The sequence below is a fragment of the Marmota monax genome, unplaced genomic scaffold, assembly GCF_021218885.2.
Source record: "Marmota monax isolate L192 unplaced genomic scaffold, Marmota_monax_Labrador192_F-V1.1 WCK01_AAM20220418_F8-fsc00004, whole genome shotgun sequence".
Lineage (NCBI taxonomy): Eukaryota > Metazoa > Chordata > Mammalia > Rodentia > Sciuridae > Marmota > Marmota monax.
Genome location: NW_026692881.1, coordinates 12645671 through 12750282, shown reverse-complemented (window position 1 = coordinate 12750282; position 104612 = coordinate 12645671). Strand labels below are relative to the sequence as shown.

Here is a 104612-nt window from a genome sequence, read left to right as displayed (position 1 = left end):
AGGAAACTCAAAACTGGAAACACTGCAACATCAATTAAGGGGTGCTGGAACTGAAATGTGATTAGCAGAAACCAAATCAATTGTTATTTTCACGTTTGGTGGACTATCACAAAAGAAGGTCAGCTTAAGACAGATCTGCACATAATAAATCAGACTCTTAATACTAAAAAATTATGGGACCCACCACTTTTGCTTTTGAATCCAAAAAGACTCAGGATGATAAAGAATTACTACAAAGTGACGAATGGACCTTCTGTGAATCTGAGGTTTGTCACAATGGCAGAACAGCAGCAGACCATACGATTAGACAGCTGATCATAGACAATGTTTATGCCCAGGAGAACAGGGCAATAGGAACCAATGTCAAGAAAAGGGAAACTCAGAAGTGGAAGTTGGCATAGCCTGTCAAAGTCCAGGGAGAAGCTGCCTGACATATCTCAGGAAAGGACACATAAGGATAAAATCTTACCATTTTTTTTAACGGCATTTAAATAGTACCCACCTCCTTAAGTTTCCAATTCCTGACTTCTAAGCAACTTTATGACAATAATTTGGCCTACAAATGACTTAAATGTCCAGGGCCTCCTTAAGAACTTTCAGAAAAAGGGGTCACAGGCTATAATCATCAGTGTAATAAACAGGTTGTCTTTCCTAGTTTCTACTTTGAAGAGGTTATTCATTAGAAAACATTGTTTTATAGTAAGGTGGGGTGTGCAAAGGACTGAGGAAGCATGCAGATATCTGGTGGTTGAATATTCCAGGTAGAGGGAATGGCAAACGCAAAGGCTGTAAGGAGAAAGCATGTTTGGAATGAAAATGGAGACTGATTTCTCTAGCTGGAGTGAAGAGAAGACAGGAAAGATTTCCAAGTTTAGGAAGCAATGATCAATAAAGGTACAAAAGGATGGAAGTGAAAAAGACAGAACATCTACATTAAGAGCAGAGAATGGAAACTGTAGAGTCCAGTGTGTCTGCAGTAGAAGACACAAGTGGATTTGGCAAGAGATGGGGTGTGGTCAGAATTTCTGGAGAGCTTTTGTAACTCACTGAACTTTACTCAGTGAAAAGCCACTTTTTTAAATTGCTTTTTTTTTTTAAACAAATGCATGCAAAATATAAAACATTTAAACAGTATTAGACTGTACACAATGACTAGCAAATCTCTCACTCTCCTGATCCCAGTTCTTCCTAGAGGCAACACTATTACTCTTTTGTACTCTTCCAGAAATAATCCAGGTCTTTATAAACATCCATGTGTATGGCCCCTTTACCCCATTTTGTGCACAAATGGTAGAACATTACAATCTATGTTGTGTACCTGTTTTTGTCATATAATATATTCTGGTGAACATTCCATGACTGAACACCCAGGATTCCTTTTAGTGGCTACATTGTGCTCTAGTGAATGTAAAGACTGGTATCCAGAAGCCCTTTCTCTGGTTCTTGATTCGTTGTGATTTGTACTGTTAATCTCACTGAAACTACTATTCATATTAACATCCTTGCTTAAGGCATCATTGTCTTATTGTACTCCTCCTGTCCTTCTCCAAGAAATTTAACCCTAGCATCTGGGGTGGTTATAAAAAAGGCAAATTACACCTATTATATATTTATTTTTGTGGTGCTAGGGATCAAGCCTAGGACCTCACACATGCTAGGCAAGGGCTGTACCATTGTATACTCCCACTTGATAGAGAAGATTTCCTGGGTCACTTTTCCAAACCACTTTAGCATAACATAGAATGTTAAGAATACTTTCTAGGGCTGTGATTGTATGTTAGTGGTAGGGTGCTTGCCTAGCATGTGTGACGCACACTGGGTTCCATCCTCAGCACCACATAAAAATAAATAAAATTAAGGTATTGTGTCTACAACATATATATATATATATATATATATATATATATATATATATATATGTGTGTGTGTGTGTGTGTGTGTGTGTGTGTGTGTGTGCATGCGCACGTGCACATACAATAAAGAAAAAATAATACTTTCTAAAGCTATTTTTAAAAATAGGGTCTAGAATTTGTAGGTATTTATAATCAGTTTACCAGAAAGTGTTCCAGAATTCAAAATGCTACATGAGATTCTATTCCAGATAAGATGGATATAATAGTTATTTCTATGTGTATACTTCAATGGGCCATAGTGTACCCAGATATTTAGTCAAATACTTTGAGGGTGATTTGGATGGGATTTGATTGGGACATGTTGACTGTCCTAATCTCTAGCTTGTTGACAGAAGATTTTGGCCCTTCTCGGTCTCCATGATCATGTGATCTAATTTTTCTTTTATATCTTCACATTTACATATATATATATATATATATATATATATATATATATATATACACACATCTACATACACATACATGCATATATATGCACACACATCCTATATGCACACACACACGTGCATGCACGTGCACATACACACATTCTATTGGTTCTATCTCTGGAGACCTCAAATACAACAGATTAAACAAATTTTTCCCTTTCTTTCTCAATGAATGTGGCTATAAAACCTGGACAGGTTAAAAAGTAAATAATAGCAGATGACTAGGGTAGACCATAATTTGAAATATCACCAAACTGGTGGTGAATTACCCCGTTCTTTCTCCAGGATCCCTAGCTTGAAATCCAGAAATGGCAACCAGAGCATGGGTGGAGAGAAAGAAAACACTAGAATCCCTTCAGTCATGAGGAATGGGAAAGTAGCCTCATGATGCTCACAAGTTGAGGCAATATCCTTCCTTCTTTCTTTCCCCTTTCCTTCCCTCCCTTCTCCAGCCCCCAAGCAATCCTGTTGCCAGAATAAAATGTCCCTGCTGCCTGCTGCTGGAATACCAGTCTTCAGGAGATGAGCTTTGATAGGAAAGAATCATGTTTATTCAAGGGCCACCAATCTTGAGAAAAGACGGACTTTTTTATTGCCTCAAAGCTCCATCTTGAGAGGGCTCAGGAATGAAAGGCTTTTGTTGGGAGGAAAAGGAAGTAGAGTGAATAGGAAGTCTACAGGCTCCGTGGGGGTTGGGGGGTGTCTTGGTCACCCACCGAGGGGTGTATTTCCTTTCTTCTTCTGTGGCCAGGATATTGCTATGGACTTTCCTGCAGCTAGTCAGGAAAAACCTAAGGAAGGGTTTTTCTTTAGAAAAAAAAAAAGATTAGGGAGGAGTGAAATGGCAAAAGGGAGGGCAGGGGAGCAAGGGACAGTTTTAAAGGTGCTTTTGTTACATCCTGCAGTAGATGTAGTGGTAGCAGCACAGCAGGGGTAAGGGGAGGATGCAGAGGTGCCTAAAACTCAAGGGAGAAGAGATTCCTCTCTCAAGAGAACAGCTGTGGTTGCTTTTTCCCCTCTTTGTCCTTCCACAACTTCAGTCTGGAGTAGGTACCAATATCAAACACACCAGCTTCACTTCAATAATGATGACATTCTGTAAGGCTGGGCTTTCGCTTACAGAATCACCTGGGGAGCTTGTTGATAATCACACAGGCTCTGGAGCTCCACTTTCTGAGGTTTTCATTCAGTAGGTCTTGCAAGGCACCCAAGAATCTGCATTTTCAACAAGATTCTCCAGGCAGAAGTAATGTGAAGCCTACTGTAAACAGTGACACCCAACAGCCTCAATGCCCCAAACGTCCTCTTGAAGGAGGTCTCTGGTAAAGAGGTCATCTAGATTCATCCTTAAAGACTTGGGGGAGGGGATTAGTCTCCATTGTGCCCAATTGTAGGTAAATAAGGCTCAGCATGCAACTGGACTTGAGCATAAGCAGCCAAATTCCATGGTACCAGAAAAACTTTAATGGCTTCTGCCTTTTCCTTTTCCCTTCTTCTTTTCACTGATGTTGGGCTAAGGAAGCCAAGTAGACCCACACAGACAGTATGTTGTTTGGGTATGGGTGAATGTACACAGCTAAAGCATATTCTGTCTGGGGAAATTCAGACGTGTGAATTCCAGTCTGATACACAGCATCAATAACAGACTGTATATCAGTGTATCGCATCTGGATGGGAAATCCTGTGATCTGGATCAAAGACAGAACAACACACAAACCACATTACAATCATGGAGATAATCTGGAATTACTGGATGCAAAATGATCACATTACAATCATGGAGATAATCTGGAATTACTGGATGCAAAATGATCAAAGAAAAAGTAATCATAAAACAATTGTTCTATGGATGCTGATTATGTCCTAGTTTTATAGTGCTAAATGCTTCCCATACATATTTAATCCCAAAATGACCCTATGAGGTAGGTTCTATTTTAACAGCCACTTCACAGATAGAAAGGAGCATAACTAGGTCTGTCAGATAACAGAACATACACAATTAACTTGCAAAAAGCTGACAAGGATATTACTTGGCTTTACATATGAGGAATTTATTCAACAATGATTATATGTATTAAGTGACTACTGTGTGATAGTATAAAAGGGTTGTGGAATACAGTCCTATGTAGAATTATTTAATATTACTGTAATAAACAGTAATAAACCTCTTTATTTCAGCCTGAGATTGCCTACCTCAGGTGGATTTTCCTGGTCCTCAAATCCATTTACATGTCCTTCATATGTGATTGAGTACTGCAGCATCTCTCCATTCACTTACTTAATAAAATATATTGTAATTATCTGCTTTCTAGTCTAACTAGCCTATAATCTGTGTGAATGCACAAGATTGTATCTTTCTTGTTCACTGTCATAATTCCAGTGCCTGGCACGTAGAATAAAAATAATAGTTAACATTTAATATAAAAACATTTATCTAGGTTCTGGGTACAATATTGACTAATTTAATCCTCACCACAACCACAAAACAGCTTTTTTTTTTTTTAATCCCTGTTATCCAATGGGATGGAAGGTATAGTGAGGTTAGATAATTTTCCCTAGTGAGTGGCTACATCACTAGGATTTGAACACAGGGTACAGGGTTCAGTCCTGTTTTATTATTTTTGACTACGTATTATTAAATAGATAACTTTACATAGGAACTCAAAGTTTTAAACCTTGGTTTTTATTTTACTATGTTTTGCAGTTCACCCCTTTAATTCTATTAAAAACCAAGCAAAGTAAAAGCAACTTTCTCCTTATTTATGAATGAATAGTGCCTGCAGATCCCTCTCTTGAAGCCTAAGGACTCAACTGCCAACAGGTCCTTTACCTCTCAGGGAGTTTCCCTAGGATACATCTCATCTATTTGATGGTACAGGAAAGGAGTCTCACTCTTGTAAGTATGGGGTTTTCAAAAATCCACTGGACCAGTTTATAGGGAAGCGGAGGTAAAAGGATACCCAGATGCTGTAGAAGGAAAGGAGGACCCTAACAAATACCAAAAGCCCAACCTGTTTGCATGTGGACTTGCTGAGTTTGAGATGCCTCTTTACTATCCAAGATGTCACTAGACAAATGAATATAAGAAGGGAGGTCAAGAAAAAGGTCCAAGGGCTGGAGATGTGGCTCAAGTGGTAGTGCGCTGGCCTGGCATGCGCGAGGCACTGGGTTCGATCCTCAGCACCACATAAAAATAAATAAAGATACTATGTCCACCTAAAACAAAAAAATAAATATTTAAAAAAGAAAGAAAGATAAAGCTCCAGGCAGAATGTATACATTTGGGAGCAATTTGAATATGGGAGATATTGAAGCTTGCCTAGAATCCTCTTGCCCAGAATAACAGGGAGTCCAGTTTATTACTGGAGATCATTTTTCATTTTTCAGTTGCAATGTGTGTTCCTTTTGGGTATCATTTTTCAAATTTTGTAGTTCATATGTCATAAAACATGCAACTTGTCCCAAGAAAATGCCACACAATATGGTTCTATAATAATTGTTCACTACATTGGCAATTTCCTTGGTTTATAAGTAAGTACATTTTAATGCCATAGCATCTATCTTGTAGGACAAAGATAAAAGACACTTAAGAAATATTAAAGATTGCTATTTTTTTAGCAATGAACAACACAGATAACCCAAAGGTCATTAATACATTAAATTATATACAAACCCAATAAAATTGCATCAGTCTTTCAAATTCACTCTCTTCTTCTGATGAAACAAAGCTTCTTGTGCCAAGTTCCAGCTTAGGAAGAAGTTGTCGCAAAATAGAAATACATTGTCGATTCCAACGTGTTGGGTGTTTAGGTCTCCATTCCATGATCTTACACTTTAGAGTCCTTTCAATCCTAAGGTAAGAATGCAAAGATAATTCTGTGACAAATTACAACTCATTTAGTAAGTGTGATGAGAGGTTTTGTCATTCGATTCTTTAAGTATGAGAATGATGCTTTTTGGTCGTAAGAGGAAACCAGACCTCTTTAGCTAGGGTCGTCTGCCACCATTCACATTAATGAAGTTAGGAAGAAACAGGGTTTGGTTGGCTGGAGATTGGTTGGCCAGAAATTAGGTCTCTGGAGCACAACTCTTTTCTAGTTACCCGTGAGTAAGAAGCTGCTGAAAACATCTATTGCCCAACATCCCTACTCTGTAAGACCCTTCTTTGATATATGACATTGTTTTTCTAAGAATACAGAAACTCAGATATCTTGCCTGGGATGATGTTAACAGGGACAAGATTATTAGATCAGTTAATTTAGTAAGCAGAATTGAGAAGAAACCAGGCAATGGATTGATGGGTTTGATAATCAGCCTTCCTCTACAAGAATATAGCTCAGTGAGGGTTTATCGGTTAGAACAGTGCCTGGTTAGGAATTGTGCTGGGAAGAGGAGGGAAGGAAGAACAGTATGGTTGATGGGGACCTCCTGGGAAGCCTCTCTTCTGTGCAGGATGACTGTGTGGATTTAGTCTCTAACCACAGTGTGTATTACAAAAGCTGCTGGGAGTTTCTTCTTGGCTAGGTTTAATGGTGCAGTTAAATAGGTGGAGTTTGCAGTGGATCACAATAGTAGCTATTCTCAGAATCCCCTGCAGGGCTTTATCAGAATGTTTCACCTCCATATAATAATTCAAGAAGTCTGTACTGAGCCTGGGACATGTAATTAAAATTTTTAAAAATGTAAACTTGTGTGTGTGCGTGTGTACATGCGCACATGCCGAAGATTGAACCTAGTATCTCATGCATGCTAGGCAAGCACTCCACCACTGAGCTACATCTCCAGCCCCCTGAACCTATATTTTTAAATAGTTCTATAAGCAATTCTGATGAAAACCACTTCCTTACTACATTTCTTCTTCTTTTTAATTTTGTTGTTGTTGTTGTTAAAAACTGGCAAATGAGGAAAGAAAACAACAGAGGGTGAAGTGGATAGTGTTCCAGTGAGAAAAAGGAGTGGCCAGATGATTTTCATCACACTGTTCTGATTAGTTGGTAGTGGAGTATCTGCCAGGCTGCCGTGTGAGTAAGTCACTGGAGACAGTCAGACCCAAAAGCTTCTGATGCATTTAGATTAGAAGTGAGGCCCGGCTACAAAGTCTGTGACCCTTTGGACTTGACTGAACATTTCAAGGTACCTGCATGCAGTGACAGTAATACTGTTTCTATCATTCAAATGGGATGTTTTTACCATTCTCTGGGTCACTGTCATTTTCCTTTATGTCCTTCCAAGAAGCGTTAGCCCCTGCATTGTTATTAGCTTAGGTTCAACAGGCATCTGTGCCAGGAACTTTCCATCAGTGGCCTACAGTGTTCTCCCAAGTTAATTTGGACTATCCTTTCAAAGAGTGCCCTGGATGATAAGAGGGTTCGCTTTTCAATGTGTCTGTCAAGACACAGGTGGCTCAATGGAACTAATGGTTAATGTCTTTCTTTTCATGTTTCTCTTGGTGAATCTAACAGGTATTTTAAAAGGCTGGATTAGAGGAATGAAATGTGACTGAATAAGAGATTAACAGGAGACCACGGTACCTGTTCTTTAGATCTTCTACCATGCTTTTATTAGTATCAGAATAAATGATTTCTTCAGGCTGAAATACAGATGATTCAAAGTTAGGAAAGATTGTAGAGAGGCCAACTTTATATCACAGTTACCCCTGGGATGCTAAGACTAGGGGACCCAAGCCCATCTCTCACGGCAAAAACACTCCATCCTTTTGGTAAAACATAGATGACAGTATTTCCTTTGATTTCAACATTGCTTCAACACAGCAGGGGAGAGGGCGTGGATTTACCAAAAAAAAAAAAAATTTTTTTCCATGGGTAAGAGACCTTTCATCACCTCATTTATTCAAACAAGCATTTGACATGCATTGATTGTACCAAATAGACTTTGACAGCTGCACTGGTCTTTTATGCCTACTGTGACTTTGGCAAAGTTATCTGATCTCTCTGTTTTTTGAGTTTGTTACTTCCTCTTTAGAACAGGGACACTATTAGAATAGTGCCCACTGCTCTGGGATCTTGTGAAGATATTTTTGTGTGTGAAGATTTTTAAATAGAGTAGTATGTGTAAAGCTGGACACATGGAATACTCTATGAACATCAGACATTAATGCTATTGTTATTAGGCCTCTTCTAACAAGGTTTATCATTGTCCTTCTGAATGTTTGCTTCTTATACTTGGCGGGAGCCAATTCTTTGTACTTACATGTGCGTGCTTGTGCACTTAATCTCACACACACCCAGATCCATTTTACCCTCCCCCATCTCAGAGCTCTTGCCACAGGCCCACACTCCCAACAGCCCTGAAGCACAGTTCTTCCTTTTTCCTCAGGTTCGCCTCCTAGACAGAATTTTCTAGGAGGAGGGGAGGACTTCTCAAGTGCCCTCTCAACCCAACTCTTCCCTCCCTGCAGGGCTCACAAGAGTGAGAGCAAGGGGCTGGGTTTTGAGACTTAGGCAGCTGTAGGGACAGGGACAGATGTTCCTCTCACAAGTGGAATGAGGGTTCTACAAAAAGTGGGCAAAAGGGATAGGCCTAGAGGTTCCCCAAGCATGGCCCAGACCAGCAATCCTAGAGTTGGGAACTTGTTTGAAATACACTCTTGGCCCTCTCCTCATCAGAAACTCTGGAGTGAGGCCTAGTGATCTGTGTTTTAATGAGCCCCCCCCCACACACACTGGGGGTTCAGATGCCCTGCATGGTTGGCGAGCCATTAAATAACAGTCTCAGGCCCAGGAAGTCTCCTCAAGAGACAGAGAAAGGCAAGGATGAACTCCATTGTCTTTGCAGGGACAGCAGCTGTTCCACACACACCAGTGGACTGCATTCCCTGATTGTTCGCACCACCACTGTCTACCTTCCATCTTTCACCAGGCAACTGCTGTGGATGAGCTTGGCCCCTCCAGGTCCCACCCCGAGGCCTGGGAATGTTGACTTGGTAAGTTTACAGGATGTTTGTTGTTGTTGTTGTTGTTGTTTTGGCAAAGGCCACTTTCTTTCCAGGAAATCATGTCCCTCAATACTTCAAGAGGGTTTCCTTGTCAACCCCATCTCTGAATACCCACATGCTCATCATGGACACTCAAATTTGTGTTCTCGGTTGTATGTAACAGGCGGTGTTCACTTTAGATAGTGGTTTGTTCTGGGGTGAATGTGGCAAGGTGCAAGAACAAGGACCATTAACCCAGAGAAAAGAAATCAATGGAGATATAAATCCAACACCACTATAGGTTTTCTATTTGTACATTCAACTTGGTAGAGAGGTTTAGTTTCTACTGAGTCAGAAGGCTTTTTAAGAAGTTTACATAAGTTTGATCATGGCAGCCCTTGCCGTAGTGATGTTGGCTTTGACTGCCCTGGGGATAAAGGCCTGAATCCTTACCAGGACTCTGTTCAGCCCTGGCCGTGGCCATGTAGGGTAGTCAGCTCCTTGACAGACATCTCACCACCGCCAGTCTTCCCGCCTGCTGCTGCCCTCTCTGCTGGACCATTCTGATCCCTAACTTTCATGTAGGCAAGCTCCTGCCAATTCTTCCTTACTTAGCTTGTCACAGCTTTTCCCTGGAGCTCTGGGACTCCACTTCCTCAGGACCTCCTGCATGCTCCCAAAGCTTACTCATTTTTTATTTTTTAAATAGCACTGATCATTCACCACTTTTTTGTCTCCTTCTATTTCCTCCTCCAAGACCTCTAAGATGTATTTTTTCCCTTGGGGTACCCACACCTAGCAAAGCACTGACTCACAGCAGGAAATCAATTAATATCACCCGAATGAATAAGAGGATAATTGTGTATTGAACAAACAAAAACCTCATCTCTAAATAGATCACTGTCCTCCTACGAGGCAGTGAGGCTCTGGCCACAGTTGTGGGATGGGAAAGCAAGGCATGAGCTGTAAAGGCTCTAAATGTGTCTTGTTCAGGAGAGAGACAGAAGCATGTTTCCCCTTTTTCAAGACAATGTTTCAAACAGGAAACATAAAAATATGTATATATGCTTGATCTGCATGGAGAATGTTTAGAGGAAGCACAAGAAACAATGAACAGTAGTTTTTCTTAAAGGGTGGGAGAAAAACGTTGAACATGAGAGAAGCTCTTGCCTTTATAAACTCTGCTACTCTTCGAGGTGTCATCATGTCATGTACTGTTGTGTCATGTCCTGTCCCCCCTCCATTGTTCTTTTTTTTTTCAGTTGTAGGTGGACACAATACCTTTATTTATCTTTATGTGGTGCTGAGGATCAAACCCAGGGCCTCACACGTGCTAGGTGAGTGCTCTACCGCTGAGCCACAACCCCAGCCCACCACGACTGTTCTTTTTGATATTTTGGATTGTCTTGAATTTACAAGCATAGAGGAAGATGTAGTGGACATCCACTCAGCTATGTCTAATCTTTGCATTCATTCTTCCATATTTGTTCTAGATTTTTAAAAAATCTAGTACTTGAAGTACTACTGCTCCCTGATCTCATTCATTTATTTCTCCCCCCAAAGGTAACCACAAACCTGAATTTAGTATTTATCAGTCCCACAAATGCTTTTATACATCACTGTCTTTCTTCACACACACACGTGCGTGCGCACACGAGTTTTTAAAACTTCATATAAATGGTTTTGTATAATATGTATCATTTCACATATTTTTTTCTCTCTTTTTTTTAGAGAGAGAGAGAGAGAGAGAGAGAGAGAGAGAGAGAGAGAGAGAGAGATTTCAATATTCACTTTCTAGTTTTTCGGCGGACACAACATCCTTGTTCGTTTGTGGTGATGAGGATCGAACCCAGGCCGCACGCATGCCAGGCAAGCGCGCTACCGCTTAAGCCACATCCCCAGCCCCACATATTTTTTTATTTTGTTTAACATTACCTTTTTTTTTTGGTACTAGAGATTGAACTCAAGGGCGCTTTCCCACTGAGATACATCCCAAGTACTTCTTTTTTTATTTAGAGACAGGGTCTCACTAAGTTGAGGATCCTTTTGCCTCAGACTCCCAAATTTCTGGGTGCACTGCGCACCTGGTGTTTAACATTAAAAAAAAATATTCATACATGTCGATAGGCTTGGCTAGTGGTTCACAATATTGGCTACACACTAGAATCACCTGAGGGGCTTTAAAAAATATTGACGTATGGGTCTCACCCTCAGAAATTCTGATGGAACACATGTTCAAATTGAGAACTATGTTGAATTTATTCATATCTTTTTCACTGCTGTATGGAAGAGTTCATTCTATGGATACTTCACATCTCATGTACTAATTTTCTAATTGCTGAATTGTTTCCGATGTTTTGCTATTTAAGCAATCCTTTCATATAAGCATTGTTGTACTTCTCTCTCTGGGCGTGTTCCTCAAGGGTATCTATGCACAGATTTGAATTGGTGGATCACAGATTGAGTATCTTTAACCTTACCAGATACCATATTGCTTTCCAACATGATTACAACAATTTGCACTTCTACCATTTCTCTGCATCTTTGATAGTTGGTGTGATCACGGGTTTGTTTGTTTTGTTTTGTTTTTTTTTTTTTTTGGTCAATTTTATGGAAGCCAATACTGTTTTATTGTTTTGAATTTCCTGATTATGAGTGAAGGTAAGCTGTCTTTTGTCTATTTTGTTTTTGCCTATTTCCTGTTTTTTCTCTCTCTCAGCTCCTAGTTTGTGGACTTTGCAAATGCCTGTGTCCTGCCATACCATGGCCCTCAATCTAGAAATATCCGTGGGCATGATATTTGGAGTACCTTCCCAAAGTGAGACAGAGCACTTGACAGATTCGCTGGCCAAGACATCTAGGGATTGGGTCAGCTCCTGGCCTCCTGCCTCCTGAACCCCAGGCAGCACATTCTCAGGGGTTTTCCCCCATCTTCTTCCAAAAGTAGGGCAGTAGGGGAGCCACATCATAATTCTTGACTTCAAAATGTGATGCTTAATCTGGCTCCATGATTTTCCTGAGACATTTTCAGATCCTTGTTGCCATCCCTGCTTCAGCCTTACTGCTAATGTTTCCATCCTGTTTCCATTCCATGACATAACTACTGTTAGCCCAGATAAGCATTTTTGTGTTTGTTGATTTTACACTTGATGATCACCACGAATGTGGAGTAGGAAGGCTAAGTCAATGTCAGAACTTATTAACCTATCTTGAACATTATATGCTATGTTTATGATGAAATTTATATTTGAGATATTTTTTCTCAATTTCTTTTTTGCTGAAGATAGAGGAAGGAGTCAAAGTAATTCAAACACAGATGTGTTTGTGGATGACAAAGAAAACTAATTTTTGAAGAGCAGTGCCAAATAACTCAATAAGCAATCAATTATAAAATATAACAAGATCTGACACTAGAAGAAATGGTGACTGTCATACAGACACACCTAGAAAACATGACTTACCTGAATGCTTTGTGTTTTCATCCCCTGGAAACTTTTTGGAAACAACTGTTTCCAGAAACTTTCCTTTGAATAGTCAAAATGCACAGCCATTGGTGTGTTATTTTGTTGAATATTAAACCAGACCTATTAAAAGATGTAACATAAGGTCAGTTTGAGCCCATGGGAATACAAGGCCCTTAGTGATTAGGATGGAGTGAAATTTATAATCTTACTACTTCAATGAAGTGGCAGAAGCCAAACAGGGTCTGAGGCAGAAGCAGATCCCAGTGCTTTGTAATCATTGGTTCTCCACCTCAAAGGCTCTACAGAATCATCTAGGGGAGCTTTAAGGATAAGAGATTGTCCAACCCTTGTACCCCAGGGATTCTGATCGAACACGTCTTCAGACTTCTCCAGCTAACACGTTGCCATGGGCTGGGATGTAGCTCAGTGACAAAGCATCTGCCTTGCGTTCACAAAGTCCTGGGTCCAACCACCAGTTCCAAAAAAAGACACACACAAAAAAACCCTAACATATTGCCAGGATGAATCTTTTTTTTTTTTCTAGATATTTTTTGGTTGTCAAAAATAAACTAAATAAATGGACCTTTATTTTATTTATTTATATGTGGTGCTGAGAATTGAACCCAGTGCCTCATACACGCTAGGCAAGTGCTCTTCCACTAAGCCACAACCCCAGCCCACCAGGATGATTCTTGAGAACATAATTCAAAATAAGATCTACGCTGGATACTTGCATTTCTATCATTGAATAAGCAGTCTACACTTTGTAAGGGACAAAATGGATCAAACTTCTTGTGGCATTGCCCAGTTGATGGATTCCAAAGCAAATATTCATCAATTTCTTGAGTTAATACATAAGCCACATGTCCCTGTATAAGAAAAAAGATTAAAAATCTTTTTTTTCTTTTGTAATTTTGGGAATCAAATCCAACCCAGGGCTTCACACATGTTAGGAAAGTACTCTACAACTGAGCTACATCCTCATCCCTTGAAGTCCTTTTTGATGGATTTAACTAACTTCTGTATGTGGGAATTGTAATTTAATAATTCCAGTTTTTAAAAGAAATTTTTAAAGGGCTTTCACATTTTTTTGAAAAGGAAAAAACAAACCCCTCAAAGCTCCATAGATGTGTAGGCCAGGTTAGCATGAGAATTCAAATGAAAAAACTTATGTGCTAGTGCCGCCATGCCTGGTCCTGCAGGTGCACCCTAACTGCAATACAGAGTTACTCTAGCCGAGTCAGTGTATTACAATGGATTTCCAACAGATGGCACTAAAGTTTTGAGGCAGGGGCCCTTTTGTCTAATTCACACAGGGTGCTCTATTAACCAGCCCCACTAGGGTTAGAGTATATTTAAGACTGAGGGTGAACATCAGGCTGAGTTATGCAATAGAAACTGCTTTGAGATTCTGACAGAACCACAAAAGAAGTCAAAAAGTCACTAAATTAAATTTGAGAACAAGATTTGGAATCAGAGGCTAAAGCGAAAGTATAAAGGAAACCGGACTGAGGAATAAAAACAAGTCATATTGTTATTCTGCGGTATAATACTTTCTTAGCAAAAGAATAAATATGTCAGGTAATAAAAAAATAGTAATAATAGCATTTAAAATATTTTATGCATTTATATGTATTGAGCACTATGGTAAGAATTACACTGACTTTCTCACTTTAAGACACTCCCAATTTTGTGAGGTATGGATGTTTATTATGCCCGCCTTCCAAATGAAGAATCAGAGGTCAAGGGACTTGTTGGGGTAAAGGAAAGTGGAATTATCCCAGGTCTGTCAGTAGATAACTGAGGCTCAAAGAAGCAAAACAGCTGACATTATACAAATAGTAAGTGGCACTACAGGGTTTTAAACCCCTGTCTGATTGTGCCCCAAACTCAGGGACAAAATTAACTTAACATTAAATTAACTCCAAAGCCCTCGTTCTTCATCATTGTGTTCAGCTTCTCTCTAGTAAAGAGGAGGCTGCCCCTTCACCACACAGCTAGCTGAAACCCAGGGCTGCCTCCCATCTCATTGGTTCCCAGGTACAAATGCAAAGATTTGTTGAAATACTGTTGGCTGTTTACTGCCACCCAGTGGCCCTTAAAACTACAGCAGGGGATAATATGGGAAATCAACCCCAGGCTGGCTGTTCGTTAACACTTGATACAGAAATAATAAGCTATGTCAAGAGAATATAATGAAGTAAGTGACCATAAAAAAAACACCCAAAAATCCAGAGTGAAAAATTTACACTTAAAAAGACATTCATGGTAGGGTTGATCCAAAAAGACAGCTTCCTGGAGGTATGAATTCAGGAGAAGTAAATACATTAAGCTGTAAAAATTTCAGATAGGCAATGAATTTCTAGCCCGTTCTTATAGATAAAATCCTGGAAAATGGGTCATTATGGAAATTATTTGTTAAACATCTTAAAATATAATATTAGAACACAGAATAATGATGTTGGTAATGATGGATTGATAACAGCCACCACAACTTCACTAAAACTAATGCTACATAATCCCATCATCACCACAATTTATTGTGTATTTGCCATTAACAGATGTTGGGAAAAGTATAAACGGCAGCCATACCCCAGAGAAAAAAACCCCAACATGGCGCCTAAGGACCTCTTCTTCCTACCTTCTTCTTTTCTGCAGTGGCGCGAAAAGTTCCCGCCCCTGTGAACTCTCCCGCTGGCGCCAATTTCAAATCTCGCTGGCGGGGAACCTTAGCCCCAATGAGAACTAATTCCTGGGCTCTGGAGCTGATATCTGGAAGAACTTGCCAATAAACGGGTTGCCTGCCATTTATCTAAGCCCTACCATCTCCCCCTTAGTTCTATATAAGCACACAGCTTTTTGCAATAAAATTGGAATTCTCCCGGCGAAGTGTCTTTGCGTGGGGAATTCTTTCAACAGGTGCTATTCTCAGTGCCTTATATGTACTAGGTAATTTAATATTCCTAGAAAACTCAAGAAGTAGCACTATTTTTGTGAACCAACATTATCCTCTTAATTTAATTATTTGCCCATGAAATTCCCTAATTAGCTTGCAAAAAGATGAAAACTTGGGGCTGAAGTATTTTAAACTTGCAGCTGAAATCTGACTTAATTTTGCTCTCACTATTTCAGCACTTACTTCTAATAATGAGGTTCCCAGGAGGACCAGTGCCTTCTTTCCAAAATACAGAAAGAAATTACAGAGAAGGATGGCATGCTCTTCCTTATTTCCAAGGGCCAAACTGATGCAGCGCTAAGGCAAAAACAAAAAAAGGCAACAAGAATAGCAACAACAAAGGAAGAAGAAGAAAAGAGAAAGGAAGGAAGGAAAGAAGGAAGGGAAGGTTGAGTAATACATGCATCCAAAAAATGCAGGTAGGGCCTTCTGCACCCTCCAGTTCTAAACATAATTATATTTTAAACCATGTTGCGAAGATGACAGCAAAGCAGAAAGCTCTGGTTTTGTTAGGCATTAGAAGAAAACATTCACTTAGAACACTGGGGTCACCCCACAGTGTGGGGACACAGTGTAGATATTGTAGAGTGCCTAGATAAATTGCATCCAAAATAGGATTTTTTTTTTTTTTTTTTAGGACAAATATTAAGCTGCTCTAGACAAGCAGGAACATATAAATTAGTATTGTGAGGAACCTTATCAAGCAGGGAATGGCATAGCGTTTGGGGGTTGGGTAACCCTTTGGACAATGGAACTACATTCTGTCCTGTACCAATATAATACTCAACTTAAAGGGAGGAAGAAATCTGAGCCGAAAGAATGATTCAAAGAGCTGGGCAGCTGAGCACGGTGTAAGATCAAATACAGGGGGCCTAGTAAGGTGAGGCACAAGCAGAGGTGGCAGACTAGTGGTTTATAGCCTAGATTTTATCTACAGGTATGTTTTGCTTTGTCCCTAGAATGTTTTTTTTTTAATAAAAGGAAAATTTCTATAAAACTCTGTTTCTAGTTTCTGTTGAAAAGAATTACAAAGATCTACCAAATATGTGTGCCCAAATGTTTAAATGCAAAATACTCCATTTATATGTGAAAAAAAAGTGTGTGTATGTTTGTGTGTGTGTGTGTGTGTTTCAGTGCTGGGGATCAAACCCAGCGCCTTATACCTGATAGGCAAGCACTCTTTCACTGAGCTATACTGCAGGCTAAAGCAGCTTCGCTTTAGCTGAGTCATGTGATCTTGTTCATTTCAGTCCCCAGAATGCCAACGAGATGGGGGGTGGGGTGGGGGAGGGAGCCAGCGAACTCTTGGTATCAGCAATTTACCAATGGGTATAAGCATTTTGATGTTTTAACAACTGACATGGCCATGTTAGTATGCACAGGCTGAATGTGATCATGTGGGATGGAAGGAAAATGGTAAGAAGGCCCTTCTGAAAGAATAATGTGAACACAAGAGCTAAAAGGAGATGGAGAGTCTTTGAGGAAGTCCCCCTGACTGAATTTCATGGCAAGAAGAGGGAGAGAATAAACGAATGTAAATATTTTCTTTCTGAGTTCCAAATGTTTTGCATTTAGTCCTTTCAAAACTTCTTTATGATATAGATGAGGAAACTAAGGTCCGATGAGGTTGCATAATTTTTCCTGGATCGTGCAACTTTCAAGTCATTAAATTATGATTTGAATCCAGGTTCATTTGACTCCTAAAACTGTATATTAGGTGGGAACCAATAATTTTTATCTTGAAAAATTTAATCATATGTTCTGGAGCATCTTGTGGCTGGTGACTTCATCAGTGGGAAAACATTAATCAGGAGGAATCCCAAGCCTGTAGCAACCTCCTGTTTATGTGCATCATTTGGGTTGGAAGACTCGAATACTAGTATTTGCTGGAATAATTACTTTTAGCTTAGTCTCTTTCAGTGTTCTATAGGATTATAATATCCTTGAACACATTCAGATTAAAGAGTCTCAGAAGAGTACAGACTGAATAACACCTTTCTAAATTCCACCAGGTTTGAATTACTGGAGCTTGATACCTAATCATGTGCATATGTCTCCCTTGGTCTCCTTTAGCAGAAGGCAGAGAAGCTGACCTATTAAGTTAGCTCTGTGCACCCTAAACCCATTTTAGCTCAAACTCAGCCCCTAAATTATTCTAGATTAAGTGCCAGATTAAGTGCTGCTAAACTGAAAGCAGCATCCAAGTGATAAGCAGAAGAATAAATAAGAACTAGGTTTCCTTCTATATTCAGGGAGGTTACAATTAGAATATATGAATACAGGGTATGGGATATAGGGTGAATTCAGGAGTAATTAAATATAATCTAAGGTGTTATGGAAGAACCACTAAAATTAGGGTTGCCAGATTTAGGAAAAAAACATAGGATGTTCAGTTAAATTTGAATTTTACACAGATGAGTAGCTTTTTAATATGAGTATGTTCCCAATATTGTCCAGGACCTATATTTGTTTGGCAATCAGTCTAAAGAGAATTTTAATCCAATTGCTAAGGAAGAGCAGTACTAGATGAGCTCTTCATTCAGATCAGGGGAGTGGGGAAAGCTTTGGGAAGGTGGTGATGTTTGCTATAGACTTCAGCCTGACCACATCCATAGTGACAAGCTTTACTGCTCTCTCAAGAATGTCATAATATTGCACTCCTGAAATTTTCATTGAATCAAAATATTCATGGGCTACCACTTGAATGTTGAAAAGATTTCTGACTTTGATGAATTATTTCTGTAGGTTGCTACAGAGCTGAAATTGATACATAAATTTATCAAATACTTTTAAATTTCACAAGTACTAAATACATAATATTTTAAAAAAGAAAAGTAAGAAATATATTTTAATTACAAAATGTAATCTGTTACCTCCGATGTTATCCATATATCACAATCAGCATTTTCATCCAGTGTGTCAGGCATAAAAGGAATCAAAGACACAAATCGAGCAATGAGGTCCTAGAATCACATTAACATTTACTGAGTGTGAACTCCATCACGAGCACAGTGCTTTGCAAACTTTATCTCATTTAGTACACATCTCATATAGTATATTCTACAGACATTATTATTATTCTAGTTTTAAGGAAGAAGAACCAAACTTAAAACTGATAAGATATTTGATTAGGGTCACACAGCTAATACATAATGTGGATCCTGTGGGGATGAAGCACAGATGCCCTGACTCCAGAGTGCACATTAGTAATCAAATTTTATTATAATAAATTATTCAAAATTAAACATAACAATATGCATCAAATTAAATATTCACCATAAAGTACAAATGTTAAAAAATTAAAAAGATGTTGCAAAATAGCAAATGTTTGATTTGCTTTTAGGTTCAAAGACTGAATTGGTTTTCTCAATGTAAGCTTGTTATAAGCTATACTATATGCATCAACATTAAACATATAGTAGAAAGTACAAATGTTAAACTTTTTAAAATGTTTGCTTTTAGGTTCAAAGCCTGAATTTATTTTTTTCCAATGTAAACTTGTTATAAGCTGCTGCCACAAAAGATAGTGGTGCAGTCTGCTTTCTCAAATAGCAAAATTTCTACTGTCAAATTTCCCCCATAGGGTGCTGGAGACAAGGATGCAGAGAAAGGGAAGAAGGGAGAAAGGATTATATTCCTTTGTATTAAGCAAATAATAATAAGTTAACACAGAAAGCTCATTATCATTTTCATTAATATACAGTAGCTGCCATTTATGCACTATTATGACCTTTTACACTGGTGGCTCCATGCAATTAATACATATGGTTCACAGTCCTTGACAAGCAAAGAAGTTAAGATTTATTTATTTAGGGACAGGGGTTGTGGCTTAGTGGTAGAGCACTTGCCTAACACATGAGGGGTGCTTGGTTCGATCCTCAGCACCACATAAAAATAAAAATAAAGGTATCGTGTCCAACTACAACTAAAAATTTTTTTAAAAAAGATTTATTTATTTAAACATAAAAGATAGCCTTTGATATAAATCTGAGAACTCTATTATCTCCTGGACACTTAGGCAGGAAGAAACAGATAAGCAGATAATAGCAAAAAGCAACATGAATCAGGACTTTCGATTTTAACTTAAAGGGAACTTTATAAGTCACATATACTATATAACTGACATATACTATAACTATTCAGAGGAAGGACAATTGACTAGATTAAACCCAAATAAACAAAAGGCATATGTGATTCTTCATAGATACTCTTTAATCACAGCAAAATTGTTTTAAAATAATTGTTACTTACAAGTGTTGCATTAGAATCATGAAGAAATGTATCCAGGAGTTGTCGAGGTGGATTTAATGCCTTGATATATCTTGTTACTAATATCTGTATCCCTTCATCATTAAAAACAGTAGTTATGATTCTTCTGTTGGGAAACATTAGTTTACAATTTTTTTTAAAAACCCGTGCTCTCTGCAAAACATCTATTTGGTCTGAAAACTAGAATAAAATTGAAAGTATTTCAGCATTGTACTATATTATTCCCAAAGGAAAATAACAAGAGCCAATGTTTATTTTTGTCAGCTCTGAAATTATTATTGATTTTTGAAATAATTTACCCTTCTTTGATGATGTATTTAAAATAAATTCAGTGTAAGACCTACCTTATCTAGTTTTGGATTAAAGGCAATGTATGATATTTGAGGTTCAATAGTAGCAAAAATATTTAAGAAGGTACATTCTTTAAAATTCTGCCCATTGTAATAATCTTCTTTAGGCGATACGTAAGTCTTACTCCAAGTGTACCCAAGTAAAACTGGTGGAATATTTACTTGAAATGTTCCACTAATCTGAAAGAACATTGACATAATAATTATGTATGATAAAAATCAACATCAATTATATTATAGTCAAATATATTATAGCCCAGCCCTGTCTCCTCTGCAAGAGGGAACAGGCTTGTACAGGTAATTGAGAATGACCAGGTTCTCTGCGATGTTCTACAGATACTTTTGACACCTTGGGTCCTGCCTAAAATGTACTTGGGAAGGAGTGAGAAAGAGATGAATCAAGGAAGCCAATTACTTTTGCTGAGCCAATTACCTCAGCAAAAGAAACAATAAGAGAGGTAAATAGGGAGCCTACATCCTGGGAACAAATCTTTACTCCTCACACTTCAGATAGAGCCCTAATATCCAGAGTATACAAAGAACTCAAAAAATTAGACAATAAGAAAACAAACAACCCAATCAACAAATGGGCCAAGGACCTGAACAGACACTTCTCAGAGGAGGACATACAGTCAATCAACAAGTACATGAAAAAATGCTCAACATCTCTAGCTGTCAGAGAAATGCAAATCAAAACCACCCTAAGATACCATCTCACTCCAGTAAGATTGGCAGCCATGAGGAAGTCAAACAACAACAAGTGCTGGCGAGGATGTGGGGAAAAGGGTACACTTGTACATTGCTGGTGGGACTGCAGATTGGTGCAGCCAATTTGGAAAGCAGTATGGAGATTTCTTGGAAAGCTGGGAATGGAGCCACCATTTGACCCAGCTATTCCCCTTCTTGGTCTATTCCCTAAAGACCTCAAAAGAGCATGCTACAGGGACACTGCTACATCGATGTTCATAGCAGCACAGTTCACAATAGCAAGACTGTGGAACCAACCTAGATGCCCTTCAATAGACGAATGGATAAAAAAAATGTGGCATTTATACACAATGGAGTATTACTCTGCATTAAAAAATCACAAAATCATAGAATTTACAGGGAAATGGATGGCATTAGAGCAGATTATGCTAAGTGAAGCTAGCCAATCCCTAAAAAACAAATGCCAAATGTCTTCTTTGATATAAAGAGAGTAACTAAGAACAGAGTAGGGACGAAGAGCAGGAGAAGAAGATTAACATTTAACAGGGATGAGAGGTGGGAGGGAAAGGGAGAGAGAAGGGAAATTGCACGGTAATGGAAGGAGACCCTCAGGGTTATACAGTGGAGGGGGTAGAGAGAGAGGAGGGGAGGGGAGGGGAGAGGTGGGGAGGGGGGAGGGTGGAGGATGGGAAAGGCAGCGGAGCACAACAGACACTAGTATGGCAATTTGTAAATCAATGGATGTGTAACTGATGTGAATCTGCAATCTGTGTATGGGGTGAAGGTGGGAGTTCATAACCCACTTGAATCAAAGTGTGGAATATGATATGTCAAGAAATTTGTAATGTTTTGAACAACCCACAATAAAAAATTAAAAAAACAAAAAAAAAAACCCAAAAAACAAAAAAAAACAACAACAAAAAAAGGAAGCCAATTACTATGCCATAGTGATAAAAGTGCTTGAAAAATCTAATTTAGGCTCACAGAAGATGCTTAACGATTATGTTATATTTTGAACTGGTCCCAGAAGGAGGAAACAATGTTATAGCAGGAAAGATGACCTGAAGTCCACATGACAAGGGAACGTGTGTGTGTGTGTGTATGCACACATGAGAGTGTGAGAGACATCACCCAGTGGAATAGATACTGCCCTGATGTTCACTTTATACCTAAGGAAACTGAGGCTCAGATTGTTGAAGTAATTGCTGGAAGACTACAGAACCAATGAGTTGTAGAGCCAGATGACAACCCAGGTTTATCCATCTCTGAAGCCACATTCTTGCCTACCTCCTGTCTAGCTTCAGAGAGTAGCTGCAGGGATTGACCAGTGTAGGAAGTCTGTACCTCCAACAATGTATATCCCTGTCACTCTTTATTTGCAGCTTGCTCCCTCATGACATCATGTGGACTACACGTTATGCAGGCACTTCTGCTCTCCTACCTAGTATCCATTCTCTCTTCCTTTCTTATCAACAGTTTTAGTTGGTAATATGACAGCCAGGTAGGGGCCATGTCACATAAGTAAGATGCAAGCAGAAGTCCACTGGGGTTTTCTAAGGAAACTTCTGTTTTCCTAGTTAGGCACTGCCAGATTGCTTCTCCCTGTCTCCTGCTGCAACATAGATATGAGGCTAGAGTTGCAGTGAACATTTTGCAATTAAGAGAATGAAAGACATATAATAATAATACTGGGAAAGAAAAACAAGTTGCTTAGATTCTTGATTCTTGATGATATCCTGGAACTGCTGCACTGGCAGTGCAGTAGACCCCCATACCTACTGTTAAGTTTTCTGTCACATATGGCAGAGTGCAGTCCTAGCTAACACACACCTGATTCTTTCTCACTCAAATGCCTTTATTTGCTTGAGAAATTCAACTTCAAGAATTTGATTCAAAAGTCATCTCCAGTAAAGGCTTCCTTGACCTCCCATTCTTCTCTTAGCCAACACCAACCTCTCCAAGCCCTGACTAGAGCCCAGAAAGGGTAAAGCACTACTATATATGTTTTCATAGTACACCTCTCATGCCTCTACTAAAGCTTGACAGCATAACGCATATTACCAACATGTTGGTTTTATTCTGTAGATAGTGAACTCATAGAACTTATTCTGTAGACAGTGAATGCTTTCTTGGCATTCTCCTGCCAGGTAACCCAAGAGCAGAGCTCTCTGAGGGTATCAGAGAGACCAGTTCTAGTCATCAGTCTCATCATTATTTAAAAACAATGCCCACAAAATGAAATTCTTGGGAGTCAATGATTATAGAGCAATACCATTAATCAGAATGTTTCATAAACCCAGTCTCAAAAAATTCACATATGCAAATATGAATGTTGCTTTAAGACCTAAGGTTAGTTATTCTTTCTCAGTAAATGCTCTAAAGATATAAGAAATAAATTTGTGGGCATATCCTGTTCTGAAGAGAGTCAAAACCCTCAAACACTCTGAACCTCCAAGAACTCTCCTACAGGATCATTTCAACTAACTTTCCAACCAGTAGATCACAGAATCTAATTTAAAAACAATAGAAAGCATTTTCATTAACCAAAAATAATTAGCAAAGAACCATTTTCATACCTCAGATTGTTGCAGAAGAGCAGAGAAAGGTAAGACAATGGAACCAAGCCAGTTTTTTCTTAAATATGAGTGACAAGTACAGCTCTTGAGACAGTTATCCTATTAAAATAAATTAAAATTAAATTTACTAAAATAAAGTTTCTATTACTTAATGTCATGTGATGAGCAGTTTCAAAAATCCATAGGTCATTAAAATAATTTTTAATTCTCTTTTTAAAAGAAACCAAAAGCTAAAAAGAAATATATTTTTCTTGCTTTTTAATTAATTAAAAGATAATTGACTATTTAAAGCAAAAATATGACATGTGTAGTTTATGATATTTATAAGTAAAATATATGACAATATTAGCACAAAGAATAGGAAATTTCACAATAGTCCATTCTTCCAATAGATGTGGAGTGGTACTATGTTTTATAAAGGTAACATGTGGTAAGTTAAAAAATATATGGTAAACCCTACAACAATACTTAACAAAGAATCATAGCCAATAAGCCAGTGGTAGAAATAAAATGGAATTACAAAAGTACTGTATCAATTCAGAAGAAGGCTGTTGAGAGCCACAGCCAAAGGGGCCCCAGCAAACTTCCAGCTGCCAGCAAACTTCCAGCTGCTGGCTGATGATTGGCTCACAGCGGCCCCAGCAACATCTAGCTGATTGGCTCCTCGGCCCCAGCAACATCTAGCTGATTGGCTCCTCTGCGGTGATGCTCATTGGGCTGTTTCCCTGCCCTTTCAGACCACGGAGCTGCTCATTGGGGGACTTTTTTGGCTCCGCCCACGTGACCCAGCCAATTGGCCTCAAGAGCAGGAGGATTGTGGGAGGTGGAGAGAAGCTTGTGTGGGAGAGAGAGGCTTGTGGAAAGCCGGTTGTGGCAGTTGAGGCTCTGAGGGTTTTTCCTGAGAGGCTGTTTTGTTTGGCGTGTGTGGTTCTAAAAATAAAGTTAGTTTCTTTTGACAAGTGGCTCCTGATTGTGCCCAGCCAGACTGCGGCATTTGGTGGCTCGCACGGGGAGCGACTGAGGGTAAGTGAAACTGCTCGCCCCTGAGGGCAGGGCGAGAGGATGGGTAGCCATTTTAAGATTCCTCTTTTATTTTGCTTCACTTTTGTTTTAAGTTGCCTGTCCCTGGAGATGAGTGAGACGGAAGAAAAACCGCTCACATCTGAGGAAAAACTATTTACGTCTGAGGAACAGATAGGGAGAAAGGACGGATGCACATGTCAGGAGGATAGAAAGGCTATAATGACTTTTTGTTGTTCCCTTTTTATTTCATTCTGTCTCGGTTTTGTTTGGCGTCATCTTGTTGGGTTGTATTATAGTAGAAATATGGGATCAGAAATTAGTAAAAAACAAACTGAAAGAGTGTTAAGTAAATTGTTAGAGGAAGGAGGCATCCCAGTAAAATCAAGAGCAGTCAGGGCATACGTTGATACAATACAAAAATGTAGCCCATGGCTTTTTAAGGAGGAGTTGTTAAATATATCACAATGGAACCATCATGGTGAAGATTTAAAAAGAATAGAAAAGAAAAGCTCAGGGACTCTGCCAGTTGGCACATTGCCATTGTGGACATTCGTATCTTGTTTGCTTAGTCCAAAGCCTTCAGTTCAGACAATGGTAGAGGAAGGAGAAGACATAATGATTCAAGTAAAAGAGAAGGTCTCTCAAGTTAGTCAGACAGAGGAAAAGATTCAAGTAAAAGAGAAGGCCTCTCAAGCTAGTCAGACAGAGAAAGAAAGTGTAAAACAGAAAAAGCCATCAGGGGGAAAGTTACAACAGGAGACTGCTACTAACACCTTTCTATCACCAGAGGGTGTAAGTGTCCAACCAACAGCACCACCTCTACAGGAGACTGCTACTAACACCTTTCTATCACCAGAGGGCGTAAGTGTCCAACAAACAGCGCCACCTCCATATGCTGGGAGGCCCCCAACCCCCGCAGTTGATAGTTGGGATCCTGAGACAAGATCTCAAATATTAACATGCCCTGTATTTGAGGCAGGAGGGCAGCGATTTTACCAAGTTTTAAATTTCAAAACAGTGAAGCAGCTAAAAGAGGCTGTAACAACCTATGGTCCTCAAGCACCCTTCACTGTAAGCATGGTCGAATCCATTAACAACTTGAACATGACGCCAGCAGATTGGGCTAATATGTGTAAAGCTGTGCTAAATGGAGGACAATACCTGTTATGGAACGTTGCCAATGAGGAATTTTGCAAGGAGACGGCTAGGCGAAATGCAGCAGCTGGTTATCCTCAGAGAAATCTAGATATGTTGTTAGGAAAGGGACCTTATGAGGATCAGCAGCAACAAATTGCATATGATCCTGGCGTATACGCACAAATTGCTGCAGATGCAATTAAGGCATGGAAGACTTTACAAGGACATGGAGGTTTACAAGGTCAATTATCTAAGGTAATACAAGGAGCTAATGAACCTTATGCTGAATTTGTAGATAGGCTTATTCAAACAGCTACCAGAGTTTTGGGGAATACAGAACAAGCAATGCCATTACTAAAACACCTGGCTTATGAGCAAGCGAATCGTTGGTGCAGAGATATCATTAGACCATGGAAACATGAAGATTTAAACACATATATTAAATTATGTAGAGACATTAATGAACAAGAGCAAGTCGTGGCAGCTGCAGTAAAACAGGCTTTAGATGCCAGAGACATTAATGAACAAGGGCAAATTGTGGCAGCTGCAGTAAAACAGGCTTTAGATGCCAGGCCAAGAACATGCTACAATTGTGAACAAACAGGACATTTTAAAAGGAATTGCCCCATTGGAGGAGGGTTTAACAAAACTAGGTATCAAAGGAGTAGAATACCAGGTATTTGCCCACGATGCCGTACAGGGAGACATTGGGCTAATGAATGCCGTTCTCAAACCACCATAGAGGGTACTCCATTATCAAAAAACGAACAAGGACCAGGTGTTTATCCACGATATCATGGAGAAAGGCATCGGGCTCCATTGCCAAAAAATGGACAGGGGGGCCCAATGCTCCGGGGCCCAAAACCACAAATATACAGAGCACTGGAGGAACCCAGCAACCCCATCAGGGTAGTGCCCAGGACACATTGTCCATCAGATCCCTCATCAGACAAACCAGAGGGAGCGCAGGGTTGGACATCTGCGCCTCCGCCAGAGCAGTACTAACTCCAGAGATGGGAGTTCAAATCATTCCCACAGGGGTGAAAGGACCTCTTCCCAAAGGAACAGTAGGCTTATTATTGGGACGCAGCTCTTCTACTCTAAAAGGACTTATGATAAGTCCTGGGGTAATTGATCCCGATTATGAAGGTGAAATAAAAATTATAGCCAGTTCTCCAAAGGGTATATCAGTAATTTCACCAGGAGATAGAATAGCACAGTTACTAATAATACCCAGCCTACATGATAAATTTTCCAGTCGTACTGTAGAAAGAGGTTCCAAGGGATTAGGCTCCACAGGTGTAGATTGGGCTATGCTTTCTTTAAATTTAGATTCTCGCCCCATGCTGAAACTAAATATTCAAGGACATGAATTTAATGGGCTACTGGATACAGGTGCAGACCTTAGCATCATCTCTCGTCAAGAATGGCCAAAACATTGGCCATTACAACAAGCCACTCAAACGCTTCGAGGCCTAGGAGTGGCGACTAATCCCCATAGAAGTGCAATGGTATTAGATTGGAAGGATCCTGAAGGATGTGAAGGAACTATACAGCCATATGTATTGGGTCATCTTCCCATAAATTTATGGGGACGAGATGTCCTAGATCAATTAGGTTTGACATTAACAAATAACATCAACCAAAATGCACCCACTATTATGACTAGACAAGGTTTTAGGAAAGGAAAAAGATTAGAAAAACAAGAACAAGGTATAGCAGCACCAATACAAATAGATCAAGGAACAGACAGACATGGGTCGGATTTTCAGAAAGGGCCACTGAGACAATAAAAATTACTTGGAAATCAGAAAGACCAGTATGGGTTCCTCAGTGGCCCCTGACTAAAGAAAAGATACAAGCAGCCCATGACCTGGTCAAACAACAATTAGCAGAAGGACATATACAACCTTCTGTATCTCCCCATAATACTCCCATTTTTGTCATCAAAAAGAAATCTGGTAAATGGAGATTATTGCAAGATTTAAGAGCCATTAATAATGAGATGGTTATTATGGGACCTGCTCAATCAGGGATTCCTCAGTTGTCTGCTTTGCCAAAAACCTGGTATGTTTTAGTTATAGATATTAAAGATTGTTTTTTTTCAATTTCAATTCATCCTGAGGATAGTCCACGTTTTGCATTTACTATCCCTGCACTGAATCATGAAGGTCCTGATCAGAGATATGAATGGAAAGTACTCCCTCAAGGGATGGCTAACAGCCCAACTATGTGTCAAATTTATGTTAACAAAGTAATCCAGCCACTTAGAAATCAAAATCCTAAACTACAAATATTTCACTATATGGATGATGTATTATTAGCACACAAAGATAAAAACACATTGCTAGAATGTTATGCCACACTTACAAACTTATTAAAAAATTATAATCTAGAGATAGCAATAGATAAAGTACAATTAAATTTTCCAATTAATTATTTAGGAGTTCTATTATCCTCAACCATGGTCCGTCCACCCAAAATTCAAATACGAGTAGATCAACTCAAATCACTTAATGACTTTCAAAAGTTATTAGGAGACATAAATTGGATAAGGCCTTATTTAGGTATACCAACAGGAGAGTTGGGACCTTTATTTGATATCCTAAAAGGTCCATCAGATCCAAATTCACCCCGAATGTTAACGCCTGAAGCAAGAAAGTCATTAAAAATCATTGAAACATATATGGAAAATATGCATTTGGATAGAATTGATATAAGTTTGCCTTTATTATTTATTGTACTACCAACAAAAAATATTCCTACAGGAGTATTTTGGCAAGAAGGTCCATTATTATGGATACATTTATCTTATTCTCCTAACACTATTCTTACTAGGTATCCTGAGGCTGTAGGACAATTAATACTCAAAGGAATAAAAGCAGCAAAGGGAGTGTTCGGAATTTCTCCCAATAAAATTATTACTCCATATACTATGAATCAAATTGATGAGTTAGCTAATGAGTTAAATACTTGGGCAATAATCATGTGCAAATCTAATGTTTCATTTGATAACCACTTACCATCTAATCCTTTATTGTCTTTTTGGTCATTGCATCCTGTAATTTTTCCAAAAATGACAAGAAAAACACCTATCATGAATGCTCCAAATATATTCACTGATGGGTCAAATAATGGTACAGCAGCAGTAGTTACCCCTGATCAAACTTTTACATTTTTAGTACCCAAACAATCAGCTCAAAAGGTAGAGCTTAATGCAGTTTTACAAGCTTTTGTGATGTTTAAAGATTCTGTATTTAATTTATTTTCTGATAGTCAGTATGTAGTTAATGCTATAGTATCTCTTGAAGATGCTGGTAGGATTTCCCCTTCTTCTACTGTTTTCTCTTTGCTTTCCACTGTACAAAGTCTAATCTGGGACAGAAAAGATCCATTCTTTATAGGACATATCAGGGCACATACAGGATTGCCTGGAGCCCTTAGTTTGGGCAATGATTTAGCAGATAAAACTACACATGACATACATATTTTCTCTACACTAGAAGAAGCTATAAATTTTCATAAAAAGTTCCATGTCAATGCTAATACTTTACAAAAGCGTTTTAAAATAACTAAGGAACAAGCTAGACAAATAATAAAACAATGTCAAAATTGTGTGACCTTTTTACCACAAGTTAATCTTGGAGTCAATCCTAGAGGATTGATATCTAACCATATTTGGCAGATGGACGTCACACACTTGCCAGAATTTGGAAAATTAAAATATTTGCATGTTACAGTTGCTACTTCTTCTGGATTTTTGATGGGCTCCCTTCATGCAGGAGAAAAAACTAAAGATGTTATAGCTCATTGCTTACAAAATTTTGCCACTGTGGGTGTTCCAAAACAGTTAAAAACAGATAATGCCCCTGGTTATACTTCTACCTCTTTTAAACAATTTTGCTCAACATTTGGCATTACTCATATAACAGGAATCCCATACAATCCACAGGGACAAGGCATAGTTGAAAGAGCTCATCAAACTATTAAAATGTACTTATTAAAGCAAAAAGAAGGAATTGGGAAGGGGTATATATTCCCCAAAGATAAACTTAAAATAACCCTTTTTACTCTAAACTTTTTAAATTTGGATTCATCAGGACTTAGTGCTGCGGAAAGGCATATGTGTTCAAAAAATGTACATAAGCCCAAGGTACTTTGGAAGGATATTCTAACAGGACAATGGAAAGGTCCTGACCCAGTAATTGTCTGGAGTCGGGGGTCTGTTTGTGTGTTTCCACAGGGAGAACAGCAGCCGATTTGGATTCCAGAGAGATTAACCAAGGTCCTGACCCAGTGATTGTCTGGAATCGGGGGTCTGTTTATGTGTTTCCACAGGGAGAACAGCAGCCGATTTGGATTCCAGAAAGATTAACTAAAGCGATTTCTACAGACCAAAAAGAAGATGATTTGGCTCAAATCCATAACAACTGATATCCAAAACTCCAGTTTGGCTATTCTTACATCTGCAACAGAACCAGGATGCTTTTTTCAATATCTATTTTATTATTGCCCTTTGCCATATCATGAAGTTCTATTTTGTTTTTTGAGCTCATACAGACCTAGGTTAATGTTTTGCTGATCAGTTCTATTTTTTGACTATAGAGTTTTTAAACATTGCAATGGAGATTTCACCTGTAAAAAGTTATAAGGCCTTTACTATAATGTTATGTGTTGTATGTATTATATTATGTGTGCACACTTGTGTTTTGTGTTATATGTTTGAATGTACGTATGTCCATATATCATATATGATGAGCGCTCATGATAAAATGGATCCAAATATTTTTTTTTCACGTGATTTATATGGTTTAATTTAAATTGGGTAAACAACTGTTGAGGATTGTTTTAATATGTAAACAAAAAAGAAGGTTAACAGATCTGTTTGTTTACTTTCACCTTTCCGAAGGCAAAAGAAAAATAGGTAGAATAAGCAGAAAATCAATAGGAAAATGGAACACAGATCAATAATTATACAAGTGTAAATGGACTGTTTTAGTCAGCTTTTCATTCTGTGACCAAAATACCTGACAAGCATAATTTAGAGGAGGAAAAGTTTATTTTGGCTTATGGTTTCAGAGGTTCAGTCCATAGTCAGCCAATTCCATAGCTCTGAGCCTGAGGTAAGGCTGAACATCATGGTGGAAGGGCTAGAGGAGGAAACAGGTTCAGAACATAGCAATCCAGAAGGGGGGAAGAGAGAGAGAGAGAGAGAGAGAGAGAGAGAGAGAGAGAGAGAGAGAGAACGAACATGCTTTCTGTTCACCAGGGATAAGATATAAATTTCAAAGGCACATCCCCAGTGATCTATTTCCTTAAGCATACCTGACCTGCCTATAGTTACAATCCAGTTAATCCATAACAGTGGATTAATCCACTGATTAGGTTATACCTATCATGATCTAATTTTTTCACCTCTGAAAATACTTGCATTGTCTCACATATGAGCTTTTGGGGGACGTCTCATATCTAAACCCTAACATTCTGCCTCTGACCCCCAAACTCATGCCCATTTCACAAAACACATTTAGTCCATTTCCAAGAGTTTCCATAGTCTTAATGGTTCCAGCATTATCCAAAAGTCCCAATTCAAACTCTCATCTGAGACTCAAGGGAAACTCATAAATTAAAAAAAAACTTATAAAGCTCAAAAGCAAGTCACATGTATCCAATATATAATGACATAGAGTAAACATTTCCATTTTATGAGGAAGAAATGGGGACACAAAAATTAATCATAGGACCAAAGTAAGACAAAATCCAGCTGGGCAAAAAAGTTCCATAGCTCTATGTCCAGCATCTGGGGCACATGGCACTGTGATGTTTTCTCCACAGGGATTGTGTAGTTTTGCCCCTGTAGCTTTGCTGGTTGCAGCTCATATGGTCTCTCACATGGTCACTGCAAGATTCCTGCAGCTTTCCTCAGTATACATTTCACATTACTGGCATCTTGGAAGACTCCAATGAAGCTCTGGCTTCCTTCTCATGCATTGCCCTCTCTGGGGAAGCCCAAAGGGACTCTGACCCTGCTACACTTTGCTTGGACTTCCAGGTCTCCATTTGAAAGCTTGCTGGACATCTTCATGACCCCCTAAATCCAGCATCCTGCAATCCTGAAGATCCAGTACCAAGTGGTTGATTGCAAAGGTCTGCTGCTGTACTGAGAAGTAGTCAAGCTTTCTAGAACCCTGGCTGCAGCAGTCCCCGAGTGCCTGTGGCTGACCACAGTGAAACAACTTCCTAAGTCCCCCTGTCTAAGTTGGGTGCCCCAGTGGTCTCTTCTTAAAGGAATTTTTACCTTCACACCCTTGAGCCTCAGATGGGTGTGGTTTTGTCAATTTCTGAAATGCCCTTAAGCCATCTTTCCTATTATTTCTGGATAAAGTACTTAGCAATGTCTCTTTAGGGGCTGTAATTTCTGTAACAACCACACCTTCCTTAGCCCCAGTTTTACTTGCACTTGCACTTTTTTTACTGGCCAAAATGCAAGTTTTTCAAATCTTTCTGATCTGCTTTCTGCTCTTGACTGTCACAGTTAACTTGACTCAAAGCCATCAGTAATATTTATGCCACCATCTGAAACCTGTGCTGCCTTGAAGTTTCCTCCACCAGATTAGTGCATCAGCCTCACAGAACCTCAGGACATGGGCAAAATGTAGACAACTTCTTTGCTGGATGGCCTCTAGTCCAATTTCCAGTATAGTCCTCCTTCCCTCTTGAACCTCATGAGCCTACTCTTTACTGTTCATAGTCCTATTGGCATTTTGGTCTTCTGAGGTCCCACCAGAATAGTCCATTAAATTCCACTCATAACATTCTAAAACCTTTCTAGCTTGACTCTCAAAACTTTTTATTCCTCCCACAAACCAGCTCCTAAAACTTCTGAACCACATGGTTAGGTTAGTCACAGCAACAGCTCTACTTCTTGGTACCAATTTCTGTTTCAGTCAGCTTTTTGTAGCTGTGACCAAAGTATCTGACAAGAACAATTTTGAGGAGGAAAGGTTATTTTGGTTCATGATTTCATAGGTTCAATCCATGGTTATCCAACTCCATATCTGTGGGTCTGAGGTGATGCAGAACATCATGTTGGAAGGGTGTGGCAGAGGGAGGTGGCTCAGGACAAGGCAACCAGGAAGGGGAGGGGTGAAGATAGAGAAGGGGTGGGTACTCCACTCACAGGGTCAAAATATAAGCCCCAAAGGCACACCCTCACTGACCTACCTCCTCCACCCACAACCTAGCTACCTATAGTTACTGCCCAGTTAATAAGATTACCAGATTAATCCATTGATTAGGTTACATCTCTCATAATCTAATCATTTCACCTCTGAAAATTCTTTCATTGTCTCACACATGAGTTTCTGGGGACCCCTCAGATTTAAACTGTAACATGGACATACATTAAAAGTCAGAGATTTTCAGAATGGATAAAAAGGCAAGACTCAACTATATGCTGCTTCCCATTTTAAATAGAAATATACAGGTTAAAAGAAAGAAAAAGATATGTCATATGAACACTAAAAGAAAGTCACAGTGACTATATTTATAGCTGATCAATTAGATTTTTTTTTCAGTCCTAGGGATTAAACCCCAGGCCTCATACCTGCTAAATATGTGTGGTACCACTGAGCTATATCCCCAGCCTGATAAAGCAGATTTTAAAGCAAGAAATACAAAGAATAAAGAGAAATATTTCATAACAGTAAAGGATCAATTCTTCATGAAGAAATACACTCCTACCTAAATACATGTGAACTTAGAGTTGCAAAAATAGAGCTGAAAAATATGAGGACAGAAGCAAGTGGCTCCATCAAAATTAAAAACCTCGTCCTTCAAAAGACACTATTCAAGAAAATGAAAATATAAGCTTTATACTGGGAGAAAATATTTGCAATTGTGTGTGATATATGACATGTAAAATATACAGAGAAAACTCAAAATTCAATAATAAAAAAATAAGTAGCTCAATTTAAAAACAAAGAACACAATTGAATATTTTACCAAAAAAGATATGTAGATGGCAAATAAATACATGGAAAAGTACTCAACAACATTAGTCATTGGTAAATACAAACTAAAATCACAATGAGAAACCATCACAAATCTTTTAGCATGGCTAAAATTTAAAAATCTGACAAAGTATTTGTAAAAAAATGGAAGAACTGTGTCATACGTTTCTGGTGCAAATAAACAACAAAAAAAAAGGTTCAGAAGCTTTTCATCTTAATATCCAGCCTTTTATTTTCTAAGAGAAATGAAAGCATTTGTTTATAAAAAGACTTGTATATAAATGTACATAAATGTTCTTAGAAGCTTTATTTTAATAATTAAAAAAAGAAAATTGGGCTGTGGGTATAGTTCAGTGGTAGAGCACTTGTCTAGCATGTGTGAGGCCTTGAATTTGATCCCAACACCTGAAAATACAAAAAAGAACCTAAAAAAAAAAAACCCACCGAAAATAACCTAAATGTTCATCAACAAATAAACATTGGGATACTACTATACAATAAAAAGGAGTCAATTATTTGATAAACACTACAATATGATAAATCTCAGAATAATTTTTTCTGAGTGAAAGAAGCAAGACCAAGGGGGAAAAAAGAGTACATACTGTATGATTCCATTATTATTTTTTTGTAATATAATTTCATGTTTATTGACTTGCAAAAGAATTCAAAATATCATCATATCAAAAGGTTATAAAATGGTATGTATAATATTATATTTTAATAAAAAGGTGCAGCTAATCTAGATGAATTTATCACACAAATATTAACATTAGTAAGATCATTGGAATTTAGTTAATTCAACACTTGTACCATATTATGCAGTACAATGTGACATTTCAATTCCTGTATACATTGGGTAATTATGATTCAGTTTCTATAAAATTGCATAAAATATAAACTATAGTGACAAAGCAGACTAGTGGTTGCCTGGGTGGGAGACGCGAAGGAGAGGGAGGGAGATGTCAACTGGGCAGGGGAAGACTTTTGAGGTTAATGGATATGCTCATTTTCTTGATTGTGATGATAATTTAATGGTGTATAAGAGGTGGTGTGGGGCAAAAGGACAGTCAGGGTAGGTAATAAATGATTTAATCAGAAAGATGGGAGCTCGGGCTGATGTTGTAGCTCAGTGGTAGAACACTTGCCTCACTCACACTTGTGAAGTATTGGGTTCGATACTGAGCACCACATAAAAAAAATAAAGTATTATGTCCATTTACAGCTAAAATATTTAAAAAGAAAGAAAGATGGGGCTCATTCAAGAGGAAATAAAATACCTTTCCTCCAACCTGTTGTCAAAGACACCTGCCTCCAAGGGATTGTTCCTCCCTGCAGGGAGTTGCAGGGAGTTGTAGGTGTTGTTAATGAATGAAGGCCCCTTGGACTGCTCCCTTCCTGCCTATACCCCTGTGATATGAATGCCAGAAATAGGATTATTGACTGTTGATTATATCAATTAGTGTGTGTTGAGTAAAAGACCATAAGCAGTATGCCCATGATGTAATGTGAACTGCAAAACTTAGATATACTGCAGAACTTAGATAAATTTAAGTTAGTGATGTAAGACTTGGGGCGGACACTACAGACTTCAACCAGTTATCAGCTGCAAGCACAACTGAACTAGAATTTAAAAACCTGGGCTTCTGGGGGCGGAGAGGACTAACAAAACCTGGACAGACAGGCCGAGGCCTCCATCGCTGTTGTCCCCCCTGTACCAGAGGCCTCTGGCCTTGGTCGAGTTCCAGCATCACAGGTGAGCGTCTGGAACCCTGGGGTGTAGACTCAGGACTTAGAATTAGGATGTGTGTCTGAAGTGTGATGAGCATCCATAAAATATATCGAATTGAATCTAACTGTGCCTCAGTCCGAGTCTATAGGAACTGCTTGTGACATTCTGGAAGGCGCCCTCCCCTCTGTTTGGCCCACCTTTTGGTCGCTAGTCTGGTATGCAGGATAGGGGAGAGAACATGAGAAAAAGGAAATCTAAAACCTATAAAAGAGGCAGACACCCCCACTTCCTCAGACACCCAGCTCTGGGGCCCCTTCTCTTTGGAAAAGTCTGTATCTGTTCTATCCTTTAAATAAAATTTGCTTTCTATGCTTGCCTCCACAAGAGAAATCTGGTGTTCAATCTTCACCTAAGGGACATGGGACTCCAGCTTGATTCTCATCACCGGTATCATATATACGTGTCAAAACTTGAGAAATTTCCTCAAATATGTGCAGATTCTTGTTTACCAGTTTTTCCTCAATAACACTATTTTAAGATCAGAAGAAGTATGTGTAGTGGGGAGAAGCAGGGATTAGGCATAAAAAGGATTGGCATTTCTTACTACCACCACCCCTCCCATTGGCAGACCCTATGATCCACTCCACTTTTTGTCACTGAAGGATATGGAATAACAACTCCCGGGGAGAAAGAAGGCAAACCGTGGGCTCTGGGCTCTGGGCTCTGGACTTTCATCCCAGTATCAACGGGTTTCAAACTTTTACAACTGTTGTTCTGATTTAGACTTTGAACCTGCACAACTATTTTCCTGACTGCCCAAGTCTCTAATGATTAAGTCACACTAAAACATTCTGCTATCTCATTAAAACCTATAAAAAACAGACCCCCTCTTGTAACTGGTTGCCATTTTCTCCCCTGAAAATGTGCCATGTGCCGTTCATCACTGCCTAATAAATACTGCTAGCTGATCCACTGAGGTCTGCTCCCCTTTCCGTTATTTTTGCTTACAGTCACATTTTTCATTCATCTACCAAAGGCCAGAAGTGGGGGACACCTTCAGTTCCCATTGCCTTTGGGCCCTTCGAACTTTTCTGTACTTGAAAGGTTACCCCTTCCACTTGACCAGAGAATACTAGAAGAATCTACAAGCTAACTAGAAACAACAGAACTAGGCAAGGACTGTGTTGCTCTAGTCTAAATGGTAACAGATACACTTAGTAGCTTGAAGCAATTTATGCTTTGGACTTCAGACTGATGTGATCTTAAGTGCATTAACCAATCCCAAGGGTCCTGCAGGCTTCAAAGGACCATTTTATCTCAGGCAATAAATCTTACCTGTGCTGAGGTTCACGTTAAAATTGGTTCCCTATGCATCTTCTCTGAGAAGCAATGAGAAATATTTATTTTTAAGATAATGAATATGGCCAGACCTGGTGGCACATGCCTGTAACCCCAGTAACTCGGGAGGCTGAGATAGGAGGATTGTAAGTTTGAGGCCAATATCAGCAAGACCCTAAGCAACTTAGTGAGACCCTGTCTCAAAATTTAAAAAAATAAAAACAATAAAGAGGATGAGGATATGAATCAGTGATTAAGCACCTCAAGGTTCAATTCTTGGTATTAAAAAAAAGACCATGAATAAAATTACATATTTAATTAAGCTTTTAGAAATCTGCTGGTATAGGAACTACTTATATCAAGTGATAAAACAAGACTTAATATTCCTAATTGTTCCATGTGTATGTGGTAAGTGTGCAACATGGCACTGTAATTGAAGCACTCTGATGAATAAAAGATTGAGGTGGAGCTGCTATGATTAGACCATTCTTGTGGATATACGATGTAAGTAAGACCAAGATTTTTGTGTATTTGGTTTCTTCAACTCCTTGCAAATCAAAATAACACTTTCATCTTTGTCCCAGCATTTGATTCTGTATGTGTGAGCTATTCAGCTGGCACAGTGTGGCCTTAATCTTATTACTAGGATTAATACCTATGTATGTTTATTGGCAACCACAGAATTGGGACCAATGACTTGAAGAAATGAATTGTGGCTAAGAGGCCCAAATATCCAATTCGACTGGCTACAATGTAATGAAACTAGAATTTAAAATCAAAAGTTTTACACTAAATTCTCTCAAACATTTGAAAATGTAAAAACACAATATTTTAAAAAACCTATTAGGTCAAGAAAGAAAATCAATAAACATATGTAGAAAATAATGAAAAATAAAGTAGTAGGTATTCAAATATAAAAGATATAGCCTAAGATGTTTTTAGAGATGAATTCATAGTCTTGGAACATTCAATAATCTTTGGAACATTTACAAGAGGGCAAGAGATCAAACAAATGAGGCATTCAACGTTTTTACTACAATAAGTACAGAAATCAGTTCTAAGACACTGGAAGGAAGAAAAGAATAAAAATGCAATCAGAAGTAAGTGAATTAGAAAACACAAAAAAGTGAAATATAAAAACAATTTCAATAGTTGGTTCTTTAAAAATTAGACAAATCTTTTTAATAGGAAAAATTCTGAGATGTCTTAAATTTAATTATAAGGGATGAATAATGGAGGGGAGGTGAAATGGGGGAAGTTTTACAGCTAAGAAACTACAGATTGAATAGAAGACGACAGTTTTATACCCTGGATTGCCACCTCATTCTGTTTACAACCTCAGCTAGTCCCGAATTCCTTCTTATTCTCTGCCCTCCTATCCCAAAGTTTCCCCCACTCTTGTGTAATCCTCTCTTGTCTACAGCCAATGTAGTTTTGAGATAGATATTTAGGATAAAGAGAGAGATATACTGTATCTTAAGGCAGCCACTGAGATGCAGAAAGCACAGTTGTAAATCTTGTGTGACATGTCCTTGGCCCCTATAAAATAAAGGAAACACACAAGCACAGGGAAAATTGCTCAGGGTGCAAAATTGTGCAGCTCCACCTGGCTCCACCTCCAGCCCGGCCCCTAACCATGGCCTTTCTGTAAATATTGCACCCCCAGCCCAAGGCAGGGCTTCTCACTCTCAAGAGAGCCTGCATTCTCCCTAGAATGTGTTATCTACTTCCTAACTAAACCTCTGTCTATGCCTTAGATTCCAGTTGAAATTTTTTTCCGCTTACATGTGCCAAGAACCCCCTTGTCCTGACTCGAATTCCCCCTCCCCTCTGGAAACTTCTTAGACCTTTCTCTGGAGAAGTCTCTTCTCCAGTGACAGGTTCACTATAAATAATTTATACGTTCTTTTCCCCAGATTAGCATTATAAAATACTCTGGCTCTTTAAAGGTCCAGTGAGCATTTTTCCAACCGCTACAGAGCCATACAGCTGGTTACTGTGGTTACTGCCGGAACTTGTTTGTCTCAGGACTTGGCCTTTCTTTCTAGCAGCATCTGTGTTGGCTCAATAAAGCCCTTTTTAAAGAGATCCTCTGGTTTCATGAGTCTTGGTTAAATGCTTCCAAAATAAATCATGGAATAAAATTAGACACATTTGGACAAAGTTAGGGAAGAGTAGATAATACTAGGAAAAATTTTTAAGGGATTATGATGAAAATGATATGCTGATAAATTTAAAATGTTTTTTTAAAAAGAGGGAAAAAATGCAGTACTGGAAGTTGAATCTAAGAGCATTCTACTTCTGAGCTAGATCCCTAGCCTTTTTAATTTTTACTTTTGAGACAGGGTATCGCTAAATTGCCCAGGAGGGCCTTGAACTCACAATCCTCCTGCCTCAGCTAGGATTACAGATGTTGGCTAGGTCCCCCAGCTGTTTGTTTGTTTGTTTCCTTTTTAAACCAACATCCAAGAAATGGAGTAAAGTTCTTTTTGTGGCAATCAGAGGGTTTATAACAGTTTTGGTTCACCTAAGTTCCAAATGTGGAAGATGATTCTAGCTTTCTGTGCCAAGTCCAAATCCAGTTCAGTTCAGCTCTTTCATCCCCAGTGTTATAAGTAGGTGAGGTGTTTTTTGCTAAAAGTACTGACTCTTCCCTTGGGCCCGCAGATGCCTTCTGGGCAACTGAAAGCAGGATATAAGCTTTAGCTGGATATGTTGGTATATGCCTGTTATCACAGCAATGAAGGAGGCTGAGGCGGGAAAGCTGCAAATTTGAGGCCATGTCACTGTTATGGTTTGGATATGAGGCATACCTCAAAGGCTTCTGTTCATGCAGGAATATTTAGAAGTAAAATGATTAGACTATGAGATCTATAAGTTAATCAGTGCATCTTGGTTTGAATGGAAGGACTGGTAACTATAGGCTGTGGGCCATGTCTGGAGGAGGTGAGTCATTAGGGGTGTGAGGTGCATCTTCCCTGTGGCCCTTTCCCTCTGTGTCCTCCCTCTCTCTGCTTCCTGAGTCCTCCTTGTTTATTTATTTTTAATTGGTCTGTACAAATACATATAAAGGTGGAATTCACCTGTTACATTTATACATACATAGTGTGATTTTGTCAAATTTATTCCACATTTCCTACCCTTTCCCATCTCTCCTCCTTCCCCATAAATTTATTCTGCTACACTGACCATTCCTCTACCTTAACCCTTTCTTAAACTTTCTGTAACCTATATCATTGTATAAAGCGTGGGACTTCAGTATTATAGAGATGAGATTGAAATAAAGAACTTGTGATTGTCTGGCTTCTGAATAACAGGTGACAAGTATTTGGTGAGTTAAAACCACTGAAAGTGGTGGAGCTTGTGAATATATGGTTAATCAATAAATTCTGACACTATGTAAAGACAAATGTGTTTGGTCTATTTTAAAGGCATAGTTCACTCACAACAGTATATTAATAAATGTGTTTTAATGAATTTTTGGTATGTGGAAAAGCAATTAAGATTTTTTTTTCTGGGTCTTCACTAAAAAGCAAGGTTGCTGAGAGTTAATATTCTAATTAACATGTTTAAGGCTTTAAGCTATGTTTTGATTTTTAAAAATATGCAAAAAAGTATTTACCTGAGAAAAAAGTAATAATTTACCTAAATTTAGAAATTATGTAAGGCTTGTTTCAAATTATAAATTTTAAAAATATTAAGGTAAAGGAAAAGAGACATAAGAAAGTTATAGCTCTGGGGATATATTATTGGTAAGGAAAGTTAAAAGGAGAAAGGAATGATTTTTGATGAGAAAGGATTGTATATAAGTTGTAGAGATTCTAAGTCAAGTCAAAGAAGGTTTACAAAAATAAACCTTACGAAATTTGTATGTGTGATTAAGTCGGCTAGAATTAAGTTGTTTAAGAGTTTTTCCAAAGTCAAAATTTAATGAACTGATAAAAAACCAGACTCTAATTCTCTATATTGAAAGCAATAAGTTTAAAAAACAAACAAACAGTAATCTGCTATTATTAACGTTCACAAAGAACTGGCTTAAAGAACAAAGACTTTGTATTTTATCAAGACAATTTCTTGGTCTATTAGGTTTTCTTAGGAAAACTAGTCTTTAAAAAATCAAGGTTTGTATAAGTACCTGTCTATTTTTAAATCTTTTAAGTGATCACTTTATAACTCTCATTAAATGTTATTTTAGGTTATATGATATATTTGACATAATATATCTGTGACTAGAGTTGTGTATACATCTGAAGGCTAAATATGCAGTGTATTTGAGCTTTTTCTAAATGTTACACTAGAGTTTGTAAAGTTAAAGTTATGAAGGTTTAATATATGCAAGGTAACTGGTAAGTGTTCTCTTTTGTACAACATATTTTGTTATGGTGTATATGAGATGTACTGCATCTGTACACTCCATGATAAATCTCTTTGGGATTATTAGCCCTGCTTCCTAAACCACACAGATATTCTTTGATTTTTTTCAGTATTATTAGTCTATGTAAACCTGTTACAGGAGACTCACATAATTATAGTTATTCTATGAAAACATGTATTGTGAATTTTGCTTCAAGAATAAAAGCTAATTTTATACATATGACATCTGTGTTACTGTGATGTTAATTATTTCTGGATTCTTTGTGTGTTAAATGTATACTTTGCATTCTGCAGATTACACACTCTTTTTAAAATACAAAACTACAGAAAACAGTTTACCAAGTTTGTATCCTCCAAACTAAAATCGTTTCTTGGGACAAACTTTTTCAGGATTATGTTTGTGTGTTCCTAATTACATTATATCATTTTTGAGTAAAGATAATTAGATGTGTCCAAACAGTTGACATTCCAAACGATGCCACTCTGATAATTAAAATGATTGAGGGCACTGGTCACCTAGGGAGTACATCTCTAAATGTGTTCTATTTTACTATATTTTATTTATTCTTAAAAGGCAAAATTAAGTGGGGGTTGTTTCAGTCATTGCTGTTATCAAAAGACCTGACAAGAATAATTAGAGAAGAAAAAGTTTATTTTGGCTCATTGTTTCAGAGGTTCAATCCATGGTCAGCCTACTCCACAGCTATAGCCCCAGATAAGACAGAACATCATGATGGAAGGACGCAGCAGACGGAAAGCAGCTTGGCAATCAGGAATCAGAGAGAGCTCTGCTCACCAGGGACAAAATATGAACCCCAAAGGCTTATCCCCAGTGACCTACTTCCTCCAGCCACACCCTACCTGCTTACAGTTACAACCCAGTTGACTCGTATCAGCCTATTAGTTCACATCTCCATAATCTAATCATTTCACCACTGAAAATTATGATACTGTCTTACATATGAGCTTTTGGAGGATACCTCATAAGTAGACCATAACAGGGATTTATTTTGCTATTCAATATTTTGAAACTGAATAATAACCTGTTATCAATAAGTTATATGGAGAATTATATTATTATTTATACCAGCATGAGAATTTAAATGTATTTTTGGAAGGATAATAAGAGCCTGGTTGATTTAAGTTTGGCAATGTGCAACATAAAAATATTTTGCCCCTTTTTTCACAAGGAAAGAAAAATATGGGCTCTCTTAGTCTTTCTGATGGATTCAAATTTCAGATGCAATGTTATTAAGGTTAACTTCATTTGTCCCTTACAAATTAACAATATATAAAACTTTGCTTCCACATCTACCTAAACAGAATGATATTTAGAAAGAGGGAATAGATTAGCTTCAAATGTAAAAACTTTTGTTAAGATCTGTCAAAAGGCCAGCTTTGTCTAGGATAGGGCTCTACCTATTGCCCTGCTCCAGAATACATGTGAAGACTACTATGATCCCAAAATAGAAAGAGATACAATACACAACTAAATAAAGATTTGGGTAAATTATAAAAGGTTATTTAAAAGTTGTAAAAGAATTTTAAAAAGAAGTAGAACTTGGCTGGGATATAACTTAGTACTAGAGCACTTGCCTAGCATGTGCTATGTCCTGGGGGGTTCAATCTCCAGTAGCACACACATAAAAATTTTATGTATGCAAGGACACCACTTGTCCTGAGTTGAGCATCCACACCCAGGAGCTTACAGAACTCTTCAGGTGACAGTTGAATCTTCTTAGAATTATTTGAACATTGACTATTGCAATTATTCTACTTTACCTCATGTTTTTCAATTATCATTTCATCAAAAATGTTGATACATATATTATCTTTTATTTTAGATAAGCTTGAGAAGCTATAATCATGTCCTGGTGAGCTGCAAATAAGAAAAACATAGGTAAGTGCTTATTTTTTTCAAAACCCATTTATTTTCTAAGAGCATTATTCATAAAGTATGGTAAAATTGTCATATCCTTTTCTTTATAAAGCATAAACCTAGAAAAAGCTGCATGCTTTGAAGACTAGCTGTGACCTTCCATTAGAATCAGTAGGTGTTTTGGAATTTACCTTATATCTCTTTTAAGATGTAAAGTAAAAATGTTAACTATCAAGCAGAAAGGCTTCCACCAGAGCCATCCACTGAAACATTATCTGGAAATGCTGAATTAAGATTAACCTCTATCTTAAATTCTTGGTTTATATATATGGTTGAAATGCTCTTTCTGGGCTCAGTGGCACATTCCTGAAATCCCAGGAGGCTGAGGCAAAAGGATCACATATTTGAGGACAAGCTGGACATCTTGGTGAGACCCTTTCTCAAATAAAAAGGGGCTGGGGATATACCTCTGAGGTATAGCTCCCCTGGGCTCAATCCCTTGGATTACAAAATACACAAAGAATATTTAAAAAACCCAAATAAAAACCCTCTTTTGCTTCCAGTTCATGGATATGATTACTTAATGACTGCAGAGCTTATTCTTTTTCTCATATTTATTTTCTCTAACCAGAAATTGGGATAATAGAGTATATTTAATTTTGCAAGCTGTCTGCTGATGGCTTAATTGATTAGGTACATATTGGAAATAACAGAAATGACAGTATATATCATAAGCAATGACCTTCCACTCTCAGCTCCAGCTAGAGTATTGAACCTCCATCAAACATTCAACTAAGATGAAAATAGTAGGTTATCATACATGGGGTAACTGAAGCTCAATTATTGGTGTTGCCACCAAGTGGCAGAGCTCAGACATTATTTGGTTTATGTTATTTTTTTGATTGGGGGGGGTACAGGGATTGAACTCAGGGGCGCTCCATCACTGAGCAACAACCCCAGCCCTATTTTGTATTTTACTTAGAGACAGGGTCTCACTGAGTTGCTTTGCTGAGGTTGGCTTTGAACTCGTGATCCTCCTGCCTCGGCCTCCCAAGCTGCTGGGATTATAGGAGTGTGCCACTGCACCCAGCTCAAACATTATTTGTTAAAGCCTGTTACTTAAAGAAGCAGGTACTATCTCAAAGGATCTCTTAACGGTTCCTATTACTTTCTGAGTCCAATAGGTAGTGATAACTGAAAAATGCTAGTTGAGTTCAGAGAGAAATTTTAAACTAAAATGTCCCTTACATTTCTGAGGGACAAATTAACAACTAACTCCCCTAATTTGCTCAAGGGTTTCCTTTCATGTTGGAAAGCCCTAAGGCAGGGCAGGGCAGGCAGAAGGAGGGACAACTATCATCCTCAAGACATTTTGAAGCTTGTTAACTTAGAATATCCCTTAAATCCTTCAAGTCTTTCTGAATTATCTTGTATTGTACTCAAACTTTCCTCAAAATTTGCCACAGTTCCTCCTCCAAACTACGGCTTAGAGGGCTATGTACTACTTGTGAATTATTTATTATTACTATCTGCATGGGTTTTTAGTCACTAAAATGTCACAGGAAGAAGAGAAATAGGGGACTTATTTTGGAGGCCATAAAAAGTGGTCCCTAGATGATTTTGCCTTGGCTGAATTGTCAGATCCATTCAGTTGAACCCAAGTGTGTTCTTGATTCAGCTCACTGTTACAGTTGCAGGAATGAAAACACTCTCCAGTCTTTAGTTCACTTAGAAGTTTATTTATCTGTTTGTGTCTGTTGGGAAAAGTATAAACGGCAGCCATACCCCAGAGAAAAACCCCAACATGGCGCCTAAGGACTTCTTCTTCCTACCTTCTTCTTTTCTGCAGTGGCGTGAAAAGTTCCCGCCCGTGTGAACTCTCCCGCTGGCGCCAATTTCAAATCTCGCTGGCGGGGAACCTTAGCCCCAATGAGAACTAATTCCTGGGCTCCAGAGCTGATATCTGAAAGAACTTGCCAATAAACGGGTTGCCTGCCATTTATCTAAGCCCTACCATCTCCCCCTTAGTTCTATATAAGCACACAGCTTTTTGCAATAAAATTGGAATTCTCCCGGCGAAGTGTCTTTGCGTGGGGAATTCTTTCAGTGTCCTCCCAAATTATTTAATACAGTATACTTCTTCTAATTTTAATGTCTAAATTAATATTCTAAATATTTTCAAACACATCTAACCAATATTTTACATTTACAAGCTTTTATTTTTTATTGGGGATTGAACCCAGGGCCTTGAATATGCCAGGCAAGCACTCTACCACTTCTACCATGGAGCTACATCTTCAGCTCTTTTTTATTTTGAGAAAAGGTCTCACTAAGTTGCCCAGGTTGGCTTCAAACTTGTGATCCTCCTGCCTCATCCTCCTGAGTAGTGTGCACCACCATGCCCAGCTTACTTTTATAAACTTTTAAAGAAAATACATTTGATATACTAATTAGTGAATTTGACATAATATAATATTCTCTTTAAATCAACATTCTCCTTCATACACAAAGACTGGAAAGTTCAGGAAAGTGCTGAGGTTGTAACTTGGTAATAGAGAACTTGCCTTGCACATGTGAAGTACTGGGTTCGATCCTCAGCACTAAATAAAAATAAATAAATAAAATAAAGACATTGTGTCCATCTACAACTAAAAAAATAAATAAAATTTCAGGAAATCAAGTATGAATGAAGGGCAAAGCAAGAGGTACAATATCCACACAGGCAGTCAAATAAGAAAAGCTATTTGGGAACTATAGCCAAAGACTCTGAAAATACAACTGAGCTGATATTAAATATGGAAGAACAAACTTGATTTCTGCTGTTAGTAAAAGTATCCATAGCATCTGAGCTAACAAAATTCAAAGGCACACTAGTCTATTATGATTTTTTTTCTCATCCAGTTGAAGTCATGGCATATGATTTCAGGGTCTCCCTCTCCTTGCACATCCTGGTTAGGGTCTGGAGGTTTCCATGTAAAGTGACAGCTGGAATGTGAAGGTTTATATAGCCTACACAATGTCTTCATATATATGTAAATGATTATGTTAGTTCTACTGAGTCTCTAAGACTTGTTGATGGGAATGACTATGTTAACACTAGATAAATTATATAAAGAATATAAGAGCATATGAACAATCATATATAATCATATATGAACTCTAAAATAATGTGAAATATAAAATGTTAATACAAAGTTCTAAAAAAAATTAGAAAATCATATAAATCATATGACATTCAATCCATAAGACAGTCCTCATCTGCATATACAAATAAGAAGTCAATTTTCCCACCTTTAAAGATAAAAATAACATCATATTATTAGGAAAATATTTACATATTTAACATCTACAGATGCTTGATCAGAAATTTGTACCCAGCAGTAAAGCACAGCTATATTAGAGAAAGTACATATTTAATTATATCAATTTTCCCTGGGTTTTGTGTATGTGTGTGAGTGTGTGTTCCTAAACACCACATTTAGTTACAGAATCAAGAAATTCTAGTCTGTTTTGTTCCTTCCTGGTAGCAAGGAACATAGTTGGGTATTTCTTTTAGGCTTAAAAATATGATTTATCAGCTACACCTTTTATATATAGGAATAGCATAGAAAGATATATATGTACATGCTGTTTAGAAAGTGCAAGGAGTCTAAAACTTCAATGCAAATTAATTTAACTTTTAAAGTAAGGAAAGTAAAGGAAGTCCACTGATAATTAAACAAGATTAAAAAAACCACAAACCATAAAGGAAAATTATAGTAAAATTAATAGCTGATTTTTCATCATAATATATTATAAAGAAAATGAAAACCCAAGCATTGGGGAAAAGTAGTTTCACCACATATAAGAGACAAAGGGCTAATATCCAAAAGATACAGAGAACTCCTTAAAAAAAAAAAAGGAAAAGACAGAGCAATAGAAAGATGTACAGAAAATAAAATACTAATGATTGAAAAGCCTATGAAAAGAAGCTCAAAGTGAACAGACAAATAGAATTCTGACATGTCCATACGATGGAGTATTATTCAGTGGTAAAAACAAATGAGTTATCAAACCATGATAAGACATGAAGGAGCCAGGGTAGTGGCCCACACCTGTAATCCAGCTTCTGGATTCTGAGTCAGGAGGAGTTTAAGGCCACCCTGGGCAACTTAGTGAGATTCTGCATCAAAATCAGAAATAAAAACAAAAGGCAGGGGATGCAGCTCAGTGGCAGAGAGCTCCTGGTTTCCATACTGTATTATTCTGACTATATGACTGTGATGGCTAATTTCATGTGCCAACTTGGCGAGGCCACATTTCAGAGATATTTGGTCAAATGTTATTCTACATGTTTCTGTGAAAGTGTATTTTGGTTGCAATTTAAAAAATTAATAAACTCTGAGTAAAGCAGATTACTCTCCACAATAAAGGTTGGCTTCTTCCAATTAGTTGAAAACACTAAAAAGACTGACCTCCCTGTGGACCCCCCCCCCCCTTTGGTTCTGTTTCTCTGAAGAATCCTGATTCATACAACACTGTTCTGGAAAAGGCAAAATGTGGAGCCAATAAAAAGATTAGTAGTTCTAAGAAGAGTGAGAGACAAACAGATGGAGCACACAATTTTTAGGGCAGTGAAACTATTTTGTATGATATTATAATTGTGGGTGAATGGCACTGTATATTCATCAAAACCCACAGAATGTACAACACAGAGCATGAATCCTAATGTAAACCATGCACATTGGCTGATGACAGACAGCTATGTAGGTGATTTTAATGCACAAAAAGTTTGAGAGCCACTGTCTTATTAAAAAAACTCTTAGACGTGTACTTCAGTGATGTGTCAATGTTGGCTCATCAGTTGTAACAAATATACCACATTAATATAGCATGTTGATGCCAAGAGGCTATGTGTTGTAGTCATAGGGACTCTCTCCACCCCCTTTTACTGTAAACTTAAAACTGATCTAAAGAATAAAATCTGTTAGATTTAAGAAGCTGAAGAAAAAAAAGTACAACCTCATTAAAAATAAGAGTGTTATATATATATATATTTGTATCAGGGATTGAACCCAGGGGCTCTTAACCACTGAGCCACATCTCCAACCCTTTTAATGTTTTATTTTGAGATAGGGTCTCACTAACTTGCTTAGGGCTTTGCTAAGTTGCTGAGGTTGGCTTTGAACTTGTAAGCCTCCTGCTTCAGCCTCTTGAGCTGCTAGGTTACAGGTGTGTGCCACTATGCCTGGAAAAAGTATATAAATTAAACCACAATGAAAATACCATTTTAGATCCATTATATCAGAAAAAATAAAAAATAAAAAATATTTCAATTATATGTTATAATGTGTATAGTACAATCACTTTAGGAAACAGTTTGGCATTATCTAGTGAAGTTGAAATTGAATTCAACTACAACAAAGCAATTCTGCTTCTGGACTAGAGAGAGGAGAGGTTCTTAAAGTTTGTTGCCTAACTAGCAGCATTAGTGCCACTAGGTAGCTTGCTAGGACTGTAATTATAAGGCCTAATGAATTAGAAACTAGAGAGGTGGACCCAGAAATCTGTTTTAAGAAGCTATGTAGGTGATTTTAATGCATAAAAAGTTTGAGAGCCACTGTCTTATTAAAAAAACTTTAGACGTGTATTTCAGAAGATAAGCACAAAATGTCCACAGCAACTCTGCTTGCAGTACAAGAAAATTAGAAACAAGACAAATGTGCATTAACAGAAGAAAGCATAAATAAATTATGTTTTCATACAATGTAATACTATATAGATGTGAAAAAAATAAACAGCAGTCTTAACCCATTTTATGCTGCTATAACATAATACCTGAGACTGGGTAATTTATTAAAAAATAAGAGTGTATTTCTCATATTTCTTTTTTTAATATTTATTTTTAGTTTTCAGTGGACACAACATCTTTATTTTATTTTTATGTGGTGCTGAGGATCGAACCCAGCGCCCCACGCATGCCAGGAGAGCACATTACTGCTTGAGCCACATCCCCAGCCCTATTTCTCATATTTCTAGAGGCTATAAGTTCAAGAAAAAGGCACCAGTTTCTGGAGTCTGGTGAAAGCCTTTGTGCTGTGTCTTTACATGATGAGAAACTGAAAGACCAAAAGGGGATAGACGCTATATTGTCACATGACAGAAGAACAGATCAGGGAACACAATCCCTCTACCTCTTTTATAACAGTATTAACTGACTTGTGAGGGAAGTGCCATCATGACTTGAACACTTCCCACTAGGATCCGCCTCCCAACACAGCTGCTCTGGGATTAAGTTTCCAACACTTGAACCTTGGGGGTGCATTCAGAGCAGAACAAACAGCTAGACCATAATTATGAACAAGGATGAATCTCTCAAAATAATTTGAGTAAATTAACAAGATTACAAAAGAATATATAATTGTGACTCAATTTGTATAAAGCTGAAAACATGCATAAATAAATGTTGGGGAAAATATGTATGAAGTAAAATAAAGGAAGAGAGAGAATGACAAACACAAATTCATGTTTTTTTTTTTTTTTACCTCTGGGAAAGGGATAGTTAAGTAATGGTACAGAGGGCCTTCTAAGGAATTGGTAACATTCTATTTTTTAAATCTGGATGCAGGTATTTATTTTATTATCTATCTTCAGAACTTATATATACTATATATTATGTATATTAGTTTATATGAATTAAATATTTCACAATTTCAAAGTTTAAAGTGTATCATTATTTTTAATTAATGGCTTAGGAAAACAATTTTCTTTTTCTTTTTAAAAAATCAAAAAGCTTCAGGAAAATGGACCAACTTACATAAAATCTACTTCAATTTCTTCATTCCAGCAAGGATGAGATCCATTTGCAGTACTGGTTTGGTATACTGTATGCTGAAAAGAAACTTCTATAAAAGGATGTATGGTATCCTGAAACACATAATAAACATTGACTAGATTTTTGAAATATTTTACGTAGTTGGTACAGGTAGAAAGCTAGGAAATTACTTGGCAACTGGATTGCAACTAGTTTTCCAAATGGCCAGTATTCATTCACTGACTTAATGAACATCCATTCATCCTATTCCACATCAGCTACTTTCCAGGGCCCAAAGATAAATAGAACTTTCCCTTAAGAGTTTTAAAGTTTACCAGGGGAAAATAAATAGTAAACCAATAAGAATGAAGGAACATGAGAAATAAAACAGAAGAAATATGTTAAAGTCAAGGAATGATTAAGTTTCTGAGGTTAGAACAAGGAGAACATCACAGAGAAAATACTGGTTGAGAAGGTGGGGAGGCCACTGCATGCAGAAGAACCCAGAGGAGGCCTTGTAGAACAAGGAGCAGTGAGACTTGGCTGTGGGGTGGACAGGACTGAGGCTGGTTGGTGGACAAGGGCCAGAAGATTGAAGATTTGGTAGCCATTTCAAGGAGATTGTACCTTGTTCTACAGACACTGAGAGCAGAGAATAAAAAGCTTAGAATTTTTTAAAGAAGATCTTCACTATGTTAGGAAAGTAAATTGGAAGTCAAAGAAAATAGAGATAGAGAGGCCAATTAGGAACCAGTTGCAATTCACAGCAAACAATCAATAGTATACTTTATAGAAGTGTTAAATACTTATCTCATTTAAGATCTCATCTGAGCCTACTGATTTGATTGTTTCTTTATGTCTGAGGCGAGATATGGATGACATCAAATAAGCAGGCATATCCAAGGCTCTTTAGGAAAAACAATATAGAGACATACAACTTAATTAGCTTTTTAAAAAATATTGCTTTTTTTTAGTTTGAAAATTTAAAATTTTTGCCGCAGTCTGGCTGGGCACAAATGAGGAGCCACTGAAGCAGGAACAAACTTTATTTTTGAACTCCACCAGCAACTCCTCCCAAACACCCCGCGGCTTGTCCAGGAACCAGCCACCGGAAATATCTCCTCCGGAAATCCCTCCTCCTGCACTTCTCCAACCAATGGGAACTCCCGGGGAATCCCCGGGAATCCCCATGAGAACTCCAAAGTAGCGCAAGAACTCAAAAGTAGCAGCCAGGTGGATAGTAATGCCTGGGCTGTCAATCAATACTGTTGGCAAAATGCCAGGGGCCATACAGACTTGGCCATGGCTCTCAGCAAATTTTGTTCTAATTAGCTATACATAACAGTAGAATGCGCTTTGATATATGATAAATAGATGGAGTATAGTTTCTTATTCTTTTGGTTGTACATGATGTAAAATCCCACCAGTTGTATAGTTATATATGTACATAGGGTAATGATGTCTGATTCATTTTACTGTCCTTCCTACCCACATACCCCCTCCCCTCCCCTCACTCCCCTCTACCTAATCTAAAGTAACTATTCTTTCCTAGCTTCCTCCCCACCCTTATTGTGAATTAGCACCTACATATCAAAGAAAACATTCAGCCTTTGGTTTTTTGGGATTGGCTTATTTTGCTTAGCATGATATTCTACAGCTCCATCCATTCACCAGCAAATGCCATAATTTCATTCTTCTTTAAGGCTGAGTGATATTCCGTCTATCTATTTCGCTATTGTGAACTGAGATGCTATAAACATTTATGTGGCTGTATCACTGTAATATGCTGATTTTAAGTCCTTTGGATATAAAATGAGGAGTGGTATAGCTGGGTCAAATGATGGTTCCATTCCAAATTTTATGAGGACTCTCCATATTGCTTACCATAATGATTGCACCAATTTGCATTTCCACCAATAATATATGAGTGTACTTTTCCCCCCACATCCTCACCAACATGTATTGTTGCTTGTATTCTTGATAATTGCCATTCTGACTGGGATGAGATGAAATCTTAGAGTAGTTTTGATGTGCATTTCTCTAATTGCTAAAGATGATAAACATTTTTTCATATATTTGTTGATTGATTATATTTCTTCTGTGGAGTGTCTATTCAGTTCCTTAGCCCGTTTATTGATTGGGCTATTTGTGGTTTTGGTGTTAAGTTTTTTGAGTTCTTTACGTATCCTGTAGAGTAAAGCTCTATCTGCAGTGCATGTGGTAAAGATTTTCTCCCATTCTGAAGGCTCTCTCTTCACATTATTGATTGTTTTCTTTACCAAGAAGCAGCTTTTTAGTTTGAATCCATTTCATTTATTGATTCTTGATTTTACTTCTTATACTTTAGAAGTCTTGTTAAGGAAGTCAGATCCTAGGCCAACATGGTGAAAACTTGGGCCCACTTTTTTTTCCTATTAGGCACAGGGTCTTTGTTCTAGTGCCTAAGTCTTTGATCTACTTTGAATTGAGTTTCATGCAGGGTGAGAGACAGGGGTTTAATTTTATTTTGTTACATGTGCATTTCCAATTTTCTCAGCACCATTTGTTGACTAGGCTATATTTTATCCAGTGAAAATCATGCCTTTTTTTTCATGCCTTTGTCTAGTATGAGATAACTGTATTTAAGTGGGTTTGTCTCTGTGTCTTCTATTCTGTACCATAGAAAAGGAGGGAACCCTTCTAAATTCATTCAGAGGCTAGTATCACCCTGATAGTAACTGGACAAAGACACATAAAAAAAAAAAACAAAAAAACTTTAGACCAATATCCCTTATGAACATAGATGCAAAAAGTCTCAATAAAATTCTGGCAAATTGCATACAAAAATATATTAAAAAGATAGTGCACCACAATCAAGTAGGGTTCATCCCAGGGATGCAAAGTTGGTTCAACATACAGAAATCAATAAGCGTAATTCATCACATCTACAGACTTAAAACCAAGAATCACACGATAATCTCAATAGATACAGAAAAAGCATCTGACAAAATACAGCACCCCTTCATGTTCAAAACACTAGAAAAACTAGGGATAGTAGGAACATACCTCAACATCATAAAAGCTATAATGCTAAATTCAAGGCCAATATCATTCCAAATGGAGAAAAATTGGAAGCATTCCTTTTAAAAATCTGGAACAAGACAAGGATGCCCTCTTTCACCACTTCTATTCAACATCATCTTTGAAACTCTAGCCAGAGCAATTAGACAGGAGGAAAGAAATTAAAGGGATACAAATAGGAAAAGAAGAACTCAATCACTATTTGCTGACAACATTATTCTATATTTAGAAGATTCAAAAAATTCCACTAGAAAACTTCTAGAACTCATCAATGAATTCAGCAAAGTGGGAGGTTATAAAATCAACACATATATCAAATGTGTTGACTCTACAGAAGGAGAAATTAGGAAAACTACTCCATTAACAATAGCCTCAAAAAAAAAAACTACTTGGGAATCAATCTAACAAAAGAGATGAAAGACCTGTACAATGAAAACTGCAGAATACTAGAGAAAAAAATTAAAGAAGACCTTAGAAGATGGAAAGACCTCTATGCTCCTGGAGAGGCAGAACTAATATTGTTAAAATGGCCATACTACCAAAAGCACTATACAGATTTAATGAAATTCCTATTAAAATCCCAATGACATTCTTCACAGAACTAGAAAAGGCAATAATGAAATTCGTTTGGAAAATATAAGAGACCCAAAATAGTCAAAGCAATCCTTAGCAAGAAAAGTGAAGCAGGAGGCATCACAACACCCAACCTTAAATTATACTATAGAGCTATAGTAACAAAAATGGCATGGTATTGACACCAAAACAGACATACAGATCAACTTAATTAGTTTTAATATTAGGTTTGGTAGGACTGGGTAATTTTCCCCCTGGCTTGGATCTTGCAGTTTTTATCATAGTCTAAGTCAGTGGTTAGAGATAATTAGTACTCAGGAAAAGCAGCTCCCAAATGCTCAACTAATAGTTGGATCCAGCCTATGACAAAATTTTCTCTGGTATTCAACAAAAGGAGAAAAATAAACAAGTTATATTTTGAGAATATATTTTTTCTATTTATTTGGTGTTACCATTTTCTTCAACAAAATGATTTTAGAAAATAGTGATGATTTTATATGTCCTTATTTTACAAAACAACCTTGGAAATGTACATTTGTTTTGAGAACATTGAATTCCATTAATAAATAAGATGTAGTTCATAAAACATTGGGGAAAATCTTTAGGATATTTTAAATATAGATTAATGTAAGAATTTTTTTGGTTTTTGTTCTTATTTTTTGGTACTGGGGAATTAAATCCAGGGGTGCTTTGTCACTGAGTTATATCCCCAATCCATTTTATTTATTTATTTTTTGAGATAAAATCTCACTAGTTGCTTAAGGGCTTGCTAAATTGTTGAACTTGTGATCCTCTTGCCTTGGCCTCCCAATTACAAGCATGTGCCACTGCACCTGGATATTTGTTTTTCATAGGTTAAATTCATGAGTTATAGTAAGAATAAAATAAGCAAGTGGAGTATATCATATTAAACATAGACAGGGACACCTAATATTTTTGAGGCACTTGGGTACTAAATATTCATAATATATCAGTCATAAAAGACACTAAATATAGGAGACACTAAATATCCAGAATACACTAAATATACATGAGCACTTAACGTTTATGATATTTTAATTTGACCATTCATTATGAAATACATTCTGACTTTGCATATCCTCTGCAAGAAGTAGATAAACCCAGTGACTGCATACTGAAGAATGAGTAAAATCCTATGATAAATTGTGGTATAAAGGTATATTAAGAATTGTGGGGGCTGGGGTTGTGGCTCAGTGGTAGAGCGCTCGCCTTGCACTTGAGAGACCCTGGGTTCGATCCTCAGCACCATATAAAAATAAATAAACAAAATAAAGATATTGTGTCCATGTGTAACTAAAAAAAATTTTAAAAAGAATTGTAATGCAAAAAAAAGAGCTCATGTAAAATGGCATAATTTGGCGTGAACATACTCTATATACAGACTTACGAAAAATTGTGCTGTGAATGGATAATTGTTAATGTAATGCACTCCACTATTGTCTTGTATGTAAGAAATAAATTTTTTAAAAATGCAGAAAAAAACGGGGTATGCCAATAAGCCCTGTTTAAAAGGTTAAAAAAGAAAAAAAAAAAGAAATGAGTAAAATCCTACTTTCACTAAGCCCAAAATAGAATGGTACAACTGTGGCAATTCTGATTTCATAAAGCATTCCACATTTGTTCCTTAGCTTTCCTGACACATTTCATAAAATGAAATTTGTATCCCACCTACTCTCTTCAACTCTCTGCTTCCAACACTGAGAAGTGACAATGGCATGGAATGGTGTTGGCAGTAGAAGCTCCAGAAGTTTCACAACAGGGAATAGAGATGAAAGGAATTTTTTTTTTTTTTGATATAGCATGGGAAAGTGAGCATGGTGCAAATACCCCTAAAATATACATGTTAAATTTACTTCAGGAGTCTCAAACTTCTGAAAACTGAAACAGAAAGCTAGTTTGATTATCTAAATGAACATATTAAGTTTCATTTATTTTATGTATATGGAGTAGTAACAAAGTGCAAAAGTTTCACAAATAAGAAAGCAAGGAAATTTATCACATTTAAAACTGATTTTTTTGCAGTTCTATAAATTGGAGCATACTGCCTTACCTACTACTAACTGCAGTTTTCCTGGTGGGAATATTATATGCCCTCAGTATTCGGATGAGAATCTTAATATCTCCATCAGAGATATTCTGTGCTGTGACTTTTTTCCTTTCTTTCCTCCAAGGTTTTAACCTTCTTCGTGGTTCAAGAAACTTACAAATTGCATATGTCAACTGGCTAAAGATTAAAAAAAAATGATTAGCCTCACATACACAAAATAACATAGTTGATAAGGTTACTTGGTTTTTTTTTTTTGATTAATTGAAAATAAGACCATTATTCTGAACCACACTCTCCCCATTATGGAGGGGGGATAAAGTTGTTTTAAACCCCAGGAAGAAATCTTGTTTTTCTGAGCATAAAAAGGAAGAGATGCTTTGTTCCCTCTTGTTGGAGAGAAAATGTGATTGCTCCATGCCTTTCGGGAACATGGTCCAAAAAGAGGCAAAGACATTGAGAAATAAAGACTTAAAGCATGATAAACTTTCAGAAGATGATTCAATTTTTTAGGAAGCATTTTCTCGAAAGTGACTGAATATTCAAAAATTTCCAAGCCTTTGAAATGAGTTAATTATATAAACTGACAGCCCTGCCAACATAGATCCATGAATTATAGTTCTAGAGTTACACTCATTTTTCCCCAAGGACTGAAAAATAAAATTCAATAGATTTCAGCATCTTAAAGAAATTAAAACTTTGTTGGTAATACCAAGAATTTGCACATGGCCCCAGGAAGGTTTGCTACCTCCCTGTTCCTACCCTTAACTTTAACAAATGGACAACATGAAAAATGAGTTGCTGCAGCAAAGGCCACCCCAACTGCTTCAGGTCTCAGTGCCTTTGCGCTGCTGAGGATTTTCAGATTTTCGGATGGGGGAAATTACAGGCTACCAGCAATGGGTAGCCCAGTAGCAGTCTCAAAATAAGAAAATCTTAGGACTTAAGACAAAGGCATTTCTTTCATATCCTAAAAACTATCAATAAGGAGAAGGTGACAAACTTCCCTAAAGTACTATACCATTACAAACGTGTCACGTAGATATTCTAAAATGCAACTGTAAAGTGACCAAATATATTTTAAAATCTCTACCTCTTGCTTTATGATCTGAAATGTTATCTTTTGATATGTGACTTTATTAATATAAAAAGTAGAGAACTTAGAGGAGTTGGAAGGTATTAGCTCACAGGTTTATATTTCATACTTAATAATTTTAGTAGTACCTTGCAGACACAATTTCTTCATAATCAGCCACAATATCTGGCAAGCTATATTTGCTAATTTTGATGATTCTTTTCATTATTGATCTTCTCACCTAAAAAAGTTTTTAAAATTTAAAGAAATGCATTATTTGTATTTTAAGGTTAGGTATTTATAATATTTCTGGCATATTTTACTCCTAATTTTTGCTAGCAACAAATAGGAAGTTTAGATGAGTGAAAATATGGTTCTGTTTGCTACCATTATTAAAATCATCCCCAACATACGCTGTCACACTAAAGCAAATTCACTTTTTTTCATTTTCCCCTTCTGTGTTCATCACATCTCATCCTAAATGCCTTGCTCATTTTTTTCCCATCTAACTCAAAGAATACATAGCCAGAACTACTCTTCACCAGAGAAGATGACTGCCCTGTGAGCTCATTTCTATATGTCACTAGCACATGAGTCTTAATCTACAAACTCAAAGACATCTGGTCACATTTCTGTATTTTCTTTGTCAATCTTATGCTCTCATTCCATTTGCTTGGCTAGAAAGTCAATGCCCGAACAGAGCCATTTCCCTAAGTCCTTGCAACAGACCTTGGTTCTTCAAAAGACTACTTTTAGTCTCCTATTAAGTCTGAGGAAACCCCTCCCTTTCTCCTTTAGTTCTATCCTTAATAATGGGTTTAGGTTTACAGATATGAAACCAGTAAGTGAAGCTTCTGGTTGCAATTTTCTACTTTCTGTCCTGCTACAAATCATTCCAGGGACATGTAACCTAGAGCCTAATTACCTGATCAAATGAGGCAGAAGTGGTAGAAGAATGGGAAAAAACATAAAATTATCCTGCCACATGGGCAACAAATTGTTTCCCTTGAAGATGAACCAGACCCCACTGGACCAAAGGCTGCTCACTCTCTTCCTTTCTCCATTAGCATCCAGCAGATGGGGTTCCTTGCTGTTTCTCTCAGAGGCCAAGTACGCTTTACCCTCAGAATTTTCACATGTGGTTCCATTAGCCTGGAATATTCTTTCCCAAAAAACTCCTGGCCACTTTCAGGTTTAAACAAGTACAAGTTCACTGTTGAAATATTACCTTATCAAAGGATTCTGTAATCAACTTACATTGCATACCCCCACCCACCCCACCCACACATACACACAGAACTCTTTTCCTCATTTCCTCATTTCTTAGTATGTTTTACTCGCTGAGAGACTAATAATATGTTGTTTATATATGACTTCTCCCACCAGAAAACAAACTCCAAGAGGTCAGAGGTTGTAGTAGATACTCAATAAATATTCACTGAATAAATGAAGGAAAGGGACAGATTGAGAAGATGCACTAGCCTCTTAGATGCAAACATTTCAGCAAAAATCTATCTAGTAATCCTTGAGATTGCTGGGACTCCATTCATTCTTTACTGCTATAATCCTGGCCTTGGCCTCACTGATCCCAGTAAAGCAACAAGAAGTAAAGTGCACACAACTCCGGGTCTTATGAGTTCCTTCAATAGAACCACACAAAATTTATAGAGTCACACAATAAACACTTAAAGAACCCTAGAGCAAAGGAAGGAATTAAGCACCTATGGCCATAATAGGCCTCCAGGGTCAAATCTAAAATATCTGTAATTATAGTAATTATTATATGAACCTACCAAACATGTAGCTTTAACCATCCTCACATAGCAAAGAAGTCTTCACAGGGACGGAAATTTAATAAAATTCCTTCCCAAGATTCCTGTATGCATTACTTGTTCTCTTACTCTCTTGCCCATCTTTTGCCCTCTGCTTTCCTCCCTCCTGGGCTTCTCCAAACATTAAAAGATATATGTATATATCTGTTAATATATGTTAAACTATATATATTATATACATTAAATATTAATATATGTATGAGAGAGAGAAGGGATAAGAAGGATGAGTTCTCTCATATCTCTCATATTTGTCAGAACAGCAGACTTATTATTAAAGCACAACCAAGTTTTTGATATAACTGTGATAAAATATGCCTTCTGGTGATGTGGGGTGCTCCAAATGAACTTTGGGATGTCTATAATATTCCTATTCAAGATTGGGATGTGTTTTAACAATGAGTTCACTGGACAGGAAGTAACCTAGCTCCAAAAAGGAACTGTGATTAGAAAGAGGGGATGATAAGTGGATTTGTACATCTGGCTCTCAGGGAAGTCTATATAATACCATGTGTACAGAACACCAGTTTTCACAAAAACAAATGCAAAAATACTGATAATATTGTGTTGTTTTGTTACCTTTTTCAGAAAATTGACAGAAGTAATCCTTTGGGCAGTAATAGAATTCACATCTAAAATGGACATATCCTTCTCTACCTGACTTTCATATTCCTATAAACAGAGAATTAAGTTAGTTTCACATATGACCTGCTGCAATAAAATATTGCTATCCAGTTCTGTTCACATGTAGGAGGAAAGTGGTCACACTATAGCACTGACGGGAGAAAACATTACAATTCTTTTGCTGAGAATTGGCTTTTTAGTTTAGGACTATATACTATAATTGCTTCTGGGATGAGGTCATCTTTTGTATGTGGTACTGGTGATTGGGGTGCTCTACTGCTGAGCTACATCCCTAGCACTTTTTATTCTATATTTTGAATCAGGGTCTTGCTAAGTTGTCCATGCTGGCCTTCAACTTGAGACCTTCCTGTCTTGACTTCCCACATAGCTGGGATCATAGGTGCCACCATGCCTGGTGCAACTTGAGTTTTAAATGTAATGAGCCCTGTATGATTTTTTTTTAAAGAGAGAGAGAGAGGGGAGAGAGAGAGAGAGAGAGAGAGAGAGAGAGAGAGAGAGAGAGAGAGAGAGAATTTTAATATTTATTTTTTAGTTTTTGGCGGACACAACATCTTTGTTTGTATGTGGTGCTGAGTATCGAACCCGGGCTGCACCGCACGCATGCCAGGCGAGCGCACTACCGCTTGAGCCACATCCCCAGCCCAGCCCTGTATGATTTTGTTTCTGTATCCTCTAAGTGGCTGAGTGGACATCAGAATCTGGTGTCTTATTTAATTTTGCTGACATCACCCTGCAGTGGTAATGCTTCTGCACAGGCATTTTATTCAGAGATGGAAAAATAATTCCTTTCTTCATGAACTACCTCTTAGCAAGAGCAGGTGCTAGGGTTACAATACAATTGGTTATTTTTATAGGAAACATCTCTTATAATTCATCTATTATAAGACTAGTGTTATGTTGATAAATGTTTAAGAACAAATTTTTTCTAACTGGGAGGAGAAGCTCCAATTTATAGCATTTGTTGATTTATAGCATAAAAACTCGGCCATGAACAGATTTAAAGCAACAATATGAAATCACTAAAATAGAGTTGGGAATAGGTATACATGATAGGCTCTCACCAGGTGGAGTCAGCCAGTTGTAGCACACTGTCAAATAAGATATATATATGTATATACATCTTAGAGGACACAGAAATTATAAATATATATAGTTATATATACATATATATATGTGTGTGTGTATATATATATATATATATATATACACACACACACATACATCTTAAAGATTCTGAAATTGAGATGTGCCTTATAATAAATGTATAACTTAACTATAGTTATATTCCCTCCTCAGTCCCCCAAAGCTGTTATTAAATTGGTAATGCATTTTATGATAACAAAAATAAAACAGTTACATAAATTTACAATACACAAAAAGGATTTTGGCTGTTAAATAGATTGTCTCAAGAACACTAAGCTAAAAAGCAAGCTGAAGACTTTTTGGAATTTAGGAGATGCATAAAGAGAAGGGAGAAAACTCTATCTACAGATTAGAAATACTAACAATGCTGGGCCCAGTGGCACACGCCTATAATCCCAGTGGTTTGGGAGGCTGAGGCAGGAGGATTGAGAGTTCAAAGTCAGTCTCAGCAAAAACAAGGCCCTAAGCAACTCAGTGAGACCCTGTCTCTAAATAAAATACAAAACGTGGCTGGGTATGTGGCTAAGTGGTTGAGTGCCCCAAGGTTCAATCCCTGGTACCGACTCCCCCCCAAAAAATACTAACAAAGAAATTAAGATGGGTTTAAAAAAATATTAATTTCTCATATAATAAATCATATTCAAATAAAAACCAAGTACCTGGAAGACTAAATCTGGAATCTCTGAATCATAGAGAGGAATTTGCTGCAAAATGAAAACATCTAATTGACCAGCATTTCTAAGCTGCAAAAGCTGGAAACGTTTACTCTTTTTCATTTCCTCTTCAGAAACAAAGTTAAATTCATCTTGTAACTGTTCAAGACGGAAATAATTTGAAATATCCTGTCCCTTATATCTCATATACTGTAAGACACAAAAATGTAAAATCTTTCCTTAAAATATTATTTTTTAAAATTTGAGATTATTTCAAAACACTATTTCCCCTTCTACCTCAACTGTGAGAGTTAAGATTCACAAAATATGTAGGGAATGGAACAAGTAAATCTGTGTAGAAGACCAGAAAAATACAGACTCCAGCTTAAAAGGCTTCCCAACCTTTTCTCACACAGAAAATGAAAAAATTCATATTGCACACAGAATGAAAAGATGAGAGTGCTTCTAGCTGGTTGCCCTAAAAGTTGAGGAAGAATCAATATTTCTGTCCACCTGTAGCCAATTCTGCCCATCAGTTGGGAAGCTCTGATCTAGGAAAACTTAGTTGCAATAATCTAATTAATGGTGTTGCTTTATTCAACATACGCAAATGCAAATGCATGACTAGTTGCCATCAGAGAGACAAAGATTTATTAGCTGTGGTTCCCCCAGGAAACATGTAATACACGAATGAATAAAAGGCAGAAGAGTCAAAAGAAAGGCTGCAGGAAGGCAAGAAAAAAAATAAAAGAATACAGGTCTAATGCAAATTGGACTTACAGGGTGGGTAAGACAGCTACTACGAATGCCCGCTTCATGCAATGGCATGAATATAGGTATAAAGAAAACTCATATAGGTACACAGAGCAGTTCAGTTGACTATAAGGACAAATCAAAGTGACCAGATAATGGAGTTTGAGGGAAGTCATCTTGATATTTTTAGTGTCTAATAATATGGTTGGCACATAACAGATGTACCATGGATGTTAGTCTGAAGGTTGGCCTGCTGAATGTGCTGTGGGCTGAAAGTAGAGGCAGAATACAATCCATCAGGCCTAAAGTAATAATTATTTAGTTGCTAAATTTCTAATTACCTTAACAATACAGTAAAATAGCTGAAAACTGTCCTCAAATTTACTGTCATATGATCCCTAGTTCCTAGAAAAATATACAGCGAACTATGGGAAAGTACAAGGCAGTAGAGCTTAGGAAATAGAGTATAATTACAGTATTGTTATTTGCTATAACTTACTGTCATAAATTCCACTAAATCAGAATATTCTGGATTATTTGGATCAATTCTGACTTCATTTGCCCATTCAAAAAGTTTCTGTGCATTGACTAGCCAGGGAATTCCAGGAATGCTTCTTGCATCTACATTCTTTAACACACTAACAGAGAAAATACTTTGTGAATTTGCACATAATATGCAAGTTATACATCATTATACAGGCTAACACTTACCTATTCTGGGTATTTAAATCTAAAATATATCCATATTTGCATTTAAGGATAAAATGGAAGGATTAGATATATATCTCTCCTAACTTTTCTCCCATTTTTTCTTCATGATAGCTTTTTATTAAATGTCTACTCTCCATTAAGAGACAACAAGATTCTAAAAGATAAGTTCTATAAAAATTCATCTTTGTCATTCACTCTGTGGAATAGCTAAAATACATTAGATGCTTAAATGAATGGTATTTATTGGCTGTATTCTATAAACCCTAAGCATAATAAAATTATTAAATATTATCTTTTCATAGGATGCACAGTATTAAAATTTAATTCAAATAATTGCTTAAGCAAAATTAAGGAAGTACACAATATTTAAAAAAAACTCTTAGGCTATATTGTTGTAGTTAAAATATAACAGAGAACAATGTAATTAATGTGGGCACTATGGTCTAAGGGAGGATCTTTGATCACATGAGATTATCTTCAAATATTGAGGCTAGATTCATAATATGTTCATAATTGATTTTAGCCATAGGCTAAGTGTAAAAGGAATTCAACTCTAAAGATTTCTTTACATCCATTGATTATTCAGTTAATCTCTTCACAATGATCTGTTTCATTATGTATAAGCAGAAGAATTTGGATTTCCAAGATCCCTTCTGTAAAGAACTTGATTCATAATTTCTCAACTATAAATTTAGATTCCATAAACACAGTTCTGACACAGATTCAATAATGCTTCAGGCCAAACATAAACACAAATTTTATATTGTCTTCTTTTCATCAATATCGGTTCATATTTCTGTATTTCTGTGAAGAGTCTTCTGAAGGATTTATTAATACAGACAATGTCTGGTATGGTAGGATGTAAGCCAATTACATAGGTGAAGTTCAAGTGGTCTCCCTTTCCTTTACTTCATGTTTCTTCCCTCATGGTTGAATTATTTTGATGTTTGTCATAAGAAATCTTTTGGACCTGAAATCATGTAACAAAATTAGCTTCTCCTAAGAATGATCTTGGCCCAGATACCCTAGAAAATAGGGCCAGAGGCAAAGCTTAACTGTATTAGAATAGAATACCCATTATATTCTCTTAAAGAAAAGAAGTTATTATTGGATCTCAATATAATCCCATGATTTGTCTCAGGGAAGAACACAATATTAGTAGTAAAAACTAAAGTAGTAAAAACTGCAGGGTTGGATTACAAAGACTCCCTCAGATGCTTTCTATAATTAGGTGTTCAGCTGTGGGCTGTGGCAAAATCCCTGTCCAATCAGACACCAAGTGAGTAACACAGTCTCTTGGCTCAAGACCAATCGAGGATTTAAGATGTTCACTTTGCATATGGAGAGCTAGAAATACACAAGGGGCATGTGTATTTCTTGGAACAAGAATAAAATTTCTAGGATTTTCCTTCCATCAAAGTGATAATGCATAAATGATTCTTTGTTAATCCAGAATGATTAGGAGATTTAAAAGTTCCAGAAATAAAATTCTGGGGTGTCTTGGCTGCCTACAAATGAAGTGCTATGGAAATGCATTTCTCATTATCCATGTGGCTAACATCCTAAGCATTAATACATTCTCTTACTTACAAATGTACTTAATGACTTAGTAGAGTGATTTAAATAAAGGAATAAATCTACATCCAAATAAAGTAAACTGCTTCTACTGCTGCTTGGGTTTTCCCTTTTTTTACACACACATTTTGTATGATGCCTTGCTGAGACTTGGCATTCTTTTTGAAATATAAAAGTTCATTAACCACACACACACAAAAAAAAAAAAAGAAGAAGAAGAAGGAAAAGAAGGAGGCGGAGGAAGAGGAAGAGGACGAGGAGGAGGATGCCGACAACATGTTTTACCTACAGTATGCAGATCTTGACTGTGGCATAGGTGTTAGAGGAATACCATTTTCATCTAAGGCCCATGAAAGAGAATAGCTAAGTTTTCCTGATGTCAAAAGACAAAGTTCTTCAGTTTCATTTCCCTCAAGAAGGAAAGGCACATCTGTTTTATAAAAGGCATTAAAAACATGATTTTTTTTAGAACATGTACAGTTAGAACACATTTCCTCATTTCTTCTAGGAACACAAAGTTTTATGCTGACCCCCGCTCTTATCTCTGCACTCCCTCATTTCCTCTCTAAAGTACCTCAAGGGAAACAGGTTCAGGCAGACTACAAAAAATAGAAGGAAATATTGAGCTAAATACACAGGGATGAGCATTTCTGTTTTCCTTTTCTTATGCCTGGAAATTTCATAACCATTCTTTCTTGGAATGGCTTCCAGCAAGAACGGACCATTGGCAGCAGAAAAGGGGCATGTGAGCTACTCTTTCTCCAGCTTTCTCTACATTCCTGAGTCTTCTTTCAACTTTTTCTTTCTCCATCTCCAGAAAACATACTTGAAACTTGTGCTAAGTTCCTAGTGTTCCCTAAATTTTCTGAGTCCTCAGTCTCTCTCCCTGTTTTTCTGCTTCATGTGGACTCCAGGCAGACTACATTCTTCCTCATCCTCTGTCCTTTCCAGGCTCTTTTACTATTTATTTTCTTGTTTCTCTTCCTTGTTCATTTGTTCATAGCTCCTTTCTTTTCACCAGATGGGCACAAGTGGTTAAAAAATCCCTAGGGTGGAAAGAAAGAAATCTTGGGAAGAAGGAAAGAATGTTCTCAGAGATGTGCTAACTTAAATATACTTGCAGACAAAAAGTAAAATCGGTGCAAAAATAAATGGACAGAAACATCCCTTCATTCTTTTGTCCTTTTCTCAATTCTTCCCTCCTTTCTTCCTACCCTCTTTTCTTTCTCCATGCTCTACACAGTTTGAAGACTAATTCACATGTTCTGGAGTCCCTTAGGATCATTTAGGATTTGTTACTTATGCACAAAATTGGGGGATAAGAAACATATTTAATAAACTCACTACTTCCTACTTCTTCATCCACGGGAATTACCAGCTTATCAGAACTAAATTCTATATATTCCAGAACACTTTTGCCTTTCACCTCGGTGTTTTTAGGTAAAGGTAAGTACAGTTTTGCCAGTAAACTTGTCCTTTTACTTTTTTCATAAACCTAAATATAAGAGAAATGGTTGGTAACTCACTGAAAATACAAAACAGAAAAGTGAAAGAAAAAAATACAAGGACCATCAATAAGATATTTATATCATTTTTTAAAATACTAGACTAAAAATCAGCTATTGTTCAATAAGATTTCATTCACAGGATTAAAAGGAAAGTAGATAATCATGTGACCTTAGAAGTGTAATGCCTTTTGCTGGTTTCATAGAAAATTAGCAGAATATGAGGCTTACAAATATAGTATTGAGAATATACATATAACATAATACCCTAATAACCTGACTTTTGTGTACAGATAACATAATGCCCTAATGCCTTACCTTTGTATAGCACTTTTAAAGTTCTTATATTATTCTTCTCACATTACAAATAAAAAAATGGAAACCTCATACAAAACTATATTAGTTTTTATTGTGATTGAAATCTAGGTTGAATTACTTAGGAAAAAGTAAGAGTTATTGGCTCATGAAATCCAAGCACAAGCATAAGAAGTTATGGGAGCTGGGGAGGAAGGAAAGTTCTACAAGAAGAAAAAGGGAGGTACTAAGCAGACAGCCCCAGAGAACACTGGGCATAAAACTCAGGTCTTGTGATTCTATACACTGTGCTTTCTATAGAGTTTCCTATAAGTTCACTGCCATCATTAGAAACCTAACTCTTTTTCAATAGAAAAGTCTTATTTTTGGCCTAGACTGTGTTGTCAGTACTTGGAGAAACAGTGATAAGTGGTCTAAAAGAAGAAAACCAAGATGGGGGTGGGGGTAGGGCTGCTCCTTGAAAGATAAGGAAGGAAGCTAATCAAAAGGATAGCTGATTAGTCAAGAAGACAAGAAAAATGAAAGACAAAGAGATCAATATTTCTTGTGGTTGCTACTTCCTGGTGAGAATGAATTTAAGCCAACACACTGGTCCCTTTGACAAAGGCATTCCTAATGCAAAAAAGTTTCGTTTGTAGGAGTCGTGGGTCTATGAAATAAATTTCTTATTGTATATCAGTAAATTAACTAATTAAAAAAAGAAAATAAACAGATAAATATATTCAGATGTTGAATTGGCATTCTGATTTTATACATCAGCCTCATCAATTTGCTTAAGAGTATGCAGATGCATTCTCAGTGGACTGTCAAATCCAGGTTTGAAGACTACAGGTGGGAGGCCAGACCTTGGAGAGGGCTAAGGAATTCCACCTGGTGCTTTCTCTTTGTGCTTCCTGCCTATCACTGAGTGGCTTTCTTCTGCCACACTCTTTGGCCATGATGTTCTGTGTCATCTCAGGTCCAGAGCTATGGAGTTGGCTGACGATGGACTGAACCTCTGAAACCCTTAGTGACCAGCATTTTCCTATGACTGATTAACTGGCATGACAAATTAATTCACTTCTCTAGACCATTTTGAAAAAAAGTTCTAGAGGAGTTGCAAGCAAGGAAGGTAAAGTGCAGACTGGATTACCTTTCTCAAGCTCCTTAAAATCTCCTATTCTTAACTGAGAGCACAGTCAGTCTTGGTATAGAACCACTTGATCTCTGACTCAGAAAAATATCAAGAGAAATATTCTGTTAGAAATTCACTGCAAAGATAGCTGAAACCCTAAAAAAAAAAAATTACAGGAGACATTCTACCTTCTAAGAAGACAAAGGAAAGGAAGTAAAAAACAAACAAATAAAACCTCTTTTTTTTTCCTTTGGAAAAATATCATCTTATTTCTCGAGCCTGTGTTAATGTAGACAGGACTTTGTTTTGATGAGTTAAAAACAAAGAAATAAAGAAAAATTTGCACTTCCCTCAGGGAGAAAACTGTACACCTCATAAAAATGTCTTGGTTACAAAAAGTTCAAACTTCTGCTCTATAGTTCTTCTACATAAATTTTACTCATGTTTTCTCCTTTTGTGCTTTGAAATATAAATGTTTGATCACCTTGTCCCTTACTGTCTATGTGAAAAATAAGATATATTAATAACTGAAGTGAACAAAAGATTTCTACCCAGTGAGGTTTCCCAGAGACAGTCTTTAACACCACTGATGGCAATGGTAAGAAGTCTGGTCAACATAGTTTTTTGATACTGGGAATGAACCCAGAGGCTCTTTTCCACCAATATACACTTCTAACCCTTTGGATTCTTTATTTTGATCAAGTCAAATTACTAAGTAATTTCTCACTAAATTACTAAGGCTAGCCTCAAATTTGTGATCCTCCTGCCTCAGTCTCCTGAGTAGCTGGGATTACAGACACGGACCACTGTGTTGGGCTTGTTCAGCATATTTTTAACGTAGGAACTTCAATAGAAGGATATTGCAGGTGATAGAAACTTGGGTAAATAAATAATGAATAAAGCACTCATCAGGGATAGAACCAAATTTTTCTAGGCATTACAAAAATAATTTTAAATTAGACTAGTAATTATAATTCTCTCCACACTCCAAACTCTACCTTCACACAAATAAATCTTTTTTCCCTCTTAAAACAAATAAATAAATAAATACTTTTAGGTCTAGCTTCAAATTTAACCCCTACATTAGCCACAAGGACTTATTGTCTAACTTTATTAATTGTTCCCAATTTTTAAATGATCCTATTTTCTTCTGCTTTTAGTACAAGTGGTCTTTGATCTGGGATCAGGAGTCTCCTGTATGTTTTTTCACCTGATTTTTAAAGGGATCAAAATTTAAAATATGAAGAAAAAATACAGCAATACTGAAGCCATCAGATCAAGGATAGGGAAATGTATAGAAATCACTCAATGTTCTTAGTAGATATGCAACTTATTATATTTTAAACAGCCTTCTTCCAACTCACTTGTGAATGAACAGTAATAATGCACACCAAGGATTGGCAGGAATTTTAGCAGGACTAACCACAAATAAAATAATTTTGTATTTATGAAGTAAAAGGCCATAAGAGAGATGGAATATGCATTTATTAATTATATACACATTGTTAACTATAGAAAACCCATCTTTAATATAAAAATAACTTATCACATAACAGTAGCTAACATGAAAAATTATGCATGGCAAAAAATAAGATACAAAAGTAATGACAATGGCATACCTCCAAGCAAATTGTTTCAGGCCAATATATTAACTGGATATTGAAAATTTGCTGAAACATTACTTTAAAATCAAGCTGTAGAGGAGATACTGAAGTGCAAGAAACTTGTTTATTGTTGTAAAGTATTTTAAGAAAATATTTAAGCTTCTGAATTTTGGCTCTTCTCTTTTGTTCTTGCCTAAAAATTAAATGAATCTTTAAATGACCCATGGAAAACAGAATGGTTATAAAATATCTTTTTTTTTTCCAAAATGTATCTTAGTATGTTAAAAAGATAGTTATTTTAGAGAACGAATGGTATCTTTAAGTCAAATAATATCTGCCTATATGTGGATAAAAGTTTCCCCTTCCAAGTCAGATGTTTTTAAGATAGATATATATATATATTCAAAAATAGAAAAAGAACTAAAAAAATCATGGTACTATAGATAATTTAGCTATTTATTTTACTAAATTATAACAGATTACTGCATTTATCCACCAAATGTTCTGTAAGAGAAGAAAAGTGAGAAACTTGGTCATGGGGCAGGGGTTAGGGGACAACTTACATCTGTTTTCTAAATTTCATAAGACACATTACGCACACACAGTGTTTTCAATAACTTCAAAGCTGTGCAACAGGCAATAGGCCTGCTATTATCCTCTTGAAAGGTCTTCGTAAATCTCCTAGGCTTTGGGCTGTGCACAAGACAGCAGAGAAGCCATTCTTTCTCTGAACCCAAAGATCAGAGAGACAAACTAGGTTACTTCCCTGAAACCTACTTTCCTTATTGGAAACAAAATGATCCATGAGTGATATGAAACTCCTAGAACCTTCCCTCCATCCATTCATCCACCCAACCAACATTTTAGGAGCATCTTCTCAGCTGCAGGGAAACTGACACAATGATATGTAAGGCTTGATCCTCTTTTGAGAAGGGAGAACACTTGTTGAAAGATAAGCCCTAGATTGAGACTGAAAATTTCCTTCTACTGCCCCCTCCCTTGCCCCTACCGATGATCCTATGCACCCAGAACCTCCATGCCCATTATCTGCCCATTTTCTCTGTAATCTTCTCAGAAGGTTAGGGGAAAAAAGGTATTTCTTCCTAGCTCCCTTTATACTACTTTCTAAAAGTAGTTTTAACAATGAGCTCATAAATTGATTATGAAAATTTGTTAAAAAGGGATTATATTTATCTTCAGGAAATCTCGCCTTTCTTCTTAATCTATAAACCATTCTTTTTAAAAAATATTTTATTTTTTTTAGCTGTAGTTGGGCACAATACCTTTATTTTATTTATTTATTTTTATGTGGTGCTGAGGATTGAACTCAGGGCCTCACACATGCTAGGCGAGCACTCTACCGCTGAGCCCCAGCCCCAGCCCTAAACCATTCTTAATTCCTCCTCAATCTCTGTATTAATTTCATATCTCTATCCTTGATATAAACATATTACTTTTCTCTGAAGACTCAAGTTTTATTCAGCTAGATATTTAAATGGATAGCAACACTACAAGATAGCAATGGCTGTAGAAAGATTATGAAACATTATATTTCCTTTTGCCTTGACTTCCACTGTTTTAATCCAGCTTTTCTAGCACTAATATCTTCTTCCAACTCTTTTTCCTCTTTTCCTTCAACTTATATTTTTATAGCTCCTGTTTTTTCCCTTCATTTAGATGATCCTTTTGTATGTGACTGACATAATAAATGATTTCAGGCATTTATTGGGAAGGTGTAGAGCAAATGAGTGTTGCTTCACTGTTGCACATCTCTAGTTAGAAAGAGTGGCTCTGTGTCTGCTACTCTTAAATGTTCACTTTTCAATGTAACTATCAATGAATATGAACAGTTACTGAGTATCCACTGTATTCGAACTCCATGCTAAATGGTGCGTTTCCAAAATACTTCAAGATAGAATAGCAAAGTCTCCCATGGGACAGAGATGTTGAGGAACTGGACTTAGTTCAGCGTTCTGACTTGCCATATCCTCTTTAAGGGAGATTGGATCCACAGACTTAGTAGATGAGAGAAATGGGTTATGTATGATGCCAGTTTTTTACATAATTTACTAGGTGCATAGTTCAATGAAGAAGTCTCAAGTGGGATAGAATGAAATTTGTACTGTTGAAGAAGGAGATTGTCTGGAGGTCCTCTTGATAGGGAACGGTTTTTATGGGAGCAAGGGGTCCTTTAATGAGCACAGGTGACAGTATAATCTTGTTTTTTTTTTTAAGCAATAGTTTTATATTCCACCTATCTATATATGAATCAAAATTACTATCCTAACAAAACAATTACACTTACTAGTGAAGCTATTATAGCCTTTATGACAAGCCAAACTGGCTTTTGTCTCACTTCAGGTCACATATTAGATGTGTGACCCTGGGCAATTTAACCTTCTTTAGCTTGCATTCTCCCACCTCTAAGATGAGGATAACATTAGACTCCACAGAACTATGGGGATTGTCAAACATGAGCATATTTTAAAAAAATGAACTTAGCAGAGTGTCTAGTATATGGCACTCACTCAAGAAATAATTACTAAAACTAATTCAATTAATAGGCTATGTAATGAAAAAAAATCTTTAAAAATGCTTACAGTGAACACTTGGATAAATGTGTTAATTCTGCTGTGAAAGAAAGTTGTGGTATCAAGGAAAATGGCTCTATTATTTCATTTTCTGTTTCTTCAAGCTCTGATGATAAACATAAGAGGTTCTAGAACCAAAAAAGTGAAAATAAAAATAAAAAATACATAACTTACACCAGGTACATTCATTGTTTAGGACAATTATTCTTAAAATTAAAGTTGACTTCTTATATTTATCATTTTGTTAGAATCTGTTACATGTATCAAGATTTCCTATTCTACAATGACATACTATGATTAGCTTAAGATGAGTTGAATGTTATTTTGCAATAAAAAATACCTCCTGTTTTCCTCTACTCTTAAGTGCTTTTCCTTTGGTTTTCTTCTTAGTCTGAGACATTTCTTGATTTCCTGTTTGTTTCTGCTTATCAAATTTATTTATATCTGTCCTAATTAAGAATAAATAGAATTATTTAAAGCAGAAATAATGGAGGTGTTTGAGTTGTTAGAGGTCTTACCAAAACCCATACATGCAAACACACTCACACAAAACCAATATCTTCCAACAAATACTCTTATAACCTAAGGAAATTAACAATATGATAAACAGAAAAAATCTTCCTAAGGTTGTTCCATTTTCACAGATTTCTCCTTACTTAGTAAATCTACCATTAGCATTCACAGTCCTTTTCTAAGGATATCAAGAAAACTTTCCTCTGGTGAGAATAAATAACCAGAGGAATGGGGTGATGTAACTAAAGAGCAACCGGCAACCATGTCTCCTCTCACTTTTTTTCCCTCTGTTTAAGTTATGAGACCATGACCAGGTGACCAGATATTAAGTATAGAACATAGCTATACTCCTTGGTGCTTATGCATAAACATTAAGTAATTACTGACATTAACTATCTGCTACTGTTCGTATTAGTTAATTCTTATCCAGTATTCACTATATGCAATGTTCTAAGAAGTTTGTGCATATTAACTCTTTCAAGTCTCACAATGTTGTGAAGTGGGTATACTATTTTTTTTTCTCTTTTATTAGTTCAACAAAACCCCACTTGTCTGGAATCCTTTCAGAAAATAACCGACCAAAGAGTTGAGTTTTCCTGATAGCTTAAGGGTTTTTGTTTGTTTGTTTGTTTGTTTTAACCTCTCAGTATAAGGTTTCATTTTTTTCAGTTTCAAACTTTAAGAAGAAAATAATTTGGGAAGATATTCTGTGCTCTGTTGTGAATGTCATATGGTTCAGCTATTTTGGAAAACAGTCTAGCAGTTCTTCACTAGGTTAACTACAGAGTTATCATTTGCCACAGCAATTCCTCTCCTAGGTATGCCCAAGAGAATTGAAAACATGCCCACACCCGAGGAGTGAAGGTTAAGGGGAAGATGGTGTCTTTTGGGAAAGATTAAAATGTTCTAAGATTACATTGTGGTGACCGTTTTGGAACTCTGTGAATATTAGAAACCATTGAACTGCATACTTTAAGTGGGTGAGCTGAATGGTGTGTGAATTATATCTCAATAGGCTATTAAAAGTATTCTGGAGAAGTGAATGTAAGCCCAGGTCTACTGAGAAAGCTGAATGTTAAATATGAGGAAGAAAAAAAGGGTCTCAGGTGGGATTGGAGTTCAGAATAGTGAGAACAGAAAGTGGTGGTGGGCAGGCAATATGGGTCCATTTATGTTATCTGTAGCTCTTCTTTCTTACACAGGGGATCATGATATATAGGTATGACAAGTCAAGTTATCAAGTTTACATTAATTTAGGAATCTAAGATAAAGTTCCACGGTAGGCTTAGGTTAAGAAACTGTCAGATGCACTTTTGCTAAAATCTACTGCAGCAGAAAAAAAATATCAGTAAAATAAACATCTTTCCTAATTGCCTAAAATTACACTGAACTTGTGGGGAAGGAACTGGCTATTTCACTATGAGTTCATAAGTAACTTAAGTGATTAATAAATTTAGTTTTGAACCATAATGACATTTCTTCTAGTATATATGTTTTTATAACTTTAGCGACTTACCTAAAATGTTTCACCTAGGAGTATGATTGTTGAGTCTATTTTAAACTTTATTAAAAAGAGCCATTTGCTAACCTCTGTTTCTTTTCACTGTTTTGGATTTTAGTTACTTGAATGGGTATGTAGTGGCATTTCACTGCAGTTTGAATGTAAATTTCTTTATTGATATGACATGATATTATGAATCTTTTCATGTGTTTATTTGCCATCCATATATCTTCTTTAGTGAAGTATCTATTCAAAGCCTTTGCCCATTATTAAGTTGAATTGTCTTCTTACTAAATTGTAAAAATTGTCTGACTTCACGATACAAGTCCTTTGTACACTATGTGGAACAGTTGTCTAGTTTCAAGAAGTCCCACTTATTCCTGGGCTGTTTCTCAGAGGAACTATAGGAGTCAACAGAGCAAACACTTACCTCTGAAACTGCAACTTTATTAGAGTGCTTGTAAATCCTTGACGTAGTCTCAGGGATTTTATCTGTTTCCAGGTCTGTAACATACTGTGTAGCAGGGAGAGGTTCTTTTCTTTTTCTAAGTCATATAGTTGTTTTGTGTTACTGCGACAATAATGGCAGATCAAATATAAGTTGGTGCATTAGAACTGTAAGTCCTTAAAAATGGTCTGGAAGAATGTGTTAGAACTACTCCTGTCGGTCCCTTCACCTTATTTTTTTCCCCCATTTTGTTTACATCTGACACCCCCATCATCTTATTTTAAAAATTCTACCCACTGAAATTTAATCATTAAAAAATAATTCCTTGAAGGTTTTTCACTATTCAAAAGTGCCCTGACAAAATAAAATTCTCCTGAAAAAGGAAATATCCTACCGTGAATTCCACAAGATCTTGAAGTACCACAGAAATAAGAAGAAAAGAACAGTGAAAGAAAGAAATGGTGGGAAACCCATACATTGTGACAACTGTTCTTGCAGGCTCTGTAGCATTTTAATTAACTTCACTATTTATGAAAAAGAAAGGCAATGCTTTCAATGCTTTCACTTGTATTGGCAGATTGATGCTTTCACAGCTTTTATTTTGCCATCTAATAAGTTCAAACTGGTATCTTCAAAGCCACTAGGGTGTGGACTAGTTCCAATTTAGGATGCCAAAATCTCAAGAGATCTTGATGGAAAAGATGGTGGTGTCCCCGAACGATAGTTTGAATCACTAAGGAAGTGCTGGGGAAGAATTCTTATTTAGTTAAAGTGCTTGAGGACACCTTTCAAAAGTCAGTTTATATCACTTCCTCAGTGTAGCTTTTCAAGTGCCTCATCATATGGCAGAGGGCAGAAGGGAAGAGAGATAGCCAGATACAGAAAGCACTCCCCAAAGTCCTTTTATTCAGGCACTAATCCCACCTATAAGGGTGGAACCTTCATGGCCTAATCACTTTTTAAAGGCTATACCTGTCTCGCTACTGTTACATTTGCAGTTAAATTTTAACCTAAGTTTTAGAAGGAACAAATACTCAAACCATAGGAGCATGATATTCTTATATTTTGTCCATGCTGCAGCGTACACCAGAATTTACTTTCTTTTCAAGGCTGACATTAGATTGTGTGTATATATGGCATTTTGTTTATATTAGACATGATATTATAAATATCATTCACTGCTGGACACTTGGGTGGCTTCCACCTTTTGGATATATTTGTGAATATGTTACGAACATGCATGTACAAATACCTATTCAAGAGCCTGGTTTTGGGCTGGGGATGTGGCTCAAGCGGTAGCATGCTCGCCTGGCATGCGTGCGACCCGGGTTCGATCCTCAGCACCACATACAAACAAAGATGTTGTGCCCGCCAAAAAACTAAAAAATAAATGTTAAAAAATTCTCTCTCTCTCTCTGTCTCTCACTCTCTCTTAAAAAAAAAAAAAAGACCCTGGTTTCACTTCTTTGTATATACATACCCAGAAATAGAATTGCTACATCATGGCAATTCTATTTGTTTGTCTGGGGTACTGGGGATTAAACCCAGGGCTTTGTGCATGCTAAGCATGCATTCAACCACTAATCTACATTTTTATTTTTTGAGGAACCACAATAAATTTTTTCCATAGAGGCTGTATCCTTTTTATATTCCAACCAGCAATGCAAAAGAGCTCAGATTTCTCCACATTTTTCACCAATGTTTGGTTTTTTTTGATAATGGTTATTCCGGTAAGTATAAAGACATACCCGTGTCTCTGACTGCTTTTAATATATTCTTTGTCTTAGTCCACATAATGTGTTTAGGCGTCTACTTGGGTTTGTTGGGCTTCTTGAAATAATAGATGGACGTTTTCCATTAACTGTAGGAAATCTAACATCACCTCTTTGGTTATTATTTTGCCTCATTTTCTTTCTCTTCTCTTTCTAGGACTCAAATACATGTTAGATTTTCTTGCTGTATCTTGTGTTTTTATAGTCTCATTTTTATCTTTCATCTTTTTGTTTCTCTGTGCTTCATTTTGGCTAGTTTATTTTGACCTATCCATAAATTTATGAATTTAGGCTTAATCCATTAAGACAACTTACTGAATTCTTAACTTTGGTTATTGTATTTTTCATCCCTCTAATAATAATAATAATAATAATAATAATTATTATTATTATTATTATTATTTGTAGTACTGGAGATTTAACTCAGGGGTGCTCTACCACTGAACAACATCCTCTGCCATTTTCATTTTGAGACAGTCTAGTTGCCCAGTCAGTTGACCAGGCTGGCCTCAGACTCCTGTATTGCTGAGGTTACAGGAGTGCATTGTGGAGTCTGGCTTCATCCCTCTAAATTTTTTATTTTCTCTTTCAAATGTCAGCTTATAATGTCTCTTTGATAAACCTTTCTAAATTTTAGCTTACCTCTATCAATATAGTGTGTGGAGGCTGAGGATGGGATTTGTTTACTTCTGGTTCCTATAGAACTCTGTTCCCTGTCCTCAGAACAACTTGCATTTCATCTGCCACTTACCCCATTCTTATCCCAGTTTGACAAAAGGGAACTCTCTCTCCCAGCTACTTCTCTTTTGGGGCTCATACCCCAAGACAGAGATGGCTCAGCTATTTGAGCTCCTTTGATGTCTGGTATCCTCCTTATTCTCAATTTTTTTCTTGTGTCTTTTGTGCATTTAAGAGAAAATATATATATTTCATCTACTCATTTTAGTTGTTTTTGGAAGGATGGTTGACTGGCATTACTAGAAATGATAGTCCTCCATTGAATTTTTGTTTGATTCTTCAAAAATTTTTTTTGCTATTTTTTTTCTTCTATGGGATTTTTAAGGTAGATTTTGTCTAATGTTAACAGAGCCATCCCTGTTCTCTTTAGTTACTATTTGTATAAAATTTCATTTTCTGTACTTTTACTTTCAAGCTATTTGCATCTTTGGATCTAAAGTGTCTCATATAGACTATATTTACTGGATCACATATTTTTATCTTTCCTGTCAATCCTGGCCAATCCTTTTTTTTTTTTTTTTTTTTAGAGAGAGAGAGAGAGAGAGAGAGAGAGAGAGAGAGAGAGAGAGAGAAAATTTTAATATTTATTTTTTAGTTGTCAGCGGATACAACATCTTTGTTTGTATGTGGTGCTGAAGATCGAACCTGGGCCTCACGCATGCCAGGCGAGCACGCTACTGCTACCGCTTGAGCCACATCCCCAGCCCCTGGCCAATCCTTAATTGGCAAGTTATCTTAACTATTGATAAGGAGACACTTCTATCATTCTATTATTTGTTTTCCATATCTCTTAAAGCTTGTTTTTTTCTCTTATTTTCTGCATTATAGTTTCTTTTGCGTTTAGTTGATTTTTTTAAAGGGAAGTTTTAAAATTCCCTTCTCATTTCCTTTTGTGTACACTCATAGATTCTTTCTTTGTAGTTTCCATGGGGACTGCTAAAATTATAATACTCATAATAAATAACACTAATGGCAAGTAATACTCTGTATAAATACTTGAATTTATCCAGCTTAAACTTTAATAGCATAAACCATGCTCTTTTAGTGACTGTCACCATCCCTTTCAATTGTTGATATCACAAAATTCTCTTTATATTCTGTACCCCAAAACATAAACATAATTCTTTTAAATGCATTAGTCTTTTAAACCATGTAAAAAACAAATACTTGTTAAATACTAGTTTTTATCATTGACCATGCTATTTATCTTTATTGAGAACTTTATTTATGTACTTTTGAGTTACTATCTAGAATTCTTTCATTTCATCCTGTAGGACTCCCTTAAACATCACTCGAGGGGGAGTTCTAGTGGTAACAAATTCCCTCAGCTTTTGTTTATCTGGGAACATCTTAATTTCTCCCTCACTTTTGAAGGACATTTTTGCTGGATATAGGATCTTGGTTAACAGATTTTTGTTTTCTTTCAGAACTTTGAATATATCAACCCCTGCTTTTTGGTCTCCAAAATTTCTGATGAGAAATCTGCTGATAATCTTATTGAGAATCTCTTGCATGTAACGAGTTGCTTCTCTCTTGCTGCTTTTAAAATTCTCTCTTAGGCTCTGTCTTTTGAACATTTGATTATAATGTGCCTTGCTGTGGGTCTCCTTGAGTTCATCTCACTTGGATTTGGCTGAACTTTTTGAATATTTACATTCATACCCTTCATCAAATTTGGGATGTTTTCATTCACTTTGTTTCTTTGAATAATTTCTCTCCACCTTTCTATCTTCTCCTTCTGGATCTCCTACAATGAGTATATTGGTCAATTTGGTGGCATCCCTGAAGTCCCTTAGCTCTGTTTATTTTTCTTCAATATTTTTTTCTTTTCATTCCTTAGACTACAATTTCCATTGTCCTATATTTAAGATCACTGACTCTTCTCTTTGTTCAAATATGCCTTTAAATCCCTCTTGTGATTTTTAAAATTTCTGTTATTCTACTTTTTAGCTCTGAAATTTCTTTCATTTTTCAATTTTCTATATCTTTAATGATATTTCCATTTTGTCCATAAATGTTTTCTTGGATTTTTTCTCATCTCCCTTTACTTCTTTGGGCACCTTTAAGACAGTTGTTTTATCTATCTATCTATTTATTTATTTATTTTTAATTGCTTTTATTTTTTAAATACATGACAGCAGAATGCATCACAATTATTATTACACATATAGAGATCTTTATGTAATTTTTCATACCTCTGTATAAAGTATATTCACAACAATTCATGTCTTCATACATGTACTTTGGATAATGATGTCCATCACATTCCACCATCATTTCTAACCTCCTGCCCACTCCCTTCCCCTCCCACCCCTCTGCCCTATCTAGAGTTCGTCTATTTCTCCCATGCTCCCTCTCCCTACCCCACTATGAGTCAATCACCTTATATCAGGGAAAACATCCAGCATTTGTTTTTTTGGGATTGGCTAACTTCACTTAGTATTATCTTCAGCTGCATCCATTTACCTGAAAATGCCATGATTTTATTCTCTTTTTTATTGCTGAGTAAAATTCCATTGTGTATACATACCACATTTTTTTAATCCATTCATCCACTGAAGGGCATTTAGGTTGGCTCCACACTTTAGCTATTGTGAATTGTGCTGCTATAAACATTGATGTGGCTGTGTCCCCGTAGTATGCTGTTTTTAAGTCCTTTGGGTATAGACCGAGGAGAGGGACAGCTGGGTCCAATGGTGGTTCCATTCCAAGTTTTCCAAGGAATCTCCATACTGCTTTCCAGATTGGCTACACCAATTTGCAGTCCCACCAGCAGTGCATGAGTGTATCTTTTTCCCCCCCCGCATCCTTGCCAACACTTATTATTGTTTGTATGCATAATAGCTGCCATTCTGATGGGAGTGAGATGAAATCTTAGAGTGGTTTTGATTTGCATTTCTCTAATTGCTAGTGATGATGAATATTTTTTCCATGTATTTGTTGATTGATTGTACATCATCTTCTAAGAAGTGTCTCTTCAGGTCTTTGGACCATTTATTGATTGGGTTATTTGTTTTGTTTTTTTTTCTCTTTTGGTGTTTAGCTTTTTGAGTTCTTTATATAGATTAGCGCTCTATCTGATGTGTGAGGGGTAAATATTTGTTCCCAAGATATAGGATCTCTATTCACTCACAGATTGTTTCTTTTGCTGAGAAGAAACTTTTTAGTTCGAGTCCATCCCATTTATTGATTCTTGGTTTTAATTCTTGCACTAAAGGAGTCTTATTAAGGAAGTTGGGGCCTAATCCCACATGATGAATATTAGGGCCTACTTTTTCTTCTATTTGATGTAGAGTCTCTGGTTTAATTCCTAGGTCCTTGATCTACTTTGAGTTGAGTTTTGCGCATGATGAGAGATAGGGGTTTAATTTCACTTTGTTGCATATGGATTTCCAGTTTTCCCAGCACTATTTGTTGAAGAGGCTATCTTTTCTCCAGTGCATATTTTTGGCACCTTTGTCTAATATAAGATAACTGTAATTATGTGGGTTAGTCTCTGTGTCCTCTATTCTGTACCATTGGTCTACCAGTCTGTTTTGGTGCCAATACCATGCTGTTTTTGTTACTTTTGCTGTAAAGTATAATTTAAGGTCTGGTATAGTGATGCTATCTGTTTCACTCTTCCTGCTAAGGATTGCTTTAGCTATTCTGGGTCTCTTATTTTTCCAGATGAATTTCATGATTACTTTTTCTGTTTCTATGAGGAATGTCATGCTACCAAAAGCACTACATAGTTGAACTTTCTATGCAGTAAGTACCTTGCAATGAGCTTTCCTGCTTTTGGGGATTCCTTGACATGACTATTTTATTTTAGTGTTATTTTTCCAGTTATTTCATGTTTTTATAACTTCTCTTCCCAACTAGTCCAATGTTTCTAATTTGTAAAATATAGGTTTTTAAATAGGGGCTCTTAAATCCAAATGGTCATGATGTATTATCTTTAGACTAAATAATATATCTTGCACATATGTAAATGTATACAACACCTGAGACTGAAATAATCTAAAAGCATTGGTGCCATCATAGTAGTTTTTCTTCAACAATTTTTTTTTTTTTTTAAATCTATGGATATTAGGGTTGAGGGTGTAGCTAGGATATAGTGCTTGCCTAGCATGTGAAAGGCCCTAGGTTCAATCCCCAGCACAACAACAAAATTAATGCATATTAAAACTACAACTACTTTCTCATAGTACTCTGAAATATTTTTACATAAAAGAGTCTTAAGGAAATATTGTAGCCATTTCTATAATTTCTTAAAGAATAGTGCTCTTCAACAAATACTTGAAAAAAATGTTCAACATTATTAGCAATTAGGGAAATGCAAATCAAAACTTTACTGACATTTTATCTCATGCCAGTCAGAATGGCAGTCATCAAGAATATAAATAATAATAAATGCTTGATAGGATGTGGAAAAAAAGGAACACTTTTACACCCTTGGTAGTACTTGGTAGTAAATTAGTACAACTACTATGGAAATCAGTATGGAGGTCCTTAAAGGACTAGGTATGGAGCCATCCTATGACCCAGGTAAACCACTGCTTGGTTTTTATCCTGAAGAATTAAAGTCATCTTACTAGAATGGTAACCTGCATACCCATGACACAGCTATATCAATGTTTATAGCAGCACAATTCCCAATAGCCAAACTGTGGAATTAGCCTACATGTCCATCAAGCAATTAGACTACATGTCCATCCAAAATAATGGATAAAAGGAAATGTAGCATATATACATTATGGAATTTTATTCATGCATAAAGAAAAATGAATTTATGTAATTTGCAGGGAAATGCATGGAACTTGAGACCATCATGTTAAGGGAAATAAGTCGAACTCAGAAGGTCAAGGGTCAAGTTTTCTCTCACATGTGGAAGCTAGAAAGGAAAAGAAAGGTGAAGGTGGATCTCCTAAAAATCAAAGGGAGAGCAGGTGAGGAAAAGGACCAATGGTGGAAGATGGGGAGGGAGTGGGGAAATGGTGGAGTTGATATTTGTTAAATTATATTGTTATATTATATGCATGTATGAATACATAACAACAAATCTTATCAATACATACACCTATCATGCACCAATAAAAATGCAGAAAAAAGAGTAGACCTCTTATACTTTTCTTATTTTATATCTTCCATTTCAAGTGCAAACCCAAAGTTAATTAAATATTTGATTAATATATGAATAGCTTAAAACCTACCTTATCTGCCAATAATAGTTTTGTAAAGATTTTTTGGTAAGCTGATCTACTTCAAAATTTTCACTTTCTGTTTTGATAGCATTTGTCAGTGCTTTCAGCTACAACAAAGAAAAAAGCTCTTTATTATATTTCATCCACTTGTAACCATTATTCCAATTCATCTGTACATACGTAAATGTATAGGGATTTGCAGCAGAAGCATAAATGTTTAACTAGTTTGTGTATTATTATTTCGTCTTCCAAAATATATTTCACATAAAAACCTTGGGTCAGAACTGAGAAGAGCCTCAATATCTAAAAATAAATATCATACCTTGAATATACTAGGCAATCAGTTCATCAATTGATAAAGAAATGCCATTAGATGGCAGATCAAGTACAGATTATGCATCTTATCTTCCACCTAAAATCTCATGGTTACAGAAAAAAATCTGTCTATCCATAAAGACTTTGCCATCATCACATCCACACCTGAAAACCTATATTGATAACTATCTATGCCTTTCTATAACAATATAAATGCATAACATAGGAAAATAAGAAAAAATAAAATCAAGAAAAAAGATATACTGAGAATGTATAAAACACATATCTTAAACATATTTTTATAGAGAAATAAAACTGAAGAAAACTATACCCTAAAATCCTTGCAGGAGAAATGTGTCAGTTAAGGGTAACTTTCGGGAACTTTAAGACTAAAGTAAACTGCTCACACTTTCACTGGAAGACAAATGAAAGGACCTAAATAAATAGGAAGACACTGTATTCCTGGATGAAGAAATCCAATTTTTATAAAGACAAGATTTCTTTCAAAATTAATATAACAACTACCATCATATGTAAGAACCAATAAAGATAAAATTAATATAATGATATAATGCAATCACAGTTAAAACAGTAACAGGAATCTTAAAAAAGAAGGTGGCAAATTAATTCCAAAGTTGGCATGAAAGATCAAATCTATAAAAGTATTCAAAAACACTCTAGAAATGACAAGAGAAGGCACTTGTCCCATGACATATCAGAGTTTAATTATTAAATATTATAATGAAAACAGGATAGGACTAGACCAATATGTCAGTGGAATAAATAATCCTTAAACAAGATTACATCACTATGTCCAGCTGCTTTATGAGAAAGGCAGAATTTAAAGTCAGTAGAGAAATGATGCTGTTTAACTATTAGGCTAACTTTTGGGGGATTATGTATTGAGTTGGAATTCAGTTTTGCCCAAGACACAGCTATAAATTCTAGATATAAAGCCTAGAAATTACACACACACACACACACACACGTGCACACATATCACAAAAATATACAGAAAATTATTTTTATAATTTGTACATCAGACAACAGTCACTATCAATTGCCCTTGAATGATCGTTTTTCTTAGAGAATTCCTATACCTAAGAATCAATAACAATAATATCATTATATATTACAAACAATGATCCTAAGAGGTTATTATTTTATGCAAAGCCATGCATACTATATGAAAAAATAAACCTGAAATTTCTCTATGTATAAATAGATAGTATGCTATGAAATAAAATCATTATTGCTAAATTAGACTTTAAAGATGAGATAACATTGTTGGAGAAAATTGTATAAAGTTGAAATCTATAAACCATGACACTTTTTTAGTGACCTGAATCTAAACTTCAGAGTTGGTTCCTCCATTCATGAAAACAATGGCTGTAGAAAGTGAAAAGTTAGAATATTCAATGTCTGTCTTATTCCAGTGTTGGCGTTGTTCACCTATTAAATTTTCCTACACAATGCCTAACATGAAAATTCAAATAAGTCCTATGATTTTTGTATTTACATCTTAAAAAGCAAACATTTATGGGGCTGGGGTTGCAGTTTAGTGGTAGAGCGCTTGCCTAGCAGGCGTGAGGCACTGGGTTCGACACCTGGCACCACATACAAATAAACAAATAAAATAAAGGTATTGTGTCCATCTACAACTAAACAAATATTTTTTAAAAAGCAAACATTTATTAAGGTGTAATTTCATGTCAAGCTTACTGAGATGTCTTGGTGACTCTAACAGAATTGGCTAGTTAATTAAATAAATACCTCATTAGGTAGGTATTTAATTTCATAGGTACTCATTAGTTGAAAGAGATTTATCAAACTGCCTTTCCTGAAAGAAACTCAGCAGAGAATTTAAACAAGAGGTACAAGTTTGTAAAAATAATTGGTAGGTAGCCCCTTTCATTCCTCTTCAAAATTTATATATCCTTCATAATGTCATTAAATGACTGTTTGGATTAGTCATCCATCATATTTGAATTAAGTCAAAACTCTTAAATTTGACTTGAGATTCATGATCTCTGATATTTTTACTAAAAAATTTATTATAAAAGAGATACACGAGGGTTGGGGTTGTGGCTCAGAGGTAGAGTGCTTGCCTAGCACAGGTGAGGTCCTGGGTTCGATCCTCAGCACCACATAAAAATAAATAAATAAAATAAAGGTATTGTGTCCAACTACAACTAAAAAAATTTAAAAATATATTAAAAAAGAGATACATGACTCTTTTAAGTCCTACTCATTTAAAATATTCTTATTGAGTCATAGAACCAACAATACCACTGATTAGTAAGTAAATTATTTATATGCGTAAAATATCCTGCAGAATGTCTGAAGCTATCTCTTCAGACAGTCTAGTACTAATTTCTTTTCAGAAAATGGAAATCAAACCATTGTTCTAACTGGTTCAATATTTACAGTGCTAAGGGAAAATATTCTACAATAACTTGATCTGTACTAAGATCTTTTTCTTTCTGATTATTAAATGTTCAGCTCTATAACTAAAACAAAAGCCATTCTCACCTTCTCATACAGCAGCTGAGATAAATTCTGTTGCTGTCTCTCCTGAAAACATTCATAAAATTGGAGCAGCCTAGCACATAATACTTGTTCTTTATTGAAGAGAGGGTGATGGCTGAATTGCAAACCCACAATGTTGAGATCTATTTGGTACATTTCTCTGTGACCTTCCATTTTGCTCCTCAAAGAGCTTCCTAGGTCATATTTAATTGCCTTTTAAAGAAAAATGTGTATACAATGTTAATTTTATGCTATTCCTTTTTAAATTACAAGTAACATGACAATTGTAGAAAAATCAAAAGATATGGAAAAGCTAAAAACAATAATTCAGTCTTCTTTGAAATTGATTATGGCTTAAATTTTTAAAATATATTTGGATTACAGTACTTTAATTATATTGCTATGGTCTATTGCCATCTACCTCACTATTGTTTACCAGTGGAAGTTGTACTTTCAAATTATAAGATGAAAACAAATTTCATGTAGGGACATTATGACAGATATTAACTTTTGGGTCGAGTTTGGTGTATTGCTCATCTGGGTATCAGAGCTAAATGATGACTTATTAAAGCATTGTTTCTAAATCATTATACTGATAGTCATCTGGAAAATTCCACTAAGTTATCTGGATCATTTAAGCAAATTCTACATTAACAAATACTCTTTGTATATGAGACTGTCTCCATCTAGGGGTACTAGATTGTTCCAAATTAGTTGAAGTCTATAGAACTTAAGTTATATGCAAAATGATTCATGCATGTTTCACCCACTATTTTGAATTTAAGCATGTGTATCTGAATATGCATGTGATTGGTTTTTGCGATATAATTTGAGTGGGTGAATTACTTAACAGGGAGCCTAATCCATTAATGCATAGCCACCCCCAGTAAAAGCCATGACTGTATCCACCTGAGGAGAGCACTGAGCTCCTCTCCCTGGGTTAGTATGGTATAAAATGACACGCTTCTATAGTTTGAATGTTGCTTGTCCCTTCTGAAACTCATCTTGAAATTTAACTGCCACTATGAGATATTAAGAGGTGAGATCAGGTAGGGCCATTAAAGAGGTGATTAGGATTTTGCCCTCATGAGTGGATAAACCCATTCATGTGATAAATGGGTTATCTTGAGAGTAGAACTAATATAAAAGACAGTTTGGCTAAATAAAAGACAGATCTCTTGAAATGTTCCCTACCTATCAACATGTGATGATCTGGGTCGTTTGAGAACACTGTGAACAAGATCATCCCCAGATGTAGTCCCTCAATTCTGGACCAGGACAATGAGACAAAACAAACCTATTCTCTTTAAAAATTACATGGTCTGTGGTACTGTATTATAGTCTATACTACTGTAGTACAGCTGCTGTTATGCTGAAAAAAGTGCTGTCTCACTCCAAATCTGTAGTGGCAGGATCAAGGATCCTCAAGGACTGTAGGCCACCAGAAGGGTGGCTAAATCTCTGCCTCCCTACTCTTTCCTGAGTTGGGAACCTTCCTTACTGGATTTCAGGGAGAATGGCCATAAAGCTTGTTTTTAAAAAATTAATATTTGTTAAGTTCTTATTCTCTATGTAAGGGCCAACTCAGATTCCACCTAAGGGATTTAGTCAATTGGTTACAAACTAGTAAACTGATCATCACCAGGAAAAAAACAGCTTCAGTTCTAAACAACTAAATTACAAATGAGAGATGCCCATCTGGTTAAGCAGATTAGGAGCTAGATGGATAATAACTATGTTGCTACTTGCTTTAGGTTTCTATTAGAGTGACATAAACCTTTGCCTTTGATTTTGTCTTGTTGAGTACTTACTGATTGTGGTACTCAGGAGCTAGAGGACAGTAACAGATGGTGGAATTTCTAACAACAACCAAAGGAAGTGAGTTTAGACTGGAGAGCAAAAGCTAAAGGTAGAAGTGACTGTAGGCTTTACATATCTGAAGAGGTATCATACAGGTGAAGTACTTTATGAGTTCTCTGTTGGCCAAACAAGGTCAGATAAGTAGAAGTGATCAAGAGGCAGATTTTAGTTCAATAACAGAAAATAACAAACAATGAGAACTGTGCAACACTGGAATGAATTCTCCTGGGTGGCAGTAAGCTCCCAGACACACTGGCTATAAGCAGTGATTAACTGAGAGGCTTAAAAAGGCTTCTTGAAACAGATAACTGTGTTACACCAAAAGCACAAAGATCAGGGCAACAATGGATTAAAGCCCAGATAAAAGCACAAAATGACCAGACATTAAGGAAATACCACTTACATACACCATAATGGGCATGATTTAAAAGATAGACAATACCAACTATTGGCAAGAATATAAAACAGAACTCTCACAAGCTTCTAGTTTGTGAATCATTTCCTAGAGTCAACTGGAAAACTGTTTGGCCTTATATAGTAAACAGAACACATACAAACTTATAATCAGCATTTGTATTCTGAGATATTTACCCAACAGAAAATATATACACATATATTAGTCAGAATGCATGTGCAGAAATTACACAGCAGTGTTATTAGTAATAGATAATACTGGATGCATCTTGTATCAATAGCAGAAGAGGTAAATAAATAAATGTATTTTTCGTACCATTCTACCTAGGAAAAAAATGAGCAAATTATTGTTGCGCACAACATAGAGTATTTAGTTTATGATTCCATTTATGTGAAATAAGCAAAACTAACAGGCAAGAGTAATCACAGTGGTAGAAGTTATATTAGTAGTTACTTTGAATACTACTCATTACTTTTATCAAATTAGGATCATACGTAATTTTGTATTCTGCTTGTTTTATTTCACATTTTATTTTGAGCACTTCCCCATATCATTAAATATTCACCAAGAACATAATCTTAAGGGCCAATTAATATTTTAATTCAATTAATATTTTAATTCAATTTAACCAGACTTAATATCTTTAGAGGGAAAAATAAAACCACAACTTATAATTGATATTATGAGAATTTCAACCATGATTACAAATAAACTGTTTCTGATTACCTTCCTATATATGGTCTTTAGTGCTGGATTTAAAGATTCCTTGCTTATATTTAGTCTGAAATTCCATGACTGTTTAATAGGTGAAGGTAATGACAATATTTCTCCACTTTCTTCAAACCAACACTTTCCCTATCAAAAATATTTTTAAAATATATTAATTAAACATTCACTAAAAACAAATGCCATACTATCTATGAGTGGTTTAGCTTCTTAGCTGATACACTTGCCTTTTCTAATTTAAGTAGACGGTTTTCCATTTTGTTGCAGGTCTTTTTATATATTTTTGGCTTTCTCTGAACATAGAATCCTTCATCTTCTAAAATGCGTGGTATCATACCTTTTGGCAGTTTACACTGGTTGGCCACTTAATAACAAAACTTAGGTGTTAATTTAAAGTCCCAAATAGAGGAACAAATACAGAAAACTTACATGATTTTAGATCAATACTTCTTATTAATCCAGCATACAAAGAAGTGATTATCCTAAATATGACTCATTAATGACTTAAATATTTTACTGGAAAAGAACATTACCTGGGGAACTACTTGGCACAAAAATATTTGCCTGCTGTTTTTTGATTTGTTCTTGATCATCTTCATATTCTGCAGCTTTTATTTCAATTAAATCTGCAAAAAGGATTTCTTCCATAAAATCTTCATCTTGGCTCTCAGCAACATTTTGTGAATTATCACCAAGGGAAAAGTGTTTGAAATAACTATCATTTACTGACTTCTGTTGATATCAAAAAGAAAAATAAGTCTATATCCTTGTCCCCAATGGTCAATATAAAGATAAGTGTACTAGAACTTTACTGTGATAGTTCTTTCTGATTCACCTCACCCAGACAAGTGCTAGCTGAAACTCTTATAATGAAACTTCCTTGAGAAATTAATTTAAGGCTTAGTATTACACAACATGATTTTTCAATAATCCATTTTTGCAATTGCCCAATGAAAGACTGCTGAAATAGAACTAACTTAATCCTCTCCTGTCCTATGGAAAATGCCCAGAGATACTGGACCATTATATATCAAGTATGATAATCTAAAGTTATCAGACCATATGGTCTTAACACACCCCCCCACCTTTCTTTTTAATCATTCAAAGAGCAATATTACCCAAAATTATGTGGAATAGACATATTTCCTTGAAGATATTTAAGAAAAAGAAAGAAGATTTAACATGGAAGCCTATGATATGTATATGACAAACTATAACATATGTGTTATGTTATCTATATATGTGCATACAGATTATAACATATAGACACAGTATCTTTAATAATGTATCATTTGAACAGAGTCCCAAAGACAATATGGGATAAAGCATGAGGATAACGAAGAATCTTCTAGGCAGAAATACAGGTACAAAGACAATAAGGCAAGAGCATGTTGTGAGGAACAGAAGGACATTCATGTGGTGGGAGGTTAGGTGAAAGGGGGAAAAGGGAAAACAGGAGAATTGAAATGAAGTCAAGAGGCACTAAGGGGGACACAGCATGTAAACCTTGAAGGCTCCTGTAAGAACTTCAGCTTTTATTTCAGAATGGCCTTTCTCAGATTTTTAACAGGATCACTCTGACTATTGTATGGTATGGAAAACTGGTTATAAGAGCATCAGTGAATTCAGAGGGAGACTATGACAATGGTCCAGAAGATAATTTATGGTGACTTAAACTAGGGTGATACCTATAAAGGTAGAAAAAAGTGAGTCAGATAATGGAATATTTTGAAGGTAGCGCCAACAGGATTTGTGATGAACTGGATTTGAGGCATGTGAGTAAAAGAGGATCCAAGGATGACACCAAGTTTTGGCTGAGCTATTGAAAAACTGGAACTGCCCTTTACTACTATGGTTATTTATGTAACCTCTGTGTTTTTGCATGTATGGGCATAAGTACAAGAAAGATAAGAAAGAATGACAATTAGTGCTTATTTTGGGACAGTGGGGTTTCAGATGATTTTCATTTTATTTCTCATGGTTTTCTGCATTAAGTTTTTATAGTTAACATTTTTATTTGTGAACGTTTTTATTTGTTCAAAATTTTAAAAGACAAGGTTTTCATTAAGGAAAAAACAGTTAATGAAAAAGGAATGAAAAGACTAGAGGAGAATGCAAAGAAAAAATTGGAAGAGATTGGGAAGTAAGTAAGAAGACAAATGGGAGTCCAAGAGGAATTGAAAGGAGGACCTTGGGGATGCAGAAATGGCTGAGAGGTGTCAGAAGATGTTAGGTGGGATGACTGGGAATAGGACGTTCTGGGTGGTGGGGGCCTCAAGAGAACTGTGGAGAGATTTGAAGGTTCAGAGGAACTGGAGAAAGTTCTAGCAACAGGAGCAAATAGGGGGGCTAGTGAGACTGACAAGTCAGGAGAGGACAGGGAAAGACTGGTGAGACTAATACTGCAGGAAAGGGCAAGCACAGAGCAGCAGTAGACTGAGGAGTGCGAGAGGGACTGGGAAGGGTCTAGGAGTGGCCTCTGAGGGATGGAGACTGGGGAAACTATCAGGGCTAACAAAGATCATGGAGAACAACATGAAGCACTTAGAAGGCAGAACAGCAAAGGAAGGAAACACAGGCTTTAGAGCTTATGCTCCCCAGCTCTATCAGTGCTCAGCTCTCTGCGCCCAGGTTCCCTCACCTCAAGAGTCAAGATAACAATAATACCTATCTCTCAGGGTTATGATGAGACCTGAATAACACAGTCCACTTTGAAAACAGTATATCACTGGGTATCTAGTAAGCACTCAATAAGTGTTGGGTATTATTATTTTTATGAACAATCTCTCTTTTCAAAGAAAAAAGGAAGGCACAATAATAAAAATGTCATCTCTCATCCAACCATTACATTTTATACATTTAAGAAAGAGTTGCTTTTCCTGATAGCAAGGATGTGGGAGAGAGGGGAACAAATCCAACCTGCTCTGACGACTGGTCCAAAGCTGAGCCTTCTTCACCACTCAGAATGAAAAATGAAAGACCTTCATCCAACAAGACTTCAGTCTGTGGGTTTTAAACAATAGTAAACCAGCATTCAGTGTTTAAATGAAGACCTTTTCTGCTTAATAAGCAAAGAACAGCAGGAATGAATTATTTTTTATCAAGTTATATTTAGCTTCCAGTCTTTTCAGTTCATGAGTTTTTAGTTTTTTTTTTTAATGTTCTAGTAACTGCAATAAAAATCATTAAAGTAAGTCAAAATCTCTGTCCTCCCAAACTATCTTCTTACTTTAGTCTGAGAATTAAGAGCACTACCTTGCCTTGTAGCTTGATCAAAATGCTGATACTGGTCAAATTTCCCTCTACTGTCAAGTGTTCATGGATGCAGACAAGCACCACCTCACTGCACATTCTGGTGCCATTAGAAGTGACTAAAGTTTTAAAAGTTCCGTAGTCTTCATTAACTTGCTGATCAATACACCCTGTTTTTCCATACTGTAAAGTCTGACTCTTTGAAATATAACTCACATTGCTTCTTTCTCACAGAAGCATATTAAAATAAACTGTTTTAAGAGGGGGTTGTAAAGGAATCAATTCTGTTAATGAGGTAAAACTAATAGCTACTAGGAATCAAAGAATTTTTGAAAATGTAAAATGTGAAAATTGATCTTATATCCTGTTGTATCTACAGTTTAGCTGTCATGTTATCTTTCAGTGTGTCACCTTGCAACAATGCTGCATATATTCTCAATATGTATTTTTACTTCCATCATCTCTGCTCATCTTAAAACTACTTCCATTATCTCTGCTCATCTCAAAACTATTGTCAAATACTTAACAATGAAAATTCTTTTGAGCCCATTTCTCTTTCTTTTTACCTCTTTTCTTTATACTCAATGGTTCAACCTCTGCAAACATTTTGTTAGTCATAGTTTTTATTATTTTTAATTAAATCCAATTTAGGTATACTCTTATTCATATGTTGAATTTAAAATGTGCACAAACATCATTTTTAATCTGCTTTTATTTCTAACTTAGTTAAAATGTTTTTAATTAAGCACCCAAGAGAGGCACTGTGGAGGAGATAAAGATGAATTAAAAACAACAAACAAAGGGGCTGGGGTTGTAACTCAGGTACAGTGCTCGCCTGGCATGTGTGAGGCACTGGGTTTGATCCTTAGCACCATATAAAAATAAAATAAAGGTATTATGTCCACCTAAAACTAAAAATAAAACAACAACAACAAACAAACAACAACAATTCTTACATTTTAAAATTTGCAGATTTAAATACTCTAGTGCTTGTGGCAGAAGTTACTAGCTGTATATCATTGTTTTTTTTCTCCTACCTCTAATAACAGAACCTATTTTTAGCTGGATGCCTAGACACTGCTCCCATATTCTCTACTGGAAATGCTGTGTGCAGTCTGCATGTCTTGTCCCACAAGATTAACCTGCAATCCTTTGGTTATTTGCTCCTCCCTTTTCTTTGGCTTGCAAATGAAAACAGTGGAGCCATGCCATGAATTTAAGAGATGAAAAGCACATGTTGAAGACAGCAGAACTCCCCCATCAGCCTGAACAACTTATTGTTAACACCAGAAAGAAGAAAAGCTTTACTCTTAAGACATTTTACTTAAATCTTTTTGTTACAGCTACTTAACCTATACTTTTAATAATACAGTTGCCCAAAATGAATTGTTTTGTCATTCATGTTTCAAGTATGCAATCACATACTGAATTTTAGAACAAAATCTGTAATTTGGGGACCATCTATAGTATTTTTAGAATAACTAATTGGAAGGTCAGAAGGCTAAGGTGGCTCTAGGACCCTGAATTTCTATAAGTAAACTAAAACACAACTCAGCATGAATGATCATATCCTAAGAAAATGAAACTCAAAGTTTCAATCAGAAACTGCCAGCTAACCTCTCAATAGGATGTGAAGGCTACTGTTCCACTTTAATGTTTTCTTTGCCTTGTATATTTTGTGAAAGTTCTACCCTCATGCCCCTTTGGTGGAGCCCTAACTACCTGCAGTCTGGAGTTGCCTAATTCATGAACTGCTTTTTGCTCAAATAAACTCTTCAAAATTTTAATGTGCTTAAGTTTACCTTTTAACAATAAAAATTAATATAATTTAAGGATGAAAGTAAGAAGAAATAGGGAATGTCAAGAAGAAATAGGGAATGACTGCAAATGGACATAAGACTTCTTTTTGGAATGATGAAAATTGCCTAAAACTAGACTGTGTTATTGATTACATAATTCTGTAAGTTAAATGAAAGTCATTGATCATAGGGTTAAAATGGGTGAATTTTCTCTAGAAAAGGTATACATCCATAATGCTGTTTTATAAAGTTTTTTTTTTTTTTTTTTTTTTTTTTTTTTGAGAGAGAGAGAGAGAGATAGAGAGAGAGAGAGAGAATGAATGAGAATTTCAATATTTATTTTTCAGTTTTTGGCGGATACAACATCTTTGTATGTGGTGCTGAGGATCGAACCCGGGCAGCACGCATGCCAGGCGAGCGCGCTACCGCTTGAGCCACATCCCCAGCCCTAAAGTTTTTTTTTTTAAAAAAGTTATTCACCTTAAACCATTGATATATTTTAGAATCAATGAGCGTCTCAGTTGAAGATTTTTCCCCTTGGTTAATCTGAAACACAACAAAAATAAATTTTTATAAAAATAAACATAATTATGCTCATCAATAATCTGTCCAAAATGAATAAATCAAGACTTCTCAATATTTTTCTTTTTAAAAATATATGTATGTATTTCCCTTAAATGTCACATAGAATTACTATAACGAAATCACTTAACATGTCTTTGCTTTAGGTTTGATATCACAGCAGTGCTGAGACTAAAGGAAAAAAAAAAACAGGAAAGAACATAAAGGCTTTTAGCTCAATGGAGGCTGGGGGTGGGGGTAAGTGATAAAGGATTTGCCTAATGTATGTAAGGCTCTGAGTCTGACCCCCAGCATTGCAAAAAACAAAGCAAAACAAAAATGAACTGAGCTTCAGCTTATTATTCAGGTCATTATGTTACATGTTTCATTTAAAACAGTACATTTTTTTTTTTGAAAAAGCAGGAAAATTTTAAAAAATCTTACCTTAGCATTTTTTAGTTTTTCTCTTACTTTGCCTCTCAGTGTCTCTATAATGTTTTGATTTTCTTCTGTATCTAACTCTATCAGAAAATAAACATAATATAGAGTTCATAACATTTTCTTTTTTATAAGTTTTTAATACACTTTTTAAAGTTGTCAATGGATCTTTATTTTACTTATATGTGGTGCTGAGGATCTAACCCAGTGCCTTCCACATGCTAGGCAAGTGAGCCACAACCTCAGCCCCCATAATACTTTCTTATAATTAAACATCAATAACATCAAGAGTACCTGTTAAATATCTGAACTGCATGCATTTCTAAGCATCATGACAACTATGAAGACTAGGTCATTGCCCCATGAGAGCTCAGAACCTAAGACCAATGGATGTCCCTTGCATCTCCTAATCTGGAATCAAAAAATTATCTATGATGAATTTTGCTACTTTTGTGACTTCTCTTTTTGTCACTTTCCTTTTCTGATTCTTCAGACAAACTAACTTTTATCTTTTTCCTGTTGGGAAAAAAAAATCCATGAGAACAGTCATATTCTATATAGACTGTTCTGTGGAATATACAAATATACAGATATCAAAGCTGTTTGATTAAACTGGAAGAAAGGAATTGAAGTAGGACAGAAGAGGCTGGGCACCTGAGGAATTTTCAAAACTACCAACCACAATAACCTCTGCAGACATCCTGCTGATCTGACAGGAGGAGAAGCTTAATTATGGCAAGGGTGTTTTGGGTGGGGGTACCAGGTCTGCTGCAGAATCTGAAAGGTAAAGAGGTAAATCTCTAGGTACCTATTTTAAGTACTTAAGTCAGTTTTGTAAAATCAATGTAATACTTCTAACCCCTACTTCAGCAAGCGCTTAGAAGAAATAAATCAGTCTTTAGGGACACAGAAGGCTCGAGCCTTCTGTGTCCCTAAAGACTGATTTAATAATACTAATTAAGTATTATTATTTAATAATACTAATTAAGTATTATTTTCTGCTCATCCACTGGATGATCTACCAGATGTATTGAGAAGGACAAAGGTCACAGTCCTGGACACAAGAAGGAGGACCTGCTGGTCATTTTGCCTAACACTGTGTCTTTTCCTCTCCCTAACTAAATACTGCATGGGTGGAAGTAAAGGGTAATATATATTTAAATTACAATAGGACATGAAAAAATTTTAGTCTCAAATATAACATTCCTTGGAATAATTTAAAAATAATCAGTCACTTTGTTTACACTCTATTCCCAGATTTTACAATGGCACATGACATATAATAGATGCTCAATAAACATCTGTTGAATGAATGAACTGGAGGTCAACCATTATTTATTTTTCTCCCCAAGTCTTGGCACTTCTTAAAGCAGGTTCTGTTACCTATGTATGTTTAAGTTCTAACAGTCTCAAGCACTAGTGAATTCTCCATGTTTTCAGAGAAAGATGGAGAAAATAGAACTTATTTTATTATATGCATTGACTCTTCTATGTATTTCTCTACGCCAATCTTGTATTATCTGGTAAATTTAATTTACACTTAAACTCATTCCTTAAGAAACTGTGTTCCTAGCTGAAACTCTACCATAGGAGTAATCATTTATGATTTTAAAAATAAAAATCAAGAATATCAAAATTGTGAAATACTTAATGAAAACCTTTTGAGAGATGTGTGTCTTCAATTTCTTCTACTGAACTGGTAACTGTCTCTTCTGAAATCTGCAAAAATTTTTTAAAAAGCAAAAAATCACAAAGGATTAACTTGCATCTTTCTGTTTTGTCTTTGAATATCTTTTATGTGTTCATCAACCTGTTGACCATCATCTCCTTTAAAATGCATTTCATACCTTTTGCCTGTTTTCTTAAATTACATCTTTTAATTAACTTATCCAAGCTCTCTCTATATATATGGTGGAACTTTAAGAAATTGCTCTTTGTAATATCAGAAAGTATCTTTTAATAATAAAATCCACAGGTTAACTCTTAGTGTTCATATATTACCTACTTCGTATATCTTCTAGGAGAGTCAAATGGGATCAGATACACATAAAAAGAATTTGAAAATTCAACACTACCAACCAGTGTTAATTATTACTTGATTACTCTGTAGCATCTGACAATGTTAAGAACCCTTACTGTCTGGAAACTTTCCATATTCTTGCCCCTCTATTCTTAAATTTCTTATTCCCTGTATTCTTTAATGGTCATGCTTCTCTCCATAGACTACCGGTAGGTGCATTCCAAGGCTGTGGAGAGTGCATGGCTTCCAAAATCTGTGTCTCCAGCCTTGAATGCTTTCCTGAGCATCGAAACCATATTTCAATAATTCTAGTTGAATGTTCTACCATAATTAAAAGTTTAGTATGTTAATAGTAAATATTCTAAAGTAAACTAAACTAGCAATGTTAAATCCTTTGTAGTGATATGGAATATACTTTTCCTGTTAACTTTAAGAAATGTAATTTCAAAGACTATTATAGTTGCTATAGCTACTAGTTAAATATATATACTAGTTAAAAGAACAATTATCCATGATAACAAATTACTATGGAGATGGAAGGAGAGCAAGAAGACACACATCAGCTTTACCATCACATTTAAAACATGGATTTGTGTCAAATGCCAAAAAGCAAGATACTAACATGATCGTGATAAAAACATTATTATGATAGAAGTACAGTCTATCAACTTTCTGAAAGAACTTCCAATTATTCTTACACCATATTTTAAAATTACTGAATAAAGTCAACATGAACTAAGATGTTCCCTTACTTCTTATTCAACTTTTAATATCTTCCTTAAGATAATTAATACTACCTAATTCTATTCTTGACCAAGAGATAGCAACTCTTGGAGGTATGATGAAACATCAACCCTGAAAAATGACTGACAGAGGTCTGCCCTTAAGTCTCAATATTTTTGCCCAACAATCCTATTTTAATAATTTTCCATCTCCATTTAGAAGGCAGGGACAAAAATATGAATCTTAACTGAGTTATTCTAAGAGACAGGTAAATATTTGTCCATATATGTTTCAATAACTGACTAGACAAAAAAATTTTTTTTGGTCTTGGGGATTGAATCCAGGGGTGCTCTGCCACCAAGCAATATCCCCAGCTTCTTTATCATTTTTTATTTTGAGACAGGGTCTTGCTAAGTTGTTGAGGTTGGCCTCAAACTTGTGATTCTGCTGCCTTAGCCTCCCCAGTCACTAGAAATGTAGGCGTGCATTTATACCCAAAATTTTTTGAGCAAAGCAGGAAACAGATTGCTGGCTGGCTGAGACATGAATATATGGATATTTAAGTTGGAGGATAATTAAATAAATACATAAGTAAATCATCTCTAAAGCTCCCTATTCTATTACTGACAGACTTAATAAAAGAGTATAATTCGTACCTAATACCTTTCCTATTAACATATGAATTAAATGATTTGTATATAAAACTAAACATATCACATTTATCAGGATTATTCTACAATTAGGTTATTTAGTAAAATCAAAATCCTTATAAACTACTTTCTAAAATCACAAAATCTGTACAGAATTACAAAATACCCAGAATAGCAAAAGCAATCTTGAACAAAAAGAGCAAAGGTGGAGGCATCATACTGATTTTCAAAAGATACTCTACAAAGCTCTAAAGTGTCATAAAAACATGGACCAATGGAACAGAACAGAGAGCCCAGAAATAAATCCACACATTTACAATTAATTGATTTTTGACAAGCGTACCAAGAACATACAATGGGTAAAGGATAATCTCTTCAATAAACAATGCTGAAACAACTGGATACCCATATACAGAAGAATAAATTTAGCCCTTCATATCATGCTGTATGAAAAATCAACTCAAAATGGATTAAAAATGTAAATATAAGACCCAGACATGTGGAACTACTAAAAGAAAGCATAAAAGAAAAGCTCCATGCATTGGTATGGGTAAGGATATTTAAGATGATCCCAAAAGCACAGGCAACAAAAGCAAAAATAGACAAATGGGACTAAATCAAATGAAAAAACTTCTGGACACCAAAGGAAACAATTAACAGAGTGAAGAGACAACCTACAGAATGAGAGAAAATATTTGTGAACTATGTGCATGAGAAGGGGTTAAAAATTCAAAATATATAAGGAACTGATAAACTCAATATAAGAAAATAAATAAACTGACTTTTACAAATGAACAAAGGATATGAATAGACATTTCTCAAAAGAAAACACACAAATGATCAATAGGTATATGCAAAAATGCTCAACATCACTAATCATCAGAGAAGTGCAAATCAAAAACACAATGATAATCATCTCACCCCAGTTAAAATGGCTAATACCCAAAAGATGAAAGGTAACAAGTGTTGAATAACACTTGTACACTGTTGGTGGGGATGTAAATTAGTAGCTCCATTATGGAAAAGAACATGAAAGTTCCTCAAAAAATTAAAAATAGAACTACTACAGGATCCAGCAATCCCAAAAGTGGTGTATGTGTGTGAGTGTGTGTGTGTGTGTGTGTGTATGTGTGTGATAAATGAAAAATATTCTTAAGAATGATTATCATGATGCTAAAAGAAGACTATTGTGATATTTAAGATAAACTTATGGTGTTTAAAAATATATACACACAAACACATGAGAGAGATACCTACACTCCCCTGTTCACTGCAGCACTATTCACCATGGCCAAGTTGTAAAATCAACCTAAGTTTCCATAAACAGATGAATGGATAAAGAAAATGTGGTACATTTATGTAATGCAATACTATTGTTTTAAAAAGAAGAAAATCCTGTCATTGGTGACAACCTGGATAGAACCTAAAGGATAGTATGTAAAATAAGTCAGTCACAGAAAGACAAATACTGTATTATCTCACTCACATGTGGAACCTGAAAAAAATGAGCTCATGGAAGGAGAGAACAGAATGGTGGTTACTAGAGGCTGGAGTGGATGAGGACAAGGGCTGGTCTGGTAGGATGATGGGAGAGATTCAGAAGATGATGATGATCAAAGACAGGAGGAACAAGATCAAGAGACCTGTTGTATTACATGGTGACCAGAGTTAATAACAATGTACTCTATTCTTGAAAATTGCTAAGAGAGTGGATTTGAAATGTTCTTGCCACAAAAACAAGTACATGAGATAATGCATATACTAATTAGCTCAATTTAGCCATTCCACAATGTATACAAATTTAAAAACATGTTGTACATAATAAACATTGTCAAATAAATAATGTTTAAAAAGAACAACAAGAAAAGAACAAAAGGAAACCTTAGTTTGATTGGCTTAATAAAATACTTGAATACAAACTCATGATTTTATTAAAAACTGCAATGAATTTTTTTTCCCTTAAGGTTTTAAAAAGTGAAAAATAGTGGAGGCATTTCATTTCAGTAGTTCGTGAGGGGAAAAAAAAGCTGATGAAAAGTGTTGCTTGATAATTAAAATGAGTTACCAAAGGAGATTGGGAAGCCTGTGCTGTTTAGTGGATGAAATTATAAAATGAATTCTCGTTTGCCTGGAAGGAAGCAGGGAATGATTTTAATGACCTCTGTAAAGCTAATTCTATCCAATACTATGATGTCCACATGGTACACAGGCTGTTTAAGATTCAGAATGTTTGGCAGAGAATACAAAAGCAATTGAATGAAAATGTAAACTGTCTTCAGGAAAACATACCTCTTGGTAAAATGCTCTAAGACATTCATACTAGAAATCTTTATAAACTCCATTAATACTTTACCCTTTTTTTAATATTGTCTCTTCTCTTTGAGATCTTTTTCATGATGTTTCTTTCATATCCACTTTCTAAATAAATGAAAAATATTCTTAAGAATGATTATCACGATGCTAAAAGAAGACTATTGTGATATTTAAGATAAACATGGTATTTAAATTTTCTGATTTAATAGAAACAAAACAAATAAATATTCCCTTTAGTTTTTTTATATTTATCATTTCTCACCCTTTAGTATCTAGCAGAAATTCTGGTCAATATAACAAGACACAAAAGAAGTAAAAGAGAACTTTAAGAAACGGAAGACAAAATTATCATCATTTGTAGATGATAAGTTTTTATATATGAAAACTCAAGAGAATGAATCAAAAACATTTAGACATAATAAGAAAGTTATCAAGAGGGAGAAAATATGTAGCAGTCAGCATCTTCCCTGTGGGAGGCCAACCTTATGGGTGACTGAGTTACACTCCCCAGCTGGGTGCTGAGGCGCTCAGTCACAGAAATGGGTGTGTCTTGCTACAGCCCCATGGGTGAAGCTATGCTCACCTGTTCCTTTGTAATATAACCCCTTGCCCTGTTTAGGATAGAATCTTCCATGGAAGTGCCTTGTGTGTGTCCCCTCCTCTTACTGTGCCCTTGGGTGTGGCCTACCCAGGTGTCAGTCAACCTGCTGACAGTGGACATCATGAAGATAGACTCAGCCCCCTGAAACCTGACCCCTTGCCTCATTTGAATAGCTTCTCCTCAATAAAAGGGGTCAGCGGTACTCTCGCTCTCTCTCTCTTTCTGACCCTTAAGGTCAGAGGAGCTGTCACAGCAACCCCAAAGAAAAAGGTATTTGTGTCTCTTGTGTGGTTATTTCGTGCAGCCCAGTTAGCCCAGTTTAACTAGAGTGACCCCTGAGCCTTTTAGTCGCGAGAACAGAAACCCGGCACTTCCCTGTATACTAATATAATAGGAAAAAATCACTTTCATAACATCGATTTAAAAACATTCCAAAATACCTAAGAATTACTTCTTAAAATATGTTGGAATTTCCTTCCTTGCAGAACTATTAAACTTTACTGTGGGAGAAAAAGCAGAGTTTGACTAAATATAGAAATACTACACAGAGGCATAGAGATTAACTAAAAGGTCATTTTAATCATACTAATGTGAAATAATAGATATCTGAATTTTAAAAATGGATGTGGAAACGGAGAATGGGAATGGATGTTAATGAGATACTTAGGTGAAAGGTTTGGAAGTATTTAAAAAGACTGAAGCATTTGGAACAGAATAGAATCAAGTCTAAGTTAATTTTTTTATTTGTTTAACAGTTTAAAAAAAGACACTTAAACAGATTGGCTTAATGATTGTGTGTGTGTGTGTGTGTGTGTGTGTGTGTGAACTATGGGGATCAAACCAAGAGCCTCACACATTTCATGCAGGTGCTCTACTACTGAGCTACAGTCCGAGTTGTTTAAAAATTTTTTTAAGTTTAAGATAGGGTCTTACTTAGTTGCCTAGGCTGCCCTTGAACTTGTGATCCTCCTGCCTCAGCCTCCTGAGTAGCTATTACATACACGCCACTGGAATAGGATAGCAAGAAAACTGAAGTTTGAATTTACCTTCCATTCTTCAAGAACTTCTGAAATGAACTTCCAATCAATACCTGGCTTTTTGATGCTTATGTATTGAGGTGACCAGCACCCCCACCAGGGTAGGTTCCTGCTCAGAAGGTGTGAGCCGCCTGGGAAATAAAAAGTCTGAAATAATCGGTGAGAAATAAAGACTGAAACAGAAATTAGATATGAAAAGCGGAGTCTTCCAGTCCTGATAGAAGCTAGAACTGAACAACTGAAAAAAGACTCCATTTCTTTATTTAAGGGGGATACATCAAAGGCAGGAATAAGGTTTCAGGGGGAGGAATCTGGGGTGCTTGCTTCAAGGTGTGGCACAGGTCTTGCAGTAAAGAGGCTGATTGGCATTTTGACAAGCCACACCCATCTCCCAGAGGCTGTGTGGCTCCAGCAGGTCACCCCATCTCTGGTGATGTGCTGAACTTGAAATGGAGATAGGCAGGATGTCACATGAACCCCATGATTCATGGGAAAACTTTGGGTTTTGCCAGTTACCAGTTTGAGAATGCATTTCTCAAACAAGCAAGCTTGCTACTGGGAGTTCCTGATACCATACTTTCTTGCCTAATGGCATTAACATCACTTTAGTTCACGCACAGTTCATGGATGGCTTCCCACACTTAAATTTTTTCTTCTAAACTAGAGAAAATATTAGCAGTAGTATGACCTAAAGATAGTAAAAGTGTAATAATTAATCAAATTATCAAATAAAATGTTCAAATTATCAAAGTGTAATAATTAATCAAATTATCAAATAAAATGTTATTTTATTTGATAATTTGATTAATTATTACACTTTGATAAGAAAATATTTATCCTTTTTTTATAAGAAAACATTTATCCTTTTTTTTGCACACCTGAGGATGTTCCTAACCTATTCATTTATTATTCCACATAAAAGATAAATAAATTATTATACACAAAATATTGGATAAAATTACAATATTAGATAAAAACTGCATTTTCTCTACTGAAATATCCCTTTTACAACAATTCAACTTTCTGTGTTAGAAAACTGACTCCAAAAGTTAAACCCAATATTCTCTGTGAGGATATTGCTAATTTGCAATTCCTGTAGCTAAAGGGTAAAGAAATTGACTATTTTGGGGTCAGATGGCCTATAAGTCCACAGCCAAAGCATGAAAATTAAAGCTAGAAATTCATTTGGGCTTTTCTGATCCTCAGCTAACAGAAGGCAATTCTATTTGTACAAATATTTCCTTTCTTGCCTGGCAATGGGAAAACTTTGGGTTTTGCCAGTTACCAGAAGTACTATATATCATGATGAGTCCTGAAATAAAACTTCCTAAAGACTCTTTTATGTTTTTTGCAAATTTAATATACAAACAAGAATATATCATGGGGACCTTTGAGAAACCTAAAAAAAAAAAAAAAAGTTGCACAGGAGAACTACTCCTAGAAGGGTTGGCATAAGAAAATATGCCCCTCAAAGTCCAACTTGTAATTTTGGAAGCATCTATCTAGTAATGATGCCTCCTTGGAAATAGATATAATAGAATATAAAAAGTTTTACAAACAGGGATGTTAAGCACAATAAATTTTATTGTAGGTTCTTTTTTATTTGAAATTAATGTAATTAAGTCAAAGATGAAACCAAAAACATTACTTTCCAATGACTATGAAGGTTAACATCTCACACTCTTACACAGTCTTTAGGATGGAAGCCAGCTTCTGTAAAACCAAATAAAACAGCAATGTAATCAGAAAAATAATCTGAAGAACAGCTTGTTGAGGGTAACACAACAAAATAAGCAGCAATTGCCTAATTTGAAAGTCTTTCATATTTACAAATTAAAGAAAATATTAAACTAAATGAATGGAGGTTTGTGGAGGCCAAAATGACCCTGCCAGCTTTATTTCTCTTTCCACATTCATTTTTGGCTCCACAAGTACTCCTTGCAGCAGTGTAATTCAAGATAAAGGCTACAAATACAAGTCTGTATAATTTTCAAGATGTATTTATAGTCTAGTCTACCACATAGTTTTCTTTTTTATTTTTTTTGTGGCAGTGGTTGGCAGGGTTACCAGGGATTGAACTCAGGGGCCCTCAACCCCTGAGCCACATCCCCTACTTTTTTTAGAGATAGGGTCTCACTGAGTTGCTTAGCACCTCCCTGTTGCTGAGACTGCCTTTGAACTCGCAATCCTCCTGCCTTACCCTCCTGAGTCCCTGGGATTATAGGCGTGTGCCCTGTACCAGGTCCCACATGGGTTTCTAACTCAATTCTGGGAGTATAAGACTTATGCAAGATCCTGACTGGATCTTCAGTTTTGGAACAGAATGCTGAAGTACTACCTACCACAAGGAAATGTCTTCTAGGATTCAGCGGACTTCTTTTCAGCACAATTTTCAACCAGATTGCTTCTGTCACACAGTTCGGGTTCACCGGTACTACCAGAATAAAATCACAGAAAAAAAAAACTAGTGTATAGAATTGCTGGGAGCCATTAGCCAAGTAGGTATGACAATTTCCTTGCCAGCGTACCCCATGTTGCTGACATGTTGCAGTGACATTGAATGTAAGTGACCTTGCTCAAGGACCAAGGCAGATTAGGGTGTTCCCGGTTTTAAGATAATCGTGTTTAGGGCGTTCCCGGTTTAGGTTCCAGGTTTAAGGTTTAAGATTATTCCTGCTGGGAATAGGGCGTATCCTGCTGCCTGAGTTCCCCTTGAGTTCTCACGGGATTCAGACAATATATTTTGGAGATAGAAGCCCAGTGGAAGTGGATTTGGGCAGAGAACGTGGATTTCCCCAGAATGTGATTGTAGACGGCTGGTGTGAGTTCGGGAATAAAGAGTTGCTGTTTGAATCTACAAGCTGTGTGGTGGCTCGTGATTGTGTGCCCAGCCAGACTGCGGCATTTGTGCCCAGCCAGACTGTGGCATTGATTAGGGTGTTCCCGGTTTTAAGATAATCGTGTTTAGGGCGTTCCCGGTTTAGGTTCCAGGTTTAAGGTTTAAGATTATTCCTGCTGGGAATAGGGCATATCCTGCTGCCTGAGTTCCCCTTGAGTCAACCATTTTCCCCAGTTTGCCTGAGAAAGTTCTAGGAACAGGCAACTTGAAATAAAAACAAAATAAATTAAAATGAGAACACATTGTTTTTTGAATTGGTCACCCATTCTTTCTCTCTTCCTCAAGGGTGAGAAATTTCACTTACCTCTAAGCTTCAGAAGTTCCCCGTACGGGCCACCAAATGCCACAGTCTGGCTGGGCACAAATGCCGCAGTCTGGCTGGGCACACAATCACGAGCCCAAATCCACGTTCTCTGCCCAAATTCACCTTCTCTGGGCTTCTATCTCCAAAATATATTGTCTGAATCCCGTGAGAACTCAAGGGGAACTCAGGCAGCAGGATACGCCCTATTCCCAGCAGGAATAATCTTAAACCTTAAACCTGGAACCTAAACCGGGAACGCCCTAAACACGATTATCTTAAAACCGGGAACACCCTAATCTGCCTTGGTCCTTGAGCAAGGTCACTTACATTCAATGTCACTGCAACATGTCAGCAACATGGGGTACGCTGGCAAGGAAATTGTCATACCTACTTGGCTAATGGCTCCCAGCATCGAATGATCACAAAAATGCATTTGGTACTACTTACTAATGTTTCTCTGGTTAATTTTAAGCTAAACAGAAATTTCTTTTCCCTTATTTTCCTCCTAGCTCTTGTTGGAAATCTTTCTAAATCTGCCAATGAATGAATGCCCTCTCCTTTCATAACACAACTAAATTCAGTCCAAAGTACAATTTTGTCTTTATCTGGGTTCATCTATTGTCACATATTCTGATGAAAGTCTCACTCAAAGGTATGATAAAAATTAAGACAATGGATTACATTTTGTCAAAATAAAAATATTAAACATACAGAATCAGTTACCCTTTACTGGCGTGAGGAATGGAAAAATAGAGTTCAAAAAAATAGGGCTGAGGATGTGACTCTGTGGTACAGCTCTCGCCTGGCACATGTGGGCCCTGGTTCAATCCTCAGCACTACATAAAAATAAATAAATAAAGGTATTGTGTCCAACTATAACTAAAAATATAAATATAAAAATAAATATTCTACACTTAG

General features: G+C 36.3%; 1 protein-coding gene and 1 long non-coding RNA gene across 2 annotated transcripts; both read right to left on the bottom strand.

Annotated features, from left to right (window-relative positions):
• Positions 1–3840: 3840 nt before the first annotated feature.
• Cc2d2b (coiled-coil and C2 domain containing 2B) lies at positions 3841–101146 on the bottom strand. Its single transcript, XM_046450348.2, is given in 35 exon segments — positions 3841–4029; positions 6015–6192; positions 7873–7931; positions 12737–12859; positions 13474–13608; positions 15879–15992; positions 18569–18658; positions 19947–20144; positions 20309–20494; positions 23599–23697; positions 42994–43090; positions 49887–49996; positions 50670–50788; positions 55580–55761; positions 56806–56897; positions 59065–59157; positions 60933–61136; positions 62179–62317; positions 64251–64395; positions 65310–65460; positions 68519–68696; positions 71104–71222; positions 71435–71543; positions 73539–73679; positions 81262–81359; positions 84100–84309; positions 87098–87226; positions 87325–87461; positions 87631–87829; positions 90017–90110; positions 92627–92694; positions 93154–93230; positions 94806–94866; positions 98894–98958; positions 100501–101146. Coding segments are annotated over 35 exon segments (4395 nt in total). The 5' UTR covers positions 100508–101146.
• A 911-nt stretch (positions 101147–102057) lies between these two features.
• Positions 102058–103793, bottom strand: LOC131424403 (uncharacterized). The gene is made up of 2 exons (XR_009227341.1): positions 102834–103793; positions 102058–102204 (listed from the first exon to the last, which is right to left on the bottom strand). It is a non-coding gene; the product is annotated as an uncharacterized LOC131424403 (long non-coding RNA).
• Positions 103794–104612: the final 819 nt, after the last annotated feature.